The 143,524-nt window shown below is 41.2% G+C and overlaps 4 protein-coding genes and 1 long non-coding RNA gene across 11 annotated transcripts; 4 read left to right on the top strand and 1 right to left on the bottom strand.

Moving 5' to 3' along the window:
* The first annotated feature begins 42,342 nt into the window (after nt 1-42,342).
* MARK1 (microtubule affinity regulating kinase 1) lies at nt 42,343-106,349 on the top strand. Of its 6 annotated transcripts, none has more exons than XM_086744450.1 (18): nt 42,343-42,685; nt 67,045-67,248; nt 67,951-68,004; nt 75,646-75,694; nt 76,860-76,925; nt 77,914-77,984; nt 79,038-79,094; nt 82,528-82,764; nt 82,854-82,973; nt 86,994-87,093; nt 87,683-87,795; nt 89,054-89,207; nt 90,391-90,584; nt 95,693-95,793; nt 98,018-98,179; nt 98,991-99,242; nt 102,128-102,172; nt 104,262-106,349. In XM_086744450.1, exons 1-18 carry the CDS (start codon nt 42,635-42,637, stop codon nt 104,614-104,616), a joined length of 2,385 nt encoding a protein of 794 aa, XP_086600576.1. In that variant the 5' UTR covers nt 42,343-42,634; the 3' UTR covers nt 104,617-106,349. The 6 variants fall into 6 exon arrangements, with proteins under 6 accessions (XP_086600576.1, XP_086600575.1, XP_086600574.1 ...); XM_086744449.1 differs by having other exon boundaries at nt 98,988-99,242; XM_086744448.1 differs by having other exon boundaries at nt 89,054-89,228.
* A 3,239-nt stretch (nt 106,350-109,588) lies between these two features.
* Nucleotides 109,589-113,607, top strand: C3H1orf115 (chromosome 3 C1orf115 homolog). The gene is made up of 2 exons (XM_086744745.1): nt 109,589-109,928; nt 112,071-113,607. The coding sequence occupies exons 1-2, from the start codon at nt 109,662-109,664 to the stop codon at nt 112,188-112,190; spliced, it is 387 nt and encodes a 128-aa protein (XP_086600871.1). The 5' UTR covers nt 109,589-109,661; the 3' UTR covers nt 112,191-113,607.
* Nucleotides 113,608-121,732: 8,125 nt separating this feature from the next.
* On the bottom strand, nt 121,733-122,868 carry PFN3 (profilin 3). The gene has a single exon (XM_010119442.2). It carries the CDS (start codon nt 122,243-122,245, stop codon nt 121,817-121,819), a length of 429 nt encoding a protein of 142 aa, XP_010117744.2. The 5' UTR covers nt 122,246-122,868; the 3' UTR covers nt 121,733-121,816.
* Nucleotides 122,869-123,056: 188 nt separating this feature from the next.
* Nucleotides 123,057-132,976, top strand: LOC104473199 (mitochondrial amidoxime reducing component 2). Its single transcript, XM_086745107.1, has 7 exons — nt 123,057-123,356; nt 123,533-123,706; nt 126,917-127,079; nt 128,507-128,647; nt 129,587-129,648; nt 129,737-129,808; nt 130,348-132,976. Exons 1-7 carry the CDS (start codon nt 123,094-123,096, stop codon nt 130,472-130,474), a joined length of 1,002 nt encoding a protein of 333 aa, XP_086601233.1. The 5' UTR covers nt 123,057-123,093; the 3' UTR covers nt 130,475-132,976.
* Nucleotides 132,977-133,455: 479 nt separating this feature from the next.
* Nucleotides 133,456-137,885, top strand: LOC147601312 (uncharacterized). 2 transcript variants are annotated; one of them, XR_015258179.1, is made up of 3 exons: nt 133,456-135,697; nt 136,997-137,079; nt 137,770-137,885. It is a non-coding gene; the product is annotated as an uncharacterized LOC147601312 (long non-coding RNA). The 2 variants fall into 2 exon arrangements; XR_015258178.1 differs by having other exon boundaries at nt 133,456-137,079.
* The last annotated feature ends 5,639 nt before the right edge of the window (nt 137,886-143,524 follow it).

Below are 143,524 nucleotides of genomic sequence, written 5' to 3'. Positions count from 1 at the left end.
CCTCAACTATCTGCAAAGACTGCAAAAACTATCAATTTTCTAGAGCCCCCAGTGCCTCCCATGCCTTTTAACAGCCACTCGATTGCCAACAGGCACCTCCCTTAGCTTTGGGGGTCTGGTTTACTGTTTCTCTTTCTGCCACACAGAAGAAAATCCCTGTTCAAATAGCTCCCAAATACACTAGCATGGATTTTTTTTTTTTTTTATGGTTTATAGGAACATTTCTCATAATGATGGAGACTCCCCAGCACAGTGACGCTAAGTCTTTCACACTGTCCTGGTTCCAGATCAGGACACTGTGCAGATGGAGCTGGGGCAGCTGGCTGAGCATAGCCCTATGCTGAGAAACATGTCTCTACTTTATTCTAAAAATTAATTTCAGTCCACCTGCACTTGTTCTGAACCACAAAAACCACCTGTCCCAAAGAGGGAGCCCTTACACCCTCCTTCTTACCACTTCTACAACTGCACTGCCCTTCACTCCTAAATAGGAGGCAAACCTTGAGTGTTGCTGTTTTATTACCCAAACCACATCCCCGTCACTCCCAAAAACACAGCCCACCTCTTCCAAAGAAGACACCCTTCTTGACTGTAACATGCTCCACTCCCAGTTTCAAGCACCCACCTTTCTCTCAAGTGGGTGTAATTTAGGTTTACTACCAAAACCCACCAACCTTATTTGATTTTTTTTCAGTTTAAGTGAGATTTTCTTTGAACTTTGAGTCTTTATTATACAAAGTAAATTAGTAGGCAAGGCATTACAATAAAATACTCTCCTACACCATGAAAGGCAGGTTTTATTTCATTTTCACTACAAAGCTGACAGTTGTGTTGCCTTTCCTCTTCTTTAATTAAGTCCAGAGCCTTTCTGAACTTTATTTAATTATATTATAATAGCACTATAAGAAGTGATCTTACTTGATAATTTACAGTGGCCTCTCTTGAAATAAACTCCAATATCTTTTTGACATTCTCTCTTTAAATAAAATTAAACAGTGTCACTTCTATAAAAATCTACTCCATGCAGATGAAAGTTCATTGCCTGTTTAACAGATGTTATAGCTTAGAAACAGATTGTTCTGCAAACCTTATGCTTTCTCTCAGATTTCTGGATGTTCAGACTTACAGCGGTGCAGTAAGTTGCTGGGGAAGCACTTCAGCTCCACCTGGCCTTCCTCAGCCCAGGCAGAAGGGGCCAAAGCAGCCAGCTGTGTCTTGACTCTCTTTGCTTTTGGAAAAGCACTTGCATTAGCTCTCTACTCTGGTGCCATTGCACTGCACGGGCAACCTCAGCTTTACCCTCTATGCTGCTATACCAGTCCCTTACAAAAGTCCTGTTTCCATCAACTCGCACCAAACTGCTGTTGTCTCCTCCAACATTGCGCCTCAAAATAGGTCCAGCAGTCTTTCTACAGTAACACTCCACCATCAACAAATTCCTGCATGAAAACTCCCACAAAAACACTCCTCCATCAACAAACTCCTACAAGAAAAATGCCGCAACAGCATTACGCCATCAACAAATTTCCACTTGAAAATTTCCACAGGAATACTCCACCAGCCCTCCCTCAGCCCAGGGCAGGAGCTGTTGCCTACCTACTGAGCCCAGGTGGCCACTTGGCTCACCCATGAGCAGATCTGCCCAGGACACATGGAGGCTTGGAGCACTTAATGAGCCAAGGGGCTTCAGAGGTTGCTGGGGGGCCAATGCTGTAGCACCCCAAGTACAGGGCTGCCATGCTGCTTAGACTGCCAGGAGGTGGTGAAGTGTCCTCTCCTGCTCACAGCAGGGCAGGTGGTCCAGAGGCGTCAAATCCCTTCCCTGCACAAGCAGAAAGCAACTCTCATCCTCATTACAGTGCTTACCCTCCTGGGCAGCTCAAGGAGCCACCGGGCAGATCAGGGGCATGGAAATCGGAAGAACAGCATTTTAAAACAGATTTCTTTCCAGGCAAAGGAAATGAAACTGGCAGCAGCCTCCCGTGGCCAGCCCCCTCGGCCACGCTGATGCTGCACAGGGTGAAGGTGGGAGCTGCCCTGTCTCTCGGGGGGACATCCTGCAGGAATGTGGGCATGCCATGCACCACAGTTACTGGCATCGAAAATTATTTAAGGCACAGAGGGCAGTGAGAGTATAATATCTCGAGTGTGCTGCCGGTGCTCACGGATGTTATACTCACCCAGTGGATTAATAGAGGGGTTTGGATTCAGTCTTAGCTGTTAATCCTTTCAATGTCACAGGAATCAAACATATCAATTTTCTATTAAGGTTGGTTGTAAGGTTATGTGGGCCTGCTCCTTGTCAAATTATACATAATTCCCCCTTTCTAAAGCATCCTGGGACAAGCGTTGTTCCCACAAAGAGCCAAGGGACATTGTTGCCCTGCAAAACTGTATATTTCTAGTTTGAAAGAAAACATCCTTTTCCCTTAGCACACAATTGCAGGCTTGGGTAGATAATGGATATGAAGCTGCGTTACAGAAATTTGTTGTCAAAGCCAATGCCATGTCTTTATTTTAATTTAAAAAGGCAAACATAGCTGCTGAATAGCAACTTATACAAAAACTGTTTTCAGTAATATTCCATTAAAAACTAACAGTCTTCATTTGTCAAGGTTTCAGATAGGCAACAGTGAGAGAAAGTCCCTTTTAAAAAACATATTCAAAGCATTCAGAAGCATTTATTTCAATGATTGACTACTGAATAGTGTATCTTTTTCTAACATTTTTGCAAATAAATCAATTAGTTTTTCTTCACTTAGGTTATCTGTGATTATTATATATTAATTTATAGCTCTAGAACTGTTTTCAGAATATGAATTCATTTAGTTGTCCTGTATAAGTTAGTAAGACCACACTCTGCTCTCCTAGCCCAAAGCAAATAACTTGTTTTTCCTCTGCCAAATTTTGATAATTCTTCCATTCTTTTTTCACACACATCAAGGTCATCTGTTGCTGTAGTTCATGTTACTTTGTTTCTGACAGACTGGAATTACATTTGCCAAAAACCAAAACTAAACAACTCACCCAACAATTTACACATTAAGTCAATTTATTGATGTTCATCATTTGACATATTACCAATGATTCACTAAGCTGCAGTTAGAAAGACAAATCTGCTGTTTATTCTGTAATCCCTTCAGCTAGAGATCAGACATCTGTTTGTAAAGCAATTTTTTATAAAAGCATGGAGAAGTCTTGCTGGCACCCATCTGGTTAATATATATTCCCAAATATATTTCAAGTTTCTGGTAAAGTAATCTTATCCACTTGCTCTGCGACTTAAAATATCTTATGGTGGCCACTGACTACAAATCATGTGTCCACATGTGTCTAATTTCAGAGCTCTGTTTCACCTGATTTACTGTGAAATACAAAGGAGTTACAGTAGCTACAGACTGAAGGTTTACAACAAAGTGCAGCCCTGTCTCCCTTCAATGGCAAGTAAACTGATAGCTAAACTAAATATAAGGTACTTCTGAAATTCAATACCTATTAACTTTGTTTTGTCCAAAAAAAAATGTCTATGTACATTTGTCTTTGGTCAACAATTGGTTTTATCCCAAAATATTTGGGTTTTTTTAAAAAAAAAAAGTAACTGCACTAGACCACAGGCGCCGAGGCTGAGGTGCGCCTTGAGAGCCTGTGTTCGCTCCCTGCTTGAAAGAGCCATTACAAAACAAAACATTACCCTAGATCTAAATTATCAGCTCTTCATGGGTCTTTTTAGGCACCTATCCAGTTCCTACCAATGCTTGAACAGGAGCATGAGCAAGTCACAACCGACTCCATAAGCAGGTTCCCTGACTTCCATGTCTCCAGGCTCTGGTACAGCATCCTCCATGGCTCTGAATGCAGCCTCAGAGGGGAGAAAGATACCATCTGAAGTGCTGACCATAAGGCCCCATTTTAATTCCTTTTGAAATGTCATTTCTGGGAAAAGGCATGCCAAAGAGTACAAGGACTGGCTGCAAGGCTACAGCCAGCTACCAGGACACTCCCTGTTGTCAGGGGTTAACGTGAGCAAGTATTTGTTACAAGAGGGGCATCATCTTCATCATTTTAATTCAGGGCATAGTCATGACTTTCTGATGAGCTAATAATTACAGAGCTGAAGAATATTACATCCTTTTGCTTTTTATTTTTTTCTTTTTTTGCCACCTAAGGGCTCATAAAAGTGATTTGGATGAGTTTCAAAATTTATAGCAAAGGCTTTAAAAAATACATGAATGCTTACACACGTGTGCATTACACATCAGCAACATCTGCAGCATAGCTATGAACACTACAAAGAAATGTAGCCAGATCCTCAGGAGATATTATGTCTGTGGAGCGATACCAGTTTACATTAGCTGTGGGTGGAGGCCAAAGAATCCAATGACCTCTGAAACAAATCTGGTAATGATAATACAACTTCTGCTGCAATAAACCGTATTAAAATAAACAAACAACCCCCCTGCCAAGTGCTGTTTAAAGTTGAAAAGCTTTATCAATCTCAGCAGAGGCCAAAGACTGAGTGAACTAAAATCTTATTCATAAATACAGGCTTTTAAAGTCCAGGCTGAAAAGCACTGGCATAGAAGAGACAGAGAAACTTCAGCTTTCAGGCAATGATAAGGTGAGCTTCCAGAATTTCCTCTAAATTGCATAAAATCCTCACATCCATGATCCAAGCACCTCACAGTGGAATTTAAGTCACACATGGATGTGGAGAAAACAAGGCAATTCAGCTGAGTGGTTTTGCTGTTTGAACAAAGTAAGACGAAGAAGCATTAATCCAGAATATTGAAAACTTCCCATAAATGACTCTTTCCATTCTTTGGCCCAATTTAACTCTGGGCTGAAGCTGTGAAGCTGTATGGGAGTATTTTATAAACTTAGCTGAGAGCATGATGTGGTTTTATATACACATTTATGCAGAACATCTTGAACAGTGCTCTACAAACAATGACTTAGATACTGCAAATGCATCAGCTATGTAAGCAAATGTGGCAGCAGCTCTATTTCAGTAATAGCTGGCACAAAGTCGATCCCATCTTATGGAGAAAGGAATGTTGGCCAGGCCATCAGAAGAAGAATTATTCCCCAGCCTGTTTCTAAAGGCATGATGGATTCCCAGCCTCCTCCTGGATGCTGGCAGTGCAAGGGAAGGCAGGACCCAGATCACAGCTTTGTGAGGATGCCTGCAACCCAGGCGTTGCAAAATTTCACACTGAGTTTAGGCATTCTCGCCTTTTCCCCATCCTGCTTTGGATAGATGTGATGTCACCTCATCTAGTTCCTGCCTAGTAGCATTTCATAAGCACTCCTTAATTTTAGCTTGCAAGTACTTTTCAAGTAATAATGGCAAGTGTTGAAATGTTTATGTTCCCATCTAAACTCGAGGAGCACATCTTATCTTTAACGATACTGCTAGTCTTAAGCTCTTTGTTTTTGTCAGCAGATCTTGCTTTATAACACAAAATCTCTGATCAGCTCTCTTAGGGGAGAAAAACACAATAGTAACATAGTTGCCACAGTAGAAAGACCAAATGGTTGAATTAATGATAATGCCACAAGATGGTGCTGGACATTTAATTGACACAGGTCCTTGAAACTTTTCATTATATTGCTTAAAAATTGTTAGCTTTGTATTTTCTCTGACCAAACCTCTCCTCAGTTGACATATATACTCTGAGTCTGTGCTGGCTCACTGCGTGGGGATATCCAAACAGGCTGGCATTTCACCCAGAGTGGATAACAAGTTTTCTCTTTTATACTGTTCTTAAAACATCATTGGTGCTGCTTTACAGTTGCGCATCCCAAGATGAATTCAAGGCAGGTCAGCAAAGCTTTGATCCTACTGTGGAAAAGCCTCCCAGATTAATACTTCTTTCCAAGACCCTCTGTGGATCATAGCAATCTGGAATGGTAAGCTGACAGCATAATTCAATTTTCATGGCAATTGTGATGCCTTTTTGTTTTGAAAGAGAAAAATTTGTAGAAGTAGAAGATATATAATTTCATTCAATTCAATAAAATCTCTAGAAAAAAGACATCTCAGAAAAGATTACCTGCCTGTTATGGGTTATAATGCACTCTTGAACACAGAGATCTGATCATTATTTTTTTTTTTATTAATGTCTCTCTAAAATGAAATTTTCAGTATTCAGACTGATAATGCTGATAACATTTCCTAAACAAATGTTTAGGAAAAAAATACAGCATTAAAACTTTTAGGCCAGATTCTCAGTGAGATCAGTGGACCTACAGAGATTTATAGCCACTGCAGATTTTTAAGTATAAAAAGCATTTGATTCATGCTTTAATGAACTTGATGGAATTTGGATTTGGATCCTGAAAATAGTGGGAAGCATCGAAATCTGGAATCTGAATATACTGAAGTCTAGAAGTGTTTATGTTCCCATCTGAGCTTGAGGAGCACATCCTATCTTTAATTTGTGGTGCCTCCGTGCTCTACAGGATTTGTGGTCTCCTTTCCCACAGACAATACCTCCTACGGTCTCTTTTTTTCCAGCTGCTCTGCTGATTTTATAACCAGTCAATCCAGAACAACACAGAAGACGCAAACTTCTAATATACAGCATCAGCTGCATCTCTCCACTTGTTTATTTTCCTTGCTGATAGAGATGAGTGGTTTCAGTGGCAACAAGAATAATGTGTCCAGCTTCCCTGTTACCTCCAGCTTGGAATATGGTAGTCATCTCTCATCCTACTTTGTTTTTACACCATTTTACTGTACTAGTCTTTTCCCTAAAGTGCATGCCATCCACTTGGGCATATGATGAAAGCAGAAAGGGTGTGTGTCGTAGCTCAGGCCCGATCAGGACCAGACTACGCAGTCTCTCTCTCACTCCCCCCACCCTCCGAGAGAACAGGGAGAGAAAATATAAGGAAAAATGGCTCGAGGTTTGAGATAAGGACAGGAAGAAATCCTTAAAGTTACCGTCACGGGCAAAACAGACTCGACTTGGGGAAAACTATTCATTTATTACTACAAACAGCAGGATAATGAGACGAGACACAGAACAAGATAACCTCCATCCACCCCTCCCTCTTCCCAAGCTTAACATTATCTCTACCACCTTCCCCCCCGAGCAGCACAGGGGGGAAGAGGGAATGGGGGTTACGGTCAGTTCATCATACGTTGTTTCACGCTGCTGCTTCATGGTTGGGGGAAGAACTCCTCACATCCCTTCCCTGCTCCATTGTGGGGTCCCTCCCACGGGCCACAGTCCTTCGTGGAACTGCTCCGGCGTGGGTCATCTCTTCCATGGGTGCAGTCCCTCCAGAACAGCTGTCCCAGCGGGCCCTCCACGGGCCACAGCTGCCTTCAGGCATCCACCTCCCCTGGTACGGGGTCCTTCACGGGCTCCAAGTGTATCTCTGCTCCTCCGTGGACCTCCATGGGCTGCAGGGGGACAACCTGCTCCACCATGGTCGTCACCACAGGCTGCGGGGGAATCTTGGCCAGGAGCCGCATTACTCCTCCCCCTCCTTCTGAACTGACCTTGATGTCTGCAGCCGTTCCTCACAACAGGCTGGTAGATGTCTCTCAGGATCTTTTTTTACATCTTATTCACTTCTCATCTCCTCTCCACTTCTTGCAGCCAGGCCGGACCAAGTCGGGCCCAGTCGGCTGCGTGGAGAGAGGCCAGAGGGTCAGGCCTGCAAGGCCCATGAGGCCTGCGCCTCCCCCTCTGCGCCTCTGCCCCCACTCAGCTTCTTCACATCTTCTCTTCTCTCTTTTTTTCTGTTTTCCCCTTCTTAAGTACGTTATCACAGAGCCGTTATCACGGGACATTCTGCTACCAATGGGCTCGGCCTTGGCCAGCAGTGGGTCCGCCCTAGGCCTGGCCAAGTCCACTGAACAAAGGGGAGCGACTTCTAGCAGTTTCCTACAGAAGCTACCACCTTAGCCCCCCCCCCACCAAACAAAACCATGACAGTGTGACTTTTGTTTATAGTCAGCATCACTCCCAGGCCTGTATTAGAGATGTTGTTAAACAGAAAAGGTTAAAAACTTGTCAGTATTCACTGAAAATACTGACCATATTTTCTATATGTAAAATAAGAATAGTTTGTATCTATGAATAAAATTGTATATGGTGATCTCACAGTGTTTCATTGAGATAACAATACATTATTTTCTCAAATTGAAAGATGGAGAAATTAGAGCACAGAAAGTTCAAGAGAATTATAGAAAAATGAATTGGGTTCAATGTCAAATCTAAATCCCTGAATTTCTAATTGTCTGTCCATTCCTTTCACAATTTGCATACACTACATTATATTGAATGAAAATTACTGAGTGTTTAACATTCCATTTTAAATAACGCAATCAATGGAAAATTCAGCAGCTCACAAAGTACTAATTCTGGGTCTATTTTTAAATACAACTGTCCAAATATTTTGCCATAGTTTCTCATAATTGATTTAGTACTACTTGGTCATTTTGCAGTAATTAATGTGACGTTTTTGCTTTAAAAATTTTTTTTTTACGTAAACACAGTATCAATTAGACTTACTGCAACAGCAGATAGTGGTAAGAATACAATTGCTCTTAAAATGGCATTATGGAAAGGAGTATATTTTCCTAGGCATTCTTCTCTGTGTATGTTGCAAGGCGTGGGGGAGGTTGGCTTTCTTCCATTTAACCCTTCAGTCTGGCTGGCAGAATGCATTATTTGGTTTCCTATTGTTATTCTAAATAATAATGGAAACATGGTAGATTGCTACGTAAGTAAAACTAAAATTCTTAATCTAAAGAATTCTGGGTTTTCCTAAGCACATTCAAGTTTAGAATATTACATGGATTACCACAGATTCTTAATGGGAGGTGGAAGCTTGGTGTTTACATAATATCTTCTGTACCAACTGTGTGGTTTCTGAAAAATATGGTGGAATATTCATACTCCACACCCTATGTAAGTGATACAGTTATTATAGCCTTCTGACAAGTGTAAATTACAGAATAAAATCTGCATTCCAAGTCATTCATAGTCCTCTCACGCTGTCTGTCGCTGCTGGTGTACTTGCTTGGTTTAGGATTCCGTTGTGCTACAGGAGTCTAAGAAGGCCTTAATGAAAATGAAACTCATGGCCTAATGCTTTGATCATCTCACTAATCTCTCCATTGCGTCACCCTTTCAACTACCTACCCAAAGTCAAAGGGAGGGAAAAAATCTAATTTATCATGACACTTGTTACAACGTTATTATTACAATACCTCCTAAGTAGACCTGGCTATAACTAATGAAATAGTGAGGAGCTAACCCTTTGAAACTTTCTGCCTCATCCCTGGGATGTTTAGAAATATGGAGAAGCCACGATGTCTTGTGATTTCCAAGCGAACGATCGAGCCAGCCACCATTCTGCCTGCCCTGGCCCACGGCATCAGGCAAGGGAGGGCCAAGCGATGTAAAAGAGACTCTGTATTTAGGGCTTGATTTTCTTTTGCCTTCAAACATGCAGGCATGCTTACAGCTGAGCGAAAAAAGGTAAAAACCCTGCACATTTTGTGCTTCCCTGACACATATAGGCAGGATACAGAGTCACTTTCTGCCACCATACTTGGTGCCTACATTGATCCTTACTTGGCTGGTTGTCCTAGTGCGATTGTTTATGCACATCTCTTGGGCAAAGCAACCTATGAGTTTGCTCATTATATATCATTATGTACCATTATTTACCATTCTGAGGGAGCACGCTCTATGAGCAAGCATACTGAGTGCAAGGTTTGGGTCTATAAAGCAACTTTCACAGAACTTTAGGGCATTTTGGTTAAAAACTGTCCCTAATTATCTGGAAGCACCATTGAGGTGGTATAAATTCTGATGTGTGTGCGTTAAAGGAATAAGGGTGATACTTCACACTGCTGGGGGTATTATCATTATTCTAGATAAAGTGCACCATCACAATACTGACTTGAAACTTGGCTTAGCAGAGTGTAATATATGACTTGGAGCAGTCATTGAAAACTCTTTGTGAATACTGTGGCAAAGGCTAATGTAAATAAAGGAAGATCAAAGTAAACTTTGAAGTAGGAATGGAGCCTGACATAGCCTAGCAAGACATACTGTACTTAGGCATAACTCAACAAACTGGAAATTTTCCATTTCCTGTCCAAGATACCAGCCTTAAGATTTACTTTTTCATTATTATTACTATTATTATTATTATTGTTATTATTATTATTATTATTATACATTTTGGTTCTCTTTGGCATTAAGTACAAGCTGTGCCAGCAACTTATTTTACAAGCTTTCCATAAAGATAGAGACTATATTTTCTTTTTGTATACACTGTCGATAGCATTTTCTCATACTGCAGAACCGTGCAATTCACCAGCTTCACACAAATGCTGCCAGCGCCCCCGCAAAAGCACCATGCAGCCCAGAGCTCTTTAAAGGCGCAGGAGAAGGTGTTGGGGTGTAAGTGCATCTGTACACTTCACAGTCTCCCTTCATCCACCTCCATTTTCATCTTTTTGTAGAACCTTTCATACAAGCTACAGCGCTGGAAGCAGCTGTGCCAAGTGCCATTTTCCAGACCTGTCAGATATACTTAGAAAAGACTTATCTCATGGTTCCAGCCCTGTGTGTCTATGCAGGCTCTTGAGGGAAGAAACACCTTTCACGCATAACCACACAGGTCTTCACAGTTCTGAGTCTCCAATGCTGGAGGCTCCATGGGACAATCCTTCTGCCACCGTGGCTCTCCGGTGCCTACGGATGGTGCCTTTTTTCCTGCCTTTCGTTCCACAGAAGGTGAATGAGCATCAGCTGCAGAAGAGTCTGCACCTACTGCAAGTGCATACCCCGCCTTACAACCAGTCTCACACCCGAAGGCACACTGCAGGCAAAGTGTCATCTCTCACTAACGTGTGCAATGCAGCTAATCGACCACTGGGCTATAGCAATGAGCTAGAGAGAAGGCAGAATCCTTCTTGGTGAGCTATGTCTACTGGAGATAAGCCTGAGCAAGAAACTCCCAATCCTAAACCCAAGATTTCTCCAGACCCCTTGTGTAGTCACATCCAACAGGGTACTGGGCATCTTTTATTGCTGCATAAATAGACAAAATGTAAGTGACTTTGATTTATTACTTGGCAAGCTGTTAATAACGACTTCTGATCATTTTCTCCTCTGCACAAAGAGTACTGGCTCCGCTTTCCTCCTCCTCTGGTGGTGAGAAAGTGGCAGAGGTGTCCTGCTCTGTTCATTCCTGGAATCCTTGAAGAACATGGTGGTGGAGGAAGTGGCGTAGCTGCTCTGGACTAAGCAAGATGACAAACAGCAATCTGGCAGCCACTGGCCTCCAGCCCTCCTGGATGCCCTCCCAGCTGAGAGCAGAAGCCACAAGGTAGCAGAAAACTCCTCTATATTCCCATTGCATCGCTCAGCTGCAGCTAGCAAAACACCTGGAAATCAGACCCCATTTTAAATTGTTCTTGAGTGTAACTTGAGGACAATTGCCATGGGAAAAGCTCTGGGTCTGAGTGATCCCCAGTAAATCAGCTATAGCATAAACACTGACATTTTCAAACAGACCTAGACCCTTGTGGAGATTAAAGTAAATCCCAGAGTATTTTATTCTAGCTATAATCCTAAATAATAACAGATCTGGATCTGCTGTATAATATTAAATGACTCCTCCCTTACTTTTCGTCTTCCCTGTGTCAAAGAAAATAATCAGTTTTGACAGTCAAGTACTCAAAAAAAAAAGGAAATACTCGAACACCAGCTGTTTTGTTCATATGGAGGAGCGACCATCCCCTAACATGTTGTGTACCACTAATTGGATTAATTGCATTATATGCTGTCTTCTAGAGAAAGAGATGATACCAAACTGAGCAATCTAAGAGCTTGTGCTCAAAACACTGATTGGTAGGTCAGTGCTTTCGTTATTATGGGTTCTTGATGGAAACATAAACCACGAGAGCAGAGAGCTCTCGCAGTTTGTACAGCTCAGCAGAATGTACAGACTGTTCAGTTTGGATGTATTTTATTAACATTGAGCCTTCACTTCACGCACAGACAGCTTTTGACATTGTTGGCACTTAGGTAACAATTAGAGCCCCTGTTATCCAGTGCATTTGGGAAAAAAAAAAGTCTTTTTCAAAGCCATCTGCCTTTACAATGTGAGGTGCTTCTGTATCATCTCTCTGCCTTAAGGGATGTGATATGATTGGTATATCACTGCACGTAGGAAACCAGGCTCTGGGGATGCAGCTGTGTTGCCAGAAAGTCTGCACACTATAGACGTATGTTCTGTGCATTGCCAGTAAGTTGTGGCTGTAACTGTATCCCTAAGGGTTTCCAAAAGGTTTTGGACTGTAGGTGTATCCGTGTGCTGCCAGCAAGCCTGTGGTTGTGGATATCTTTGTCTATAGGGCTGAAAAGTTGTGGGCTGCTGATATATCAGTATGTGCCAGCGCACAGAAGGTGTATCCCTCTCTTCTGCTAGAAGCCTTTGGGCAATTCCAGAGCTATGTGTCTCCACAGCATTTGGGACACACACTGCTCTATTTGTGCTAGCATATCTACACGGTAATAAAGTTGTAGGTGTGATAACACATTTGTGCCAAATTACTCACTCTATTAGCACACGCGCCATCCCTCTGAGTATCTCAAGAAGACTTAAAATTGCTAATTAGGCTTCCTACACTGGAGACAAGTAAGGAATATTGTGCCCATTTTACAGATGCATGTTGCCATATTCCCTAGAAGGCCGGTGTGCTGCCTGCTGGTGGTGTGTGTAAAAACCCCTGCACCCTTTCTGGGTCCCTAGCTCACTCTTAACCAGACAGAACACTGGTTTGGATAGCAGCTGAAACTAGCACTCTGCAGCAAGTAATAAATCTTGAAGCTGAGGGCAAAGGGAGCTTAGCTGGCATGTATACAGCATACATAGAAAATACCACATGCATTCATTTTCCTGCTTTCAGGAGCTGCAACTTTTGATTCAAGGACAAGCCCCAACTGCATGCTGTTGCGGCAGAGCCCAGGCAGTCTCAGCAGACCTAAATACCAACTTCAGTATGACTTTGTAGTGCAATGTAGCAGCCTGTACTATGTGCGTTCCCAAAGGAATGAATTATCCTGCAGGACACAGTGTACAAATACATAACAAGGGTCCCATCCAAATCTTTGTATTTGTGCCTGCTGTGTATTTCCCCCTGAACAGTTAAGCGGCTCTAAGGATGCAGTCTAGACAATGCTTTCTCTTTCTTTCTCAAGCTAAAAATAAGGAAGTGTGAAAAGATGCGGAACCCAGACAGACGTACAACAGACTACAATTTTCAGAAGATTATGGGAATTCCATTTTTTATGGTCACTTACTACATTTGCACCTTATTTTGTCCTCCACATGGAAAGAAATACTGATTGTCTCATTCAGTAGTAGCATAAAGCTGACTATAAGTTTCTCTGAATAGTCAAAAAGTACAGATCCTGGTATGTGTTTAGCCAGGAAACACATCTGATTATATGCCTAGTTGAAAAATCAGGTTCCAAATACCCATCTGGATTCAGAAATAAACTCAGCACATTGGGCTCATCACTAATGGAAAGAATGACACACACAAGCATGACTTCATGGTCATAAGGCCTTGAAAATGTACATCCTGAATGTTTGTAACAATATACATTTTATCAGTTTTGGACGCTGCTAAAAATAAAGAGCCAAATGATGAAGCAGGGAAAAGGTGCTTTGTGCCAGTAAGTTGGGAATATTACCTTTGGCTCACAAGTCTGCATTATTTTTTGGCCATACACTCGAACTTGAATCATGCAGATCCTGCAAAACTGTAAGACAAGCAGAAGATGTCGCGTGCTTCCTTAGACTCAAACCCCACATTTAAAAAAAATACATTGAACATTACATATAACATATGTTTTTCTACCTGTTTTTCTTCCCTTGTAATAAATATAGAAAAGCAGCCCTAGAATTGTGTGAATATTGAGAGAAGTTTTTGCATAAATATTTCCTGGTTTGAATGTTTAAATAAACATGCTCCAGGCATAGCTGTTAAGTATGCACCTGCACTAAACCTGACAAGCTGGATAAGCCCAGGAGGTGGGTTGTGAAGAAAAAGTGAGCACTGGTTTTTGTACTAGTTGTAGTTGAGTGCGGGCTCTGCTTCATTTCCACCAACAAAAGTCCAGCTGAGGTCTGCTGTTGCACCAGTTTGCTTTGCTTTGAATGGGTTTCTACCCATTTTGTATTTCCACTTTTTAAATTAATTTACTGGCGGTGGTACGTGATAACAGTGGCATTGTAAGGACATATCGCAAAAGGATTTGTCAAAGGTTTGGTTTTTCAACCTGCCGCCATGAGGATTTACGTTGCAAAAGTATTTCCAAGAGCTACCTTCTTCCCGTCAGAGAGTCTTGTGACCTGTGTATCAAGGCAGCTCGAGATGGGAGGTCCAAATGTCCCAGTGAGCCGTGGATACTCCTTATCTTGCATGGACAGTTGTTCAGCCCAGTGTGGAGGACCCTCAGTTCCACCTTCAGTTACTTCAACAAACAAAGCTACTTCCACCTCCCTGACCCTACTGAGGCACCAGATCCAGACCAGTTCCTGCTCTCTCCGGAGGCTGCTGTGGGTGACCTGCCAGTTGGGCTGACGGCCAGGCTAAGTGGTAAGTGCCAGATTGCAATGCTCTCTCCTCAGGCAACCAGTCAACCCAGAGTAAAACAGGTGAGAAGCTTGGGGCTGGACTGGAGGTGGTTTGGGTTTTTTTGGACCCACAGAACAGGCAAGATTCTCTAAAAAGGTGTAAGGACTTACTATCAGGCAGGAGAGCCTGCAGCCTATCCAGTATACCAGGAGAACCCTATTCCAAGTCACCTGCGGAACGTGGTAGGGAATAATGTGGGGAGAGGATGGAGCAGAAAATAGCTTGGAAGATCCTGTGTGTCTTTCAGGCAGGGAACACCACCAGGTGATAGCTGGAGAAGCTTGGACTCACTCTTCCTTCCCAGATCTGCTGCTCCATCTGCTCTGGCAGTTTCCAAGCACTGCCAATGCCGTATCAGTTGTCACAGCTGCGTTGGTGGTGCGTGAATCCCTCTCTTCAGAATACTTATAATCAGCTATGATTTTTGATGTGCTGCCAATATTTTTTCTTTCAGCAGTTCCTCCAAGACTGAGGAAATAGTAAATTTTCAATCATTTCTATTGTGGTAATACCTGAAGAGAAATTCACAGAAGAAACAAAGTAGTTTTCTGTGCTGATCACTTTCTTCCTGCTCGACTTCGAAGTGTGAGACAAGTAATAAAGGTGTCAGAGCATCTCAGAAGAGGTGGCAGGAACCTTTCAGCATGTGAAGTGTTAGCCCAGTGACAGGGATCACAGCGCATTGTCTACCTCTACAGATGAATTTGGCCCATGTGGATTAAACAGACTAATAGAGGATAATAAAGGAAATTCAGCTCCAAGTAAATACAATAAAGATGCAAAACCCTCAAAGTCAAAATCCCTTTTGTGAGAAAAGTCATATCTCACCATGGTAATCTTAGTCTTCCCCTCCTCCTGTCCCAGGAAGGTGTCTGCCGCTGGACCTGGGAAGCTGCTCTATTTCTGTGACACCCTTCTGCCTGCAGATAAAGTTCATAGGAGCTGTCAGCGCATCAGAATTTTATTAGCAATTTTCCATTGCGTCATACCAGACAACCACCAACATGAAAACTAATGTTAGTTTTAGCTGGTGTGCCACGGGTTTTATTCTAACTTAAAAGTATGTCTAAACCTATTCCATCAACACTTTTTGTCATGTATGAGACGTGTAATGATTAATGGAGAGAGACTTCATCAAGAAGGGCCATTCCACATCCTCATCCATGTAATATAAATTCCCACCTATAGAAAACATGTCCGGGCAAGACTTGACTACATTTGCTCAGTGAGATGTTTTCTCAGGAAAATAATGAGATTATTCATCCAGAGATTAGGGAGCTTGATTTAACCTCTCCTTTGAAGGACAGACTCTTTAATGATGCAGCACTCTCCTGGCGATACCGCACAGCTGTATTTTCCACATTGGACTCAAATCTAAACCTCCTGACTCAAGCGTATAGGTTGTACTAACTGCTTTCTACTGAGAAAGCAGAGCTGAAGGACATGTAGTAACTTCTAAGGTTGCAGACCTATGCTTTTTTCAAATAAATTTAATTGATTATTATGACTTTTTTTTTCTTAAACTGAGTAATCAGGCATAATCACTGCTGCAGATGCATGAAAATACTTCTTACCAGGGAACAAGCTATATATTGTGGAAATGCTTCAGTATTACAGTTGGTTTTTATTAGTTTGTTTGTTCTACTCTTTCAATTAAACTGGTATAGTTAAAGCATTTTCATTTGGACAAAGGTTTTAGTTTTTTTTTCACTGAAGCTGCTATTTCATGTTTGTAAATTCTGGTTTAGACATTTATAAACATTTGTTTCCTGGATGCCATTGGTCAACTCAGCCCAGACTCTGTCATGGAGATATTTTTCCAGTGAGAAGGTAGCTATTTTCACTTTATATGATGTTTATTTTGACAATTCTCCTTGTGCCCTTCCCCAGCTCCTCACTCTTTCACGAACATTTGCTGCGCAGGTGGTTGAAGTCCAAACACAAAAAGCAAGGCAGTAAGCTTTCATTTCAAACTCTGTCTCAGGACAGCTGGAATTTTTTAGAAGCAAGCACATATTTGTTAACTTTTTTTCCTCCCTTAATTGTCTATAATTTGTCATTTTGTTTGTTTGTTTCTTGAGGATTGTTACTAGAGAACGGCAAACTAATAAAATGCAGTGTGGTTTGAAGCAGATTGACTGCCAACTAGATTATAAAAAAAGGCTGTAATAAATCAGTGAGTCATCTGACATTCACAGGAAAAAATGTGGGATGTACAGTAGGAAGGGAAAGTATAGAATGGAAAGGGTTGCTGCGGCATACCCTGTTCTCCTGCCGTGCCTGTGTTACTGACGGCTGGAGATTGGACCTTAACCAGCATGGCTGTTCCCGCGTAAGAAAGAAGCTGCTTCATGAGTATTTCACAGTAAGAAAGGGAAGGGGAGAGTTCATGGCTTGCATCAAGGGTGTCACCAGAAAAAAAGGTCGACAAAAGAAAAGTAATACAAATTAGCCCTCGGTACTTTTGTGCGTGGCATAGATTGACAGAGAGGTGAAAACCTTCCAGAAAGCCAAGCTGAAGTCATTAGTGACTGTGACAATTGGGAGATAGCAGGGCAAGAAGAAAAATGTATTCTCTCTTAATTACACTGTAGACTTTTTCCCTCGGGTTCTCTCTCAGTTGGAGTATTAATGCTTTGTAGTTAATTAGCTCTTCCCTCCTTCAAAGCAATTTTATGATATTAATTAATATAGCATTGTTAACCTATTAATCCTACCAATTGGCTTCAGGTATTGCACAAAGGGTTAAAAACAAACACCAACTGAAACAGAGCCACTATTTATCCAAGTTTTTTTTTTTCAAATTGAAATGTGCTGCTCAGCCCTATAAACGCAGACACTCCAGCATCCCTGCCTGTAGGAGATGTTACACGGGTATGCTAAAGGCTATATAGAAATGCAGGTCCCAATCTTGAGATATTGTCTCAGGTAAAGCCTTAAATCTGGATCCAAAAAGCCTTTTCAAGTCATACTTATCTCTCAAGATGTGAATCATCTAATGGAAATGGAAAGAATTAAAAAATTTCCAAAGACCTAAGTGGTGCACTGAAATCCCATTGATGCTGAGCCCCGTTGACAAGTTTCACTTCAGGGGGGTTTTCACGTGGGTCTGGAGCTACGGGATCAAGGCCACTTAGGCTGGAAGATGCCAAAATGCTTTCAAGTTTTTGAAGCCAACCTGCAGAGGTCATTATAAATGGCTTCGGGGAAGATGTGGGAGACTGTAAAGCAGGAGGAAGAGTTGGTTTTGAGACAAGCAGTAATTTAATGTTCTGCAGAGGGTCATTCATAAAATATAGAGAGTACTGTGGCTGAGTCTAGACAATGCTCATACTGAGCTATACTCGTGATACAACACATTGGCAGCTCTTGTAAGCTGCTATTTTATGCTCCAGAATCTCACATTTCTTTAAAAGAACTATAGGAAGGTTGCAAAAATGTATATATAAATAAAAAGGCATAGAGGCTGGGTGGAGAGCAGAGCAGAGCCTGCACAGAGCTTGGGACTCTGCCATGGAGAGGTCAGAGGAGTTAACTCAGCAATGGTGGATGAAATATCAACATTTTAACTGCTGTATTTGCTTGTGTAACGGCTGGATGCATGGACCAGGCACACCCTGCAATCACACCCACAGCTGATGGTGAACAAAAGATCTCCAGTAGCTTTTGACAGTGTGCACAGAGTGACAGAGCCCTCCTTTTAAAACAAAATCCAGAAAAGAGTGGTAGCTGTGGCCATTATATCAGCACATTTTCATCACACAAAAGAGGAGGCACAGGGTCATAGATCTACCCTGCTGACTGCAACTTGCTGTCTCATAGAAATGTAAGGGTTTTTTTTCCTCCTGTAAAGAAGTGACCAATCCTTCAACATCTACCAAAGTTCCTGGGTATATTTGATATATGAGGCAAAACCAGAGTTCTCCCTTCTTAAGCCTTCCTTCCTTCCTCCCAGGTGAGGATAAACCAGAGAAAATCATGGGAGCTACTTGGATGGGTCAGTTCCAGGTGGAATTTTATCTGGAAGAAAAGCACGATTCTGACAGAATACTGGCAGCATTATTTCTTGTATTATTAGATAATAAACTGCAATGCATTGCAGCCCAGCTTTAACAGAGAAGCTTCACAGTCATATTATAAACAGGAACATTAGCAGTTTTATCGTCTTGTTCCAGGTAATCATCTTGTTCCGTATAATTATTAGCTTTTGCTTCTTGGATGAAGTAATCTTTGAAAATCTGTTCCTATTTAATTAGCCACATTCCCTACTGACTGCCACAGGCATCTCCTGTGCAGGTGTAGTCTTGAAGCTGTAAATTCATTTTCAGAAGCGATTCCAAGAAGAAACTGCTCAGGCTGGAATCTGCAGCAGAAATTCTCTTCTGCATCAGTCTTACCATGCAAGACAAAAAGACGATCTGTTCTGAGGCTGTGTAACAAGCTCACCTCTGAGCCAGAAACCAACCAAGCAACAAGACCTGCTCAGGGGTAGGTTTTCTTGTTATCTTTTTGTGCTCAGTGCTTGGAAAGCTTGGTCTTAGCTTCCGTTGAAGTCACTTGGGAGTTTAGGTGTACTTAGCATCATCCAAAAGAAGGTCCTAATTAACTGATCAAAAGGCAGGACTCTGAATGAATAATGGCCTGGGGATGGGCTTTGTATTCCCACTGACTGAGGGATGAGTCCTGCAATTGCACACGCATGTTCATACCCTGCCCTCAGTCTGTGATGAGCACCTCCACGTGATCCCAAGCTTTAATGCCAGTGAAAAGGATGTGCATTGAAACTGTCAGCGGCGTATGACCACTCCCAGGATTTCAGTCTGTTTCCTGACTGGATGTTTGGGTTTTTTTAGGCAGAGTGATGGCTGTTGTGATTGTCATGGAAAGAAGAGACCGGAAAAGTGATTAAAGGATATGGGAAAAAAAAATAGAGCTTTAGTATCTTCCACAGTAAACCAGAAATCAGTCTGTGAGCACCTCTGCCACACTATAATGTAGGGCACAATCAAAATAAAGTGACTGTGCCATAGACTTTTGACTAACAACAGCAAAGAGTTTCCAGCCTTCTTTCATTTACAAACCACAACTATTTCAACCTGCCTAGGACACAAAGATTACACAAGCTTACATCATCTCTATTAGTAAGCAAAAAAAAAGGCATATACTGAGCTATACCATCCCAGTTATCCAGCAGACTCCAGAGTTCAATGAAACAAGGAGGGGCGGGGGGAGGGACAGAAATGCTTTAACAAGGCTGGACCCCTTGAGGAGGTCCTGCTGGTGATGGTAGTCTCTCAGCATCAAACACCTTCTCCAGGAGTTTCCCATTGGTTGCCTCAGTACAAATGTGCCTACATTGATTTTAGGAAGAGGAAAGTTCAGTATTTAACTGTTCCGCCTGAGCTTTAGATGATGTCTGACATAGAGAAAATAATAACCATCTGCTAAGAAATATAAGTACTTTTAAAAAATGAAGACTGTGACTTTTGAAAGAGCTGATGAGGTGTTTGCCTCAGACCACAGACTCCAGAGAATTTAAAAATCCCCATTTTAACTCTTCAGTTTATCTCTTAAGTTTTAAAAAATAGATCTCTGTAGTCTTGTCTTAGAGTTTCACATGGGGCTTTGGAAGTCAGTTTCTGGCTTCTCTCCCCTGGTGCTGCTTTTATAGGAGCACATATTTCCCCTGACGATGGCCCAGCCTTTTCCCTTTGCAGTGTTACACAATGTGCTTTGGGTAGTGGCAAGTTCAGCTCTAATCTTTCCATCTTCAGAAGCAGATAATTTTCTTTAGGAGCTGTAAGAAGACTTTGGGGATCCTCTGGAGGGGAGAGACTGGTAGGTTCAATTCTCCTCTGTGTTCACAGTTAGAACGAATAGCCTAAAGTAAAGGGAATCCTCCTCTGTTCCAGAAGGTTTGTTCCCCTGACCCCAGGCCATAGCAATAAAGAAGTCCTTTGAAATTATTTCCCAGTCCAAGATAACCTTTGTAAATCCCACATCAGGAAGGGATTTGGCAGTTACAGCTGCTGGCGGTGCCATTATTCTTTCTTTGACCCTATCCAAAGCATGCCTGTGTTGCAGAAGAGAGTGAGTTTTCCCTGAATGCCTGTGCACAGCGTGGACAGGGAAAAGCCGTGAAGGGTCTCTGTCTCTTCTCTCCTCTCTCTCCGCCTTGCTGCTGTGCTGGGCTCCACTAAGGGTAAAATCCAATCTTCATGCGATAGTATCATCATTATTATTAGTCTTGGATGACATCCCAAAATGACATCAAGCTCAGTAGAACATATAATAAGTCATTAAGAGGATTAAACTGAACTTAAGCTCTTTCCCGCTGTCAATATCTTTTGCCTACATACTGGCATCTGAAACTGAGGAGAGGAGTCTCTGTCAGTCAGAGCCTGGTTTTTATTTCCACTGAAGGAATTTCACAAAGGCAAATCCATCACTTTCAGGAGAGATGCTCTTGGTTTGAACAAGTATGAAAAAGAATGAGAATCAGGCCCCTAATATTAATACATGCATCTTCTGCTTGGCTGCCCACTGTTGGTCCTTATCCCTGCCATAAAGACATTGATGCTGGTGTGATTTCTGGATATAGTTAAATGGAGGCCTACTCAAGGGATTTTGTTAGGGGAAACTTGGTAGCATACTGCTCTACACATGCAGTTAGCATAACTGAAGAATCATCGGAGTCCTATTCTACTTTTTCTGTCTATTTTCCTCTATGTACACCTGATAGTGCTCATATTTTCCTCGATGTATACCTGTGTCTGCGCACTTCGAAAGCATGCAGAGGTTCAACCTCACAATGTCCTTGTGCAATGGGATGGCATCCCATTTTACAGGGGATTACATATTTGCACTGCCAATCTTTAAGCTTTTGGCTTGGCACATAGGAGCCTTAGGCTTCTTACACAGTCAGTTAAGTCCCCAGCCATCTAAATTAGGTGTTCTAAATTATCACAAAGAGATTAAAAACCTGACTTTCAATCACGGCTTCTGATTTGGGGATATGCCATTTCCGGGTGTTCTTGCAGCATCTTGACCTTGATTTGCACATGGTAAAAACTGCAGGGTCCCAGGGACCTCAGCTGGAGTTGGAGGCATTAACGACCAGCCCTCCAAACTGGGCAAACAAAACCAAACACAACAAAATCAGAAGCTAGTTTTGAAAACAAGCCCTAGAGCTCTCTGCCAAAGGAGGCCTGGGATAACTAGGGATTGTTCTCCTAAATTTTGAGCCCAAATGACATACCATAACCACAATACTGTCCTTTCCTTTTAATGAGAGGAGTTACAGAAAATTCTAGAAGCTACAGGCCAAGCCAAAGTGTTTCATATGGGTTTTTTTAACGAATAATGCAAACCTCAGGAAAATAATGTATGGTAGATATGGTCAAGTACTTATCTGGCTCTGAAGTTACTGACCATTTAAAGAGGAGCAAAATAATTTATTGGGAGGAGGCGAATATGTTTGGCTGCTTCCTACGTATATATCACTTGTTTGTAATGACAAAGTTATGAATAAGCATGTTATTTCTTGATCTGTAATTATTGAATTCTTTTTCTGTAAATGTTCTTGTGGTTGCCCTGCTTGTCTCTGAGAAGTGCAGGGTTTTATTGACCATTATGGAGTTATTAACTACACAGCATTGATTTGGTCTTTTACCTTTTTCTCTCCTCTTTTTTCTTTTTAATATTTTCTCCTGCTTTCCCAGCAATTCTGCCTGTCTGCTTAATATTGTGTTCTGCCTTTCCTACAGTGAAACTTATTTCTCAAATACTATAAGCTGGTGCACCAAGCATCAAGCACTGCTGGAAACTTGCACAATCTAAAAGGATCTTCTTGTAATGAAAGAAGATTTAAGGCCAGGTTGGATGGGGCTGTGAGCAGCCTGATCTAGTTGAAGATGTCCCTGGTCCTTGCAGGGAGGTTGGACTAGATGACCTTTAAAGGTCCCTTCCAACCCCAAAGTTTCTATGAAAGTTAAATTTTAAGGCCATGATCTGCCTTGTGTACTCAGAATGAAAGTAAAGTAGGGTTCAGAGAATAAAACACCAGATAACTGCAGTAGTCAATACTGTTGGATCCATGGATAGAACTGAGCCCTAACTGGCAATGCAGGTGAAATACCATAAAAAGTGAGAAAGTAAAAGCTATGCGATGTGCTGGGATAAAATAAAGTTGAGAAAATTTATCTTTTCTTGGTCCACTCTCTTCCAGTTACTTTACTCTCAGACATTGCTATAAAGAATGGAAGGATAAAAATAGAGAAAATAATGGCATTTTCTCTAAGACATTGAATTATTAATGCAAAGCAAAATAATAAGGTTCATATTAATCTGTATGAGGCACCTCTTGACATAAACAAAACAAAACCAAAACCAGTGGGGAATTCTGAAGTTGCCAGCCTGAACTACTTAATAGTGTAAAAACAAAAGCCCTTTGAAAAGACTTCTGCAAATCTTCAGTAATCCCTATATCTTAGGTAATCCTGAGTTGACTAACTGAATGATAAAAACGTAAACTTTCGTATTTGAGGTCAAAGATTAAAAAAGTCTCCAAATAAGTCTCATTTTTTTTCTTGTGAATCTGACCAAATTTCCTTAATCTCTGCTTCCCAACCAAGCACAAACCAACATGGGTTAAGAGTCTAGGGACAAGGCCCAAAGGTTTCAAGGTTATCTGCCTTGAAATAAATAATTTTAAACTGATTTGACCCTTCTCTTTCTCTCTCCCTTTCTCTCTTTATGACATTGAAAGGCAGCCTGAGAAGATTTAAGCTCTAAATCATATTGCCTTGCTTTCCTTTCACCTCATATCATCTGGATTGTCAGTTCTGGGTCTTCACTAGTTTTGCATTAACATCTGTTGGCATCCTGTAAGAATGTGTGCCAATACTTCTCATAAGTTAATTAAAATGGCCAGGAGGAGGTGATGAGAAGGGAAAGATACTCTCAGTGCTGGATAGCTTTGTAACAGAGACTTTCTTCCTCCGACACATTAATTCATTTAAAATCCAAACAGTAAAATGTTTTTTAGTATAATATACAGATGGAAACACAGAGCTGTCATTCCCTCACTCCTTGTAAGCTAGCACTATCGAATGAATGCTGATATGATATCATGCCATCAAATGATGCAAAAGTACAGTTGCCTTTTTCTGGGGCTACACCTAGGCCTCAATTAGGGCAGCAAGTTAGAGAGTTCATTTCAGGTATTTACAAATCACAAAGAACTGAGAAAAAGAAATCTGTCTTTTAACATCTGGCTTCTGTTTCTACATGGCAGGTCATTTTCAGCTGGTATTCTCTAAATGGCACTGTAACTTGTTCTGCATGATCACCTTCAAACGTATTTGGACATTTTGAAGAAGGCTGTGCTGCTCGCATCTGTCATCACTTGTTGGCGTAACTTTTTAATTAAAAACTGACAAGACCAAAAAGATTGACTGTGCAGTTGTCAGTGATTGATTTACAAGGAGTTTCTTGAAAGATCTCCTTATGAATGGAGGTTCTTTGTTATTCAACCAAAAGGAGAACATGCAAGCCACAGACATGTTCTCAGAATCTGAGAAGGCATTAGTCATGACCGAGTGAGAGTAATTCATTTGAAGCGTTCAGGAAATTTGGCACGATAGGTCCCATTTTAAAATCAATCCAGTTTCTCAGCCTTGGGGGCACGAAGTGAGACTCAGAGGAGAAATTTTACATCATCCAGTTGTCTGACAAATCCAATGACTAGTAGAGTTGTCGTTCCAACAAAACATTGGGATGGGCAAATTATTCATAACACTATCCAGGGAATGATCTGTGTGGAGTCTTTGGAATGTGAAGTGAGTCAGTGATATTATTAAGAGACTAATATGCTGCTCACCTTTAGCAGTAACTGCTTATATTTGTCTTAATTTCTTCTGTTAAAATTGTCTACACAATGCTGTTGGAAGAGATAACAGCACTTGAAAATTATGTTTCTATGATATATATTTCTGTGATGATTTGTTCAACTTCCTAATTAACCCTCTTCCACTGTATTAATTATCTGGCAAAAGATAATTGCTGCAATAGTTTTTGTTCCTGTAATTCTGTATGTTCATCAAATTACTTCATCAAAGGATAATCAGAGCTCATGTTCTGCAGAACAGATCAAAATACCCCCTTTAAGGACACTAAAATGAAATTAAGTGTTCCTATGTACAGGTATACTATCGCTTCCATCTTGAAAATGCAAATCAGGCCACTGTTTGCAAACAAGGTTGGCTGACATGGTGGTGACACCAATCTCCTTAAGCTGTGGAGCTGCATGAGTGATTTTAAGAGAAAGAGTAGTGTATACAAGTAACTTTTGATTGTAATAAAACAGTAAAGTTCTACCTTTCAGATTGGAATAGAAGATGCATGCATTGATCACATAGCTTTAAGTCTCCAGAAAACACTCAGCATATGAATAGCTGTATAGAAGATTACAGAACTTGTATTTTCTCACAGAGAGGCAGGGAACAGGCTGCTACAAACATGCAAATACCCCATCTGAAGAAATCAGAACTAGCTGCTCTTTTAACAGAAGTGCGGACTATAAAACTGCACTGTATGGCTAGTGACCACCCGAAGCAGCAATATGAAATTATGGATTGCAGTCCTGCATATCGTTGAATTGCTTTGTGATGTCTTAGAGTTTAAAATCAACTTTCAGAGGTAAAACGAAAACTAGCAGAGCAGCAAGCAGATGCGTCATGCAAGGTTTATGAGAAAGCTACCATCAGGAATGACTTAGAAAAAGAAAGGAAATCTTAATGGTCTTGCAGAATTTCTGTACTTAGAACCATATGCTCCATACTTCTACTCATGGGCTTGAATATAGGCCATGGTCACTGCCACCTCACACCACACTGTTCCATGGTAGGAAAGTACTGGCAAGCTGTGCTTAGGGCTGGGATTTGCCAAGTTTCTTAGGCTAGGCTTAGACTAGGAGCTAGACAATTTGGGGTCAGCACTTCATATGGGGCTAGTTTTGGAGTCTGTAAAGAGCCACCAGAATGCAGACACCTTTAGAGAACACTTTCAAGACAAATTGGGAATCACAAATAAACTGTGCTGGCCTTTCTACCAAGGCAAAGCTAGAGTGCCTCAGGCAAATTACCCAAGGACAAGCTGGACCACTTTTCTGCAAGCTTTGCAGGCAAAGGCTCTGGATGTTACGTGGTGGTTATCTGTTCGCAAAGCACCCAAGGCTGCAGTGCAGGCACTGAAGACAGCCAAACAAACAGCATAAAACCCACTGCAAGCTCCTTTGATCTTGTGTATGCATTGGGATTCAATCAGGAGATTTATGAGAGCAGCCAGAGCTGCACAAACCAGCAGGGCTGAAAATTGCACAAGAGCCCGGCACAGAGAGAAATACTGAAGCCACTGGGCCACCATCGTGACAAAGTCCTTTCTCTTGCACAAGACCCTTGCAAGATTCTTTCTGATTCCTGAGGCTCTAACATCCTCCTGTATAAAGAGAAACAGAGGTACAATGGAATTGCTAACCAGCTGTATGAGGTCCTCTATTTACATGAGCCACCACAGCCCTTCACCAGCTAATTGCCCCGTCTTCCCATATTCTAAAGCATCTTTGCTACGTGAATACCTACAGCACGCAAAAGCAATTTGGATTATATTCTGCTGCCTCGTCTGGACTCCAGGGTGTGAACTGAAGATGGGGTAGTGTTAAGGGAGCAGTTTTGTTGCATTTAGCATAAGGACTGATATTAAGAAAGTATAATTTTAAACCCCTTTCTCGTTTTTTTTAAATCCGCTTTAGGCTTTTTGATGCCACAGCTCCCTTGAAGCAGTAAGTAGTGCACACAGACAGATTGCCCAACATGTAGTTCAAAAAGAAAAAGGAGCAAGAGAGGGATCTGTTCCAGCAACTACTGGATCTAACCCAAAAGAAGGCCCTAAAGCATTTCCCGGAGAATCCTCAGAGGACTGAAATGGAGCTCATTGCCCTGGAAAGAGCCCTGACACAGGCATTGCAGGAGAGGAATGTCATGGATTAACTTCTTTTGTGATCGGTGGTAATGACCATCCCAGAGTACTGCACTCTGGAGAAGATACACCATGCAGGGGTAATAGGAGAGCCCTCCCACAGCATGCAACGTGCAATCCCACTCCCCGGGAGATGGATGAGAAAAAATGCTTTACCTGCGTTGGTCATTCTTAACCTGCAGTCTGTGGCTTGCAGACTTCCAGCACTTTTCCAGTGGAGGTCCTGATTTGTATTCAATTAACTTACACCACCTGCTTCCTTTATTACTTACTTACCTAATTACCAAAAGGTCAGTTCACCAGAGGCTTGTTATTCAAGAGACAACGTGCTACCTGTATTTTTAGATTTATTTTTTGCTGTTATTTATCACAAAATAAATTTACCCTGATACCACTCAGTTGCAAAATTTCATTGCAGTACAAATTATAAATAGCATACTATCCTTCCATGCTGTTAACTCCAAATATGAGGAAACACAAACACATATTCTTGGTTACACGACATTCCTTCCCTCCAACTATTTTCTGGTCTCTGAATGGGAGCACAATGCCTCCCTGCTCCTGTTTCCCTGACCACACAAGGCAGCTTGCCAACATACCCTCTTTGGCTTACATATGTCCAGAGGATCTCTTGACCTCCTGTTCCCCACAGTCCTTCAGCATCTTCCTCTTACACCACAAATGTGCAAACAGGCAGGCACTTAGCATGACAGACTCATGATGCTAAGAAACATCAGCTTTTACACAGGCGTTGCTACTGACCTCAGCTATTCCAGAGCATATTCATAGCACTCTGCAATCATGTAGCTCAGAATTAGACCACCGTTTTCTCCTGTCCAACCAACAGCTAAAAAGTTTTAGAAAGCAGAGATAAGGATATGGAGCACTGAACTGATATATGTCAAAATCCATTGAGAAATAACCATTCTTATTGATTATGTTGTTGCACAAAGGGTGTGAAAGGAACTTAGGTTTGCATAAATTACCTCTTCACCAAAGAAGGAACCTGTGACTTGGGGTATGTAATTCAATTTTGTGCAGTCATCTTATTTTTATGTTATTATTAGTATATAAAGTATTAATGTGTCATCTGCTAAAGGTATCTGATAAAGCCTGTTTGTCAGTAAGGACTTTTTCTAAACTGTTTGAAATGCAGTGCAACTAATAAACTCCTTTGCATTGCTATGTCTTATTAAGCGATACAACAGCAACCGTCTTACAAAATCACAAATGCCCATGCAACAACAACACCCTCAGCTGATCAGTCATTGCAAAACTGGCTTGCTACAGCCGTTAGCAGTCCGGAGCGGCAACTGGAGAGGAGCTTCTGTGTGTGTGCCTGTGCTGATGCAGGCATGAGTGGAGCTTTTAGCTCTCCTGTGCAACAGTTGCTCTCGCCGGGTACCCCAGGATGGCATCCATACCCTGCTGCACCCACCACTGCACCCAAAATGGTTTTTAAAATAGTGGTTTTAAAATAGAGGGAGGTAGATTTAGATTGGATATTAGGAAAAAAAAATTTTACAATGAGGGTTGTAGAACACTGGAACAGGTTGCCCAGAGAGGTGGTGGAAGCCCCATCCCTGGAAACGTTCAAGGCCAGGCTGGATGAGGCTCTGAGCAACCTGATCTAGTTGGGGATGTCCCTGCTTCTTGCAGGTGGGGTGGACTAGATGGCTTTTGAAGGTCCCTTCCAACTCTAACCATTCTATGATTCTATGATTCTATGAAATTGTGCTGCACTGAGCAGAGCTGTTGCAGATAAATACTCACTGAATTTCTTTATAATGAATATCAAGAGAAGAAGCAGGGACATTAATTCCCAAGCCCCCAGCCCCTATACTTCATGGTGGCCATCCCATGGCGCACTGCCAGAGAAATCGCTGGGTGCAGAATGAAGGGGCATACCATCACAGCGGGGGCTGTCTTCCCAGGACACCACACCATTCAGCCGAGGTCATAGCTACATCAACACCATGGTCAACAAGGAGGAGACTATAAACCATCATGGCTTGCGTATATTTAAACGACACATAGTTTAATCAAGTTTGAGCAAACAAAGTAATGCAACACAACATCTATGTGTAAACTCATAGTTGTCATAGAAAATAATGCAATGTTAGTTCTCTGCCTTACACGCTTCCAGAGCAGACTATAAGCCAGCCCAGCAGCTATCCTGCAAACTCTCCTCCCATTAGAAAGAACTGTACAAGTGCACAAGCAATATACATTGGGATGTGGCCTGTGGAAAACGTTTCAGGAGCTGTTTGACTGAGATCCAGCCTCAGGACAGCTGAGCGTCTCTGGGAGCGCTGGGCTGCTCACTGCAAGCATTGTCTTTGGGCTGACAGCATCACAGCTGTGAAAAAGCACATGGAGAAGCCTAGGCACAACACGCCACGTTACTCAGTTGGTGAAAAATATTGGTGTAACATATGATGTTTTGGAGTAACTATCCAAGTTATCACTAAAACTCTATAAATGTGATGATATTCCTTCACTGCCTGAGGCTCACAGAACCATCTGTTTATCAGATATGAATGTGAGGGACTGGATCACACTCACTCCAGAATTTTTTCATGTTGTCCTCATACAGGCTGACTTAAGAAAAAGAGAAATTGAAAAGGAAATTCCTGAATAAAGGCAAAAGTTCATACCATATATGGCCAGGAATATTTGAGGAAGATGTGCTGATTAAAAAAAAAAAAAGGAGATTACAGCTACAGCTACACAGAAAATTATTGCCAATTGGTTGTGATGAACACTTTTGGCACATCTCATCTGATGGTGTCCAGTACTCCTCAAGCACTAAAAAGAACTGATGGAGAGACAATTAAAATAAATGGAATCTGTCTTGTGACTCCATTGGGATCTGGAATCTAAGTGCTAGAATGCTATCAGCATTTTATCACAAGCTTATGTAGTTCCTAGCGGTCTTTTTGTCTCTTGAAGATTACACCCCTTGAATGGATCACAGGAACTCCAGAAAAAGGTAGGCAGGGAAACCTTCACAAATATATAGTAAGGGAAATTGATAGATCTGGTAGACTAAAACCATGACAAGCATGGGCATGAATAAAGATGATATAATTACTGTATTGTAAGAATCATAGTTCTTTTTTTTTTTTTTGTAGTTGACCTCTAAACTGCAAGGGGTGACATTCTTGCCTCACTGAAACCAGTGGGATTTGTGCCATTGACTTCAAGACAGCTAGGATTTTACCCCATGTAATTAGCTATGAAACCAAGCCAAAATCCAAAGTCGTCCTTGAACTCTGACTGACTGGAAATCTAGTTTCAAACGTCAGAGCCCATGTTCAGCTCTGTACATAACAGACGGAAAGCAGAGGCTGTCATCTTGAGAAAGTATCCGTAGCGGAGCTAGTCCCACAGACAATTTCAGGGGGAAAAAAAATACAAGCAAAAAATCTGTTTTTCACGTTGGTCTTGCTACTGCAACTAACTGTGTTCAGGTCAGTGTGCCTCTCCAGTTGTCTCCAATCCAAATGTCTTTTCCTCCTTTTTCTTGAAGCAAAGCACTTGAAGCACCAAAAGCTATTGCTAAAAATTAGCCTGTTAATGTCTCAAGCTAATCAGGGGGATTTTTACTAGCAAAAAGGAAAAGATTATTTATGATCATATTTAGAAGATAACCAGGTTCATTATAATTTTTTTTATATACGGGGGTTCCCTGTGGATAATTTTTCCATATCCAAGTCCCCATGTAACAGAATAAAGACATTCCTCTGTCAATGATTCTGTAACACAGAAGAACTTGGGGTTTAAAGATTGCATTTATAATATGATATGCATTGCTTTATTTGCAAGTGTAATAGCTAGCTGTACATAAGGAAAGGGCTGTATCGCCTCATCAGCAATATACAATAAATTATTGACACAAAGAGTATGTACCTAGTGGGTGCAAATTCCTTTCTAGAGGGAATCTGGAGGGACGTTAGCTCCTGGAGGAAATCCCCAGCTGCAATAATTAGTAGGCTATTTTCACTGTTCTCTCTCTGTTCCATCATTTATCTGTCCTCTCATGTCCACGTTCACTGTATATCGATCTCAGTGGACTTTAAACTCAAATGAAGAGCTGAGACTAGAGGAATGAGATTACTATGGGGAACTGAGAAAAATATGCTGCAATCCAAAATTAATAATGGATTTGGGGGCTTGTCCCAGACAGATGCCTTCCCCTATTTTCTTTTCCTACATCTCCTACAAGGAAAATCCTACATCTCCCTTGATCAGACATTAGCAGCACAGAGAATCTCTGCCTTGGAGTAAACTAATGTGTGGAAAAATAAGCCAGAGCTGGCCCAGAGGGCCACTGACATGATGCAAGAGGGCTGCCCACACCACAGACTTGTCCATCTTTCTAAGCAACTGGTTGCAGAACCGACAGTACAAGGAACCATCTGAAAACTGAGATGGATCCTGGATGCGTTCCTGACTGACAATACTGAGAAATACAAACAGCCAGGGAGGAGAAGACTTGCAGAAGGCTCTTCATCTGATTTGCTGACTGATGTTAGGAAACCTTGTTATACTCAGGCTCTGAAAGCAACATCATGAAGATATTTACCAATAATATGTTTCCGTTATGTTGACAACATGTTTTAAGACAGCTATTTACACACTGTTGCCCATCAGTAGTGTAAAATTATCAATACCCTCTCCCACACGCATAAGAGTAAAGCCAACAACTTTCACCTAAATGTTAGCTCTTTACCTTTTTAGCAGTTGTCTCTTTCTGTTTAGTCTTTCTCTCTATTTTATTCAAGAGAAATAAAATCTGTTTAGTCTTTATTTTGATTTTATTTTTCACTCTGCAGAATGTTTACTCTGTACTATACAGCTTGATATTTTGCAAGCAGAGAAATACAAATGGGATTTTAATGGAAGCACAAAGCTGTATCCTGGGTACAGTATGGTCCATTTACCTATATCAGGAAGAAATGTCACACTGCAATGTGTGTGTGTGTGTTACCACGAGATAACACATGCCTTCTGGGAGTTAGGAAACACTTTGCCTTGCTTCTGCCTTCAGCAGACCAGCAGGAATTATCTCATGGTAATAAGTAATCCAAAATGTCTAATTCCTGCAACAGAATGGCAAGGAGAAAATAAACAATTACTTCATTGTTATGAAAGATCACGTTCCTTCCCACTGACAAAAATATTAGTAATTGAAGATGCCTTGGGCATGTATCTGATCTATCAGTATGCCTGTACCTAGTGTCTCTATGGGTGTGCAAGTTTATTATGCATACAGGTATAAATATATAGTGATAGGTACCATTTTCAGATGTGTGTAGACATTTGAAAAAAAAAAGTTTATGCCTGTATCTAATAAATTATGCACATATATTTAAATTTATAACTAACATGATGTTAACCTTTAATTAGAATCTGGAATTGCTTTGAACATGTGGCACTATTGCACCTTCTAAAATGCTCTAAATGTTCTAAAATGCTCTTAATGCTGCAAGATAAAAGCAGAGCTGTTACTATAAGGATTTATGTACAGGTTCGTAACTCAGTTTTGGAAACGTTTAACCATATTTAATCTTGAAAGTTATTAAGCATATTTTAAGGATTATATCAATGGAATTGTTTCTATAAATGACAGTTGGGATTTCTTACAGACTTTTAGAAAGAAGCAGCTTTATTCCAGAGAAGAACACCTTTGGTCCCCAAAATTTCTTGTTTTACAGGAACCAGGTACTGAACCTTTTCTTGATTAGAGCATCCTGCAGGTTTCAACACATTGTGAAGCACTTCCCTCCATACTTAACTTTGGAGCTTATAGCAGACTTATATGCTTGAAATCTGGCACAGACAGGCAAGCATGTGGCTATCTCATTATTTTTGTCATCTCTGGACAATATTCTACCACTCTCAGCCTTGGGTTCTTTAGGAATTTGCCAGAAGCCCTAAAAAAAAAAAGAAAAAGAAAAAAAGAAAAAAAGTAAGGGAGGATGTTAATATTTTACTTCAGGATTAGAAGGGTTTTATGTTAATTATTGATATATGTCCTTTAATGTATGTGATGTGTCCCTTGAGCCTGATGAGATAGCTATAGAATACTAACGACCTTTCCCTAGACTAACATTAAGCAAAATATTAACAACAAAAATTGCATTCCTTTAGTCTTATTATTGGTAAGAGATCAAAGAACAAATTTGTAGCTCCACAAACATGGGCCTCAAGACACATTCCTCACACTAAGGTGCAGGAATAAGCCCCATTCATCCATTTACAGGATCTAGCCTTCAGTGCTCATTATTATTTGATAAATGACTAACACAAACATATTGCAGCCAATGGCTCACTCATGAACTATGCATTAGGACAATTGCTTAGAACACCAGCTGCCTATAGTTTGGCCTGGTTTGTCAGATGACGCTGTTTCTAATCCCTGCCTGCACACCTCTCCAAACCATAGGAAGGTTTCAAGATGATCAAATCATGTGTGTTATGAACGGGATGAACATTTGCAGAAACATTTGCAAAACTTCCTTGCTACCTTGATTTGTTTGCAAGTGAAATTTTGCTGATCAGCATTGACAGAGGAAGCAAAAACACATTCTTACTGAACTCAAAATATAAGAAAAAGAAAAGAGAAGCCTGGATTAACATGTAGAAAATATGGCTCCACAAAAAAAAAATCTCGGTAGCTAGGGTAAAAGCCTGCATGTGAAAAGATTCATTGTTTGGGTCTCTCTCTATTGTAGACTTTCTGGATAGCATCATAGCATCCCTTGGTATTCCATTCTCACCACGCTGTTTGCTGTGCCCATTTCTTGCATTTTTTGAATTTTAGACTGCTCTTCTGTTTGTCCTCCACATCTTGGCATGGTATGTACTTGTAATAATAACAACTGAGATCCATATTCTGACCCTATTAACAGAAGAAAAATCTGAAGCTTCTGGGTTGGCTTCAGCAGAGGTCTTGACACTAAAGTTGCATATATGCACAGCTTTTAGGGCAGATCATGTTGTCACATCAAGGCTTTTGTTTATATGAAGGCTTAAATACATTAGGCTTCCGATCTCTCTCAGAGTATTAAAATAAATCAGTGCTATAAAGAATAAGTAGCACTTGTAATTAGTAACACAATTACAATGAGAGTGGAACCTATCACCATGCACTGTTTTTATATTATCACTATGCATTAATGTTTGCTTTGGCCCATAAGATGAGTCACACGAAGGACTATCTGCATTAATGATGATGGGGACCTGATTGCCTGCTGGTATATACTGGGATAGCGCCAGTGGAGTCAACAGAGAGGAGCTGTCTTACAGCCCCGGGGATTATGGCCTTGGGAGCTGTACCATGAGCCTCACTGGGAGTCGGATCCAGTGTCTGGCATGTTTTCTCTAGGAGGTAAAGAAGATGAATAGCTAACTAGGAATGAAAATTAGGGAAAGAAAAAATACTGGCACAAATGTGTGGTTCACTTTGAGTAATTCAAGTTTACTGTACATGCTACATCAAAACAAATCCTCGCAATTACATTTTTTCTTGGGGGAAGGGAGGTTTTCTTTTCTGAACTCCTACACCATGGTTAAAAGCTTAAAACAGGCTGAGTTGTGCAAGGCTGTGTTGAGACTGATTAGGCAGGAAAGCGCACTGTGACACTCCCATGCATGTGAAAAGAGAATGGACCAGCTCCCGAAGTCCGTCCTCACCAGAGCTTGATCTTCCTCCCACTTGTTCATGTCAGCAGTCCTGACGCAGGAGCAGGAGACACATCCAGTCCTTACTCAGCAACAACTGCTATGGAAATCAGAGGGAAGGGTGCGTGCTCAGCTGCTTTTTATCCGTCAGGATTTAAACTACTGCAAGCTCTGATTCTAGTAAGAGAAAACATAATCAGAAGGCCTTAAGTTTTGATTCAGTGGATTTTCAGGGTACTTCTGGGAGGCAAATACTGGCAATGCAGGAACACTGCCAAAAGTTAGGCTTGAGACAAAAATCTAACCTGAAAAATTTGTATACCTGTTTTGCAACTGAAATAAACTTAATTGTTCACAAAGCTGGACTTGCAAACCTTACTGGAAAATTCTTTGGCACTCCAGTGAGATCTTCTGTCTGATACTTTATTGCAACCATATCAGATCTCCGTAAAAGAAAGGAACTATTATCTTAACTAAACCATTAGCTAGCTAAACTTATTCTCAGATACTTTACTGAGCTTTTTAGTGCTCCTAAAAGTTGTTGGACTTTACAGTATTTTAGGATATATAGTCCTTACTTCATTTTCCATCGCTATCACCAACACTGCTTAGCTGAGTTTTGAATAGGTCATCCCAGAATAAAGACTGGCATTTTCTTCCACCCCTGTAAGTTCTGGCATCATCACAGAGCATTTTCACCAGCTCTAAACTAAGTTGATGAGTTACAGAAGGGAACAACTTTTCCTCTAGCAGCAAAAACACACCAGGTGTCAGATAGGAAGGACTGGCCCTAGTCAACCTCTGACAGATTTGAACAGTGACCTAGATATCAGAAGCAGCATATCACCTAACAACATGAAATACAAACATAATCCATAACCTTTATTAAATATAGTGTTCCATTTCATCCCACTGCAGATACGTCATTATCATGCTGTGGGCAAAGATGAAAATAGCATGCTTTATATAATGCATAATAATGCTTAGCATACGTATAGCACTGTTCCTTCTTAAAACACTTAAAATCATTCGAACTTCAAAAAAGCTGTGAGGTAGATTAGTATGTTGCTTCTTTTTTTTTTTTAATAATTATTTTTACACTAAAACTTATGTGTAAGTGCATCATATCAAGGAACGATAGATCTATGGCCAAATTCTGATCAAGTTACTTTGGTGAAACTACAAATTATCTTTGAAGCAATGGAAAACTTCCAGCAATACAACCAAAATCAGAATCTGGATCCTATTCCTACATGCCGTAAAGCTGAGCTGTTATTGGATAGCTTGGTACATCTAAAAATAAACCCTTTGGTTTATTTTTAGCTGATTCTGGAAATTGGGTTGACATTGTTTCTTACTTCTCTGGCTAACTTAAAAAGTAAAATCCGACAACATGCTTCTTTTCTGGTTTTCTGTGTTCTCCTATCTGTTTCCAGGCACCCTTTCTTCACAGGCTGGGAAAGCAGGATGATGTGATTTTGCAAGACGATGGTACTGGTGGCAGATCATGGCCCCATACGGTCAGTTACCACATCTCAAGGTGACCAGGTAATGCAGAGTAAGGTCCTCTTTCCTCCTACGCCAGACTTTGGGGTGTTCGTTCTGTGCAGTCATTTAGTCAATGCAAAGTGAACGTTACTGCCTATCATTCTCACCTGGTTGTTTCACATCCTCTTAGGACTCTTTACAGGAGACCTCCAGAATCCATCCCCTTTTAAATCCATTGTTGAAGCTATTGCAGATGAGATTATTACCAGCTCTGGCTCAGTGGCTGTTACAGGAGGTCCAGATGGCTTTTCTTTGCTCCTGGTAACCTTGTAGAAAGCGAGACAGATCTCAGCTTAGTCTTCAATCCGCTGTAAGACATGGTCAGTACAACTCACATCAGTAAGTGCTTGTTTGCCATTTTGTTCTACATACAAATTCTGGGAGGGATAAAATTTACTTTCTCATGTGGGAGTAATGCTTTCACTTGAACAGGCCATTGTGGTTCAACTGTTAAAAAGTCCACAAATGCCTGTGTCAGTTCTTCCTTTCCAACATTTTATTCTATCCTGTCATTTTGTCAATTATCTTTAAGGTTATTTTGCCAGTTCAGTGCAGTCAGCAGAAAACAAAACAGGGAGACTGCTTCTTTGGGGGAAGATTAAAAAAAAAAAAAAAAAGTACCAAACATCCCAAGCCATTTTAAGCCTCTAAAGTGGTAGAATGACTCAGTAAAAAAATGAAACCCAGTCCACTCAACAAGGTATCTTAAGCAAATAAGACATTATAAAAATATGAAATAAGAGTTGTCCTAAATAAGTAGAAAGATATTCACACACATGCTTAAATCTTGCAGTCAAAAGTTTAGCTCAAATCTTATTTCCTTCCTTGGTAACCTTAAAATGAGGGAGAGGAAAGACTACTGGAACTGACCCTGCTCTCACTGATGATTACAACAATTAGAGACTTCACTGTTACAGAATCATTTATCAGATTAACTTGTATCAAAACCTGAAATTATTCCTGGATCAAAAGTTGCTTTAGTTTGGATGAAAATATGCAATGTTGCCGCAGGATGGCTTTCCACTCTTCTGCATCAACAAGCTCTTGATGCGCTACCATAGAATATATCTTTGGAAAAATTAGATCCTGCCAGGGATAGCAGCTCCATTTAGCACAGAGTTTCTGTTTCCACAGAAACCACACAACTGAAGTCTGCAGAGGGCAGATGTAGAGTGAAAACATCTGTGACCACTTAGGTTAATTGCCTTTCCCAACTCTTCCCCCACTTCTGGTCTCTGATGGCCCTCTGAAGATCAATGGCAGATCACCAGGCATCTTGTTGCAGGCTTTTTGCCATCATGCCCCATCTCCTGGGGTTATCTAAAGCTGGTTTTAAATCCGTACGCAGAGGCTCCCAAAGGACTACTTACAGAGAGGCTGCTGTCTCTTTTGTCCCTGGCTTTCTCTCTGTTCCTGGACAGACCATTTAGTCCCTCCACTCCTCAGATCTACAGCTGAGCAACAGCTAGAGAAGCTTCCCAGCTTCACAGGTCTAATGCAGTGGTGTGTTATGTCTTATGTGATAGCTCAGATACAGCTATGATAGGAATCACATAAGTACTTCCTCTAAACAGCTATTTTACTCTTTAGTGTGCTTTCGTAACAAATAAATATTTTCAGATAAAAGGGATACCAAGATATTGCATTACATTATAGATATTTTCAATATGCTGTATTATGTTTTCATTGTTATTACTCTCTGATAATAGTCTTTGTTAAGAAATATTTCCAAAAAATAAATATCAAAAAAGATATTGTCAGTGCTGGTGCATGAAGATTATTCAAGCCTTACTTCCTCTGCCAATATACTTATTCTAAACTCAAGCTACAAAAAGGAAAGAAAGAAAATGAGATTTTTAAAAAGCAAGTTTGAAACCACTGTTGAAAGCCACAACAGTCAAAAAAGACAGCAGCAAATGAAAATAAGGGCTGAAATTAATGCAGTTGCCATTGCCCCAAGTTTCGCTGTGGTTCTACCTTATGCTACAGTGGCTTGCTAGTTTCCTTTTTGAAATCTTTCAGATGTGGGAAGAAGTTGGCTGTGGCTGTAGAGACTGGGGGAGTCAAAAGAAAAATGAGGTATCAAAGTTGAAGGAAACAATCAAAACTAGTTATTTTTAGCAATGATTATTAAGAACCAGAACAGAGATCTTTAGCAATGTAGGACCAATTTGTAACACCCTTCTGTTTTCTCGGGCCATCAGAGGCATGCCCAGGGACAGAGCAAATGTCCTTACTTGCTTCTTTAGACCATTGGCAACCCACGTGTTTCAGAGATGGTCTTCCTTCTGTGAAATAGACTTGCTGATACCATTTTAGAGGTCTTGGGGATGTGCAAGAAAACTCTATAACGACAAAGTTGTACTATGATTTTATTATACTCCTCCCAGAGATCCATGCTGATCCATGACAAATGGCGCTTATATTTACTGTTTTCATATGAAGTTCTTACATGGACATTCTTATGGCTGTTCCTCATAATGGCATTGAAACTATAAAAATCCTAATTTGCCCAGAAAATGTGAAGACACAGACTTGACTACATTAAGGGACAAATTTCAGTACGATTGACCTTGAGACAAATTCTGGCCTGTTCAATCTGTTTAAACCTTTGATTGCGTATACATGATAAGAGTATTCACAAGAGGTATATGTTCCTATTAAACTGAAAAATTCCTCATTTGTTTGGAGGCTTAAAGTATTTGGGATAAATTATACTTTAACTTTTCATTAAGACTGTACTCCCCAATGGTTCTTATAGCAAAATCAGAATCTTGATGGTAATTAATAATGTATTTACGAAGTCTACATATATTCAGAGCACACAGAATTTTGTCCTGTGTCTCTCATGAAAGTAAATAATCCATGGAGCTCTGTACCTATAGTTTGTAATAACCTCAGAAGTCCTTAAGGCTATTGCAGTCTTATTACATACAGCTGGAGGTACAGTATTCCTTACAGATTTGCCAGGTCTTTTTTTTTTTTTTTAATGATATAGGAGATACCCTGGTGAAGGCAATAAAGACCAAGATTTTGCTCTATTTTGTTCACATCTCAGTGGTCACCTGTTCATGCGTTATTTCTGAACCTCTTACTTTTTCTCTGTTGAGAACTAAATTTGAAAATTGTGGGGAAATGTTTCAATGTTTCATTCAGGTTAGTGTTTGAAATTGCTACTACAGTTGTGGAAGCGATTCAGTTACTGTTAAAGTGGTGGAACATCCACCCTTCCAGCGCTAAAGTTCAAGTCAGTCACTAAATGAACCACAGACCATGTGAGGTGGGTCCAGAGTGGGGGGACTGGGGTTTCTGTGCTCGCCTGGCCATGCTGCTCCCATCCAGCACATCCCTGCAAAAAAAAAAAAAAAAGGAAAGCAGGCCTAAGCACCAGCCAGCTGGCTTCGTGGATGAGGAGGCACATGGGCTTGGCTTCTACAAGGCACAGAGCAGCGAGTCCATTCTGCCTGTGTGCCGGGAAGCTGCAGCTGACTCACTGCTGGAGCTCCTCTTGGGAGGGACAAGTGCCTACAAAGCTGACTGACACCTTAGTTTCCTCACTAAACAAAGTTGTCTAGTCATAAATAAACATGTCATTTCTGGCAAAAATGCAGAGAATGAGCCCATTTCAGAATAACAATGGTGTAAGAGCTTAAGTCTTGTTCTCGACATCCTCTCTCTTTGCCTGAACAACCAGCCAGGAACAAAACAGCTGGACACTCACCCTGGCTCAAGCAGGGGCCTGCGTGGGTTTCTCAAGAGTTCAAGATGAAAGATCACATCCACTACCTAGAGCTTTCTATTGACATGAATCTGTTCTTTCCACTTCTGATCTAAGGAGCTAAGGCTTCCTCCAGCCCCTCAAAACACAGATCCCAAGGAAAATGTTCCTGCTGGCTCATGTCTTCTCAAAATGGCAGCCTTCCCCTTGCTACTTGCTGCTTGCACCCCTCTGCAGCCACAGAGGCTGGGCTGCTGCCACCATCCGAGCCCTGCCTGTGCTCTGTAACTCATGCTGGGCACCAAGCCGGACTTATCGACGCTCAAAGCAGCGCTAGCTTTCTGCGTATTTTAGTGCAGGTCTCTGACAGTTTGGAACATCTTTATTCCAGGCTATTTTTATGCTCAGCCCATTGCCCATCTTATGTTTTGTCTCTTTGGAGAGCAGCTGAGGATGATAAGACCATCTCTGTGGTCCTTCATACAGGTCCTCAGTCATTGTATTTGCATTTTCTCACTTGAGGGAGTGGAGAGGCCTGTAATAATAACTAACAAAAATTAGACTGAGCTATGAAACAAATTAGTGACCTTACTAGCACAAAGGAAGATGCTAACAGCAAGAACCATGGCCAAAAAAACTGTAAAGCAGATCTTCAGATTACAAAAATTATTACATTATTATGCTTTTAATTCTGATGAACCAACATCTTCCTATGAATTACTGACAAAAATATATTCAAATTCTAAGGCAGGAAGTCCTTCTCAGATTTCCCTTAGTCGGTGGTGCCACTGAATCCATTTAGAAGATGCTTGAGTTTACACTCCTTTCTTCTCTGACCACGAACGCGTACACAAGTCTGTACCACGATGGGCTTGCATCAGTATGAGTTCTGACCAAGTAAGGGTTGTAGAGTCAGGCCCCACGCAGAGCCCTAGACACAGCCTTGTTCTTATTTGGGATAAAAGTAAATGCATTTTGATGAGCTAAGCAACCAAACTGGGTTAATATCCAGTTTGTCAACAAACTTGTTTTGGCATGCTGGCTAGACCACGGCTGTTTACCCCAAGTAAACTCAAACTTAGATTATTGTGTTCCTGGAAAAATGAAGGACCTTGAAATTTCCCTTGCAGTCGGCAGTGCCAGCTGTGTGAGGAGAGACCTAGGAGCTCACAGAAGCCCTCGCAAGGATTTGGGAGGGTTTGGGCTGAGAACTAGCTGGGAACCTCTATCATTCCAGACAGACAAATAATGTGTGCTCAGAGCAACACGATGCTGAATCTGCAAAGAGCAAGTCCAGTCACACTGCTCGTACAATGCGGGGATGCTCTCTGCCTGTGCCTGCATCAGCTACAGAGGAAAAGCTGTTTTCCCAAACATCTGGAAAACTCCAGTGTTGCCTGACCAGTGCTGAGGAGCTTTTCAGACTGAGGGCAACTCTTGACTTACGCCGGAACTAACTCAGTCAGAACTAAATATACTGTATGTAGTATATTTACATATAAATATAGACATATATGTATATCACCTATAAATATAGGTAATAAATAGCAATGCACCTCCTTTCACAAGTGCATAAGGGCTTCCCGGAGACAGATGTACAGCCTGTCAAGTGCTTTCCAAAGTATTTTTTGTTAAGGAAGGTATTTCAGAATAAAGATTGTGTTTACAGCACTTATGAACATGTTTACAGCCTCAGCTATAAAAATCTGTTGAAATACTGCAACGGAAATTCAGGCACATTGTTTTTGTTTTGGTTTTGGTGCAGAGGAGGTTTTTTTTTTTATTTTTACGGATTATTTTTAGAATTTGGTGAAGGGCTTCATCGGTTTTATAGCTAAAGCTGCTGTCATGTAAGCACTAGTAACTTCTCAGAGACAAAAATGTGTGTATGGTTCTAATTTTAAGTACATGAGGTCATCGGTTAAGTGTTCGAGGACTGCATGCCAGCCGAACACGAGCGGATAGATGCATCGCATCTAGGGTCTTGTTGATCCGATTTCAGCTTCAAGTGGGTAAGGGAGGCTGGCTGGCTCAGCCGCACAAATAAACGGCTTGATTTACGCCGATGCTGACACAGGGTTTCGCCAGCCTCCAAAACATCCGTGACTTGCGGACTCGGAGCTGTGCGGCAGGCGGGCCGACTCCTGGTAATGGGCGAGTCCCTGCGGCAACCCGCTCGCCAGGCTGCAGCGGGCGCCAGCAGCACCCCCGTGGGCCCGTCCCGCGTCTCTCACGCAGGGGGTTTGGGGCTTCTCAGGCGACCGACTCCCGTGCCCCGCTGGCCTCCTCCTGCCCCTCCCCAGGCTGAAGGATGCGCAGACCCAGGGGCAGTGGGACGCCCCTTCCCCTCCCGTCGGCGTCCCTCACGAAGCAGCACACCTGCCCCGGCCCACTTCACCTCGGGCCCGGGGCCAGCGCTCCCCTCACTACCGGCCCCCACCCCGGCGCCCGGCGCCACCCGCGTTTGCCGCGCCCGCCCGCACCGCCCCGGCGCGGCGCTTCCTGCGGCGCGGGGCGGTGGAGCCTGGCCGGCGGGGCCGGGCCCGGCGCGGCGGGGGCGGGGAGGAGGAGGGGACGGGACAGCCGGGGAAGGGAGCGTGGGGCAGCGGCGGCGGGAGGAGGAGTCGGTGCCGCCGCCGGATGCTGCGAGGAGGTGCCGCGGCCCCCCTGCGCTGCCGGCCGCTCACCTGAGCGGGCAGGAGGAGGAGCCGGCGGCCGAGCTGCGCGACGCCCGGCGGCGGCGAGGCGGGCAGGAGCGCGGAGGGTCGGTCGACCGGGCGGGCGAGGCCATGGCGCCGGGCGCTTAGCGGGGCCGGCAGCGCGGCAGGAGGCCCGCGTCCCGCCGTGTGCGCCCGGCTGCCGGCGGGGGCAGCCGGCGGCCTCCGCCGCGGCCTAGGAGAAGCGGGCGGCCTTCCCCACAGTGCGCCGGGCGCGGCGCCGCCGCCGCGGCCCACAAGATGTCCACTCGGACGCCGCTGCCCACCGTCAACGAGCGGGACGCGGAGAACGTGAGTGCCGCGCCCCTTCCCCCGCTCGCCCACCCCTCTGCGGCCGCCTCTCCCGGACACCCGGCGGCGGCCCGGCCTGTCCTGCCGCCCAGGCCGAGTGCCCGAGGGGTGGGCGGGCCGCCGCCGCCGTCCCCTCGCCCGGCGGATCGGGCCGGGCCGGCACCGCCGCCTGCCAGCGCCTCCGGCTCCTCCATGCGGCGCTGCCGGGGCGGGTCCGGCGCGCTGGGCTCCACGTCGCCCGGGCCTCCCGCAGGGTCGGCGGGCGGCTGCCGCCTCGCACGGCGGCCGGAGGACCCCTTCCACCCGTTGTTGGAGCGGGCAGGGCCGGGCCGGGCTGCCCTTATATGTACTTGGCTGGAGTCGGCGCGGGCAGTTGGCTTCGGTTCCCCCGCGGGGAGAGGCCTCGGGCCCCCACGGGTTGCGGGGCGGGCTGCTCTAACCTCACGCATCCCCCACGCCCAGCTCCCCTCTGCCTGGGTCGGGTCACCCACTCGTGGGCTTTCTGATTGCCTGGCACTCGGCCGCGTCTCGCCTTCTGGGATTCAGCCGTACTTGGTCTTTGTTTGGTTTGCGCCTCGAAGATGGTCCCCGGCGTTGCTGTTACTGTATTCCTTCCTCTGTTTTGCTTTGTGTTGCGTCGGAGGGAGGCTGTCGTCGTGTCCTTGGTACCTCCCGAGTTGATTGTTTGTATCTTCCTTTGTGCTCTCTTTAAACATCTTTGCGCTCTTCCTCTGCTCCGCCCGGACTTGGTGGAGTAGAAGCACAGTGTTATTCTCCCTTGTGGTGGTCTTCCTGCAGAAATAACCAGTCTCGGCTACAATAGACCGTGTACCTGAGAAATCGTAGAATTTTGGCCCGTGTCTGGTCCTGTCCGTCCCTGGTAATTATTTAAATAGGCAGTGGTATGGGACGTGTGAAGTTTTAATCTTAGGTGAAGGGACCAATATTAAAAGAGCTACGTTTGGAATGTGTGCTAGGTATCGTCAGTTGCCTTTGGGAAGGTGGCAGAAGGCACAGGAGAGGAGAAAAAGGAGTCAGACAAAATTGAACATGTGCAATCGCACCCAACTTCTGCTTGAGTGGAGAGTGATAAGTAAGAAATGAAGGAAGATGGCCTAGTGGGTTGGAATGGGTAGAAGAAGATGCTTCTTTGTATTGCTTCAATCCATAGAGGTTCTGGCCAAGAGTAGGAGCTCATGGTGTTTGTTACTGTACAAGCCACAGCAGCAGTGTCTGCTGAAGAGGTTACTGAATTGTATGAAATAGAAAGTGAATATGAGAGGAGGATTTGGAAGATAAAGGTAACAGAAATAAGATAATATAGTTAAAGAACTGAAACTCTCTAGCTTGGTGTAATGAGCTTTTAGTATCAGTCACTCAGCGGAAGTTTAATTGACATAGCAATATCAGCCTGGCAGTAGTTAAAGCAAGTAGATATGTTTGGTCTGACCTTACTCTTCGTGGACTGATGAGTCCTCTGTTAGTGTCAGAACAAAAGATTGAGATTAGAATGAAAGTTTAGATTTCGTTAAATGACAAAGTCCAGGTTTGAGTGATAGATGTTACTCGTGAGTCGCCATTTCAAATGTATATCGGAATGTAGATGAGAGATAGATGACAGGAAGGGATAAGAAATATTTATGCCTGTATCCAGTAATATAGCACATAAGACTTGCAAAGTACATTTACACAAGGCAAATGTAAGTATTCTCAAAAGTCATCAACTTCTATAGAATTAAAACTTCAATTAAAGTGTTAGGTCATTTAGAAATTATTATACTAGTTTTGAATGCTCTATTTTGACACCTAGATGTAAGTAAGGATTATTTTTTTAGTTGTTATTATTTCAGAGAGTGCATTTAGTATCTTAAAAAGAAAAAAAACAGGTTTGTACATGATAACAAAATCCTGAAAATCTTGGTTTAAATCTGTAACCTAATACTAATGGATATAATCCTCAAGTTAGATAAACAATAAAGAGATGTGTAGTAGTAAGTTTCCAAATCTGCACAAAGTAATTCTAGTGCTGTCATTAGTATGGCGTCATCTGGGTTTTGGAGCAGAGATCTCAAGGAGGTTGTCACTGCTGCGCGCTGGGGAGCCTCAGGAAGCCCTCTCTGGTACCTGTGGTCTCCCTTACGTAAGACCTTTTGCTGAAGTGGCAAATGTGGGATGGAGCAGGAGGTGGTCTGTTGCTGACTTCCTGAACCAGCAGCATTCCTTTATTTAAAATGGATTCTGTCAGGGTGAGATGAGACTCTTAATTTACTTTTAATGTGCTTCCTCCTGCTAATAAACACTAATGTAGTGTTTATGCTGATGAGTCTTGATGCACAAAGTTTAGCCAGTAAGCTCTGGGTAACTGAGGTGGTAAGAAGTTGCAAGTAAAGGGGGCAGTTATTGGAAAGAGTGAGGAGTTAAGGAGCAGCGTAAGTATGAGTGGGTTTGGCCTGGTAAATAAAATAATCTTTGTAGTGCATATTTCCGAGTATGTATATTAGCAAAGCTATCCCAGGTTCTGCAGCTAATGGTGATCTTCAGGAGAGTGCTCTTTTCTTCCATCTCGTACGCGTGGCCATCTTGGCAATGTTGCTCCATTGTGCGACTCTCAAAGAACAGACTGTAGCTCTGTATCTCAGAGAGAGTTGATTGATGGTTCTGCATACAAACCTATGTACGCATCCAGCTGTGCTTTGCACGTGGCGTGATGTCGTTACATGAAATCATGGAGAACTACCCTACCACTGCCACCCCCTGTCTCTTGGCAGCTGCTTTCAGTGCTCTTTTAAAATAGAAAATGAATAAAATTTCTTTTCTCAGTGACTATGCAAGCATGGGTTCTGTCATTTGAAAACAAACAAAAAATTGTAGTAATTGGATATAGCACCTGTCGTAAGAATATACATTCCTTGAGGAATTATGGGAGTTCCTGGTGGGATGGGTGAAAAATGTGCATATTTCCATAATTATTTGTGCCTTTTATCTCACAGCATCCTTTGAAAGTAGCCTAAAAGGGGTAAGATCATGCAGCAGATTACTTGATAAGGTCTTATCAGAAAGCTGGAATGAAAGGTACAAGGACTGCCGACAACAGACAAACAACAGGTGGAGGGAAACAGTGGTTGTGAAACAGTATAACTGATAGGTTTATAGAAATTCATGCCCTTTTTAAAAAAAAAAAATCCTTTTTGCTATTGTTTATGTCTCCCAATGCTATGTTTAACTTTTCTAGCCTATATCCATAAATATTTTTCATTGGAAATGTAATTTCTATTTAATGAAAGGTATGTTTAACAAAACAAAGTAGAATATGATTGTCAAATACTTATTCCCGTTGCATGTTTTATTGGGAAACCTGTGGAAAGTACCGTAAAGATTATTTTCATGCCTATTACTGGATTTGTTTTTTGTCGAGTGAGGGGTAAGAGTAGTATTCAAAATAAAAATTTTCCTGAGTTTTGATTTTGTACATGTAACTCTTTACAGCTTCCTCTCGATACATTTTACATAGGCTGTGGTAAGTAATGTTTCAGTGCATTCAAACACTTGCAGTTAGGGTTAGTTTGGGTAAACTGAGCTTCCTTCCCATCTCTGCTGAGGCTGGAAGAGGAGATGGACAGGGATCAAAAGCTTTGAGCTAGAATAACTCTCTTGTTTCCATTGAGCTGATATTAATTGAGGAAAGGAGGGCTTTTATGTTTTTCCCTTCATATGGTATTGTATCCCCATTCCATGGGGAATGGTTTTCCTGAATTAAGGCAAAAGAAAGGAATTATGTTGGTATTATCTTCTCTGAGATGTTCTGGGGAGCTCTCTACAAGAAGAGACTCATGGAGATTCACCAGTCAACTGTATAGTATTTGCTTTAGTAAAATTAGTACAAAAGAGAATGCTGTAGTTTTGCTTTTTCTGACATAAGGCCCTCTTAGTCTGGTGTAAGAATACTTCTTTTTTTTCCTATCGGAAGAGTAATGTAGTCCTTTGAAGGCATTACTATTATTTGTGAAGGTGTTACTATTTATTTGTGTTGTGGTGTCACCCATCTAGCTACATTTTAAGGAATTGTTTTGCTTTGTACTTTTCAGACACATAAAAGTTGGTTAATTCTACTGCAGAGATGTTTACGACAGAAGAAGAAACAAACAAAGCAGGAGTACTGGATGATAACACTGGCCAGGGTTGAGAAGGAATGTGGGAATTGTGTTTTGCCTTACCTAGCCAGTGCCTTTTGGGAATGATTAAGAGATGTCATGGCAGAGGGATTTTTAAGGAAAGATAATAGACTGACCTATGATCATGTGATTTGCTTCATTATCATACAAATAATTATAATTTTGACATGCATACCCATTTGAGGGCTAGCAAGGAAAGAATTATGTCTCAGATGCCAGCTAAAGTGGGTGTGGTTAAGGATGACTTTCTGATAGCGGAGGCAAGTAGACAGCTGTGTTTTAAAGAGAAAAAAAATAGGGCAAGAGATAAGAGGGTGGAATGAGTGGTGAGGTTGGGGTAATAACAATTATACTGTGTTTAATTTCTTTCTGCTTTTTTTTTTCTGGATCTGCTTCTGCACAATAAGAACACATGGTTTTGATTTGGACAGAGGGGGCGTGGGAGAAAGTATCTGACAAGAATTCTTTCGTTCAGTGCCTTAAGCAGAAGAATGGCCTAGTTTCCAAGCCTGATGGGTTCAAGAGTACAGCTGTGTCTTTCTTATCCACAGGAGATGGGCTTTAGCAAAGTGGAGAATGCCTGTGTTTTTTCCTTGTGAGATTATTTTTCTTGATCGTAAATACACCATTAGGTTGTATGTTTGTTTGAATGGTAAGAACAGGGTATGTTGTTCCAATCATATTTCGAAGGTTTGTGTTTTCTCTATGTAAACTGCTTTGCTATGGTTCAGGTCTTGAACGAGCTCCTACGTTGTGAGGTAAAACACATGTTTAGCTAGAGCATTATGCATGGAGAGAGGTTCATTTGTTATGAAGTATGTTATCCATTTTGAAGTTAACCTTCCATGTGAATCATAGAAAGTCATGGGACAGGTGATACAGATGTTTAGTTTCATTTTCCTTCTGTAAAGAGAAATGTTTTGGAACAAACGAGTGAAAACATAGTTTCACGCTTCAGTGTTCTTTCTAGGCATCATAAAGAGTAAAAGGTAAAGCCTGATCCAGTTGGAGATGTCTCTGCTCCTTGCGGGGAGGTTGGACTAGATGACCTTTAAAGGTCCCCTCCAACCCTAACTATTCTATGATTCTATGATATAGTGTTAAAGTTCAGAAAGGGTTAATGCAGTTTGATTGTACAACTTGTTTCATTTCATACTTCATAGGTAAACATAGTTAGATTGTTTGTGGTTGGCATTCTAAAAACTGTACTTACGTGGTCAGTGGAGTTAAACACTGAGCTAGAACAAGGAGATTATGTTCCATGGAGCCTTGTTGTCGGTGGGGTCTCTACCATGATATTTTTCTGATCATGTGGACCTGCTGTTTGTATTAAGATAGCTTTTTAAATTTTTCTAGCTCTGCACTTAAAATGTTTTAATTGTCAGTAAAGGCAGGATTCCCCTCCCTCCCCCCAGCACCCAGTTATATTTGGAAATTAATGTTTCTACGATAAATGTGGTAAGTTTCTACCATCATAATTGCTGCTGTTTAGCAGAAGGAGCTCCTGCTAACTTCTAATTGATATCAATAGTTTAAACACAGAAGAAGTACTAATTTCATATTTCTTTTAAGTGCAGATAACAGCGATTTCTCTAAAATTATGTTCCGATCAGTGATTTGTATTTGCACTTGCAGAGTTTTTTTTCTTGTTTTCAGAATGTAATATAGATATCTTGCTGATGTTTGAGAAGGAACTTTAAATACTATTTTCCAGTAGTGCAGATTCATTGAGAAACTGTCCTGTAAAAGGGAGAGATTATTTTATTATTAATGTGGAGCTAGAAATCTGTAGTGCAACTAAAGCCCTAAGACAGATTTCTTTCAAACTGACTTACTAACAACTTGGGTGTTTGAGCAAACTTTTCAAATGTTGTGATATCAGAGAGAGAAAGCACTTTATCGCTTCTGTTTAGATACTATCTTTTAGTAGCTTCAACCTTTTTTTTTTTTTCAGTATACATTTACAATCTGTGCTGTTCTTCAGGTTAAATATACTACTTTTAGTTGCTGTGGACAGTGACGCGTTTCAGACTTAGCTTATTTGTGTTGTGGTCATGACACAATCTATTAGGTTTTTTGTTGTTGGAAACACAATGCTTGCTTTTTCTAGTGGTTTGGTGGTGGGGTTTTTTTTGTGTGTGTGTGTGTTTTGTTTTTTTTTTTTCTTTTAATCTTCCTGGAATTTCAGAATCACCAAAAAATTTTTTTTGAGACTTCACAGTGTTTTCTGGGTCTTCATTCTCGAATGCTTACTCCCCTCTAGGTAGTGGTAAATTAAGATGAAATGTTCTCCGCAGTTGAATGTTTTTGAAAACAACTGTGAAAGCAGGAAAGTTCCAACAAAACATTCACATCGTTTTGTGTAATAAATATAATGCAACTGAATCTGAGTTTTAATAATAAGCTCTTTGTCCACATCAACTACCAAGCCTGTTTAATTGTTAACATTTTTCAACCTTTTTCACATTCTAAATTGACTTTTTTGTGTGTCTTCTCTCTGCTCAGTGCTAAACTGAGCTTTAAATTGGGCCAGTTGTATTTCAACAGAGAAATAAAATGTCTCCTTTTTTGTTTTTCTGTGAATAACTTAGTAAAATAATAAAATCAAAGGATTGCCGAGATCTCAAAGTCAGTGTAAGATGTCATAGCTGTATCTGATGATGCAGCTTGGACATTTTTGATGAGCATCCTAGTGAATCTAAGGTTAAAAATTCCAAAAGGATAAGATGGTCCTTGTTCTTAAGGCAGATTTCCCTGTGCTTGTTTCATCTTATTTTTTCTAAGTAGCAATGAAACACACTATAGCTATCAGTAAAGCTTTAAGGCAGAAGCATTGGAAAGTACTCTCTCTGCTTATCATAATCCTGCTTCTTTTTGAACTGAGGTGGTAGTTGGAAGAAAAAGTTTGGTAGTTTGGTTTTTGGTTGCTTGGTTTCTGGCTTGTTTTTTTGTTTTTGTTTGTTTGTTTGTTTTTCTCCAAGATGAGCATTTTGTCAGAGATTTCTTTATGTATGCTTTCAAAGAAAACACCAACTTATGCTGAAAGACATATGCTCACAGTTGTAGTAAGGCATGTGCACAGTTAAACTCGGCTGGACTATAGTTAACCTCTAAAGCAATGAACAGAACACACTCATGGAGCAGTACCATGGCTTAGGTTGTCATGACTGATCAATAGAGGGCATTTATGTAAAACCCAAAAGCACAGGTTTTCTGTGCGTCTCTGTAGAATGGAAGATCATTATATTATTCTAAAATTCTTCACCTTATCAGGACAGCTGGTCAACAGTCAGTTTACATCACTTAAATAATTGTGAAAGCAGGCTCTCTTCTGCTGGAATGAATGCATCGTCTGTGTGTTTTCAAATTCTCATATTCTGTTGTTTGTTGTGTATGGATCCAGGATAAAGTAATTGTCCTTCTTTTATCTTGCCATTTCTATGCTTATGAGACACCTTAAGTGTAAGCTGTGGATGTCACAATAAGAAGGGGTCTGCACTCCACTTACTTGGTCAGCATTAACATGATTTACGATCAAGATCACTTTTGTAAAGACTCCTGTTTAAGATTTAAGCGCTCAGTACCTATGATTCCTGGCCCTTTGTGTGCAAACTGTTTCAAGTTTGCAATATTTTATAAAAATGTAAGATGTTCTAGAAATCTACATTCATAATACAATAATACAACATGTTTTGGAAAAAGGATTATTTTTCGTCACACTTATGTTCTTCAAAAGACTGGTAATATATCAAAAAGAGGACTTTTGGTTACAATAAGCCTTAGCCAGTTTCTTTGTTTTAATTTCTAAGCTGTGTACAAAATCTAAAGAAGCACTTGTGAGAGAAAAAAAAAAAGCAGTAAAACATTCTGTAAATTATTCAGTGATTTTGAATGCCTGGTACGTATAATAACGTGGTATGTGTGTTCATAGTCCTAATGATTTCTTAGGTAAGGACTGATAAACATAGTTGAGTTACACTGAAGAGAGAATGAAACACGTTCATGACTTCAGATCAGTGTCTGCCTTGTTCACCATGACCCTAATGGTGTGTTGGCAGCAAGTAGAGTAGTAGCCCTGGATTGTATTTAAACACATGGCCCGTAGAATTCACAAAAGCGGCAAAATAAGATATGTTAATCAGAAGAGAGAATGACATCCAGACTTGGGAAATATATTAATTGATTGACATGAGGAGCTTTGTCCAGTTGTGTTGCAGAATTGTGTTTTAAACATACGTACTTGTGATACAGATAGCTTGAATAATAGGACAGAACTTCATTTCACCTCTGATAAAAGCACTTGTGTTGTACATGGATGTTCGTGTAGCTGAACATACAGAGATAGCCCATGGCAGTCTTTTACAGGAGTGGATAATGATAATATTACTGGTGACAAAGTCTAATTGCTTTTGTATTATGAAGTAATAGTAGTACATATTAACTTTTAAAATCTCAAGCAGAGACAAAATTAGGCAAGATTGTTAGGGAGAAGTGGTATCTTTCATTAGACAGATGTGCTTGGAGAAAATAGATTAGATTTGGCTAGATTAGGCTCTAGCAGGGCTTGCTATAAAGGCTCCTGCCCAAGGCTAACCTCGTGGTAAAACCTGTAGTGCCTCTGCTCCGTCGTGCTTCTGTAGGAGGACCCACGCCTTACTCATGATGCAGTAAAACACGCACCTTCTTGTAAGTGGAGGCACAGCCTTAGTCACTGTGATGGAGTGCTATTTTTGGCTCTCTCGGAAGCTTTCCTCTCGGCTTCCTCCTTTCCCCACTGTTGGTTCTTATCTTTTCCATCTTAACCCAATGCTTAGGAAGAAAGTAAAAGAGAAATAAAGCAAAACATCTTTTATATGTCTCCAAGCAACCCCCTTTTCCAGAGGGGAAATGCTATTTATTTGTAATCTTAATGTTAAAGGTTATCACAGAGGCCATTTTTCTTATTTAGTCCCTCAGATATTTGCCTAATTTCATTTTAAACCTGGTGATAGTCTATAACCTGCCATCACAGCAGCTTTATCCTTACATACTTCCCAATGTCTGTCTTACTGAGATTCCATTTACCCATGTTCATCAAGCTGCTGGCCATTTAATACCTGTAATTTCCTATCTTATCACATTCTTGCCCCCTCCACCTTGTTTTTCCCCCACATTTTGCTTACTAATGTGCTTTTGTGCTCGAGCTTGCATACTTGTTGCCAACTTCCTTATGCTTCTCACTCTTTCTGGGACCTTTTCCAGTTTTGCTCATTTAATGACATAAGCAAAACCAATACAAAGCTTTACTAAAGCTGTGTAGCTGTAGCTCCTGTTTATCCTTAAAGTAGGATCCTTCTGTATGAATCCCAAGGAGCATTTTAGTATGGGAATATTCTAAATGGTAAAGCTAAAGGACATGAAGAAATGCTTTGCTGTGGGTGGGTCAGGGGGCCTTCTTTGTTTTGGGGGCTCTTTAAATTATTAGCAAAAAGGATTGTTACAACTTTTAATATTTTTCAGTTACACTATGTTTTCCTCACTCTACATTTTCTTCCCTGCTCCCCCCCCAGTAAAGTTGCTATACTTTCTTCTCTCACATAACAGCAGAGACTAACCAAAGCTTTGTAATGATTACTTATAAAGGACATACAATTTTATAATGCTTTTTGTAAAGAGAGATTTTTCATCATAAATTCAGTAGATATGCGAGGAATTTAATGTTTGAGAGCTGCAGAGTTAGGGAAGCGAAGTGTAGGGTGTATCGCAGTACGCGTAGCAGCAGTGTAAATTACTTACTTGTGCTTAAACAGTAAATATCTGAAATTCCTTTTGAGAGTGCATGCTTGGCTTCAGTTGTATCTAAGTATCTTTCTGATTCTTAGAACTTTCTGTCATTACTTAAAATAAGCAGAGGCATAGCTCAAAAATTCAGAGAATCTCGTGCATTAAGAAGAGTCTGATTTTTGCCATGGAAATTACCTTAGCCTGTTAAATGCTACATTGAGCTCTTACAGAGGATATGGTTATTTTTCACAAATGGATTACATGTGTAATGTATTTACTCATATCTTTATTTGAGATAATATTATGGATTGAAGGTAATAGAATTCTTTAAAGCATTTGGGTTTTTATTTAGCAATTTTTTTTCCCAACAGTAATCAGATTTTCTTCCTTCTGCAATTATTACAAAAAGGACTGTCTACCAGTGGTTAAAAAAAAATCAGGAAAATGTCATTACTTGGTGAAAGATTAAAATAGTATTTTTCTCCTTAAGATCAGACTCCAGAAGGAATAACAATTGTAATCATTCAATACAATGAGATGTATACAGAAAATATTAATAATACTGCCTCTCAGTAGTCTTTACCAGACTACTCTATTTATAATAGCTTTTCAAATTAGCTTTTCTTAATTTGATATTAAATGAACAAGGCTGGCTGCTTTTTAGAGTTCTTTCTTCCAGTGATGGACATAAGATGCACAGGAACAAAGAAAATTTATGAAAGCACTTGACAATGAAACTCTTGCTCCATCTACTGCATAGTCCAGAGAAATCTTATCTACAGAAAGTTGGTATGAGCAATGAGGGTTAATCTAATATAGATGCTGGAATTAGTCAATGGAAGACATAATTGGTATTAGAGAATGCAGTGTTTGTAGACAGGGTAAGGGAAATCTAATCCCTCAACCTGTGCAAAGCAAAGTAGACCGATAAAATAAAAACTGCATGTAAAGGTCCTTTTGAAGGAAGCTATTCTTGCTTATCCAGTAATTGCAGAAGTATAGTGCTCATAGCAAAATCAAATTTTATGTTGTCTAAATACTATAAAATATTTAGTATTATTATTATTATTACTGCTTTTCTTGTTATTATTGTTGTGTGACCTTTTGTAAAACTTTATTTTGTATCATATACAAGGCTTTTCACTGTTACTCTTTAAGTCCATATCCTAGTGGTGTGTAATATTTTGTTTAAATAGAATTATTTTCAAAGTGAGTGGTGTCAAACCTTCTGGAGTAGCATAGAAGAGACAAACTAGGTTTCTTTATCCATCTGTTTTTCATTGTGCTTACATAATATTTACTAACCTGAAGAAGCTGAATTAAACATAGCATTTGACTATTAGGCTAAAGTTATAATAAAGTGAAATATTAATGATGCATGAGCCATTTTCCTAACATTGTCTTGATTTAATTGAAGATATTTCTTAGAGTAGTTTGATATGTGACAAACAGAAAAAAGAAGGTGGCAAACTGGGAGATTATCAAGTATATTGTCAGGTAGTACAGTTGCTATATCTTGGAGTTAGGTTTTCCTCCAGATAACTTTTGAGAAAGGGTAAAAAGCTGTGTGTGATTTCAGATCAGCCATTGGGTGGTAGGAAGGTGGTAGAAAATTAATAGATTCTTGGTTTGCTGCTTGGTGAAATGAGAAAGATATTTAACGCAATACCTCTCATCCCTTGCCATTAGAAGGGTTCTAGTTTGGTAAATTAAGGAAAAAAAAATTACAGACAGAGCTCCCAGTGAGCCTGTGATAATTTATGGATCACAACATTGCATAAGGGGATATGTGATCATCTCTCCTCCAGTGCTGTGGCTTTACTTGCCCCTTAAGAGGCAAGGAGGCTATGGGTGGGAGAGGGGCCCTTTGCAGGCTGGTGGTGGAAGAGAGAACATGACATTGCTAAGGCTTGGAGTAACTCAGTGATGTCCACTGGAAATCTGTATAAGGATGACTCTCCTTTAAGGTTTTGAGGATGGATTCCCAGTTGCTGGTAGGGATGTTGATGCTTCCTGTCATGTGCTGACTTTGTCCTTGTGTTCCCATGACTTCTCCGATTTTCTGACCTTCTCTTCCTTAAGACTGAATCAAATTAATTCCTGTTTTAATATGAGATAGCATCTGATTAGGTAAACCACCTCAACTGGGGATTTCCAGACTGTAAGAAAGGTTGCTCTAGTGTTATCCAAACTGTTTTGATGTCCAGCTCAGGACAGAAAGAAGAGTTGCCACTGCGAATGGTGGGCTGGAGGTCATAATTGCTGCAACTGGTTATTTGCTGTACCTCACCATCTGGATAAAAAAGTCTGGAACTGCCTGACTTCGGCAGGTTTCAGGCTGGGGTACTGTCTAAAGATGGCAGCTGGGCGTGTGGGATTCCTCACCCACTGATTGTCAAGGACTCAAGAGAAAGTTGTCATACTTTTTTCTATACGTTTTTTCCGACTTTTGGATTGGCTGCTTGTTTTAATGACTGTATTCATTTTGAATACATATTAGTTTTTGTTCAACCCTTTAATCATAGATTCTTTGGCTTATATTCTTAAGCTTTATCTATCTATATATGTACATTATTTCTTCCACATTTTCTTACCTTTTAATCCTAATGGTCTGGGTAAATCCAGTATCTGTTGTTTTTAGTATTTCTTTTGCATCCTGTGATGTTTTTTATTTTGCTTCCTTTGCTGATTTATGTAACATGGGCTATTTCATTTGTTATGTTCATGTGCTTGGCTTTTACACGTCAGCTATACTCACACATGATTTCTGTATATGGTTTGAATTCAGTACATTGACAGATATCTGCAGTATATGTGTTATTGTCAGTATTCATTGTCTACTGTATTACTGTATCTGCCAGTTTAATGCATATAAAGAAATATATTCTTTTTTCTAGCTATATTACATACTTTGCAAAGTCTTTGAAGAATATTACTGCTGTTTGCTTCCCCCCCGACCCCCCTTTTTTTTCAATTTAGCTTCCTAGTTGCATATATTTCTAAAGTGCTAAGTTATGGTAGTTTGTGATAATAAATAATGGAAGCCCAAAGGTTAATAAAATAGGTTAATTGCATGAGTTTAGAAACAAGGGGCTCTGAGGAGATTGTAGTCTGAGCTCTGTGTAGAGCGCACTCTTTGATCGTATGATATGAGCTGGTCCAAGGGGCACACAATGTTTGGACAGCTTAACTTTAAGCATAAATCTGTGCAAGGTTGGGAATGTATTTGCCAAGTTGAAATGTGGTGTAGCATTATCCACGTAAAGGTAAATAGTTCCTACAGCCCAATTGAGGACGTTTTATTTGATCTGTTAATTAACACTTAACATGAGAAACAGGGCAGAGAGCACTCAGCAGAACACTGTCTTCATTTTGCTTTAATTTTTTTTTCTTTAAGTTCACCGTGTCTCACTATACCAGCTGGCTTGGATACACTATCATAATCTTGCTCTGTAGGTAAAACACGTTTTAAGCTTTCAGAAGACCAACTAGGTTTAGTGGTGTCCTTATATCTTTACCTGCAGCTCCTACCATCAGGTCAGACTCTGCTAGACAGGTCTTAGTAGACAAACCATTGTAACTGAATGCTGCTTGAGTGCAGGCTCATTGGTAGAAGTGTCCTATGCCATCTAAAGTACTTCCTCCTCTTAGGAAAGTCTTCAAAGTCAACCCTTCTATCAATGCTTATGAAAAAAAATATGTCTGCAGAACGCTAAGTCTGATTATATCCTGGCTTAAATATTAAAACTGCATCCCCTTAGCAGATGGGGTCCAGTAGGCACTCTGCACTTCAGTTTTCTGAGACAAGACTTGTTAATGATATCTGAAGGCCTTGCTGCAGAGATGGACCAGAAAATACTATCAAGCTTTGAAGTTGAAGAAACTAAGCTAGTGCAAGAGGCCATGAAAGTGTTCTCCAGGTCAGGAAGGGATTCCTTGCCTCTCCTCTGAAGGTTGCAGCTTCTGTGGAAGGGCATGAGATAGGCCATATTAATATGCTGTAGGTCTGTGGATTTTTTTTTTTTCCTCTTCTAATTCTCAGAATTGACTGGTTGCCGAATTGTCAAGATAATATTGGAAAAATCTTTATGAATATTGGGTAACTTCATTTGAAACCTAGCTTGATGTGATCCTCAAACATCAGAGTCCTGCACTGCCCTACAGTTTCTCTTCTAGGACATGTGTGCATCAATTATTATGTATTGCTATCAGCTTGGATATTTTAATTGGCCATCTCATAACTTTTTAGAAGTAGACTTTACTTCAGAAAGTTAATAAGATCTTGAGGTAAAATAGTCTTCAAAATAAGATGGTGATCTGTGTTGATGGATTCATCATTGCACCCACTGGATGAATCCAGTAATGGAGATGTAAAGACTTTAGAAATGCTGTCCAGCTTGCTAAAGGAGTAACTGAATTTTCTCTTTTTTGTAGCTGAAGTGTTAAGGGTGCTTTGCCCATTCGTGTCACTCCTAAAGGGTAGCTTCTTAGGCTCAAATTGTGTGCTTTTCTGCCTCACGTACCAGTGCAGATAAACACAAATAAGCAAGTCTACTTATCTGTTTGTGGGATTTCTTTTGTTTTCTTTGGGGTTTCAGTTTTGTTTTGTTCTGGTTTTTTTTTTGTTTTTTTTTTTTCCCCCAGTCTTTCTGGTTTTTTTACCTTGTTGTGGAATGGGAATAAGTATCTCCTAGCTAAAGTTTCACTAGTGGTGTCAATTTGCCTCTGGATTATCAAGAAAAGTGGTGTGATCAATTTTCTTTTCCATGTTGTTCCTGTCCTGGTAGTGTGGTTCCACAAGAGCTTAAGATGGAGCTGATGTGGCCCTGTCTTCCTGGTGCTTCTTGTTCCCCTTCCTCCTTAGGCCTGTGCTGATGCTTGGGAAACTACATGTGCTCAGGGTGCTGGAGATTACCCTGGCAGAAGAGTTGCTAGATTTTGTCTGGCTTGGCTCCCTGTACTGGATATCTGTCGTGCTGCCCCAGTGTTGCAAGTGGGTGCAGGCGTGTCAGTGTTGGGTCAGCTTCAGCAGCAATGGTGCCACATGTGGACTCTTCCAGTTGTTTTAGGTATGGAAAAAAATCCCATTTCATAAACTTTGAGAGAAGAATGAGTTGGGATTCAGAGCCTGGTCTCAATTAGCTGTGTGTATGCTTTCCTTCTGTGGAAAAAAACCTCAGCTGGCCCAGAAGACTGGTTGTTTGATCGTGAGTGTCATTGACAGTGCTATAATCTGGTTGCTCTTTTGTGAGTAAACCTTGCCTCTCGCTGCTGTTCTCCTCGTCTGGAGGCAGGTCTCAGGTTTCTAGATTGTAGTCTCCGGACTGTAGAAACAGCCCTTTCCCCTCAGTTTTGAAGTTTGGTATTAAAGCATATTCCACTTCTTGTACTCCTGCAAACGTTTGAGAAGCTCCGTGATCCTGAACCGTAAGTTGTTTCATGTCTCTCTCCTGCCTTTTATCAAGCCGGCTGAAAAATGACCTGGCTGCATCATTTATAAGTGCAAGAAGAACTCCTGCCAGCTTCCTTTGCCAGAAGTTTCGCTTTCTGGGTGTGTTCCTGTTCTTGTTTGGTTGGTTCAATTAACGCTCAACATCAGCATTTTGTTTTCTTTTTGTTTGACTGTGAGTGCTGTGGCACTCAGCAGCAGTGCCCTGTAGCTGCCTGAGTGTCCGGGTGGTGGCAGGATGTCCTGGGTGAGCTGGAAACGCTTACTGGGAGGTTTGAAGAGCTGATGAAATAAGTCAAAAAAGACTGGTGAGGTTAAACTGATCGCCTTCTGAGGAAAGAGCAATGGCTGGCAAGGAATGTTGAAAGAACTCTTTCTGTGTGAAGGGCAGTGTTTAAATGTGTCCAGGAGGCTGCAGCAGGAATAGCCCTTCTCCTTCCTTCCCCCTCCCAGAAATGCTTTTCTTCAAAAACATGGCTTCATGTTAGGTTTCGTGGATGAGGAACATTAACCATTTTATTTTGACAAGACAGGAAATGTTTTACTCTTTTGCTTGATGTGGTTGACTGTAGCTTCTATACCAAATGAAAAAGAAAAATTAGTAAATCTAAGAGGATTTTAGGAAAAACTTTTTTTTCATCCCTTCGGTTCCACCTGTGGTTTACTGCAGCAGCTTTTAGCTGGCTTGTCTCAATTTTCACTGGGGCTACAGGGAGGGTTCAGCTTTGTCATGGCAATTAATGAAGATGAGATGGGCCGACTGTCTTGAATGAACTCTGGAAAATCTTGTTTGTGTGTTTGAGATGAGTCAGGAAGGGAAGTGCCAGGTTGAAATAACTGTGCCAATTCTGAGTGAAATGGAACAAAGGCAGGAAGGTCCTGTTCTGCTGCACCTGCACGCCTGGCTGGGCTGAGGGCTTCGGGCCCAGGGAAAGGAGGAAGCATGTTAGCAGAGTTCAGGTTACAAGACCTGATTTAACGCTGTGAAGGTATTTGTTTTTCTGAAAGGTTTTGACTGACTCCTCAGGGGAGGACTGGTGCATTATTTTTTTTTCTCCCTTAAATAAAAAGTATCTGTGAGTCCATGTGATAATGAACTCCACTCTTCCATGTGATGTTATTGCTGTGTTTAAAAATAATAATAATAAATGGGAGCAAGCTTACTATAACATGAACAGGATTTATGACAGGGTCATGTCACCATATGAAAATTACAAGTATTCTGAAGAACCTTGTGTATGAACTTCTGAAACTTACCTTAGCTGTGTGTGGCGCTGCACTCATAGATCATGGGCTACGTTTTCTGTCCTAAATAGCTTCAAGTAGGGAGTTGTAAACATTGCATCCTGTGTAGGCTGTGATTAGAAAAACAGTTCTGTCTCGAAGTTGGCAAACTTATTTCTGATATGTCTCACAAAGCTATGTTCAGCACTTAAAAAACAAACAAACACACCCCCACCCCCCGCCCCCAAACACAACAAAAAACCCTACCAAAACATCTAAGGGGCTTATATACTGTGCTAACAAGCACAAGATAAATTTACCTATCATGAGTATACATGTATGTTGTTTTTAAAAGGAATCTTTATTGTGTATTGACTTTAAGAGATTGTATTTCACCTTGCAATAGAATTGTTTTACTATTAGCTCTGAATTTGGGTTTTTTTTTAAATACAGAATATTACCATAGGGAAGAAAGGGAAGGAGATACAAAAAAAAAAAAAAAAGAGTAAGGGGAAGTTATTTTGTTTAGTGTCTCACTCAATACTATTTATTGACCTCCATGCTTATAGCTTAGATTTTTTTAAAAAAAAGTTTTATATACAATGCTTTTCAAAGTTAATGAAATGTTTCCATATGCTTGACTGAGGTCAGCTTTATTCAAAATCATTGTTTCCTATTGCTGATAGCTTCAAGGTCTTTCAAAAGTTCATGCCTGGAATTCCTACTTATTATGTAAATCTAATATGAACAGAAAGATGCACATGCATGTGTTTCATTATTTTCTTGGTGCACTTCTGAAAAGCCGATGTGAGGTGGCTCAGGGTATGGGTATAAGTTAAAGACAAACATCACAATTTTGTCTGATTCTCTTCTGTCTCTGCTATGCATTGACCTCAGTATCCCATTTTAAATGTGAATATACTTTTTCCCTCACTGCATGTGCATGTTTGTTTCTTGAGTTTTTCTGAGCTGAGTCTTGCATATTATCCTGTTTCAGTGGAGTAGGTTGATTGCTTTGATTTGGGTTTTTTTTTTTTAATAACAAGATTTCTGTTGTGCGTTCCAAATCTAGTATGCATTTAAGTGCTAATAAGAAATTATTGAGACGTGTGCATAGATTCAGTCTCTTTAATTGCCTCCTCCAAAGCACTTTTTCATGTTTCTAAGAGATATTAAAAATAAGAGTAGATAGTGCTGTACTAATGTTTTGATTGACACCAGACGCATATATGTGGCAAGAGTAAGCTGTGTTTTTTTGGAGATGCGAGTTTTACCTGGAAGAGGAGTGAATCCCCTTCTTCTAGCACTACCTGATGGATCAGACACTCATTTTGTGCGGTTCAGAGTTGCACCATGCTTCATACCTGCAAAGCCGGACCTCTGGGTGGTCTTGATATGTGATGCAGAACAAGCTGATCTGAAAGTTTCTGCATTGAGGTTTACCAAGATATTTCAAAAAGTTGGACTCTTCTAGTTTAGTTTGATTGTTACTTCAGCAAAAGAAGAAGGCTTATTTGAAGTGGTTTGCTAGAAGCTCCTAAGTCCTAAAGGAATAGTTATGGACAGCAAGCAGTTAAAACATGAAAATAGCTGGACATCCAGGACACCACTGCTCATCTCTCTTCCCTTTCCTTTCCCGGTATCGTGAACCAAAGTTGTTGCCGATCAGATCCCTTTATGAGATGGTCTTCTAAACCCTTCAGACTCCCTCTGTCTGTGCTATTTTGATTACCTTGCAAAATATTGCAGCTGTTACAAATGCTCATGTGTATGGCACATGCTTGAAAACGTTCGGAGTTATGAATATAAAAATTGGCTGCAAGAAACTTAAGTTCAGAACAGGAGATAGTGAGGAAGTGTGGTGTGCCTTTTCTACCAGCACATGTGTGCACTTTGCTTCCATGGGTGGACTGTACCAAGGAATTTGTCTTGCGGTAATTCAAGGAGGGGAAAATTCAGGACTAAGACATTTGTTTAATCAAGTGAGGTGTATGCATAGGCAGATCAATGTGTGGAAGTTACCTCGTGACTCAGAAGGAGTATAGAGGCCTTCAGTGTTGTTTGATTGAGGAAGACTGTGTTGTTTGGGGGACTTCTTAAGACTAAGCTGTAAAAGCAGTTAATATATGTGATGATGTAAGTTTAGTTACAGTGTATAATTAGTAAAAATACTACTCCAGTGGCTAGCTAAATGGCTAAAGGATGCTGAGTAAGTAAAGTAGTGGAGCACGCACTTTGTATCTGCTTGGTGGGGTTAGTTCTTCTGCACTTTCTCAAAGATAACGTGTCTGGGCATTGGATCATCTTGCTTTTGCAAAGCTGCCTTAGGTAAACAAGGAAAATGATAGCTTTGAGTCTTGGGGAAGCAATGGGTCAGGTTAACTTTCGTGTGATTTTAGTGCCATTGACTTTCTGTAATAACTCAAATGTGTCAGAAACAAACCTAGTTAGGAGTAATTAGTGTTATTTGAGCTCTCTTCAGTCACAATATAAATTGAATGCTAGAATTACTTTATTGAGATTTCTGAAAAAGGTGGTGGATTTTGTTTTGTATGGGGTTTTTTCCTTGATTTTTTTAAAAAATACTTGACTAATGTGTGAAATACCTAAATGGCTGCTCTAATACACTGTTTCAGCTCTAAACTCTTAATGCTGCACCTTTTTTTGTTTAAAATTGCTTGTTATTTTAAGAAACATCTAACTTTGAGTTGATTTCTAGACATTTTATTTAGTACTGACATAAAATGAACATACAGAGAGTCATGTTTATGATGTACTAGTAAGGTAGTGTTTCCCACTACATTATATATATATATATATATAAAGATATATTATCAAGGTGTCTAGAGAAATATCAGAATCCCTAATTAAAATCTTGTATAGGAAATGCAGGTTGTTAGCTGGAATTGTTTTTAGATAGCAGTGAACTTCAAGGAGAGTGTTGTTTTCTACAGCCTGATTGTTTTCAGCACCCTGGAAAATTTCTCATAGTTCAGAGATTGTTCTTCTGAAATGGCATTTTTAAATAGCCACGTAGTAGCTGATGCATAATGAATAAATGTATTGTAATGGACCAGAAAGATCTTAAAACTACGTAGTCTGATTTTCTAGGCAGTGTGGATACTGCATGCTTCTATGGAATTTAGCTTTAGCATTGTTTGCAAATATTCTGAGATACCACGGAGGCCTTTAAACTAGTGTTGCTGGGGGAGGGAGAGCACAGTCCAGCCCACTGCTGTCAGCATGGCGCCAGTGCCAGCACCGAGTATCCAGAAGCCAAGGAAGGATCGCAGATAAGTGCGAGTGAACTTAAACTGCGGTCCAAAAGAACTCCTCTTGCTCCAGACAGCAAGTCGGCTTTGTTGGGGGCCCAGCTGAAGTGTCTCTATACCAATGCACGCAGCATGGAGAATAAACAGGAAGAGCTGGAGATGCGTGCACACAAGCAGGGCTATGACCTTGTTGGCATCATGGAGATGTGGTGGGACGACTTGTACGACTGGAGCGTAGGCATGGAGGGGTATAGGCTTTTTAGGAAGGACAGGAAGGGGAGATGAGAACAGGGTGTTGCTCTCTACATCAGCAAACAGCTGGAGTGCGTGGAGCTCCACCTGGGGATGGAGGAGGAGCTGACAGAGAGCTTATGGGTCAAGATTAGAGGAAGGGGAGGGACGGGGTACAGTACGGTGGGGGTCTGTTACACGCCGCCTAGCCAGGAGGACAGAGCAGATGAGACACTCTGTAGCCAGATAGGAGCAGCCTCACGGTCAAAGGCTCTGGCACTCATGGGGGACTTCAACCACCCTGACGTCTGTTGGAGAGATAACACAGCGGGGCACACACAATCCAGGAGGTTCCTGGAATGCGTGAACGACAACTTCCTCCTGCAGGCGATAGAGGAGCCGACAAGGAGGGGTGCCATGCTTGACTTTGTGCTCACCAACAGGGATGTGGTAGGGGGTGTGAAACTGAAGGACAGCCTTGGATGCAGTGACCACGACACAGTGGAGTTCAAGATCCATGATGCAGCAAGGAAACTACACAGCAAGCTCTCTGCCCTACACTTCAGGAGGGCAGACTTCGGCCTCTTCAGGGACCTGATGGGCCAAGTGCCACGGGAGGCGGCCCTGGAGGGAAGAGGGGCCCAGGAAAATTGGTCCATATTCAAGGAGCACCTCCTCCAAGCTCAGCAGAGGTGCATCCCAATGAAGAACAAGTCAGGCAAAAAGGTCAGGAGGAGGCCTGCGTGGATGAGCAAGGAGCTCCTGGACCAACTGAAAGTGAAGAAGGAAGCCTATAGAGGGTGGAAATGGAGACAGGTAGCCTGGGAGGACTACAAAGAGGCTGTGCGAGTGGCGAGGGATCGGGTGAGGAAGGCTAAAGCCCTGATGGAATTGAATCTGGCCAAGGATGTCAAAAACAACAAGAAAGGCTTCTATAGGTATGTAGGGGACAAAAGAAAGTCCAAGGAAAATGTAGGCCCCCTCCGGAAGGAAACCAGTGTCCTGGTTACCCAGGACATGGAGAAGGCTGAGATACTCAATGACTTTTTTTGCCTCAGTCTTCACCGATAAGGGCTCTTGTCTCACCACCCAAGCTGTAGAAGGCGCAAGCCCTTCCCAGAAGGGACTGGGAAGATGAAGAACCGCCCACTGTACTCGAAGAGCAGGTTCAGGAACATCTGGGGAACTTGAAGGTGCACAAGTCCATGGGACCTGATGAGATCCATCCGCGGGTCCTGAGGGAACTGGCGGATGAAGTTGCCAAGCCACTGGCCGTCGTATTTGAGAAGTCGTGGCAGTCTGGTGAGGTCCCCGATGACAGGAAGAGAGGGAACATAACCCCCATTTTTAAAAAGGGGAATAAGGAGGACGCGGGCAACTACAGGCCGGTCAGCCTCACCTCTGTGCCTGGCAAGGTCACGGAGCAGATTCTCCTGGAAACCATGCTGAGGCACATGGAGAGCAAGGAGGTGGTTGGTGACAGCCAACATGGCTTCACCAAGGGCAGATCGTGCCTGACCAATTTAGTGGCCTTCTATGATGGGGTGACGGCATCGGTGGACAAGGGACGAGCAACCGACATCATCTACCTGGACTTGTGCAAAGCTTTTGACACTGTCCCGCATGACATCCTTCTCTCTACTAGAGAGGCATGCGTTTGATGGACGGACCACTTGGTGGATAAGGAGTTGGCTGGATGGCCAGTGGTCAACGGCTCGATGTCCAAGTGGAGACCAGTCATGAGTGGCGTCCCTCAGGGGTCCGTGTTGGGCCCGGCCCTGTTCAACATCTTTGTTGGCGACATGCACAGTGGGATAGACTGTACCCTCAGCAAGTTCGCCGATGACACCAAGCTGTGTGGTGCTGTCGACACGCTGGAAGGGAGGGATGCCATCCAGAGGGACCTTGACAGGCTGGAGAGGTAGGTCCGTGCCAACCTCATGAAGTTCAACCAGGCCAAGTGCAAGGTCCTGCACCTGGGTCATGGCAATCCCAGGCACAAATACAGGCGGGGCGGGGAATGGATTGAAAGCAGCCCTGAGGAGAAGGACTTGGGAGTGCTGGTGGATGAGAAGCTTAACATGAGCAGGCAATGCGCCCTTGCGGCCCAGAAGGCCAACCGCATCCTGGGCTGCATCAAGAGGAGCGTGGCCAGCAGGTTGAGGGAGGTGATTCTCCCCCTCTACTCTGCCCTGGTGAGACCCCACCTGGAGTACTGTGTCCAGTTCTGGAGCCCCCAACATAAGAAGGACATGGACCAGTTGGAGAAGGTCCAGAGGAGGGCCACAAAGATGATCAGAGGGCTGGAGCACCTCTCCTATGAGGACAGGCTGAGAGAGTTGCGGCTGTTCAGCCTGGAGAAGAGCAGGCTCCGGGGAGACCTGATAGCGGTCTTCCAGTACCTCAAGGGGGCCTACAAGAAAGATGGGGAAAGGCTGTTTAGTAGGGTCTGTTGCGATAGGATGAGGGGCAATGGTTTTAAAATAGTGGGGGGTAGATTTAGATTGGATATTAGAAAAAAAGTTTTACAATGAGGGTTGTAGAACACTGGAACAGGTTGCCCAGAGAGGTGGTGGAGGCCCCATCTCTGGAAACGTTCAAGGCCAGGCTGGATGAGGCTCTGAGCAACCTAATCTAGTTGGGGATGTCCCTGCTCCTTGCAGGGGGGTTGGATTAGATGACCTTTGAAGGTCACTTCCAACCCTAACCATTCCTTGATTCTATGACCGTTCTCCTGGCCATAGTGAATAATTTATAATGCTGGAGGTGATGTAAGCAGAGTTGTGCTACATTTGGGAAGAACATTCTGGTTGTGGTATACTCCTTGTTTTTTCCGGTTGTGTTGCAGCTGTTTGCTAGTTTTCCCAGTTCTACTAGTGCTTATGTCCTGAAATAACTCTGCTCGGCACAGTGGGACTATTTGTAAGCCTGAGTGTTTACAGGAGGGGACTGAGTTCGGTTTATAATAACTGCACACTGAAGTTGAACGTACTGCCTTAAATTGCATTTTGTATAAGAAAATAATTACTTGCGTAAGGAATTACGAGTGAGATCAGCATAGACCGTTCAGTTGTGTGTTTGGAAAAACAGTGAAACCTCCCACTGCCTTCTGACTCTGCTTTCAGCTTGAGGTCAAAGATCTAGGAACCACTGTTCTGTAAAGAAACAGGCTCAGTTCGTGCTCTGTACAAAGATAACGAGATACTCACTTTTTGATGGAAGCAGTCAATAATGGGAAAATACTAATGTATCTTTTGAGTTTGGTTGGTGCTTTATGTTTAGCAGGAACTGAGTGAGCTGGGAGTAAGCATGCCTTCCTGTTACAAATCTAAAAACTAGTCTGAGAAGACACTGTTTCTACCTATAGTATTTGGCTGCCTTAAAATCTGTAGCTTAAAAGATCAGAGGCTAAAGTTTACCTGTTAAACGTTTGCACATATCTGCCACTAATGTTAGAAAGCATTTTAATGACTGATACACGTAACATCCCTTTGACATCTTCTCTTATTTTGGTTTCTCTTTGGAACATTTCCAATCCCCATCTGTATCTTGCCTATTATATACTTGGAAGTTAAAGAGTACAGCAGCACTGCAGATTTCGGTGACTAACAATGTGGGATGATGTGTTGGCATGCATTAAAAATAACATCCTTTTAGTTCTTCAGACTTTTTGAGATTTAAAACATATTTATGAGATATCATGGAGTTTTCTTTTAAAGACTAGGTTGTTATTTTTAAATAAAGATGCAGATTGAATGAGAACTTCTGTGACTTACAAAAAGATGCAAACAGGTTTAGTTAAGAAAAAGTTAAGAAAGTAAAGAAAAAACCAGTGAAACCTTGTTTTCAAATATGCCAAAGTACAATTTTTTTTGTAGTGTGTACTTTTAAAAGACTAAATTTGGTCATGATTAGACAAGTTTATTTACAGCATAGTGGTGTAGTGTATAGTTTGGCATAGTTTCATATTTCAAAAAGCCTGTCATGCTTTGTTGATTACTGCCTAGGTGTGTCTAGTTTTGCTTTTGGAGCTGGTAAGAAAAGAGTCTGCAGAAAGATTTTGAGATGTGCATCGAACTCTGCCCAAATACAGCGTCTTCTGCTTAGGCTACCATTGAAAGTTATTTGTTATATTGTCAAAGTAAATAAATGACTTCCCTCTACACCTTTGTATGCTTTTAGTCTATTCTCTTACAACTATCCAAAATCCAAGTAGTGAAATTCCCAACTATTTTATCTGCCTTCCAGCATACTTCTGTGGATGGATACACTGAACCACACGTCCAGCCTATCAAGTCAAGTAGCAGACAAAACATCCCCCGATGTAGAAACTCCATTACATCTACCAATGAAGAGCATCCTCACATTGGAAATTATCGCTTACTGAAAACAATAGGAAAAGGAAATTTTGCCAAAGTGAAACTGGCAAGGCATGTGCTTACTGGAAGAGAGGTAAGCCTTTTTTTTTTTTTTTTTTTTTTTTTTAAAAAAAAAAGCTAACAGTGTGTTTTATGTTCTTTTTGGCTGTCTTTATAATAAGTATTTCTACTATTCTTTTACCTTTCTCTTCTGAATAGAAAAAACACTTTTTTTTGTCATCATAAAGGAAGATGCAAAGAGGCTGTTTCAGGATATAGGAAAAGTTTTGAGGTCCCCAAGTTTTCTCCCTCTAACCACTTGCCCTTTTTTAAAAATATAACTTCTTGGTGAAGAGATCAAAAAGTCTGTTGCACATAGAGGGTTATTTTGGGGCTGGGAGGGGGTCTGTTCGTCCTCAAGCATTTCCAAAACTGAAGAGAAATCTATTGATAGATACATTTCATTGACATTGATAATCTGTTGACAGATAGATAGATCCTTGATATTGAAATCTTGTGATAGATAGATCTTGTGTTTGGAGGGCCTGATTTTGCAGTGGGCAGGATAACATTGTTCTGTCAAAACAATGACAGAAGTATAAAACTGATTCCTTAGTGGAACCATTTCGTGGCAAAGTTTTGAGCTCCTGCTGGTAGATCCTAATTGGTAAGGAAATTTTGCTTGATGAAATACATAAAAGCAGACATGTATGCTTTTGCTTACAGAGGTGTGATATATTTTTGTTCAAATATTTTTCTGAGTTTAATAATCCATGGTTGTTTATTTTTTCCCAAGGTTGCTGTGAAAATAATAGATAAAACCCAGCTAAATCCTACTAGTCTGCAAAAGGTAAGAAGGTACCATAACATCTGAAAGTATATAAACGGTTGAACTGTGATCTTTTATTTACTTGACAAAAATATTTGGTCCCTTTATCTTGCTAAACAAACATTTTTGTGTATGTATGACCTTGGGAGACAGTGGTATCCTACTGTCTTTGCTGGAATATGCATGTGCAATTTGTCTGAGGGCAATTGCTCTACGTGGTTCCTATCTAAGCATTGCTTCTCTGCTCTGCCTTTCTTCTCCAGCTTTCCTCTTTGCTGACAATAAAATTTCTATCTAATTAGATACACAGGTAGTTTGTGGGTACTAAATCAAGATGTAATGCTGTAAAGGATAGCATTTTTCTTGGATTTTTCTGTAATGTAGTAATCGTTTTTGTGGACTTATGAGAGTGCCAATTTTTACGGGTATAATAGTTGTTTGGGGTTTTTTTTACCTTTCTTAAATATTCTTTCAGCTTTAATTTGTTAAACTTTTTATTTGTTAAACTCAAGGGACCTTTGGCAATTACATTCTGTGTATAGAATTGACAAAATAACTGAACGTAATCAGGACATTCTTGTTTGTGCCTGTAGATAGAAATTCAGAAGTCCTTCATAAACATTGTGATAAGTGTTTTAACAAAACCCTGGAGTTTTGTGTTTGGTTTGGGGTTTTTTTGCTACTTGACTATCCATATGTTTGGTTTTGGCTAAAGCACGGAATTGTTATATTGTTCTACTGGAGGCTGCTCATTAGAAAAATTTGGGATATTTTTTGTTTACAAATACTAGACTGCTGCTGTCTGTAGCTGTAGAATGAGAGAAGGAGGCTAGAGCTTATTGCTGTTCTTTCTTCTTCGGCTGCCATTACGTTTGTTTTATTGGGTAACTTTGGTTATGGGGAGTTATAAACAACTTTGCTTTAATTTCTTTTTTTTTTTTGATTTCTTTTAATTCTTTTATTTATTTGCTTTAATTTCTCTTCTGTACTATTTTTGTTTGGGTTCTTCAGGACTGTTTTTTTGTTTGTTTGTTTGTTTTGGTGTTTTTTGTTTTGTTTTTTTTTTTTTTAATTTCAACCTTCTGTGCAGAGTCCATGCAAAAGCTTTGCTATCCCTAAGTCCTATATCTTATATTAAGCAAATCTCTGCTAGTGTTAGTGCTAGTGAAGAGGGACCCACAGAGCATACTGGGGAAATCTTGTGCTGCTCACGTAGCTTGTTTCCTACCTAACTTGGTATTTGCACTTGGAGAGCTAGGTGAGTTTGTCTCATTATTGAGCAATGAGAGGGTAAAAAATGTTAAATCTTTCTGGAAAACTGAGCATGAAAAACTTAGTTGTGGGATAATTGCTTTAGTGGTAAATAAGTTGTATTTCACACAAAAGTATTCAATAATAATTCAATAAATCATTCCAAGTATCAATGAAACTTTCATAGCTTACTAAAAATGCTGTCACACTACACAAATAGCACACAAAATACTCGTGTAATAGGATGTTGCTGCTGTTACTTGTTTTTTGAGTGGGAAGCTGATAACAAGAGAAACACTTTAAGGTACAGTTAGAAGCAGCTTATAGCAGAACTAAAGACAGAAGTTAAAATTAGTGATTTAACACAATTCCACTCTTCTTCAATAACTTCTAGAAATACTTATCCCATGCATCCTCTGCTTAGACTGGAAAATGTGATAATTTGTTGGTATACATTTTTCCTTTGTAACATCTTGATTGTAATTTTGAGGAAAAAATAATCTTTGTTTTGAAGCTCTAGATGTCTCCAGCTTCCTACAATTTTAGGAAAATTTAGAGTGAAACTGAATATTGATTCTCTAAAAGCTTTTAAGTAAGCTTAAGCACAGTTTTTGCACAGTCACTCAAGGAACTGTAGGTTTTTGAAGCAAATAAGGGTAGGAAGATGGTTCATCAGCATGCTTGGAATTACTGCTCTGTTAGTATTTTGATAGGTCATTTGTGTATTCTAAATAAAACAATCAACATTTCTTTTCCTGTTCTATGAAATCAGTCATCTTTATTTTTATTTCTGCACTGAACTATGACATAAAATTTGTGATACTTTAAATACTACCTAGGATCACTGTAATGTGCATTTTTTGTCTTTTAGGCCTTCAATCACTTGATTATTGTTAATCAAACAAGACAAATATGTAGTGATCACAGGGTTATTCACAAACCATCCCCTTTCTGTTCACTGTCATATAAAGGATACCAAGTGCAAGTAGGTTTTGCCATAGTACTTGCTACTGACCTAATTAAGTAAAATGAGTTGGGGTATCATAGCTTCTCATACAGCATTCTGTTTTGTAAACAGAAATATTTGGGCATATACTTCTGTTGCGGACAGTGTCATACAAGCTGGATCTGTAGTTAGCCATGAGTATGAAAACAGAGAAAGTGTTTAGTTTGTTCTTAGCCACTCTCCAATGTTATTTATGCCGTGTAGTATGGATGGGGTACTTTGCAGACGTTGTTTTAACTTAGACCATCAAATGTTAGAAGATGACACAAGTAAGCTGATCTTGTGAATTTTTAATTTTGCATCCTTATGCATGCAATGTGATAGTCTTAAGTTATATTACACTTCCTACTTCAGAACCTCTGCCTCTTTAAATAGATAAACAATGTTGAATTAAGGGCTCAGCCTTTTATTTTGTTAACAATTTGTTCAGTATGTAGTTCTCATCTTACTTAGTGAGCACCTGTTTAGAAGACAGAGCTGTCTTCTTTGTGAACTTGCTGTCTTGATAGTAACATACTGTACTGACTTAGCTTTTTCCACTGTCAGGATAGTAATTTGCTTCCAAATGTAAGTATTTGGATTTCGTCATAACTAGAGTTTATATCAAAATAGCAGTTCTATTTTCTGCATATCTGCTACATTGAAAGTGTCGTCTTGTAGTGGCTTCACTAAGGATGTTTCTGAAATAGCATTCTGTTGCTCTTCTGGAAACTGCTAGTGGGGCAAAAGGTGGGTTTTTTTCTTAATAGATTTGATCAGCAAGTGGCATTTTGGATATTCCCATTTTTAGGGGTCAGCGGGCTTTTTAGGGGTCAGCTGTCTTCTTTTTAATCTTTAAATATGTGTAAAGCTTCAGACCTAAGTTCTTTATGTTGTTGAGAAGAGCAGAACAGAAGTAAAGTAGTAGTGGAAGATTTGGAACAATTTCAGTTGATTGAAAACTATGCTTTTTTGCAGCATCCCATCTCAGTAATGATGTAGAAACTAGAGAAGCATTCAAGCACATCTTTCAAAGCAAGGGCGAGCCTTGGTTAACTGAAGATTTTTAGTTTGGTTGTAGTGACTTAAAATAGTAAATCTTAAATGTAGATGTCAGCCTGACAGCAAGTAGAAGTGTTAGCGATGGTGTGGCAGAGGATCTTTGTACTTTCTGCAGTCTGTGCCCTGAAAAATGAAAATGGAAAAGCAGAAGTCAAATTTTCAAGCCTTGTGCTTCTTCCATAGGTACAAGTTTTTCAAATTGAGTATGGTGCTGGCTGTCTTCTACTATAAGTGAAGCTATTCAGGCTACAGCCTGTATGAAACAAGGAGATTCTTGTTCGTAAGCTTTTTTGAATGTTAGCACTTTGTTAAGAATGAAGACCGGTCTTATAAATATGTGGTGGGGTAGGGGGAGAGAAGTCGAGGGGCACTTACACCTTATGAGAGAGCAGCAAACTGCTGGTCAAGAAAATAGATGTGTCTGTGAATTCTGAAGGCACTATTTTTTATCAGTAAAGGTAGATCATTACATAATCCTACAGCTCACCTTGTCTTGAAAGGAGAACTAATTTCACTGTCTGTCTAGACTTTTATAAAATTAACAAATTTGGCTTTATGGGAAATAACTATGGTCTGTTGCTTTAATACATTTCTTCCTTTGCATATAGTGGTATCCTGGGTGTTACTGAGTGGTGTACTGGCTATTGTTTGAAGATATCTCTATTTCTAAATACATAGTTATTGACATAACTAGTGTTAATGACCAGCATGCTTCTGCAAGGGGAAAGTCAGGGTGGGGGGAAGATTCTTCCCAAAGTAGTGCTCCGTGGAATGCAGAGTTGCAATGTAATGCACTCTAATACTTGGCTACTGTTAACGCTTCGATTCAACTGTTATCAAGTGTTAAATGTGCATTTATACTGGACCAAATAAAATCCTGAATATACACCAGGATTCCAGAGAACAGTTTGTTTGCCTAATTTCCATCCTGCTCCCGCTCTGCCATTTTGAACATCTGTATTGAAAAAAGGTGCCCTGCTCTTTCTCTCCACTTCACATTTGAGACACCCTTACACATTCCTTTGGGCTGTGTGGGCCAGGAATCACAAGGTGTAATGTGGCTGCGTTTGTGGTCTCTACACAGTGCTGTTCTATTATTTCCATTCTTTTGGTCTTTTAAACATTTTTTCTCTTCTTGGGTTGGAAGCTATCTGTCACTCCAAGCAGCTTTAGTAAAGCTGCTTGACTTGGTTACGTAGCAGTATTATGGAATACATAAGTTACATCTGCCTGTTTTGCAAGATGCCTATACCTGAGTTACTTTAGGAAAAGATCTGAAAATGTTGGTTTCCAGGTAAACAACTGCTGGAAACTTGTCAGAAGCCGATTACAACTGCAAAACACTAACTTTGAGGAATGTGGATCTCCCCATGAAGAAGACAACCTTGTGTGCTGTAGTTTCAGTAGTGGGCAGGCAGTTGGGAGGGAGTTTTGTAGGGACTACAATCACTTAGGGATTTTTAATGTTTTTCTGAGCAAGCCATTTAGTCAGCAAGTATCTGCAGGTAGATTCCAAGATTTCAATGATTCTTTCAATTCTTACTCTGCAGATTTCTCTCTTTCTCTGTTTTCATATGTTAGTAAGAAGGCTGACACCATCCCTTCTGTAAAATAAAATAGCCAACTTCCAGTCAGCTTTACATGATTTGTGTGGATGAGCATCACTGAAGCTGCTTCAGTCATGTCCAGTTCTTGCTCTAAGCATGCGCATTTCAACCAATATTAAAAGTGCCTTTGATTAAAAATCCCCAAACAAACAAGAAGGGCATCTCAGAGCCACTAACCAGTAAGAAAATACCGAGATTCATCTTGTGACTTTAAGTTCGTTTAGAATTTGCCTTAGAATAGCTGCTTGCTTTCAAAAGATTGAAACTAACTACTTCCTCTTGACACACTCGTGGTGACTACCAGGACTGTGTACCTGCTTGTAGATGAGAACATATGCTTCAGTTTTCTGAAAAATATCTATTCAACAGGATATATAATACAAGATGTTGTAAAAAACTTTATTGGCATTTGTATGGAATAGACCTAAGCCCATACTTTGTGTCTTCGTGGTATCTTCAGAACCGGATCAAGTAAATGTTTATTTCATGTAACAAGGTATCTGCATCAGGTTAGAGGTCAGTAATGTTCTGTCTCTAGGAAAATAGACTTTTATGTTTCCTAATAGGCTCTTTCCTTTATAGAAGAAAAAATGACATGTGGAACAAAATTTTATGTTACTGTGAAATCAATTTGAATCTTAAACCAATTAGTAAACTTCTAAATCCTGTGAGAATATTGAATAGAATAATGCAAATTTTTTTAACAATTACTCTGTGCTTCACATTACATGTAAAATTGTGTTTCTTAATGATATTTTTTTCTATAAAGAAAATAATTTAAAATCTAGAAGTCTAGTGTTTTGATCCTGCTTATGAAGACATAGGTTCATTGCTGTAACTTTTATATCAGCATTAATACTGTTAAGTTATGAAATATCTTTCCAATCTTCTGGCAGGAATTGCAATTTTCCACATAGCTGCTTAGAAGTTCTTCTGGAGCTGTACCATCTATTGGTTTAGCTTTGTTAGCTTCTGACTAACTGATACTGATTTAGCTCAGAAACTTTCTTGTGCAACAAATTCAAATACTTAGAAAAACAAACAAAAACAAAAGAAAAAGCAAAAATAACAGCCTGGTTTGATTTTTTTTTCATGGGAATAACTGACTTTAGCAAATATTCTTGTTTCCTTATGAAATTAATTCTAGTGAATAGTATTTCATACCCATGTGTTACATTTTGAACACAAGCAAACTGCATCACACTGTATATGATTTCTCAGAGAAATGCTTTTATAGTCTTTGCTTCCTTCTGAAATTGTTTGAATGGCAATTTTAAGGCAAGTGGATAGTAACTAGCTTGAAATACTTAAGTAACGTAAATATAGAACTGCAATAATATTACTTGATCAAAAGCTGAATTTCAATAAGACGTTGCTTTGTAATCTTAAATTGCAGAATAAATACAGAATTTTAGAAATGTTATGACTAAATTGCACAAATGGAGTAAAAAAAAAATCAGTGTTGTTTAAGCAAAATAATTTTAATTTCTCTTATCTTGTAGCCTCAGCCATCATAAAATAAAAAGTAAAGTGCTACTCTTTCAGGAGGTGTTTGGTCTCTGGCTTGCATAATTGTACCCTTTTGCAAAGGTAGTATCTGAACAAATGGGACAAATTTTGAAAATGGAGGGAGAAATGTCCTCTGAGACATCAGACAAGTGTAACAGCAACAATGCACTTCTGCATTGAGCCAAGATCCTTTATAAGGAGGACGGTAGCGCTAAGATGCTTCCAAAATGTCTAAGCATTACGTTGAAGCCAGTGAGCTTTTCTTCCTTCACTTTAGCATCCTGATTCAGCCCAATACGGGACTCAAGTAAATAGATTTGACAAGGGGGGGGATGCTGTTCACTTGAAGTAAAACAGTGCAAGCTTATTAGTCTTGACAGCCTGAAGCAGACTGACAGAACTATGTAGTCATTTTGGATTCCTTTCGTTTGCCTTCTTCCCTTTGAGCCCCTAGGTTAGTCTTGCTTTGCCTCTTACTTAATCAATAAACCCATGAACGCTAGACATTTTAGAGTAGAGATCTCTTGTTTCTGGTTTAAAAAAAAAAAAAAGTAAATGCACCATTGTCTTAAGTATATACACTTAGGTCTATAAGTTTGTCCAGTTGTTTTTAATCATGTGACCCAGGATTGTAAAGCAGACTTTCATCAATCATAAACCTTCAGACCTTGCTGCAGGGAGAGCAGACATCACTTTTCTCACAGCTACCAAATTTTACACTGGGTCGCAAACAGCAAACTCACTCGCTTCCCCTCTGTGGAGCCGCAGGACTGGGGGATGTCAGGATTCCTCATGTCTAATTCCACTTTAACATCTGTGTGTTCCACTTTCTGTGGTACTACCCCTTGTATTTGCACCCACAGTTATGTTTGTATTCAGGGTAGTTAGATGAGCTTGCCAGCACCAAAGAAACCGGAGCAAAGTGATGATAAAAACTTGTGTGAATAATCTGCTGGTTTTGGTCAATGTGAAACTCCAGAAAGGGCTGTAAAACTTATCTGTGTCTGTTTGTAAAAAGCTTAAAAATTAGTCTGGTTTTGATATGTAGTCGGTAGTGGTTATTTTTATACAATATATAAGGCGTATAGTATGTTTTCTGGAATTTACTGTACTCTATTTATCTATATTTTATGCTAATGCTATTTTCTGTGGCTTATGCTGCTGCTTTTTGCCATCTAAAATTGGATATCTTGCCTAACTTTTCCATAATAAACACACTCTAAGAAAATTGTCTTGCTTCCTTGACAGTTGTTTCGAGAAGTAAGAATAATGAAGATACTGAATCATCCCAATATCGGTAGGAGCCCTGCATTTCTGCAAACTTCTTTTTTTTTTTTTTTTTTTTTTTTTTTTTAATTATACTGTTTACATTTTACTGTCTTTAGCTTTATTTGAATGTACTTTACTGCTATGCTTTTGTTCATTAAACTTTTTTGAGATAATAGGAGAGAGAACATTCAGTAAATGCTTCATTGTCTCACCTCCTTTATTGACTCTACTTGAAATGAGAATTTTCCTCTGAGGAGACAAACTACTCGGTCCAAGAAAGCCTTAAGACAAAGTAGGAGATGCTGAGCGCTCCAGTCTGTTGAGGGTCCCAACTTGCCTCTTCCATTGAAATTGCTCTTGAGGCCAAAAAGCATGAGTTTCTTAGGTTAAAGTCTAGGAAGTCCATTAGTTCAGTCTAGGAAAGACTCCTGCTGACTGCTATTTCCAGAAAATTAGAATTACAAAGTATGTCATTTTCCCTTTCTGCTTTAGTTCTTTCACCTCCCCCACAGCTTCAGGGCCCTACTTTGTGATGACAATTCTTCTGGCTGAGGAGGGCTGGACAGTCTTGTTCCAGAGACAGTTTATGGTCCTGAATCGGCCAGAGGGCTTGTTGCACACAAGGTATGGATGAGGTGTACAAGTTATTACATGCTAGGCACTCCCTTCTCATCCCTTGAACTGTTTGTTGCCTTTCCAGCATTCTTAGCTTCTGCTGTTTTTTGTTTTCTCGGGGGTGGTGGTGGGGGTGTGTTTGTTTTAAATGAGTGGTTACTATTACAATCTGAGGAAAGTCTTTCAGAGACAATGTTTCTGATATCCACTCGGTTTTAGTGGGTTGGAGTCTCAAATTTCTGACCGGGAGCAGTTTAGTAGTGAAGCAGGGAAGGTTTGTATGATCTTAGAGATGTCTGTGTCAAATTAAACACTAATTTCAGCATGAACTTGTTTGTACAGTGTGCATAAACTTCGGAGAAAATTGTGAATTAATATGCTTTATTATCAACTGTGATTTAGAAATTAATTTTGCTTTTTTCCCCTCAAAAGAATGCTAACCTAAAGGATATAAGGTTTTCATATGGTTTAGTGTTATCACTGGCTGTAAATTACACTCACTTCATTAGTATAACTTTTTGTCTGTGCTGTGCTTTTGCTCCCTGCTGCAATCTCTCTCTCATTCATTTTTCTTTCAGTAAAATTATTTGAAGTTATTGAAACTGAAAAGACATTGTACTTGGTAATGGAATATGCCAGTGGGGGTAAGTGGATTCTCAATTCTGCTTTAAGAATAAACTGGAACATGGAAAGCCATGCAGGTTGCATGCCTAGGAACAATTCAAGGATTTTATGGTTAATGGATTATTCCAATCTGGCCTTTGCAACAGTCCTAGCGGACCTCCCAGGGCAGACTTTCTTGCTTGCATCACGTTCTGTAGAGTAACCTATTAGGTTTGGGCTTAAGGGTAGTTACTGTTTTGAGGTTTCTGCTGGAATATCAGGAGATAATCTGGTGCTGATTCTGGTAAAAACTTGACTCGGTATTTATCTGCTATACATAGGCAAGTACTGGTGCCTCATTTATCTTGAGGATGTGTGCCAAAGCACTTAGGGAGGCAGGTGCAGGGGGTGGGAATAAGGAACACGGGAAAAGGGACCAGCAGGATCATAAAGAGCAAGAAGGATAGTGGGTGCCTGCTTGAGAAGCTGCTTAGCATCTGAATAGAAAATGTTTGTGGGAAGAGATTCCAGCACAGGGCTAGTGACAGCTAGGAAAGGCTGCTTGTCAGACAGTGCAAAGGTAAGGATCTGAAAGGCAGCTTTATTAGAAAGAGAACAAGAAGGGAAAAACAGAAGTAATACAGATACTATTAAGTGAAGCCACTAGAGATGTGCAAAACAAATCTGGTACATAAGGAGTTGCCTGTTTCCCACTCTGTCTTATATGCAATATGAATGTTTTTCATTATTGGAGTAATTGTTTTTGTTTATTTCACAATGTTTTAAGTAAATTCATTTTTAAAATTGAAGAAGCCTTTGTATGAAGGGTCCAGTTTTTATATTTCTTTACTATTACATGTCTAAAAATGAAATTCAGTGCAAACAGTAAAAGGGAATTTTTCCTGACTACTTATATTTCCTTTCCCTTTAAGATGGGGGGTGTTGTTCTCAAACATTATTTAATTGTGCATGACAGTCAAAAATAAAACCTGGGCAATAAGACTAATGTTTTGTCCTTGTCGTGGCCAGGAGAAGTATTTGACTACCTAGTTGCACATGGAAGAATGAAAGAGAAAGAGGCTCGTGCAAAATTCAGGCAGGTATGAAATTAACATTCACTCTTTCTTTTGTTTCTATTTATGGTGTTTTCAGATAGACATGACTGTGAGCATACTTCTTTTACTTGAAAAAAAAAAATCCGTTGTTGTGATAATGTTTATTAAAGATAGAGTGGAAAAAATCCCTGAAGAGAAAACTATCTGCTTCCTACATACTATCTAAAAATAGTAAGACTGTTTTACATTCTTTTTTAGTGGATGTTCCTAAGAGCTACATTTTTTATTGTGACTCACTTGAGATTTTAATCCTTTTCTGAATATTTTAGAATTTAACAGATGTTCTGTCTAGAGATGTTGATATGATGGCATGTATCGCTGTGTCATGTCACACTATTTTGTATGAAGGGTATTCTGTAACAGGTTTTTATATTCTTATTGCAAACTTTCTCATCTTAATCTTTTTCTTAATCTATTTTTAGTTATTATTTTGTGAAAAGCTTTAATTAGATAAATAAACCAAGAAAAGATTTAATTAGATAAATAAACCAAATTTGGTATTTTTCAGAATTAATGTATATAATTAACATTTAAAGAAACTGCTTTTAACTTGCTGTTTCAGACTTGCGTTTTGTTCTACATTTGTGAAAGATGTATATGAAAATGTTGAATGAACTATTATGTGAGGGATGAATTGCAGAGGTATGCTGCAAATATTTCAGAAGATAAAATCTGAGATGGTATATCCAGCTGTTGGCTTGGGGGGTGGAATAATTTCCTTTTACAGTTATTGCTCTAACTGTAGCAATAGTTATATTACATAGTGATCTGCATTTAAAATAGATGTTTTACCTGTTACCTTGAGGAATATTTTTTTAAACTGTTTTAATAAGAAAATGAGCTGCTTTTAGAGACTTTTTAGTTTTAGTATTTGAGCTTTAATGAAACATAAATTAATATTTTCTAGAATGAAAGCTTTATTTATTAACTTATTATGTTCTACTGAATCATATCAGGAGTCAAAATTACTAAATTATATACAAAAACTTATACTGAGATTTGAAATAAAATATTGATCTGGTCACCTTGGTGTTTCAGATTGTATCTGCTGTGCAGTACTGTCATCAGAAATGCATAGTTCATCGTGATCTTAAGGTAGGCTGTTACTTATTTTTAATCTTGCTGTTGACAGTATAGACTTAATTTAATTCTATATACTTGTCCTTGTCACTGTCTCTGAATGCCTCAAACATGTGAATGAGGGAACTATCACTTGTATTTTATTTTCAGTTTTCTGAAGCACAATAATAATTTAGCTTGCCTGTTGGAACAAGGAAGAGACAAGAATGGAACATGTGTTAGTTTCATTCTAGTTTTGGCTTGAAGAAAAAGACATGCACTCCAAAGAATTATACCTGCTGGCGTGCAGATATCTACATACTGGAGCTGCAGAAGTTCAATGATACCAGTCAGCACTACTTAATAAAATATTTTCAGTTAAAATATATTGCAAGATATATAAAATGATCTTTTCTTAGTGATTCATAAGAAATATGTTAGGTTTTTAATCCATCTGAACTTCTGGTTTATACTGTGATTAATTCAGGCAGAAAAATAAATCGAAGGTAAACAGAAATTAGTCTAAATTCATTTTTTGATGCTTGCTAGTAATCTGTCTATATAAACATACCAAACCATGTTAAAGAGTTCAGCAATTACAGGTACAACCTAAGCCTTCAGTCTGAAGTTGTCTTCATGCCAAGTTTAGGTATCATAGGACTTAGGCACAAGATCTTCACCCGCTTACAAGTTGGCTTGTGCTCTGGCTGTTGATGGCTTTGTACGTTTACAAGGAAAACATTGATGTAGGTTACTAATCTATCTAAATACTCATGAAAAGCTGAAGGCTAAATAATTTCTAAGGGTTTTTTTTTTTTAACCAGTATCTTGTCTTAACTTTCTTATAATACACTGCAGCATGCTCTCAGCCTCTTTCTTTCAAATCTATTCCCTAATACCAGTCATCTGCCAGGTTCTGCATGTGCACATGGTGCTGGATAATACATCCTTTTCTGCTGAGTCCTCCCTGCCCTGGGACCATTCTCATCTGATGATGGAGGTGCATGGCCAGCACTCTGAAGTCAGAATGCAAGGAAGCAAAGGGCTGGATCTCGTTGAAATCTTGATTAAAAAAAAATTCCTCCCCATCTTTTGTGGTGGTTTGGAGCCCATGAATGTTTTGTCAAGCTCCCTGGAGCTTACTGCAGCCACTATTGTTGAGCTTTCCAGAAGGCTGCACCTAGGGACTTATTGGCTTTGCTGGACAAGCTGTGTTCACGAGTTGTCTTTGCCCTGTACTTGGCTGGGAGTAGGGAGCCACCCACCTTCTTGTGCTTATCTGGCACTGGCTTGCTCAGCCCAGCAATATTACTGAGTCTCACTGCACGAACCCCTGCAGTTATTTAGCATCCTTGCTCTTTGTCCCAGAGCCCATTACAGTCTCCATCACTCATTCATTTCCTAGTTCCTTAGCACACATACAGCTCACTGCATTGCTCATATGACCATCCAAAATTGCTTCGCAGTGTTTGCACAGGATCCCTTTTACCACCTGTCACAAGTACTCTGCTGCTGATTTCCTTCCTCTTTGCAAGACAGGCAGGCAAGCTCCAAAATAACTTGTTTGCTTTTCTCTTTCCATCTCCTCTTGGAAGGAGTTGTGCTAGACTAATTTGAAAAGTTTGGCGTTAGGTGTGATTGAGAGCCGGTCAGCCTAGTCAGTGAAAAATACATTCCCCAAAGAAAAAAAGGCTAAACGTTATGGCTCTGAGGCGATGTTCTCCCTTCTTCTTTTTCCAAACGTTATATGTCATCTCTGTCTCACTTAAAACTCTTCTCATGGAGCTGCAGAGAAGAAAGAAGCAACTTACTTAAACTGTCTCCTTTTAATTTTCTGTTGTTATGAACAGCTTGTGTAGAAAGGGCTATAACCAATTCAAACTTTGCTCATCCTGTGATGCACAAAACTTATCTTACCTTTTCAGTGACTTAATATTTTTTGCTCCAAACGTGTAACCAACAAGAGCATAGTCTTTCTATTTGGCATATTAAAAAGAGGGGTTTGGTGTTTTTGTTTGAAGTTAAGGAACCTAAAAGCATGCGGTGCTTGGGTAGCAGAGTACGGTTGAACTAGGAAGACTATTGTAATCACAGAGCAGCTGCACTGACAGTAATGTTTTCACAAAGAAAATGAAGTCTTTGTGCAGTAATGTAGAAGGCTGTCAAATCTGGAAAATATCTCTGTGTGTCTGTCTGCAGGCACATCAGCTGGAACCAACTGAGATTACAGGTCATGAATTTGGAAAATAAAGTATTTTCCAGGATAGTTAGTTTCTAAAAATGGCCTGTATTTTACTCCTGATAAAGGCTAAATTCTGTTGCACAGCTATTGGCTTGATATACTGCTAGTTAATTGTCTCCTGTTCTGTTTACTGAGTGCAAGTGAAATTATTAAAAACAAAACCAACAAACACAGACAAACAAAATCATGTTTATCCTTTTAATCAAAGCAGCTAAGAAATTGATTGTAGATTCTCTGCTCCTGAACTAAGACTTTTTTATTTTTTGGGCTCAATTCTGAGCACAGCATCCAAGGAGAGATGTCCGTGTTTGCTGTAAAACTGATGTTTGGCAATTATGTGAATCGTTGCTCTGGCCAATGCCTGTCCTCCTGTGGAAACAGAATGATTCTTGCACTGCTCAGTGCTGCTCCTGTGTTGCTGATACACAGACCAGGAGCCAGGACCCAGTTAGATAAGTAAACATTGCCCAGTTCTGCTGCGCTCTTTGCACAACATCCTTCCATTTTGAGAAATGCACTTTATTTTTTTTTAGTAATTTATTCATATTTCTCTAACCTCGCTCTTTTAATCTTCTGACCTCCCTGTAATACAAGATAAGATATTCTTTACTGACTCTCCACGTTACTGAATACTTGCATCTGTGCATATGTGATGCATTATATTCACAGGATGATTGCTGCACAGGCATTAATATTCTTAGATGTATAATACATGCATTTTTTCCATACATAATGCAATACTGGAATGTTCAACACCTTGGTGGTGTTTTTTGCTAAAACAAACGCTAGGGAGATAGTCTTTTGTTACAGAATGCTAACATATAGCACATAGCTTGCAGTTTTTCATCTTGTAAGCAGAACAGTCTTTTAAAGTCTTAAGTCCCTTCTAACATTAGCCCACCAAAATGGTAGATGATGTCTGGGATTAGATAATGTTCCTTGACATCAGAAGTTGGCATGAAATCTTCATAGTTGATTAACTAGCTGACTTTCAAGTCTGTTTAGGTGCTTTTAGCAGTTATGTTTTCCTGAGTAAACATAGTTGATTTTCAATCTTTGTAATGTATTCAGGGGGATTACTTTCTTATGTTCTGCAAGAAGGATACAAATAGTGAACCATTTTAGAAAAAGAAACACTTTTGCATTTATTGATAAATTATACACAATAATATATTTATCTTATTCTGATACATACATTGTCTTTTTCCTCTTTTATTTTTCTCTTAGGCAGAAAACCTTCTACTTGATGCAGACATGAACATTAAAATTGCAGACTTTGGTTTTAGTAACGAATTTACAGTTGGCAATAAACTGGACACGTTTTGCGGAAGCCCACCTTATGCTGCTCCTGAACTTTTCCAAGGAAAGAAATACGATGGTCCTGAAGTGGATGTGTGGAGCCTTGGGGTGATTTTGTACACACTAGTAAGCGGATCATTGCCATTTGATGGTCAGAATCTAAAGGTACAGTTAAAATATGAAAGCTTGGCTTTTAATTTCTTTAAATCTTGTACATCATTAATGCATTTACCTTTTAAAACTTTATTTTAAAGGAACTGAGGGAGCGAGTACTGAGGGGCAAGTACCGCATTCCATTCTATATGTCCACAGACTGTGAAAATCTACTTAAGAAGCTACTAGTACTAAATCCAATAAAACGAGGCAGCTTGGAAGTAAGTAATTTTATCTTGGAATAAAAGAATTTTCAGATTAAGACAGGGCAAAATACAATAATTGCTTCAAATGTCTTTATTTTTCATGATAGGTACCTTCTTTCTGTTTTTTGTTAAAATAAAATAATGAGGAAATGTCCAAGAAACAGTGCAGCTTGCAAATAGAAAGTGTTAATAAAGGAAAGTCTAACCTTAATTGAAGCTGACTAAAGACTGTCATTTAGGAGCATTTCAAAGTGCAAACTGCTCCCACTTGTTTCGGTCAGATAATGGAGCTAGTTCAAAATGCGCGGAAAGCAGGACAAGATTGTAAATAGCTTCTGCTTGGAGTTTTTTCGGAAAAACAAAAACAGCAGCAGGCAGTACCACAAGCATTTTTTGACTTGACTTCCCATTTCCAACATGACTTCTTAAAAAGGATAGTTTTCTATCACAGTTGTTATTCTTTTATCTATGTGGGTTTTTTGTTTATTTTAATGCCATAATGCAGATAAACACCAAGAACTCTTTGAATAATAAACTAATAATTACTAGTTATTGCTGTTCAGTCTTTTCTTCCCCCCTTTCTGTTTCTGAATAGCTGGAAAATTAACCTACATAATAATACCTCAGCTGAAATCTGTTTTGAGGATTTCTACTGAGTTATGATTTTGTTGTTGTTGTTAGTAAATTAGGTTTTCTTTTCATTGGATGCAAAGAATATCTGTGCATAACTTGTAAGTTGTCTAAAAGGTTCGGTGTTTTTAAGGGGCTGTTTTGTTCAAGATTGCTGTATTGGCACGTACTTGCTGGGTAACTCTGGAGCTGATACTCAGCACACTTTGTGTAGAGTTCACTCTAAATGCTGTTCTGTTCTATTTTGTGAATTCTGTAACAAAGAGAGACTTTTAAAAACAACATCTACTTACCATAGAGATGAAAGTAGAGCAGGAGATAAATAGAAAGGGTTTAAAATAGTATTTGCATGAGTTAATCACCAGTGACTTTTGTTTCATCTTCCTATGCATACTTGTGCAGCAGTGGATAGTGTTCCAGAGAATAAATCCCATTTAAGCAGCTTTTTATTTGTAGGGGCATGACTTGTGCTTCCTGGCATGGATGCTAGCTGTGTGAGGAAGCATGCATTTACTGAGCTCTGTCTGGATGCAACTTATTTCAGGCTGATGCTGGTTTGTGACTTGTTCTAACTTGATAGTTCTAACTTGACTAAAATCTGTGCTGAAGAGAGTAGTGAATGGTGGCTTCTACTGTATATTAATTACTTGATATTAATTATCTTGTATTTATTACTGTCTAGAAGACATAATAAGAGCATAGTCACTTGAAGATGGTGAAAGATTGCTTTTTTCCTTTATTGTGTTTAGGAAAATCAATTTTCCTTTTAATGAACTTTCCTCTGGATTTGCAGCAGTTTCTCTTCAGATTCAATTTCACTTTTATTCTGGATATTGTAGTGTTACCTAGTTCTTCTAAAAGTCCTTCCTGTCCCTGGAGAGAAGTGTTAGATAGCAGCCTCACTGGAATGGCATAGTTGTCAGATTCTATGGAAGAGAGCGAGTAAATGTTATATGCGACGGCAGGTCTTGAGCCAATACCAAAATACTGATGAAATCAGGCACTGATCACTATGCTAATCTGAGGGAGAGAGACATCACAAACTTTTAAAAATGAATGTTCCTGAAATCACATTTGTTGAATTAGAGAGCTATGGTACATGGTTTGGAAATAAATTAATGTTTCCTCAGTCTGAGCACTTTTAAAAATACATATTTAGAATGAAAGTATATATTTATTAGAAGTTTCTAAAAGTGGAAAGACAATGTCATCTTAGGTGGGGAGGATTTTTTTTTTTTTTGTGCTTTGTCTCTTAATTATTTGCTCAGTACCAGCCATACACCCGCTCAGTTTCCATGCATGTTTTTCCTAGATCATCCAATAGCATGTATGTCAGCACCGTATGGGTTAGGCTTAGCACTTTTCCTCTGGTAAGGACCAGGCAAATTTTTATTAAAATGGTGTGTCTAGACTTTTTCATGGTTGCAGCAGAGAGAAAACATTTTAGGAGCAAAAGAATGTTTTTGTAAAACAGTGAATCTTTGCAGAAAGATATGGGAAAAATGCATTGTGAGAAATTATGTGGATTTCTCTTAACTGTCGCAATTTCAACAAATTCCTCTTCCACCCCCCAGTTTTCAATTCTTTGCAAAGCAACACTGTGTGAAATTGCCACAGAGCAGATTTATGCTTACAAAGAGTAATAAAGCAAATAATTTTGAGACAGGTCTTAAGCCAGGACAGATTTTTATTAGTTAGTTTTCATGAAAATTGAGGGAAACCTCATCAATATCTAGTGGCCTGACTCTTAAGAAACACTGTTTGGGTCAGATCTTTAAATATCCTGACCAAGGCTGCTGCTGTTTAATCAGCTGACTGGAAGCGCAGCTGAACTTACACAGATGTAATATTGATCCTGGAATTGGATCATTTGTGTCACTTCAAAATGCTTGATTGTAAGAGCCTGTTTTAAGAGTTGTGCAATAACTCAGTACGCCTATGAGATCATGTATTTAAAAACAGAAGCAGCAAAAGTTCAGATATTTAACAGATGGAAACCTAGAGCAGATTACATGGAACTATAGATCCACCTACTGAAGAGACATGAAAAACCGTAAGTGGGAATTGTTGGGTTTGCATAGTAATTCAAGAAGGATCAAGAAAGGGAGATAAGACTTCAGCAGTGTGATTCCTGTCATCCAAACACCTCATCATGCTTAAACTTCAGATTTAATTAACAGTATTTTTTTTTTAATTGGAATTGCAGATATTGCATATAGGAATACATGTTCACAACCTCTTCTCCGTTATCCCTCTCAAAAGCCAAAAAATCGATTCTGTGACAGCACTTTGAACAAATCTTTAAGTCTTACTGTCAGCAAAATGTTAACTGGCCCAAGTACAAAGTTCTGTATTGTTCTTTTAAGGATACAGCTATTTGGATCTGTAATTTGGCAGCAGCACTACATACAAAGAGTTTGGTTATATCAATGGAAAATTGAGTCTTTTGCTCTTTGTGAGAAATAACTGAATTCGGGGTTTGCGAGGCATATTTGTAGCCTGTGGGAAACTTGTCTTGCTGGCACTTGTTTCGCTCTTCTGTCAATCTAGTGAGCAATATTAGCATATGTCCCTAAAGAGGCATGTGTGCCTGTTACTGTAGGAGGGAAAATTATTTTAGCTGTTTAAAAAAAAAAAAAATTAATATGCCCTTAAGGAGAAATTGTGGTGGTGGTTAGGGATTCCAGCTGATCAATCTTCCAGGGATATAAAAGATCCAGGCTACAGCAGGAGGAAATTTAAAAAAAAAAAAGGCAGGAGAAATTGTTAAAATAAATATCTGCATGGCATAGAGAGAATTAAGACGCATTTCTCCCTCTAGCCAGACTGTGAACATATTTAGGTCAAGTGCAGTGAGAAACTCCATAGGAAAAAATGACCAGTTGGCATCATGATCTTGTAACAAATGACTGTAAGAAGCATCGGCACACTCCTGAAATATTACTTAGTTTCTAAACACTTCCTTTGTTATTATTTGAAGGAGTTATTTATTGTGATGGAGCTGGTATTGTAGAAATATCTAGAGATCTTAACCAAGATAAGGGCATGAGTGTCAGGCACTCAGCAAGATGAGATTGAGAGGGAATGGAAGTGAAGGGTACAAAATGAAAGATTCTTGTGTATTGGAACTGCAGGTTTTTTCTCTCAGTAGTTTTTTCTGATATTTTGGGCAAGGGAGTTGTATTCTAAAGGGTAAATACTAGGGGAGGATGAACTAATGTAAACAAAAGGATGTGAAAGATAAAAGAAGAAACTATAAGATGTGAGGGGGTGAAAAGGTGTGAGGGAAAGAGCAGCATTCAGATTATTATGAATTTTGAAGTAGTTTTTCCTCCGACCTGCTAGCACAGATTTAATTGGGTATGGTAAATGGCATATTGACCTAAAACTCATTTCTTTTCTTAGCAAATTATGAAGGATCGGTGGATGAATGTTGGCCATGAAGAAGAAGAACTAAAGCCATACACTGAGCCTGAACCAGATTTTAATGACACTAAGAGAATAGGTAAGACTTTTACAAGAATGTTGCAGCTGATATATGTAGGCAATTTTATCCTGTAAGTCAAACAAAACTCTTACTGAATTTGAGATACAGTCTCATCGTACAAGTAAAATGTTTTATTTTTATTTAAATGAGAAATTTAATTACAACGCTCTCCTTATAACTACTGTTGTTACTTCACTGAGCTGACGTGAGTCTACAAGCACAGCAAGAGACAAATAAGATTACAGAATTCAACAGGCAGAAGGAAACAGACTTTGTTTTGAGGGCAACAATTTTTATCCACCATGGTCTGAGAAAGATACTCTGGCCCTGTAACTATTCATAGTTTCTATTTGCCAGTGTTTTATTTGTTTGTTGAATCATGTTGAACTAAGTTGAATAACGTAGTTGAGAGTTTTCAAGAAGAAAATAACAATGAAAAGAGGGGAGTTGTAGGCTTTCTGATTTGCACAGCAAAGATGATGCTGGTTGAGTTGAATCCTAGTTACCTGTTACATTATAAGGATTTTTTTCTATGTTTGCTGTTCTTCAGTTGTCAATAAACCCAAGCACTTATTTTGCTAATGTATCTAGCTCTCTTTACTTCTAGACATTATGGTCACAATGGGCTTTTCAAGAGAAGAAATCCACGAATCTTTAGTAAACCAAAAGTACGATGAAGTCATGGCTACTTATCTGCTTCTAGGTAGAAAACCACCTGAAGTAAGTACTATCTAATTTACATCTTCGATTTTGGCCTTTATATCTGGCTGGGTTGAACATTCTGGTTGTTGATGTTTTATGAACTATTTTGTAATATCTTTTTTTTAAAAATTGTGATCGATAACTTATTAATGTCTTTCCCTTTTCATGTCTTTTTTGATATCTTTTTAGTTCCCGAATGAAAAAATAGACTGAATATAGTGTCTTCACATTTGCTTGTTAATATGTTGAATTGCTTTTTTAAAAAGCTAGCTGTTAATCTGAAGTGGCATGACGCTGAGTCTTCTTCCTGTCATGTGTGTTTGCAGTTAAAATCTGAAATAGTTAATTTGACTAGAGCACTTATTCTTCTAACTACTAAGATGTGACATCCTTTATTTCTCAGAGATATACTCATCCTTTCTCACTTATACACTATATTATAGTATATCTTATTATTTAATAAATAATTGCACTGTAGTAATTAATAAATGTGTGATAGAATATCAGTTGACTGTTTTGGAACTAGAGGATCTGTAGATCTTTTGGGACCACAAGGATTTTCAAGAAATCAAGCTGAGACCACAGCTTTCTTTTTGAAGGAATTTTTTCCTGCTGCTTCATTGGCCTTCCTTCATTTCCAAGATTGTGTGGATCTGATATGTGCATCCTTGAGTGCATTTTCCCACAACATCTCTGAACCAGAATTCCCTTGTGATGGCAGAGCACAGAGGCAATCTGTCTGAAATGATTTTGTCTCAAACTGCTTGGAAGAGGATATTTGTCTTTTCCATTGCACTTACTTAAAACTTGCACTTCTTAGATACCAATGAACCAGTTGCTGAGTTACATACCTTATAAAGACGTGTTGAAAGCCATAAAGAAACAGTAGTACTTGCTTTTTTAGCCCTTCTGACTCAATCCAATGCATTTTTAAATTGTTCTGAAGCTATAAATGCTCTTTAAGCTTTTTTTTTTAAAAAAAAAAAGGCAGGGGGAGCCGTTCTTTGGCTTAGGTTTTAAAATAGCACAGTTCTTGTCAAGATTCTTCTAATTTTATTTTGAGCATTCATTAACTTTTTAGCTTTAACGATGTGTTTTTAAAACACACTAAACACAGATGAAGTGTTAAAATTCATCTTGAAGAAAATTAAACTCTGGATATAACTTTAAATTTTAAAAAACATGCCTTTGATTGGAACTATTTGCTTTATTATGCCATAAAAGTACCAGTAATGTTGAATTTTGTTTATGCTTTGGGAAACTGTTTTTCTTGTAGTTTGAAGGAGGTGAGTCGTTGTCCAGCAGCAACTTGGGTCAAAGGTCCCGTCCTAGCAGTGACCTCAACAATAGTTCTATGCAGTCTCCTGCTCACCTGAAGGTCCAACGGAGTATATCAACTAATCAGAAACAACGGCGGTTCAGTGATCATGGTGGGGATGACATTCCAACAAGTAAAGTAACATACCCAATTTTAATGAATGTGCAGTGTTTTGTGAACCTGGCAGGTCCACCACTCTGTGCATTTGTCGTGTATCTCATCGTGCTCTGCTGTGATGCTTTTATTTTTATTTTTATGAACGCTGCTGTGGTAAATCTGGGTCAATGTAATTTACAGATTTAATTTTTTGGACTTGTTACTTGCTTGACTCACTAAATAAGAGCTTGAGGATGTTTCCTGTTGAGGAAGTAATAGCAAAATATTGACCTGGATAAACTCAAAGGCAGCAAGCCATTATGTTTATCAGCACATTTGGAGTTGGGGCCAAATTGTTTGTTTCCAAGAGACAACAATTTTACCAAGTATTCAGGAAACATTTTCAGGTGAAAGTGTTTACATGAAAAAGGAGTGCATATTTAGAACATTAAATGAAAGGTGATTTTTTTTTTTCTTCCCTCAGAGAACTATCAAATGACTAGAAATATTTCTGACATGTTTGTTTTTTTTCTCTGCCTAATTTACGTTGTTATTTCTAATCCCCCCCCAGCCTTTTTTTTTTTTTATTTTTTTTTTTTTTTATTATTCTCCCTCTGTGTTAGTGTGGTGGTGATTTTCAAAAGAATTCATCAATATCGTGAAGATCAACTGATTTGATTTTATTTCAAGGGAATGTAGAATTCTACTGATGGAGGATTTGCCCCAAGGCGTTTTAAAGAATGATGAGGGGGAAAGAATTGTAACTTTTTCCAACTGTAAACATGCTTTTAAACAAAGTAGTTCTAGGGTTTTCAGGGGAAAAGAATCTTTCAGTGTTTAGAGGAAAACATGTCAAAAAGTACTAAAAAAAATAATTTGAAAAGTATCCTCTAGTTCCTTTTTTCATAACATCATACAAATTATCTGTGTTTAAAATAAGGATTAAAATACTCTTCTAGATTTTACATATTGATGCGAAATGGTGATCTAATTCTGAACTTCATATTGGTAGTGAGAGTGGCTAAAAAGAACGTAGGCTGTCAGCACTCAATTTAATAGGTTGGTATATGTGCTGAGTTTGCAGTCATACTTGTTCAAATGCTTTTTTTGGACTTGGAGAATTATATTTAGACTATTTTGGCCAAGAAAAACGCAGTGATTATTTTTAGGTATTTATTAATACTGTTTTTATTTGGCAGTTGGTCCCTCAATTCCTCCTGCTGTGTCATACACAAAAAGGGCTCAGGCAAATAGTGTGGAAAGTGAACAGAAAGAAGACTGGGACAAGGATGTCTCACGCAAACTTAGCAGCACTACAGTGGGATCCAAAGGAGAGATGGCTGCGAGTCCACTTGTGGGTCCAGAAAGAAAGAAATCAACTACAGTTCCCAGTGTGAGTGTGTGTGCTTTTGGCTTGTTATATTTATTTTTCCCTATTTAAACAAAATCTGCAACATAAGGTTACTATAGACATAATGGTTACTGAATAAGCCACTAAGTCTATTTCTGGTAACTTTTACTGGCAGACAGAAATAGGCTACATTGGATGTCTTAAAATAAACCTTTTCCTTCCCCCCACAACTTTTTTCTAACACTAACATAACAGTAAGCACCAGAATGTCTGCACTTGGGCAAACTGAAGACCTGTCAAGACAAATAGTGGATATTTAGGGAAAGAACGTAAGAACAGAGACAATATGGAGTGCTCTTTTTCTGGTTACCTCAAAGCTGCTTACAGTCATGTATGGTACAAGCTGATATGTCAAAAGCATTTCTCTGCTTTGTGAGAACTAATTAAATGGAGTATCTTTGCTATGAAGAATGAGAAATTTATTTACTTGCTAATGGCAACTTCAGTATTTGTACATATTTAGCTCTGTTACTGTTTTGGGGGCTTTGTGATGGGCACAATTAAGGAATAGTGGTGTCTGATATTGCAACAGTAGTTAAGGTTGAGCAGCTTACATAGAAAAAAAGTGAATTTATTTTTTAAAACTCTAACATTTCAAATGAACAAAGCTAATTTAATGTGGACAATTTAAAAATACTTTGTGTTACTTTGAGGGTAACATGATGTTAGAGAAGGCAGGATTTCTTAAAAACATATTTATCACCTTCCGTCATATCAGTCTGGCTTAAGAGAGTTTGATTTCAAAAACAATTACTGCAGTTGTTAATCTTCCTGGCAAAATGGCTTTGAAACAGTTTATTCAGTAGTCTCTGTGGGGTGATGATAATGCCAAAAGGCTGTAGATGAGGGAGACCTAAACACACAGTAAATCTTGCAGAGTTCATTGTGCCCTACAGTACCCAAGTTTAGTGTATTTGAAATCTTTTGCCAGCATGCATTGCTATGTAACATTAGCACTTTGAAAACCTCTCCCACCTCAACTGAGCATTGTATGTCATATACTGAAAGCAAGTCTTCAGCAGCTAATCTGTGCATGGTAAGGGGAGGAGGTATTTTATGAAGTGTGTGCAAACTGAAATTAGTAACACAAAGTCAGTCATAGAATCATAGAATTATAAATAGTTTGGGTTGGAAGGGATCTTTAAAGGTCATCTAGTCCAACCCCCCTGCAAGGAGCGGGGACATCTCCAACCACATCATGTTGCTCAGAGCCACGTCCAGCCTGGCCTTGAATGTTTCCAGGGATGGGGCATCCACCACCTCTCTGGGCAACCTGTTCCAGTGTTCCACCACCCTCAGTGTAAAAAAATTCTTCCTTCTGTCCAGTCTGAATCTGCCTCCTTCTATTTTAAAACCATTACCCCCTGTCCTGTAGCAACCAGCCCTGCTGAAGTTTCTCCCCATCTTTCTTATAAGCCCCCTTTAGGTACTGGAAGGCTGCTCTAAGGTCTCCCTGGTGCATTCACTTCTCCAGGCTGAACAGCCCCTACTCTCTCAGCCTGTCCTCATAGGAGAGGTGTTCCAGCCCTCTAATCATCTTCGTGGCCTCCTCTGGACTTGTTCCAACAGGTCCATGTCCTTCTTAGGTTGAGTGCTCCAGAGGTGGATGCAGTACTGCAGGTGGAGTCTGACAAGAGCAGAGTAGAGGAGCAGAATTGCCTCCCTCTACCTGCTGGCCATGCTTCTTTTGATGCAGCCCAGGATGCAGTTAGCTTTCTGGGCTGCAAGCACGCATTGCCGGCTCGTGTTGAGCTTCTTGTCCACTTGCACTCCCAAGTCCTTCTCCTTAGGGCTGCTCTCGATCCATTCACTGTCCAGCCTGTATTGTGCTTGGGATTGCCATGACCCATGTGCAGGACCTTGCACTTGGCCTGGTTGAACTTCATGAGGTTGGCATGGGCCCACCTCTCCAGCCTGTCAAGGTCCCTCTGGATGGCCTCTGTTCCCTCCAGCATGTCGACCACACTACACAGCTTGGTGTTGCCAGTGAACTTGCTGAGGATGCACTCTATGCCACTCTCCGTGTCACCGACGAAGATGTTAAACAGAGTCAATCCCAATACCAATCCCTGAGGAACACCACTTGTCACTGGTCTCTATTTGGACACTGAGCCGTTGACCACAACTCTTTGAGTGCAGCCAGGCAGCCAATTCCACATCTATCGAGTGGTCCGTCCATCAAACCCATGTCTCTCCAGTTTAGAGACAAGGACATTGTGTGGGACAGTGTCAAATGCTTTGCACAAGTCCAGGTAGATGATGTCCATTGCTCGTCCCTTATCCACCAATGCTGTAACCTTGTTACAAAAAAGTCATTGAGTACCTCGGCCTTCTCCATGTCCCAGGTAACCAGGTCTCCTATTTCCTTCCAGAGAGGGCCCACATTCTCCCTGGTCTTCCTTTTGTCCCCGACATAACTCAAGAAGCTTTCTTGTTGTCCTTGATGTCCCTGGCCAGATTTAGGTCTGTCAGGCCTTCCTAACCTGATCCCTGGCCACTTGGACAATCTCTCTGTATTCCTCCCAGGCTACCTGTCCTTGCTTACAGCCTCTGTAGGCCTCCTTTTTGTTTTTCATTTGGTCCAGGAGCTCCTTGTTCATGCATCCAGGCCATCTGGTGTGTTTGCCCGACTTCCTCTTTGTTGGGATGCATCGCTCCTGAGCTTGGAGGAGCTGATCCTTGAATATTAACCAGCTTTCTTGGGCCCCTCTTCCCTCCAGGGCTTTATCACATGGTACTTTGCCCAGCAGATCCCTGAAGAGGCCAAAATCTGCTCTCCTGAAGTCCAGGGTAGAAAGCTTGCTGTGTGCCCTCCTTGTTGCCCTAGGAATCTGGAACTCCACCATTTCATGGTGACTGCAGCCAAGGCTGCCCTTGAGCTCCTCATTGGCTCCTCTGTCACTTGCAGGAGGAAGTTGTCATCCACACATTCCAGGAATCTTCTGGATTGCCTGTGCCCTGCTGTGTTGTCCTTCCAACAGATGTCAGGATGGTTGAAGTCCCCCGTGAGAAATAGGGCTTGTGACTGTGAGCCTGCTCCTATCTGTCTATAGAGGGCCTCATCCTCTCGGTCCTCCTGGGTACGTGGCCTGTAGCAGAACTCCACTGTAATGTTGCCTGTCCTTGCTCTTCTTCAAATCCTGACCCATAAGCTCTCTGTCAGCTCCTCATCCATCCCCAGGCAGACCTCCATACGCTCCAGTTGGTCGTTGACATAGAGGGTGACACCCCCTCATCTCCCCTGCCTGTCCTTCCTAAAGAGTCTATATCCCTCCGTCGCAGCGCTCCAGTCATAGGAGTCATCCCACCACAACTTTGTGATGGCAACAAGGTCATAGCCCCGCAGGCGTGCACACATTTCTAACTTCCTGTTTGTTCCCCATGTTATGTGCATTAGCCTAGAGGCACTTGAGCTTGGCCCCCGATGAAGCCAACTTACTGGCTGGAGCAGCTGGAATTCCCTTCAGCTGCGTTTTAGGTGCTCTCCTGCTGACCTGCGATCCTTCTGCAAGTTCTGGGCACAGGTTGCACTGGTGCCATAGTGACAGTGGTGGGATGGATGGTGGTTCCTCTCCCCAAGCAATGTTAGTTCAAAGCCCTCTTAATGAGTCTGGCAAGTCTTTGGCTGAAGATGCTCTGTCAGGTGGACCCCATCAGCCCCCAGTAGACCAAGTTTCTCAAAATGAGTCCCATGGTCTAAGTAGCTGAAGCCCTGGCTGTGGCACCATTCCTGTAGCCATTTGTTGATTTGCTGGATTTGACTGGCTCTTTCAGGCCCCTTCCCTTTGACCAGGAGGATCAAGGTGGGTCTAGCCTGCACCCTAGAGTCCTTAACCATTGCTCCCAGCTCCCGTGAAACAGTGGCAGTGGATAATAGTCAGTGGGCTGTATGAGGTTTGGTAGTCTCTTGGTAACATCCTTATACGAGCCCCCAGTAAGCAGCACACCTCTCTAGAGAGCGCGTTGGACTGGCAAATAGGTGCCTCCGTACCTCTCAGAAAAAAAAAAAAATCACCCACTACTATCACCCATCACCTTTTCTTAGTTACACTGGTTGTTATGTGGGGAGCAGGTCGGGCTTGCCTTGCTCAGCTCCAGCATCTCTCCTGATGCGCTAGGTCTTTCCTCTTCAATCTTCAGAGCTGTGAAGTGATTCTACAGGGGTACCACCACAGGTTTCAGGGAAAGTCTCTTCCTCCTGCTAGCCCTTGCCTTTGCAAGCTCCCATTCTTCTGTATCGTTGGCTCCCCTCCCTTCTGCATGTGTTGGTGGGGGAGTTTTTGGCTGTTTGGCCAGGGGCTGTGGTTCTGGTGCAGACTGCGCTTGGAACCAGGTATCTAACTCCTTCTCAGCCTCCCTGATGCTACATAGCCTTCTCACCGCCTCCTGCAGCTCCTCCACCTGGGCAAAGTTTCTGCGGGCAGGATTGCCGCCTGTCCCTGCCCCAGGAGAAATGTCCAGGCACTTCCTACAGCCTGAGGTCTGCACTGCAGCCTCTCCCTTCAGCAGCTCCATCTGTGTGGAGACAGTCCCATCAGTATTTCTTGCTGCAAAACCTGTTTGCCATTTTATCTGCATCATAGTTTCGGGGTTGAGTGACACAGATCGATAATCTTTTCATTTTTCTCTTGAAAACTCTTTTGACAGGGGGCAACAAACTGTAAGGCTGGAGCTCTAGTTGGCAAATTAATCTGCACAGGGAAGCCTTTCAACCAGCCAGATAGATGTATTCCCTGGGATTCCAGTTTGTTCTTTGATCCCAGAGACAAATAATTCAGTAACACAGTATGTGGGAATTGGATAATAATACTTAGTAAAGCAAGTGTCAGAAAAATTAAGCTTCCCTACGTTTTCTTTTAGCATACTCTCAACAGTACAGTAATGAGATGGTGAATGAGCTATTGGAAAAAAAAAATGGCTGATGATATAAATGATTTGTGTCAACAAGATTAACCTAGTACATTTGAAGACATTAAGGATATACATAAATGGCTGAAACTCTATTTGCTTCCAATGCTTACATTTTTGTACAACATAATACGCAGTAGGATAAAGTATTTCATTTAATTTTAGTCTTCATTTTCTTCTAGAATAACGTATTTTCTGGTAGTGGAATGACAAGGAGGAACACTTACGTTTGTGAACGTTCTTCAGATCGCTATTCTGCAATACAGAATGGGAAGGACAACAGGTATTTTTCAGTTTTTCTTGCTTATTTATTTTGGTACAAAAACTGAAGCATAGAAGAAACAGGTTATGCAATTAATCAATACCATTATGAAGCATGGTGTGGAATACATAAAGTCTGACTGTAGGTTTTCGTCTTGTCTTCTACCACAATTTCTATGTTCGTGATGAAATTAATAACTAAATGTGCAGATCTGCCTTTTACTCTTTTTATGGAATCACATAAAAATGGAATGTGGTTGGGTTGTCATCCAACACAGAGTAAAGTAACTGTACTCACAACTAATTAGGCAGTTCTACTGTGGAGACCTTCAGATGGAGCGCCTTAGCAGTGTAGCCTGATTCTTTTTCATTTCTCCTAGTAATCACTCAAAAGGCTGAAATTGTTAACACTCATTGATCATTTTCAATATCAGTTTTTGGCCTAAATAATATTTTAGTAGTGATGGAAACCACTTTGTATCTGTAAATGGGATGAGAATTACACTCAGTTTAGTATGTTTTGTTAAATACTTTTGATTTAACACTGCCACAATTATGTTTTTAAAAAATACGTTCTTTGTTCATCTTTGGTGTTAGTTAACCTCTTTACCAGACTGAAAAATAAAACATTGACTTTAATAGGCAGTACTAAAAACTGAAATTTTTAAAATTATTATTATTTTTTAATTTAAAGCAGTAAATCTTATTCTGATTTTTTAAGCTACTTAAATAAAACAGTTAAGGTAAAATGAACCAAAAAATCCCTAGCATGAAGTAACATAATCTAGTAAACTAGTTTGGTTTTGTTTTCTGTTTCAAGTGTTTGAATTCTTTAGTGATGCATTTAATTTTGGAAATAGGAAAAGTATGCAGCTGTTGATCTATAGTAAAATGATGAGCTATGGAGCGGGTAAAGTACAGCTATTTAAAGTGCTTTAAGGAGGTACATTTAAAAGCAGAAAACTGATTTTCAGTATTTAATTAATTTTAAATTATTAGATGAGTGCTTTCAAAAATGTCTTTCCAAATTTTTGTGTATAGTTTAAAATATTTGAACAAAGTTTGTAACAGTTCTTTTTTTAAAAAGAAAGAAGATAACATGTTTTTTAGATTTAGGGTTAAAATATATACTAAAATAATTTTTCTGATCTCACAAACATTGATAAAGTTTTTCTTTCAATAGATTTAATACCAAAAAGACTATAATGAGAAGAGATTTTATTTCAAAGTTTTTCATTCTACAGTTAATATTTAATTTTTTTTCTATAGTATTGAAAAGACAGATGACTCTTAATCACTATTCCTTTCATGAATGCAACGAATATACGCAGCTCTTTGAATATATTCTAAAAAATTAAGAAGGAGGATCTTCTTTTGAGTTCTGTTTGCTTTTCCTACAAGACATTGTGTGGCAGTTGAATTTGGATTTGGCGTAGCTGAACATCTTGTGTCATTGGATTATTCATCCAAAATCTTTACCTCTTTGCTATTATTTAGCTTTGGGACTGTTTTTGCTAATACATTATTAATACAATTTTGTTTATGCTTGTAGAGGCAAAGCTGTAGTTTGGCTTAAGTCATTTGACTTCTGTTTTAAAAATTGATAGCACAATAGTTTTGCTGCTACTTTCATCTCTTCCTTGTCACTTAGGTGAAGCAGAACTGAAAGTACCAGTAGAAGGAACTGTATTTTGAAAGGGTTGGCTCAGCCCGGCAGTGACTGGGATAGTCCAGAGGAGAAACACAGTCATTTCCAAGTGACAATGTGACAGCAGTTCTAAATGTTTCAAGTTTTAGGTGTTTGAGCTTTAACTGAAAATAAGAGTATTCATTTGACAAAAGGAGAGTCTATTTAATCAGTCTATTTCAGTCTTGTGAATTTCTGTTTCGGTATTTTTTACTATTTCCATGTACTCTTTGTAATCTTCTTTACTTTGAATAATATGTCTTTATGCTTCATTACTTTGAATAAAAGTCTTTAATCTTGGGAGGAATGAAAAGGCCTAATGTAACATATATGGTGATTTGATTTATGGATGAACATAATTTTCTCAGAATTCTATATTCTTTACATTAGCTGACTAAGGCAGCCTGGTCACTCAGTCTTCTGGTTATTTAAACAGCACTTCCTGTGTTCTAAAAGAAAAAAAAATAGTCATTTTCCCCGTTTACTATGGGGTTTTACACTAACCTTTCTTTTCCCTTTTCATTTGTCCATCCCTCCTGCCTTGCTGCCCCTGTAAAAGCCTAACAGAAATGTCTGCGAGTAGCACATCTTCTGCAGGCTCTGCAGTAGCTTCTGCTGTATCAACACGGCCTCGGCATCAAAAGTCTATGTCTGCTTCTGGTCATCCTATAAAAGTTACACTGCCCACCATCAAAGATGGCACTGAAGGTTACCGACCAAGGTAATAACTTTATTATTATTTCTTTAATGCTGTGCACTTTTAAAATCTTGTTGTTCAGGTCATTATATATTTCAATATGTTGGCAGTCTATTCAAAGCTGTCATGTTGCATTCTGTTTCAGAACAGTAGCTTACTCAAGTTCTGTGAGTATTACAGATTATTTAGGCCTGATTTTGTTCATCACACGTGCCTGCATACAGTTAAAGAAGTTCCTTGACTGCCTCCCTCTGGAAGCTTCTGGAAAACTTAAGTAGTTTAAAATGTTGACAAATTTAGACAGGCCCATACAACATAGACCACCATAAATTCAAATGAAATACTGAAATGTTAACCTCTTGGTTTTGTAGATTGCTAGGCTCATTTCTGTCTAAAAGCACTATAGTATAGTTGCTCTATGAACTGCCCAAATTGCTTTTTACATTTATTTCTGCCAAATGATTACTATTTAAGAAATATCTGTTAAGTTTTTGGAGTGCTTGTGTGTTAAAAGTTTTATTTTTCCAGAGGAGGGCTGGAAACACTTTCAGATCATACTATAGACTTTTCCACCTTTTTTCCTTTGTCCTATTGTCTGTGTATACTTTGCAAACTGCTCTTAATACTTGAGATAATTTGATTTTACAGTAAAAATATCTTTTGATTATTTCCAAGTATGAATCATAAAAGCAAATCAGTAGCAGATTCAGATTTAAAAAAAAAAAATCAAGAGCAGGGTTTTTTTTTTTTTTTACTATCTTTGAGAAATGGTTGTCATGTAGGAGGGTTTCTAGCATAGTCTTTCTCTTTATTTATGCTTCTGTTTCCCCAGCAGTGCAACTCAAAGAGTGCCTGCTGCTTCCCCGTCTGCTCATAGTATTAGCACTACCACTCCAGACCGAACCCGCTTTCCTCGGGGGAGTTCAAGTCGAAGCACTTTCCATGGTGAGCAGCTAAGGGAGCGGCGTAATGCCACTTACAATGGACCGCCCGCCTCACCATCACATGAAACCGGTGCTTTTGCACATGCTAGAAGAGGGACATCAACTGGTATAATAAGCAAGATAACTTCCAAGTTTGTTCGCAGGTTAGTACCTCGATTTTTAAGAGAAAAAAAACAACCAAACAAAGCTCAGCCTGTGACTAGGGCCATAATTGCGAAGTCATTGAGAATTTCCAGTTAAATGTAAATTTAGTTAGAATGGTGCTTGTTTCGTGTGTTCCTTCCAGAACCTGCCTTGTTTTACTTGTCTGTGTATATTGTAACCATTGTGTTGGACCAGCTATTCTGCTTCTTTATCTTAAAGAAGCAGGAGAACGCTACTGAAAAGATTTTTTTTTTTTTTTTTTTTTTTGGCTCATGCTTTACAGCTAAAATACAAAGGTGCTACAATTAACTTCAAATCAAATTAACTTAAATACTGAAAGCGATGACTCTAAAAGTGAGTCATTATTTAATGTTAGCAATATTTTACTTTTTTTAACTGGGTGCAGTTTGTTGCAAGGGCTATATTTACAATTATTTGATTGCTGTGCTTAGAGGGAGTAGGTACTAACAAATTATTTCAGGGAATTCTAAAATCTGTGAATAAATCAGAAGCTTAGAAGTAGGCAGAAGTCTGGATGTCTGGAAATACTAGTATTTCAATATCATGCAGCCTCTCATGTCATGTTACCAGCTGCTTCAAATACAAGTTCAGGATTCTGAAAGAAGAAAACCCACACATCCTGGACCAGCATTCATTCCTGTGATTATGCTAACAGTAATAATAGAGAGCTGCTGGGAAAGATTTTCAAACACGTTGTTTAATATCAAGTGACTGTTGACTTAGCAGTCACAATAACTTTCCCAAAAGAGGATTTAATTTTCAGTTTGCCTCTTTCTAACAGTGATTTACCTGTAATTCTTAAGCCTACTTGTAAATGTGTTCATACTGCATTATTGTTAGTTTTACAGCAGAATTGTATCTTGGAAATCTCTATTTTATTTGCAGAATCATGCTGTTATGTACTGAATTCTATCAATTGTGTGGGTTTTTTTTTAAAAAAAAAAAAAAAAAAAAAACAACCCACAGCCCAAACAACAAAAACTAGGATAAAGTCACAGCTAGATTAAGCTAGTAGTTGCAAATTTGTAAGTAAAGTATCATTAATTGCATAAGATGGTATTACAAGGGGAAAGAAGAGAGAAAGCTAGAAATGTAGTGTTGTTCCTCATAAAACTGATGGAACCTTATGAACTCGTAGTGTGTCAGTGTGTGTCTAAGTCATACCTCCTATGATGACCTGAAAGAAAAAAAAAAAGTATGTGAATTATTTTCTTTTTTCAGAAACCTAAAAATGCAGGACTATGATCCTCTATTATTGGTATTTCCAGCAGTTACGTAGTTGTAGGGAGATAATTTGTTCTCTGGTTTTAAAAAGAAATAAACTTACAACAAAGTTAGTCAACAGTGTTGTCAGTATAGATTTCCAAATGGGAAGAAACATATTTTCTCTTAAGTAACTAACCAATTTCAAGAGCACAGGATGCTTTTTTGCATTACAGCTCAGTGTTATTTGCAAGGAATGGTATCTTTAATTTTTTTAAGAGTTGGATCAAAGAATATTTTCATTATGTTAAACTACAATATTAAAATAATATTGTAAACTACGTATTTAGAATTAACATATTGTAAATTGATGTATTTTAAAATTATCTTTACTAGAGAACATTTTTATATAATTTCCCATTATGTTTTATTCTGCTAAAAATACATTTTCCTATAGTGAAGGGCTTGTAGGGTAGGGTTTCTTTTTGTTTTGTGCTGATAGTGGTGGGTTTTCTTGTTAATGTCTTGTGCTTTTACTTTTTTAAACTTTGGGTTGTTTGAGATTTTTAGTGGCTGGGATTACATGGGTGGAGGTTTGGGGGGGTTGGTTTGCTGTTCTTTTAGTTGGATCACATAACTGCATGCCTTTTAACTTCTGTACTATTCAGGAGATAGTAGTTTAAAGTATACTTTGGTTAGAAGGTGTCATGAAAGACGTTTTTTTACTATTTTTGGGCAAATGCTTTTTCTGGTAAGTATATCAAATAAATGTGTAATGATAATGCTTAATGAAGTATTTTGCATCAATGGTTTATGTAAAATGATACTTCTCTGATGTTAGTTACTAAAGTATTTTGAGTTTTGAAGGTATTTAATTAGCTAATTGAAACTGGGTGCTTAGATGTTTGTACAGCAGCACTAGGAACATACCTAGGTGGCTTATACAATCTATGGATATGGTATTTTTCAAGTTGCTTCAGTCTAAAAAGGAGTAATGCAAAACAGTTCCTTGGCAAAGTACAGCTTTAATTCAACAAGATAAAAAAAAAAAAAAATATCTTTAACCTCAAGCTCACCAGTAATCTTGCCAAAGTCAATATAACAGCTGACTTGCTTTAAAGTTAAGTAGATGTTGAAGTAACCTTCCTGAACTGGGCTCCAAACATTTGGTCTCACAAACCCTTAGGCACATCTTATCTTTAATTACTTGAGCGTGCTTAAGCATGGGCATGTACCTAAGTACCCATTTCAGGACTGAGGTCTAAAGGTCTGGCCCAGAATGGTGCGGACTGGAGCCCTCCTGGACCACCTTGATCAACTGCTCCTCTGTGTTTGCTGGAATTACACGTGGCCATTGCTCTGTCTGCAGTAGGTTGAAAACAATGTGTTAATTTTACCACCAGTTTTTTTAAAAAAAAAAAAAAAAATAAAATTAAACAACTACATGTCAGAGCTGAAAGAAGTTAAGGTATCATAAAGGGAAATTAAAATTAACAGCTGTGAAAAAATACTATTAAACAGTATTAGGCTTGACATTATGATACTGATTTATTTTAATTTTTTTTGTTCAGTAGCTATTTAACATTGTTCTAGATGTAGGTTTTCTTAACTTTTATTTTTCACCTTTATCATTGAATCTCAACCTTAACTTTGTTTTGAGGGATCCAAGTGAAGGCGAAGCCAGTGGCCGAACTGACACCTCAAGGTGAGGAGCCACTATTAATACTTCGCTCCTAGATCTTTCGCATCAAGGTTTAAGTGACTTCTTAAAGATTTTTAATCAGGATGTAAAATAGAATAGTGCTTAAGTAATCTTCATTTGAAAAATGTTTTTTATTGGGGGGAGGGGGTTTCGGTGAGGTCCTTCATCCCTCATTTTTGCTTTCTTGCGAAGCATTTAATATAAAACTTTATTTAAGCACATTCCTTTGAGTCATAAAGCCCCCTCTAGGAGTTAACTAATCATTTAGGCACTTAAAATCATGTTTTGGCTTATAAATATTTAATGGTGTTTACTTTTGGTTTCAGTGGAAAATGTAGTATACTTTGTGTGTGTCTGTGTGGTATATAAGTATATATTAAATTTTTACTATAGTTACATACTGTGTTCATTGCTAAAGCTGCTGTTTGCCAGAAGTAAACACCTTACAGTCCCTGAGCAATGAATGTCACTTTGCACTGAGAAATAAAATAAGTGACATTCAGACAAAAAGGGTGATGCCTGCTAAACATTGAATTTGTATGGCAACCGCTGTACACAAATCTGTAGATGCTTTGTTAGTAATAAAGCATTCCTTCACATGCTCATTTTCCAGTATATCTGCTCTTTTGCCATGTTTCAGCATTTGGTTCTGCATTTTTGGTGTGCTTAGCACAGTGCATAACTTTTTATTTTTATGCTCTCTAATGAACAGGCATTGTAGTTTGCATTCTAAACTGGTCACTTACAGAAAGTATTGACTTAGTTTTCAAAAGAGAAAGCCATTATTGAAAAAAAAAAAAAAAAAAAGGCAGCACATTCTTAACATGATACATTGTATAATACACAATGCATTTTATTTACATTAGCCCTTTGCAATTCAAAGTCTGTTAGCTGTCGAATTCCTGACGTGGAAAGGGAAAAGAGATTAATCAAATGTTCAAATAAATGAAGTGCGAAGTTGCTTTCAGCTCTTGCTTTCATTCTCTAGCTTCCTTTACTTCTTGTCATCCTACAGTGTCTGTTTTGGGCTAAGAGTCGTTTGAGATCTTATCCCTGCCATGCTCTGTCTCTTAATATCAATGTGGTTCTCTGGGGATCACACTGAAAGTTAAATTAAAAATGTTTGTTTTGACTCCTCTCTGAATAGCAACAGTTTTAAAGACTATTAAAATGAGAACAGCACCTTTCCCCAGTGACAGATGGGGAGTCATCAGACATCTTAAGTACCTGGGACAAGAACAGAAATAGTTGGCTGTGGAATTACTGTAAAATAATTAGTGCTGTTTCTCAGAATGCTTTCTCCAATGGAATAAATAATCTGTTCAGTAAGGAAGCATCAGAGTAAGAACATTCATTGGAAATTACTCCCTTGAAATTTTGTGCAAGTCACTGTATCAAAATACTTTGTATCTACATGTCACTCTTACTTCTGCAAAAAAGCTGCTGTCTGTGTACTCCACTGTTTGACAAACAGGCTATTTACGACCAAATTACAGCACAACATTTTGCTTCATCAGTTAAACAATGTTGTTGTAAGGTCTTTTTACACAGAGAGGGGTCAAAAATGCATCATAAATGCAAAAGGGGGGAAGGTGGAAAAGAGGGGAGGGAATTAACTGAAGACTTGTGAATCGCAGGGTGGGGTTTCTTCCTCTGCTGCTTTTACAGTAGGATTTATGCTTCAGGACTGTGTCCCTCAACTTCAGTTTTGTATGGCATGCTCCAGATCATGAACTCAGCAGAACTTCCGTCATGCTTTTACATAGATTCCACTTTCTTTGGAGCAGTATGGAGTAACGTGTGTCTGCTGCAGTTACCATTGCACATGTCATCAGAACCTTTTAGAGCAGGGGTTTCCAAACTTGCCTTGCTTTGTGTGCCACCACTGAGCGCTGCACCGAAGCGCACATCAGTGTAGGAGATGGTGCACAACTGTTCCAACAGTATCCGTCTAACACTTCGAATTAGCTTGCACGTAACCAGTGGTGTGTCAGTCACAGTTTAGAAACCCCTGTTCTAGAACTGTATTTCTCTTCTGTCTCTTGGCTGTACGGCTTCTATGTTTGACTGTTCTGTATGTCACTTCTTCCAGGAGCGTTTCTGGGGACACAAAAGACAGAGAGAAGGAGGATAGCAAAGATTCGAAGCCACGCTCCTTGCGGTTCACGTGGAGTATGAAGACCACTAGTTCTATGGACCCGAATGATATGATGAGAGAGATTAGGAAAGTGTTAGATGCCAATAACTGTGATTATGAACAAAAAGAGAGGTTTTTGCTCTTCTGTGTTCATGGTGATGCACGACAAGACAGCCTTGTTCAGTGGGAGATGGAAGTCTGCAAACTGCCACGATTGTCGCTCAATGGAGTTCGTTTCAAGAGAATATCTGGGACTTCTATCGCATTTAAGAACATTGCATCCAAGATAGCAAACGAGCTTAAGCTGTAAAGAGAACCTAAATTTTTTGGGATCAGGGAAGATTCATACATGATCTACACTTTGAATGTACTGGTTACGCCTAATGTGATTGGCCTGTGAAACTCCCCGTGTAGAAATTGCCCTTATTGCAATAAGGTTATACATAGTTATTCAGAATTGTAAAGTTAAATCCAGTATGACCTATATTAAATAACTGTAGCTAAAGAAGTTATGTTCACATGTACAGGTAAGTATATAGAGCATTCTGTTCATTTTATGTTCATAGAGTTGTATAATAAAAAGATGACTGCTTAAATTCAGATCTTGTATAGTTGTCTAGATTTCTGCACAGAAATGTATGTTTGATGCTTTGAGTTGGAAAAGTCCTTCCCTATCATTTACATTTTTGGTGGTTTTTATAAGTCTTACCTCTATCATGCATTTTTTAAAAAAAACTTGTGTCCTGAGTCAAATGCACAAAAATAGTTTTCACAACTGTAGCATGACCATTTTTAATTATTTAAAGATTGTTCCTGAACCGAAAGTCGATGACTTATCGGCTTTTGTTCTACACGAGACTGTTCCTGCTTATCTTTGGCTCTTATCCTTGTTATTGGACAGTGTTTAGTTGGGAAAAAAAAAAATACAAACATGTTTACAGTGTTGGCACTTACAGTTTAAAAACTTTGTTCTGCCTTGGGCCAGCTTAGAGCTGTTGAGGGAACAGAAACCAGGCGTTAAGTGATGTTCTGTCTGCAAATTACAGTGCTTACTCCCATGGCCCATTAGCAAATGTAGCACCAAAATGGAGAACTGTAATTGTTTCATTTGAATATCATGGTATAAAATATCACTTGTCTGCTGCCTTCAGAATACTATAAATTCCATTTTATGGAAATATATTAATATTGGGACTGTTTAATAGCACAAGATAACCTGAAGTGTTGACCAATTGTGTAACTTAATAATACCACCTCAGGAATTAGCTTGGCTTTTGGAACATGTGCCCCCAAAGAGTACATGCAATTCCACAATATATTTTACAGCTAAACATACATTGTTTATAATGATAAATTGTTGATTTATGCTTTCGTGGTTGTACAGTTTGCTCCCATGTAACCTGTTTGTGTTTAATATTTTACCAGATTTCTTGTATTTATTCCACATCATATGCCTGTAATGTGCAGCTTTGTAATTAGGCACTTGCCTACAGAAAAGAAAAGAAAAAAAAAAAGACCCACTTTTTTTTCCTTCATAATTAATGATTATAAACTATGTAAAACCACTAGTACTGGTACATTTTAATACTTGTTATTTTGTACTGAATTAACCATAGAGGTTGGTTGTGCAATGTTATTTAATGTCGTAATTACTGTAATATCAACATATGGGCCCCATCTGCACACTCTTGTGAAGAATAGAAAGTTCATTAAGAAATTGTCACTTTAAAAAATAAAAATTAAAAAAAAAGCTGTGGTAAACTCTGTAACCCTAAGTTAGAAGGCTGTAAGTGTAGTAAATGTGCCATTCTCTAATGGCTTCTTGACTGAGATGGACTTTACATACTGTACTGTGATGTAGCTTTCCTATGTAACAGTTATGTTCGGAAATGGACGTGTATTGTTGCCTTAGAAAAAGGGTGGTGTTTGGAAAGGAAGAACTGTAGCCCCTTTTCTTTTTTTATCTGATGTTCATTGAAACAAAATCTGATGCAAGTCATCTTGATTCACTGGTGCACTCTATTAAAACTTACTTGAACAGTTCTCATACTAAAATACTTGTTGTTTGCCCTTTATAAAAGCACAATAATTACTGCAGGCAGCAAAGTAGTCTGAAGGTGTACAGAGTTAATCTTCTACATTGTGTGAATTCAGGATTAGCATCGTATCAATTCTGTGGTCCTGCGCTGTCTGGAAATTATCAGTGGTTTAGCACTTGGAAATGGATATCCAGGAGCTTTTCTAGAAATTCACTAAAAATCAGCCTTGGGGAGGGGTTTGTGTGTCTGCTCAGTTTACCTGTAAATGTCCATGAATGTTCAGTTATGGTTGAAAATACATCTCTGCAATGGAACAGTGATGTTAATCCAAGATCGTGTATGAACTTAGCCATGAAACAAAACCCTTTGCCTTTTCGAAAGGTTCAGTGGAAAAAATATAGGTCATGCTGTAAGACGGTAGATTAAGTACCTAGGATAGCTTCCCACTTTACAGGCTGTGTTTTTCCACAGCTAATTTGGCCTAGATTGTACTGGTTTTCAGCGCTTCACGTAACCAGAGATGTATCAATGTTCCACAAAACACAAAGAGCATTTCAAGAGGACAGAGGTTACAGATTTTAGTTCAACTCTTCCATGAAACACAGCACCCTGAAGTGCCAATTTAGTGTTTCTATATATAGACAGTTTGCAAATGGTATTATTTCCAGTAACTGCTAGCAGTGTGAAATTGCCCTGATTCCCAAACCCTGGTGACCTCCACCCTTCTTTTGCCTTGTTGGAAGATGAGCTGGAAACCACCTCACGCACTCCGTAGGAAACACCAACTGCTTCAGCGAGGGCATGATTTGAGTGCACAAGGTATAGCTGCACCCAAACACCTCATTTGGCTTTCCAGATCTGTTCCTGGCAGGAATGAGATGGGAAGACCTGAGACAGAGACTTTTTCAGAACTGCTGGTTTTATTGGCAGGGCCTACTTAGTGTGGAAATCAGTGAGACGTCGCATATTGAATCCTCAGTGCCTGTGTTTTGGGTCCCGCAACAGCTGCCTTGTTATGTACCTGTTACATATAAGTTACTCCTTGGGTAAGAGTGGGATAAGAACATTTGGATCTGAAATGCAGCTTGACTTTCACGTGGCAGTGATCAGCATGGCATTTTATCAGCACAGTTTTAACTTGAGAAATGCAAAAGACAGTTAAATCCCATGTTGCGCAGCTCCGGGAGGGGATAGGGATATCTCGGATCTTCAGAGGGCTTACATGTTCGATTGTAATTTCTTGGCAGCATTTCTAGGGGATGTTTGGGATGAGTGGGGTGTGAGCAGTTAAGACTACCACATGTTCTGCCCATTTGGGGTGGGATGTTTTTTTGCTTGCTTTCTTTCTTCAAGGTATACAGACACTTCCAAATGAAGTAGATCCCTTTTCATGCAGTCCAATTTAAAACACTAACATTTATATAGGTCAATGAAAGGACTATAAACATTCACTCCTGCTTCTGTGGATGAAAAATAATGCTTGAGAACCAAGGGGTGTCATTAATGCCATACAGTTATGATGATGCTAAAATTCCATGGGCTGTTAGACATGAGACTTCTGATACCCTAAGAGGTACCTTGGACCTCTTAATCTCAGAACATGTTGTGGTTCCCCTGCTGCCACACAAATGGAGAGAGTAAATCTCAATTGAGAGATGTACTCTCAGAGGGTTTGATAGCTGATCTCGAAAATGAAACAATCGTGTGAGGTACAAACCCAGCCTGTGGGGAAAGGCCCCGCCTGAGAAGACAGATTATCTTTCACTATCTTTGCACGTCTCATTTAGAGGCAAAGTATACATTCAGCAATGGATCTATAAATAGAAAACCTAGATGTACATGCTTCTCAAAGCCCCAGAAAAATATTTTATGCATTTTTTTTTCTTTAAAATTTTTCAAGGTAGCTTGAGGTTAACAAGATTAAAGATCCCATTTAACAGCTGCTTACATATTATTGGTGCTTTTATTTCTTGATGTTGCTACTTAATCAGTATCAAGCAATTCCTTCGTCCCTCAAACTATCTAAGCAAGTAGTACATTAAAATCTACACCAATGTATCAAAGCGTGCAAAATTTAACTCCTATACCTTGCTGCTTTAGGCTCCCACCTCAACCTTCTGGAGATTTAAGTTAAATTAAATTAAAAGCCTGACAATGGTAGCAGGCGCAGTGACACCTTTCATATAAAACAGGGGAAGAGATAGAGCACTTTTCTGGTAGCAACAGACCTGCGACTTGGCTCATGTCTTCCATCCTTCTGAGGACTGGCCAAGCTCTCCGTTGCACAGCTTTCTGGCCAGAACTGTGACAATGGTGAAACAAGGTCCCTGGGGCAGATAACTAACTACACTTAGGTGCAGGATTTACTTGCCAAAAGTTAAGGGCACATCTTGGGGGAGACACAGGTTCAAGGCTCTGTTGCTCAGTAAGAAAAATCTGCAGTGAAGGATTAATTTGTCCCCTTATTATATCTGCTTATGTGAAATATTTGTATATGCCATGAAGATGATCAGATGGTCCTCTCCTACAAGGACAGGCTGAGAGAGTTGGGGCTGTTCAGCCTGGAGAAGAGAAGGCTCTGGGGAGACCTTATAGTGGCCTTCCAGTACCTCAAGGGGGCTACAGGAAAGATGGAGAAAAACTCTTCAGCAGGGCCTGTTGTGATAAGACATGGGGTACTGATTTTAAAATAAAGGGAGGTAGATTTAGACTACATATAAGGAAAAAAATTCTACAATGGTGATGATGGAACACTGGAATGGGTTGCCCAGAGAGGTGGTGGATGCCCCATGCCGGGAAACATGGACAGGTTGGACGGGGCTCTGAGCAACCTGATCTGGTTGCAGGGGAGCTGGACTAGGTGACTTTAAAGGTCTCTTCCAACCCAAACCATTCTAAATGTTGATAAATACACCAACTAGTTTAATATATGATACCAATCCTTCCTATACAATTTTGCTTTTCTTGATCTGCCCGAGCTACAAGGACACTGCTTAGGAGGTGTGACCCCTGAACCGCAGCCCACCCAGCTGCAGAGCCACACGGCTGTCAGCCGCCCCCTGCCTCTGGGCGAAAAACTTGGCCTTTACGTGAAGGCTGTGCAGTACTTTCCCCTTGGAAAGTTTTCGGAGCCGAGACCGGGACGCGACGCTCCTGCCCCCCCAGCCCTCGTCAGCCTGTCCCGGGCCGCTTTCCCTCAGGGCGGCGAGGGCCGGGTCGCCTCTTCCCGCCGCCGTCCCGCCCCGGGGAGGGGGCAGCGGCCGCCTCCGGCCCCACCTGTGGCGCAGCGGCGGCGGAGGAATTGCCCGGCGGCACCATGACGGTGGGAGCGCGGCTGGGCGCCAAGGCGAGGAGCAGGTACTCCCGCCGCGGGCCCGGCGACGACCAGGTCTCCATCCTGCCCGGTGAGGAGGAGGAAGAGGCGGCGGCGACCCCGCAGCCGGCGGGGCTGGAGGAGGCGGCGGAGGGGGCTGCCGGCAGGAAGGTGCGCTTCGCCCTCCTGCCCGACTCCTACGAGCCCCTGCGCCCGCCGCGGGCCGGCGGCAAGCGGGTTTTCGGGAAGCGGCTGAAGAAGTACGGAAAGGTGAGGGCAGGGCCTCCCCCGCACCCCAGGACCGGCCGCCGCCCCCCGGCGCAGCGGGGAGGGCGGGCGGCGGGGTCTCGGCAGCGGCTTCTTCGAGGGGCTCCTGGGGCGTTTGAGGCGCCGGTGCTTGGGTCCGAGGAGCGGGGCGAGCCGGCTGGCGTGCTGGAGCCCTTGCTCGGGAGGAGGCGGTCCGGCTGGGGAAGGCACGGCAGCGACCCTCGCCCGGATCTGAGAGCAGGAGGTCGGCCGGTCCGGAGCCAAAGCGGCGCTAAGCCGATCCGTGTGACGGGTACTCGGCCTTTCTTCGGTCTGCCTTTCCCTCGGCGTCCTCGTTTTGACACCATTTCTTAAAAATTCCAGTTAATTGTCCAGCCTTTTTTTTTTTTTTCTTCTTCTTCTACCTGAGTGACCCCAAAGAACGGGTACTGACACCCCTTCCGTACACTCCTCTGCCAGTTTACTTTCTAGGCGTCCCCTGAAAATCACTGGTATGAGTTAACGAAAAAATACAACGTTCTTCATTGTGTAACTGCTGTTTTGGCTCAAAATTGTTCTTTTGGTCTTCCTGTGTGGAAATTCCCGACTCCTGCAGACCGGCGATTATTTTTTCCCCCCTGGAGGGCGGATGCCTTTAATTACGAAAGTGCTATTTGGAAGAATTTGATTGTTTCTCTGTTGTTCATGTCGCTTAAATACAGCTTAGATATGTCTTGTATATTTGTAGCAAAACATAGTTTTCTGTTAGCAGGAAAAACCTGTCTGGAATCTTTTTCCTACCAAAGAGGTAAAAGATGTCAGTATGAGACCTGACTTTCTACTGCATTCTTTGAAGTTTTTGTTAAAGATATGCTTGCTATGTCTGACATCCAGAAAATGCCAGTTAGCTTGGGAAAGTTACTTAATTTTGAAATTCACAGAATTTACCGATGAGAGGATAGTCATGAGCTGCCTCACAAATACTACTGTTTCATAAAGAGATTAATAAAATATTTCATTCTTTCGTGATGGATTTGATGATTTCAAGTTTCTAACAGAGCGATTTCCAAATCACAGTAAACATGCGTAACGTGAAGCAGTCTCAAGTCCAAAGAGCTTCCAACGTAGGCTTGATTTATACAGAGCAGCTTTGCGAGCGTGGTTACGCCGCAGCAGTTCACTGGTATAAGGGCGCTTACAATAGCATTTAGGGCACCGGGTGCTTCTTGAACACTGCATATTCCATTTTCTGTTGGTCAGACAGAAGGTTTGCCAGTTTAGCTTTGGCAGTAAAGACCAACTCGTGAAGGCGCTGGTGAGGTCCGGGTAGGTAAGTTGTATACAGTGCAGGAAGGAGGAAAGAAGTCGCCAGTGCGAGATAGTAGGACAGGGGCAGATGTGGGAAGGGAGGGCTCTGCATCTCCTCCATCCCCAGGCTCTACCCCTGCCTTTTTATTTTACCATCTGAACTCCCTCCGAGTAAGTTTTCATAGGAGCAAATACAGCAAAATTCAGCTGTGCAGTGGCATCATGACAGCTGAAGGTCTTCATCTGCTAGTACCACTGTAATCCAGCTCTAAGAAATCCTAGGAATAAAATAGAGATTGACTGGATTTCATCAATTTCATTAGATTTAAAAATGTATGCTCTGTTTCAGTGTTTTCCGTATTACAAGACACGATTTTGATCTAGTACCACACAACCATAAAGTGTTACTAAAAGGTAATTCTGATATTCCTCCCAGACTGACTGCAGTGTATGCGTTCCCCAGTCGTGACCAGCCATATAAGCAAAAACTATCAAGAGTGAAATTAAAATTAGATTAAGTTTTTAGTTTAAATAACCTGTAGCAGGTTATCTCTAATGCAGTACACAGATGAGTTATTAAATTTGTACAGACATGAAAGTGGGTCAAAACATTCTTATTTTGACCAAAAAAAAAAAATTGTTTTGACAAAAAGCAATGAAATTTCCATAAAAGTGTTCTCGGTGATTTACTGCCTTCTTGTTCAGCACCAGTTTTACAGCTTACGTGCTTTTAAGACTTACTTAGAACACTTAGTTACTTAGAATACTTAGAACATGTGTGTGTGGGAAACACGTGCCTCCGCAAACTAGCTGTGAATTTAAACTAATTTTATCCCCTTCTCCCGTCTCTCTCCGCAGAATGTCGGCAAAGCTCTGCAGAAGGGATGCCGCTACTTGGTGGTCGGCCTGCAAGGATTAGCGACGGCCTATTCTGCTCCCTTTGGGGTGGCAGCTCAGGTGGCATCCTTCGTCCGCTAAGCGCAGCTCCACGCACCCCACTGGGGAGGATGTGAGGCCATTGCTGCTTTCTTAAGATTAAATCTGAGACTCGCATCTGAGAAACCCTCTGGGACAAACAGTCCCAGCCCCGAGCACCTCTGCCAGCCCCTTCCCCTGGACTGAGTGCTCTTCTCTGCAAAAACTTCCAGCGCTTTATAAAATCAGATGGAGTTGAAGAAATGCAAAGACGAGGAAATAATCTTGGATTAATTGAGCTGAAGTTTGTTCTCTGACATGAGTTGGTTTTCTGAAGCTTTGGGCTATGTGTGGAACGGAGCCAAGGACGGATGGAAAAGCAAGTAGGTGAGGGAGAGAGAAATGAAGAATGAAGGGAAGTAGAGGATGAGGAGGCCGCTGGGGAGGTGGAGATCTGAGTCTGGCTACTGAGAGGAATTCTCAAAGCAGTGGAGGAAACAGATAACGAGGGATCAGGAAAAGGTAGTCTTTGGCTTTCTGGTGTCCTTTCTCCCCCTGGGGCCCCCAACAGGATGAAGATTGTGAGTATACTTAAAATATACTCAGATATAAATGGACTGTGGTCTGAGACATGGTGAGCTTTGCTGCATCACTATTGTTCATCTCAAACACTGGAAATCATGGGTCTTTAAATCTTGAGACTGATGTAAAAATCCAGAAAGAAAATGAAGTGTGTTTGTCTTCTGATTTTGGGGCATTAAATGTTCACTGTGATTAATATTTTAAGCTTTTCCTCTGCTCCTGTGAAACCTGCATATACTTCTCTTACTGAGAACAGAGTTTATATCTCACGTACTTGATTCTGGAAGCTGGGGCTGTAAGAACACCCAGTTCTGTGTTGTCCACCAGAAAAGAAAATGGATTACCAGCTGCATCTGAAAAAAACTACATACAGCATTTGGTATACGACTGTACAACCATTTTGTATCAGAACAGGCCAGATAACCTGCCAGCTCTGTCTTGATTTCCGTATGTGGAAGTTGTAGCTAGAGAATGCGAACATCAGATGGCTCAGCTCAGTGGTGTGGATGGAACGGCTTCCACGTCACACCTCCAGGGATGTAAGTCTTGGACTGATGACACAGGAACATGGCCCTTCAAAATTCTGTGGGTTTTGGCTTTGTTTATTTTTTTTCTATCAGTCTTTTGTGGTAGCAGTAAAGGATTTCCCTGCTAGCACTCTTTCTGTATTATAAATCTTTCTAGTTTTGATAGTGTTTTTGTAATTGAGGAGTTGACTTACGTTCTGGAAAAAAATGCTGTTCGTTTGCCTTCTTTGCCTTTTTTTTTGAATGAAGGGGTTTGCATGTCTTAGCAAACCAGACTGTATTTCTTCTAAATGTAGCGAATGAAACAAAGGCGGATTTTTTTTAATACTCTTTTCTAATTGAACTGTAAATAAAAGTAACGTGACCCATGCTATATGTTTACCTACACACATAAGTAAGCGCACAAAGGAGGAGTTTCTCAGCGGTGGCCCAAGCAGGGAGGGGAGGCTGCAGTGTAAACTTCCCCGTGTTGTTCTGCCCGTGGCCTCGGAGCTCTTCTAGAAGGACATGGTTGTAGCCCAGACTGCATGGAAATGTTCAGGAAAGGCAGGGTGTGGAGGTGAGGCTGTAGGGATCTAAGGCTGCACGAGTTGGGGTAGGAATAGCTCCAAAGGGATTTCACTCGTTGGTTTCATGCCTTCAGTTGTTTCTCTTGAGCTTTCTTGTGGGGACAGACCTGTCCCTCCGATCTGCCCCATCAGCATGCCAGAGGGTATTGGTAACTGCTGTGTCTTCTGCAGTGAGAACAGGGCTGTCCTAATACCCACATGCCATACCAGCTTGCATGTTTTGGGATTAACTTCAAATTTTGTTACAGCACTCTACGTTTTGCAGCATGAATCACTAGAGTTTGTTTGTTTTGTTTGTTTTTTTTTTTCATGACTAGAGCAATACAGGGCAGATTTTTGTCTCCATTTTTCTGTGTGAAGTGAGCGTCCAACTATGTGTCTGTCTATCCTCTGAATAGCAAGGCTGCTCCCCCATTGCAACACTCAAGGTCCAACCCATTCAGTGCAGGGACTTTCCACACAGGTAAACATGAACTTTAGCTTGTGGAACCGCTCAGCACAGTGGCTGCCACTGACTTTTGCCTGCTGACCTAAGGTCTCTGCTTGCCTGGTGCAACTTTAAGGGAATAACCTGATTGCCATCCATACGGAACAAGAATGATATGTAAATGCTGTTTCTGTATGAGCCCGAGAAAAGAAAAGCTTGATGCATGTTGGTGAGTCACCTTCTGCTGAGCAGTGTTTCTAAAATAGACCAAAAACAAAAAAAGAAAGAGAAAGAAAAAGCAAGCAAGTAACCTATGCTGTTGCTATAAAACACCTGGTGATTCATGCCAGGCAATTTTCCTTCCTCGGAATAAACTGATAGTTCTCACTGAGGTTACTGATTAGTGCTGCTTCTCAGTTCTCCTTGAGCAGTGATTCACTCCTCAGCTGGTGAAGCCAGTTTTGAGGCCAAGCCTTGGCATGAGGGTTTGCTACTCTCTTCACCAGCCCAGCAGACACAGCAGTGTCTAGAAAATCTGAAGGTGGGGGGTGAGGTTCATTTTCAGCGGGGGGGTAGCAGAGGGCTGTAGTTCTTGTCAATCATGGCAGCATCACCGCTGTGCCAGGTCTATGATGCAACAGGTGGGACAGGGCAGATCCTGCACCACGGTTGCTAAATGTTGTCTTGTGGCAGGAGAGACAAGAAACAGTCCCTGACTCACTCAGCATTGAGTGGCAGTTTGTCTGCTCAGCAGACAAGAAATGCCAACCTCCATCTGAAGCCAAGCTGTTGCGTTGCAAGTCTGCGAGTGACTCAGAGGAGAGCAAGACATCAGCGGCGGTGAGGCGGCTGAGCCCTCAGGGACAGCCCTGACAGTGTGCCAAGACAGGAGGGCAGTCCGGGATTAACTCGGCTTCTGCACGGGATTTGTGTGCTCTTGGCAAGGCTGGCCGTGGAGGAGCCACGCCAGCCAGGAGAACTTTCAACCCATGGGCACAGGCAGGCTCCTTTATTAAAATGGCCTTGTCTGCAGCTTATCTCCTGGTTCCTTTGAGGAACAAACCAGACATTTGTCCCTCTTATAGACAAAGGTGGGATGTGGTGGATACTATGGTACAGCAAGTACACAAGAAAGATTTGATTTGATGTTCGAGCTGGATGAAATGTTTTCCTCCCCTCAGGCACTTGCTTGGCACCTCTGCCCATCATTTCACCTCACAGGTTTTTATTTTCAGTGGTGTGCTGCTGCGCTACCTGTTCCCTTCAGATGTCGACCTGCCGTTCACCACGTTTTATAACAAACAGCAGGATAAATAAGTTCAGGAAGCTGAAAACTCTCAAGAGCGGCAAGAAATAGTCAATTCATCCAAGCTTCTCTCAGGAATGAACTCCACTAACCGGACAGCCTGGCAAGTAATTTCCAAATTAAATCCTTGGCTGTTCCTAGTGCCTGCTCAATGAGTCACCAAGCAAAATAAAGCTTATTTCTGCTGGTTTTGCCAGAGCATTTAATTACCACTCTGGCTTACCGTAGGCTCTGAGGAAATGGCAAGGGACAGCTATTGTCCTTTGTCCTGCAACATAGCAGCAAGGAAGCAGTCTCACACAGCTTGCTTTTGAAGTGCTGTAACTGAGGAGAGCCGTACCACACCACACCACGTCATTGCAGGCGCTTCCAGGGCTTTGCCAGACCCAGGCCATGGTTCACTTCAGGGATGAACGACCTTTCTGTCCTCTGCCTGCCTGCAAGACTGGCAAGGGGACAGGTTTTGTGTTGGGTTGCCATAAAACCAGTTGTCTCTTTTTCTGTGTCCTGAGTCTCTTATTAGCTAGACACTGGCTTCTTCTGAGAAAAAAACTGGTCCCAAAATGTGAACCCGGTTGCTGCAGTTACCTGTACAGAGTGTACTTTGGAAATCCTTTTTCTTCAAGGAGCAGTAGAGAGCCTAAAGAGCTTGTAGATGAATGGAGATAATTGAATTAAAAGAAAGCAAAGGAATAAAATTCTCCCCTTCCTTCTCCTTGTAGGAGGTAGTATCAGTCTGCCGGGCCATTTCTGGGGCAAAGGCTAGGCTGAGCTCGGAGGGGGTGGTGCTCCTTCCTGAATCCTGCGTTACCAAACGAGGAGAGGCTCACAGTTCTGGGCTTGTTCAGCTGGAGGAGGGAAGAGTTCGGAGGGACTCAATAGCAGCTTTTCAATACCTAAGGAGTTGGCAACAAGATGGAGTCAGGCTGCTGAGATCCACAGCCAGACAGCAGGGGGCAAAGGTTATAAATTGAAACTGGGGAGTTTCCAGCCAGGGAAAAAAAAGTCACTGGTATGATAATTAAGCATGAGAAGAGGTTGCCTCAGGAGGCTGGGGAGTCTCTGTCCCTGGAGGCTTTCAGGGCATGACGGCGCAAAGCGCAGAGCAACCTGCTGGGAATTCGGCCTTGACCCTGCTGTGCGCAGGAGGCTGGAGCAAGGACTTCATGGGTGACTCTCTGAGGCTGTGAGTGGGATCCTGCCATCAGAAGCAGAAAGCTTGTATTTACCCACTGTACGGAGAGGTAAAAGACAGATACCCTCACCCTTGCTGAGAGGAACGCTTTGCTTTTGGTAACCGGGAGCGACGTGCGCAGATGGCAGCGCAGGCTGCCTGAGGAGCAGCCCGGCCCCGGCGAAGCGTCCGCTGCACGGCACGGTGCCGGCGGAAAGGCGACTGTCCTTTAGTGCCATCTCCTGGGAAAAAATCAGATTTCCAGCCTTGGCAGCCGGACTCGTTGTTCTGTCACTTCCTGCCCTCCCCTGGGCTGGCCTGCGGCTTTGTCCGGACCCTTCTTCGGGCGGCTGGATCTCCACATACCCGTGTTTGCTGCCCAGGTGAATCCTCAGCCTCCTGGTTGCAAGCGCCTCAAATTTGAAGTCATAGGAGCGTTGTTCATGTTTTTGGGGTTTTTTTTTTTGTTTGTTTGTTTTTCTCTCCCTTCAACACCTAAAAATGCATTACACTTTGCCCCGAGGTTCTTGCCATGCCTTAAAAACATTCATTATGAAGGCTTCGCTGGAGGAAAGGGGACAAACCACGACCACTTCTTGTTTTTGAGTCTCATCCTCTGCTGGAGAGATCACAACTGCTTAAGACAGGACATGTAATTTCAAACGCAGGAGGAACAGAGCTCAGCAGACTGGAAGGACTCCCCACCCCTGGAGCTGCCTTGGACCCCAGCTCCAGCACACAATCTGTACTTGCTTCCTGATGCTTTCTGTATTCCCCTTTTCCTGCTGCCCAAAAAGCAAGTTTTGCTCCTTCCTTTCCTGGCGCTCTAAGCTAACCTCAGACTGCTGTTTCAGCTGTGCCTGAATTAGAGTGTGAGACTTTCCTGACTCTGGTGAGTCCCACCCATGACGGCTGCTAAGCCATAGCTGCAGAAGCGCGTTAGTCCCTGTGCTGCAGAATGAACGCGCTGTCTCCCAGTAAAGCCTCTCCTTGGGTGCTTGCCTGCTCTCCCAGGTGACACACAGGTCCTGCCCTGACTATTCAGATTCCTAAAGCTGCCTGACTGATCCTACACGCACCTGGACAATTGCAATTATGGAATATGGGGAGAACTTGTAATGTCATTAGCCTGCATACTTGGCCATGTCATCCCCTCATCCCTGCCTTTTGCTGAATTATCCCTGCAAAAATAACTGGCATATCCCTGGTGTGGGCATTTGACCCTATTCCCTCACTGAGACAAGCCCAGCCTATGTTTAACTCGATCCTCACACCCTGTCACCTAATCTAGGACAGCATTTTGCTGTCTTTGTCACTGGATATTTTTTTTTTAATGTCCATCCAAATCACCCCCTCCGTGCAGTATTTTATGCCTTTCCAAAGTACAGCACTGTGCACATATTGAAGATCTACAAGATCCCCAGTCACGTGGCCTTTTTTAGTGGAAAGAAGTAAAATTATTCAACTCTTTCCTCGTCATTCATCTTAGATCTCTGATTGAGCCACTGCTACAAGAGGGTCTATGCCTCTGGCAGAAATTATCTCCAATTACCCACTGTATCTGAAGGCAAGTACATTATGACTTTTTCCATAAAATTTGTTCCACCTGAAAATTTGTCATGTAGATGCTTCTGAGCTGACATCATGCTTTTTCAAGATAACACCAGCATCACCCGCTTTCATGACCAAGCGAGCCTGGCCCCGGTTTGCTGTGGGATTGACACTGCAAATCCTTCATCTGATCAGACACATTTTAAGGACTCAGAGGCAAGAACCTGGTGCAGAGAATTTCAGCACAACTGCACTGAAGTTTGATGAAGTTATAAGCAATTGAAAACAGGGTCATTTCCTTTTAAGTGCAAGTTTACCGTGCCCACTCTGGTTACAGCAAATTCAATCCTGTTGCACAAGAGGCTGTGGATTGTAACAAAAGCAGTACCTTCATTTTGTCTGAATGGCTCTATTCACATCGCTTTATAGCAGGAGGAGACGGTGGCTCCTAAGTAAGCACAGGTGTGCCTGGGATGGAGGATTACACAAACCTCCTGGTCAAGCTATTTACTGGAAGGCTTTTTGAGAGGCGTCTGGTATGTGGGTGAAGTTGGCTTTTCTCAGAGGCTGCAGTCCTCGACCTGAAACGTGAAGCCACAACCATGCTCTCTGCAGCTCTTTCTAATTTTATGTTCCTTGTATCACAGCAGGAGAGGAGAGATTATGCAGATGCTGCCGCCTTCTGTTATTCCTCTTCAAGCTCCTTCACACCGTAGTCTTCAAGAGTCAGGGCTGAAAGTAGCAGCTGCTTTTCAGGGCTGGTCTGAACAAAATCTCCTTAGGCTCCAGGCTGGTAGATTTAGGGAATGGAAGTTTAAGGTCCTTCTTGGATTTAGAAATAATTTTGTCCTTACGTTAGTATGCAAGCACTAGCAAAGGCTGGTATTTCTGAATTTAGGTAACAAAGCCATCAAACAGAGATATACTGTTTTTGTACACCATTGTGCTGCCCGTAATGGGTAACTAAGGAGGATCTGTAGCTATTCACAACACCATTACGCTATATAGGTCCAGGCTTCTCCAAATTCTCATGCTCCTACAGTGTATATATATATATATACACTCCAGACCTGATTTTTTTTTCTGACACCCTGAAAAAGGGAGCAAGCAGTAAATCATCGAAAATTATTTTCTCTTATTCCAAACACTGTCATTTTGATGCCTCTTAGACTAAAGTCTGGGGGCAAAAGCTTTCTGCATTTTGTGATCTGCACAGTGGAGAGTGCTACCAGTGGTCAGGAAATCACAGAAAACAGTTACTTATTTTTGCTTTAAGCTTGTAAAAATAAGCAACAATGTTCATTAGGAATGCCTTTGCTTTTTGAAAAACCTGTGGCCAGCATAAATATTAACTTTTTTTTTTCATTCATTTATTTCATTTGATGCATTGCTTTTATTGTTAAATTTGAAAACCAGTTTGCGTTTTTGTGTCTTTTTCCCTTTAGTACTTACGTTAATTTGTTTTGATTCATGCTTGTAAGCACTGCTTATCAAACAGTGCTTACTAATTAGACGGTCATTGCAGCTTTGTGGAACAGTTGCTAATAGACTAGATGTCTGGTTCCCCTTCTAGCGTTTTTCTGCTCCTGTGGGTGTGGTTGCAGATTAAAGATCTCAGTGTGAATTCAATTAAGTTATGAACTATTAGCTCCATGTTAAATGAGAAGATTAACTGAGAGTACACAAGTGCTCTCAATCTGCTCAGCAGGGCTGGCTCTCCTCCTGTGTCTGTGGCAGCATCACCAAGTCATCACGAGTAATTATTTTTGACTCAGTGCATCAACAATTTGAAGGTGGTGGAGGAGGTCTGGTCAAATCAGACCAAGCAGTTTAGCAGCCATGATTTACTCGGCGCAATGAGGGGGTCCCAGAGGTATGGAGGATGAGTTGTCTCACCGTGAGTGAGTGGTCACAGCCTGCCTGTGCTGCAGCGGGATGGCACGTGGTGGATTCAGGTTTTCTGCCAGGCAGTTGCCACAGCTGCCAGGAGCAATGGAGCAAGGAAAGCCTGTGTGTGAGGAGATTGGCTCTGCTGGAGATACCCCTCGAGTCTTCCCTGCATCGGTCCCATCTCAAGTGCACCATTTCTGTCCCCTTTCAGACTGGTTGTTTAGGGTTACAAGTGGGAGCAGGAGGGGAAGGTTGTACTGGTGAATGGATCTGCAGCGCTCGGCACAACTGTGCATCCTCCCAGGTGTCCTGGGAGGCTTACAGGGACTTCTGTGATCTTGAGGCCAGTGTGACTGAGTAGGCTGGAAAGAAAGCAACCTTCAGCAGAGCCCCATGCCACAGATGCAAGACAGGTAACTTACCTCATAAAACCCCCTATTTTCTCAGTAAAGTAGCGTAAGAAGGTGTTTCAAATTATGTGGAAGGTGAGCAGGTGGCACACTATCTCTGCATGTGCCTCCCGTGCAGTCCAACAGCAGCACAAGGTTCTGCTGATCTATAGTTAATCTCCAGAACGAACTGGGCTTGTTCCAGGGGCGAATTCAAAATAAACAGTAAGTCTTGTTCATCCTTAGTGTTGTGGCCTACTTGTAGAAAGGTCTCAAAATCCATGACTGGCATTAGGGCATGATTGAAACAGTGAAGTGGTGAACAAGAGGGCAAAGAGATTGCCCTCCCTGTGTGAGGGATTTCAGTGATGGTCCATGTAGGGCCACTGTGGGGAATTACAAGCTGCACACAGCTGTGAGAACGCGACCTTGGAGAGGGAACCTAGGAGGGTTGCTATCTCGGAGAGGGGAGCTAGGAGGGTTGTTATTGAGCAGGGTGTTGCTGCTGTCCGGGAAACGCTGTTAGCCAGCAGGGCACGTACTTGGCAGCTTTGCTGCGTGCGCTGGCCACGCATGCACCAACACCTGGTCAGTACTCTGCCACTGAATCTGCTGAGGGTATAAACAGAGGTGGCTCGGAGCAGAGGGAGAGAGAAAGGACCCAAAACTCACTCTACGAACAACAGGGGACGCCCTGAAGGTGCTGCGCCTACCTCCCTTCTCTGCTCTGACCCCGCTGATCATCATCCTCCTGCTCGGTGGTGTCTGCAGCTTAGTCGGGTTGATGAGACTCTCACAAAGGGAAAACAATACGCTGGTAACTGCTTATGCTAGGGACTGTAACTGCTTATGCAAGGCTATAATAGAGCAATAAATACTGTTGTGCTTTTAAATATCACATGCTGGGTGAACTTTGTGCATAGGAATCCTACGAACCAGTTACATTCCCTCCTGCCCTTTCCCAAAGATAATGTTATCAGAGACCTTCACCCCAAAATCAGTCAGTAAAATGAGAATAACAGGGAGCAACTACCCAAGATGGCTGGCAGACCACTCAAGTACTACTGAGCATTCTGACGAGGAATGTTACTCCCTTCCTCATCGTGGCTGGTCAGGTAGACTGTCAGTAATGTCCCAGTGCTGCTGCCTGCCCAGCGCTCACCCACCTGAAAGAAGCAGGCAAAGACATGTGCAACAACAAAATCAGGTTTATTTCCCTTCACTGCTACAGGCATGACTGTGCCCCTGTGCCGAGGCAGAAGGTGTCTGTCTCACTATTTGCTTCGTGCTGTCATTCCCACAACCATATCATAGACCTTTTGGTTGAGGACTCCTCTCTGGACTCCCTCCTTGCCCATGAGGAAGATCAGATCTCTGGGGGTCTTGCCAATACAGATGGATCTCCTGTCACCGTGTTTGCTTCTGACATCCATCAGGTTGTCTTCATCCACCAGCAGGTTGTCACGAATCACACAGCACCTTTTGCCAGCCACAGTGATTCCTGTTAGCAGGAGCGTATTCCGATCCTGGCCTGCGATCGAGGCCACTTCCTGAGGTGAGATGGCTGTGAGGAGCCCTCCTGGGTTGGCCACCCACACGCACTTGTCACAGAGGCTCACAATAGCCACATCTTCAATGTTACTGTCCATCAGGATGTAGCTGATGTAGCACTTCCAGGAATCCATCATGGCTGGGTCATCCATATCTCTCAGAAATGCCCAACACCAAGCTTCCCTGTCTTCCACCTGCTGGAACTTTAATCTCAGCACAGTGATCCTAAAAGTTTCAATTTGTAAGTCCAACTTTCAGATCCATGCAAGCCTGAACGCGAGAGCTGGAGGAAATCAATGACCCAGGCTGTTACTTTGCAGAGGAGAGATGAGTGACTCACAGCTTTTTATGTAGCGTTAACAGTCTCCAGCCTGTTCTATGATGTTGTATTTGCCTCGCAGCCGAGTGTCCCACAGAGTGACTTCCCTGTGACCTGGGGGATAAGAGGGAAGCTCTTGGAGGGGGTCTCATGAGTTTGGTACCAGGCAGCTGGCGCAGGCAGACGTCCCAAGGCAGACAAACAGCACGGGACCTCCAGACCCCAACCTCTGGTGCCACCACTTGCTGCTCCCTACATCAGCTGTTCGCCTCCAGCCGCCCGGTTCCGCCTTCCCTTCTGTAAAGAGAAGTTCAGCCAAATGGCTGAATTTCACATGCTCTTGTGTTTCTACACAGTTCATACTTTTCCTGCGACATGGCTTTTAATAAAAGCCCAGATATGGAAAGAAACACATGTGCTGCCTGCATTTTGTCCAGCTGGACACTGACCACACGCTCACCCACGCTGAGGCCGCACTCTTTCTTCCACCAAAGGCCTTGGGCCCCGCGGGGATCTCGGCCTGGGGCATCGGGCAGGTGCCGGAAAAACCCACGTAGGGCGGCCCCTTAGGCGCTAGGCGCGGCGGGGCCGGAGGGGGGCGGCCGCCGGCCCGCGTCCCGCCCCCGGCCTCGGCCCCGGCCTCTTCAGGCAGCGCGCAGCTGCCGCCCGGGCCCAGTCGCCATGAGCGGGGCGCGGGGCGCGCTGGCCCCGTCGCTGCGGGCGGCGCGGCCGGGCTGGCTGTGGGGGGCCGCGGCGCTGCTGGCGCTGAGCGCCGTGCTGGCGGCATGGCGGTGGGTAGGCCGCCGCCGCCCTCGCCGCCGCCTGCAGCGGGTGGGGACGGTGTTGAGGCTCTTCATCTACCCTGTGAAGTCGTGCCGGGGGGTGGCGGTGCCGCGGGCGCAGGTGACGCCGATGGGGCTGCGGAGCGGGGAGCTGCGGGACAGGTACGGCCGGGGCGGGGTGGGGAGCGGGGCGAGGCCAGGCGCGGTGCTCCCGCCCGGGCCGAGCCGGGAGCAGGCCCTGCTGCCAGGCCTTCGTTCTGGCCCCGTGTTTGTCTGACGTTTTCTCCAACGCCTTTGAAGGGAAAACTTTTGTCCTGTGCGTTTCCGTGACACTACAGGTTTTGGCTTGTGACCAAGGAAGACGGGCATATGGTCACAGCTCGCCAGGAGCCGCGGCTGGTCCTCATTTCTGTCGGCTGTGAAAATGGGCACTTGACTTTGGAGGCCCCAGAAATGATGAAGCTGTGCGTGCCGATAAAGCTCCCCAGGAAGAATGCCGTGAAGAACTGCAGGTACTGAAGGACGGAGATGTGGAGGAGTTATGGGCAGACTTGTAGGTTTTTAGAGTTCTTTTTCCCCGCTCTGTTTTCTCTAAATACCGTCTCTCACTTATAGGCTTTGTTTTCTCAAGACTGCGTGATGGTTTGCATTTTCTTATGCAGGAGCTGGAAGGTGAAACTCTTTGCGGTGTGCTATTAAGAGGCCAGGATTAATTGTCATAACCAAAGGTTTGGCTTTAATCTGCTTAAGCTTTAGTGGAAAACACACGTCAGGAAAAGATGACACAATATTCGAAGACCGTATGCTGTGCATCTGCCAAATGAGCTGTGATCTTCAGTCTTCAGAGACTGTCATGTTTATTCATTTGTGTTTACTGTCAGTGTTTTAATTTTTGCTTGGGTGAGCAAGCAGAAATGAAACGGCGCCTCAGTCACGCGTGTTGGTATTTCTTGGTCACCACTAGTATAATGTGTCAACGTTTTTGGATACACAAACAGCCAGCGTTTTTGGCTGTTTGAAGTTGGTGAGATGCCAGACTTTAGATTCCCTCACCTGTCTGTAAGCATTTAACAACTGTGCCTACATTAGTAACTTGGTCGCTGGAGGCTCCATCTGGTCACCACAAGTGGGTGCCATCTCGTAGAGGTTTCAGGTGAACAGGTTACAAACATAGTCATTTAGCTGTGCACAGGCCTAGTTATTTTATCCGTGTATTGAAATCCCTACTGGAAAAGTGACAAGGGGAAGCAGAAAACCTTTTCCCTGTTAAAATGTCAATTTTTGCAAGACTGTTTAGTAGCTGTAAATGGTGTTAACCCCTACGAAGATACTGATAAGTGTTTTTCCTTTGGGTAGCAGAGAAGGTTAATGTACCATCTGCTGTAATTAAAACTAAAAGAGTGCTGGAAAGGAGCTACATTTGCTGGCTTTTAGCGTAAGTCTGTTGCTGTGGAAACCCTTAATCAGCATAGCTCAGTATCTCTGTTTATACAGGGCAGGTGCAGGTTACAAATGATAGCATTTTCCATGGAGAAATAGGACAGTCTTTTAAAAATCTGTCTATAATGTCTGTATGTTAGTCAATGACACACAAACTACAAAAACATGCAGTTTTCAATATGTTCTTTTTCTTAAAATTGTTGTGCCTTTAGAAGAATATTTAAATAGACTAAATGTATTTCAGTAATGAAAAATTATCTTGTATTTTCTGATTTTTAGATCTCAGTGATTTGGTTTTCTCTTGATTTTTTTTTTTTTCTTACTTTGCCTGAATAAACAGTTGCACTCTGGCTTTAAAGTTGCTAGAATTTGTGAATGCAAATAAGCAAAAGTTAGATGCATGTAAGTGGACTTTAAAACTTACTAAGTTGTCTAGTATTGTAGGTGGTGTCATAGGATGTGAAATTAGCAATACCCATAGTTAAACATTGCCTTGTACTTCTCAGTAAGAATCCTGAGGTTTAGTGTGAGACTGCTGTGCTTAAACAGTTTGCCGTTTGTCAGCTCAAGGCTGATTCCTTCTGATCCATTCAGCCATTTGTAAGAATGAGGTTTGGGAATAGTATGATATTCAGGCAAGTGAAAATTTGTCTTTTGCTCCTAGATTCTTCCCTTCCAGCATGTGAGTGGGAGTAGCTGTGTTACTGCACAGTACGCTCTGCTGGCAAGGCCCTCTGCACAGGCTTGTATTTATTCTGCCATGGGGCAAGCACGATGCCTCCAGATTGGAGCTGGCTCGTGCCCAGTAGTTTGGAGCTCAGGCAGTGCGATAGTGCATCTGGCTGCGAAAAGCTATGCAGACATTAATCTTTAAAACTGGTAAGTCCAGTTACAGATTTTATGTGGCTTTGTAAAAATCTTGTGTTCGGGGGAGTCAAATGTAGGACTGAAGCCATTGTGTAGGCACAGTTTCTATTTGTGCAAATTTTGGAGGGTTTTTGGAACCCTCTGGTTAAGAAGCTTCATGTTCTTCATTTGTGCCCTTTGTCTGTATGCGTTGTGATATTAAATTACATGGTGTGTTCCCGTGGATCCCTGTACCACCGAGTGTTTAGGATAGATCTGCTTCGTAGGTGGAGAACAGCAGTGCTGGAAGCTCTAGAGACCCTCCAGTCTGTTGTGCCAGCCAGAAGGTGTGTAGGGACTGAAAGAATGAAGGGAGAAAAAGGCAGTTTAATGCTGTATGGGGCAACAGCATTTAGTCCCAACCTGCGCCACAGAGTTGATGCAGGGATCCCGGCAAACAGAGCAGGAATATTGCTGACAGCACCCTGATGGTTCATGTCTCCTCCAGATGAGTAAAGGAGTGCTCCTAGGACCTAGGCTCAGGCTAGATGAACTGCCTGGGCATCTCTGTGCTTTAAGCTGTCCCAGGTATGATTGCAGAGGTAGAGGAAAGTGCAGTGCATTTGGATCAAATTCACTACTTTGAAGAGAGTAGTAAAATGATTCATAACTGGTGTTGAAGTTTATTTGATGATTAAGTTGAGGTTTACTTTTTCTTGCCAGGAAAGTGTTCCTTGCGTAAACTTGTTTGTAGTCTGCTGCCAGTGGCTTTTTAGGTCCCATGGACTTTGCTTCCGTTATAAATCTTTAACCTCTCTTAGCATGTAGAATAGCTCAGTATCTGAAATTTGAGCTTAAGAGTTTCACTCAGCTCTGGCTAGACTTTTACAACACTAAAATCTGAAGGAAAGCTTCTTTAACAATCAGGGACATTTACAATTAATAACATTGGTCAATTACAATTACAGTAACTAACCACATCCTTGCAAATTATCATTAATTTTCTGACATTGATTACCTTGTAGTTGATTTCTGGGTAGAAATCTTTTGGTGTTGCAGTCACATGGGAATGCAAGAGTAGACCCTTTTTTTTGCTTGAAGGTGTAGCAAACAGGTAGGTTTGTTACTGGTCATTGATGTGACAGTTAGCTCTGGGCACCTAGAGGTTACTTCATGGCTCATTCTTTCACCAGCTGGTGGTGTTCAGCCATGTTCTTGTTACTTAGCTTCCAAAACAAGGTGGCCACAGGAGATTGCACTCTGGGAATGATTCTTGTGCCAAATTCAGAAGCCAACTTCCATCTCGTTATAATTCAGATGTTTTGTTTACTGTATCTTGCTACTATTTTAAAACAAGTTGTTTGCCTTTGAATAATAAGCATACTTGAGCCTTCTGCTTTCCAACTAACTTGATGATGGGTCTTGGGAACCTCTAGGGTGTTTGGAGTGGATATCCAAGGCAGAGACTGTGGAGACGAAGTGGCTCAGTGGATCACCACTTTCCTGAATTCAGAGCCATATCGACTGGTGCACTTTGAGCCCTCCATGGTGCCAAGAAAATCAAAGGACGTAATAAACCTTTTCCGATCCACAGACGAGGTAAATAAATGTTCTTTTTCTCAGAAGTACTTTCTTGTAACCATCTCCACCCACCCACTGAAACCTGCCCATTCTGTCATTGATGATTGAGCCCAGTTTAGCAAGGTGCGTAGTCATGTACTTAAACCATGTGAATATTCTCCTTTTCTGTGATGATATGGCTTGCTTAAATTTTGCTTTAAGTCTGTTCTAAGGTATTGACTCTTCACAGCTGAATACTGATATTTGAAGAGGAACCCTTACATTGCAGAGTAGCATTCCTTTTGTGCCTAAAGAAAGAAGAAAGATAGAAGTAAATAGAAGAAAGTTCTGTTTTTAAAGATGTTTTGATGGTGTGATCTGTGTTGCATAGAAAACCTCTGTCCCCTATCCCTTGTTAGGTCTAGGAGTGTACTGACAGAAGTTGTGTTTCCTCATTTTGTTTTAAGGAATGATGCTTAACCCAGGGTTCTATAGCTGTGGGCCTAGGAATTAAAATCCAATAAGATTACAGAGGTTTCATCTTTCTCTCTTTCTGTGGGAAGAGGCTTGAAGATGCATAGAGGAAGTTAATGCAAAAAGGGAAAGGATACGCTGTGCTCAGATGTCTTCATACCGTTAAAGCCACAGATGTCCTTCTTGTCTGAACAACTCTCTTGCGTGACAGTGGTTTGAACAGTACCTGATGAGTGTAAGCTTTTTAAGCAAATGCAAATTTTGAGTACCTTGCCTTACTGATGTGATGCTATTATCTATAGGACATCAGTGTTTTGCTCGTTGCACAAAGAGAAGAACGTATATTCAATTGTGGACTTCTGTGCATATGCATTTATTATGTAAGGGCACTGAGACCAATACAGAAGACTCATGGTTTCAGTAAAAGGAATGTCCAGTTAGGAGAGGTGACACTCAGGAATCCTGCCATGAACAGAGGGCAGAATTGCTTGTGTAGTTATTTCAGTGCTCATTTTCTTGTGGTTGTAAAGGCATGGACGAGGAGGAGGAGGGAAAGGATATTGTAAGAGAAAGACAGGATGAGAACTATACACTAAAATTCTTGCCAAAATGTCTCAATTTCTTTTTTTTTCCTGTGGATCTAGTGTATATAGGGGTTTTCTTTTAATGCTGTTCAATGGCCTTGTTTGCCAGAATGGCAGCCTTCTTACTTAAGCAAACTTAGACGGACAAATGGACAGTTGCAATTTAGTATTGCTATATGTGAAACTCCCTCTGGTGTTATGATAAGATAGACTTATTTTATAGAAAAATCCAGTTAGTTGATTATAGTCAACCAGGTACGTTCAGCAGATCCATAAAAGTCTGAAGTACCTTTCGTAACTTAACATGTTTTACTAATGTACTTAGTTCCATCTGTAACGTACCTGCCCTTTTGCCATTCAGTAATTTTGCTCCCGTGCCTTAGGATTTGTTTGTGTTTGTTTATGTAGGTTGCCTATCCTGACTGTAGCCCTGTCTTGATCATCTCAGAAGCTTCACTGGAAGATCTAAATAGTAGGCTGGAGAAGAAAGTTAAGATACAGCATTTCAGGCCAAATATTCTTGTGACAGATTGCACTGCTTTTGAGGAGGTAAAATACCGATCTTAAATGTCTTTTTGAAGGCTTAGTGTGTTTCTTTGTAACTCAGTTTCCTTGTGTGATGGTCCTGCAAGGATGAGGAAAGCTGCTGTTCTGTGATTTTTACAACTGGCTTACAGAGAGAGCGAGCTTCTACTCACATCAGTGCATTTGAAACACTGAGAGAGGAGACAAGTCTGTGAATGCTTATTTAGCTTAGCCAAAGATAAGTGTAAAGTGACAGGCTTGCTGCTGAAAGCTTATCTGTAACAGTCGGGAAAGCTATGCTTACTATAATCAATTAATGATACAAATGAACAATTTGTAAACTGACTGTGTGATACTTTATAGCCTCTGGCACAAGAGTAGAACTGACCATGGCAATACTGCAGTCTATCACTGCATCTCTGACAATACTCTAGTAGCTCAAAAAACACTATCTAGGAAGGTGTCTGGTGATGAAGTAAACTGATGACGGTGGTGTTTAAGTGTTTTTATGTCATGTTGCCATTTTTCCAAAGAATTTGCTCTGGATAGAGCTGATAATTTCCCCAATCTAAGAAATTCCTAAAATGAGAATGGGTTTGTGCAAACCTTTTTGGAAGACAGTAGGAAGCTTGTGTAGATGAGAAGCGAAAATTTACTTCCACTAAGAATCTCCTTTCTGTAAAAGTGTTGACTTACAGTAAGAATAAGTTTGCCTTAAGTTCAGACAGGTGCATGCTGCAGAGTGGGTTTTATTACTTGTGTATCTTTCTTTCCACGTATAGTTACCAGTGGCTCCAGAACTGGATGAATGCAGTGACCGTAGGGTGTTCATTAAAATAGTACCATAATATAACTTTATGTACTTGAATGGTACTGCTTCTTCTAGGAATGACTGTGCCACTCCTGAAAATATGGTTGCCTGTGGATGTGTCTCATCTGTGTGTAATGTTTACCTTCCCTCAGGACACCTGGGAGGACATTCTTATTGGTGATGTGGAGATGAAAGGGACAGTGTGTTGTGGCAGGTAAACATTTAAGACCATTATTTTATATAGATTTATAGAGACTTATGATAAGAAGCCATTATTGATTTGTCGCTGTCTGTCATTGCAGGTGTATTTTAACAACTGTTAACCCAGACACTGGAGTCCTGGACAGGAAGGAACCTCTGGAAACATTGAAAAGGTTGTGAAAATACCAGTGCTGCTTAGCCTGTGGGAGTGAATTTAGGCTAGATCCCAACAGATTTTAGACAAGTGTTTTTAAAGTGGTTTGAAGTATGTGTGGGACAAATAATGCAGTGTAAAGGTCTGTGTGTATTGGCTTCCATTCTACTCTCTGCATTTCTATATGGTAAGAAAATTCAGGGAGGGTCTCTCTTCTTTCTTGCAAACTTTACATTTGCTGTTTGTTTCATCTCTGTTAGGGTGAATGCCTAGGGCAACAGGTATTTAAGGTATTTAAAGGTCTAACTTTGCAACTTCAACATTTTTTTAATGAAGTCTTTTGTATGTGTATTTTACAGAGGTGTGTGAATACAATCAGGCTTTTTTTCTCCATTTGAACTGCTTGTTTCTCTTATAATATACTATTTATTTAGTTTTTAGCCTAGTATGGTGACCAAAACAGAGCATCACTATTCATATGTTTTCTCTCTCATCACTGATATTTTGATGTTTAGAATTTGCTACTACTAATTCTAAAGAAGTGCTCTCTCTCTGCAGTTACCGCTTATGTGATCCGTCTGAGCGACACATATACAAATCCAGCCCTCTTTTTGGAAGATATTTTGCCATTGACAAAACCGGAATGATTCGAGTTGGAGACCCTGTGTACAAGATGGTCCAGTAATGAGAGATACTTTGATCAGAAGATGCCTTTTCATTTTGATATGCAAATTGTTTTACCACGGTCACTAGCTTAACTTTTTCTTATTCCTTGCAATATTTTTTGTGTTGTATTCCTTTGTAAGGTGCAGGGGGGTCTTTGAGGCTATGAAGTGCCAGTCATTTCAGATCATGTCATCTACTAGGATGTCTGTAGCAACCATGTCTTTAGTTTTTCTAGAGGCTGTGATAGAACAAACTAATTCAAGACAGACTTCAGTGCACTACTGTGAGTATCGTGCCTCCAAAAATTTTGTGTCAAGCTCGAGATTAGAATCCAAAATTATGTATGAGGGCTTTGCATTGTGTATTACATACATTTAGTGCCTGTAAAGAACCACAAAAACAGTCACGCAAAGTGTAAAGTAAGTACATTGGTCATGGAGCTGCCTTTACAGGTGAAGAGGGAGTGCAGATGGCAAGAATCTGTCTTAGATTCCACACTTCTTTGGTCCTAAGGATCTTACCCTAACTATGTGTGGAGGTGCTTTCTTGCAGTGTTTCTTGTCCTGCAGTTGTTTCCTGAAGATTGCTACTGTCTTTTGGGATTGGAGCAATATCAGAAGGAGAAGGGTTATGAGTTGACTAAATGCTACTGTAGTCTAGAGATGGCAACAGCGGCTAACGATGTGTAAGACTGGGATGTTAGCTCAGTTTATGATCTCTGCTTGAGAGAGTTTGAACCATCAATTTTCTTTCCTGTGAAGCATACCATAATGGCTAGGCTGTAGAGTAGCAATGCGTTTGCTAATGTATCGGTAGAACTTCCAGTTTGACTAAAAGAATTAGGTGTTCACTGTATCGGAGACTTTATGCATGTTGGAGGGGAAGAAAAGCTGTTCGGAGTGATCTGATTCTGAGCCTACCCCGTTCAAGCTGATGTCCAGGCCAATATTGCAGGGCTCTGTGTTCATGTGGAGTTCCTCTCTGGCTCAGTGGATCTCTTACTAGAGAAAGTTAGGCTGCTAAGCAGATGTTTGGGAAGCTGTACTTTTAGACTGAGCATGTTAACATCCTTACTGGTTACACATTTAGATCTCTGATTGCCCCTCACCATTGCCCCGTTCCAATCAAAATGTCAGGCATTTGTAGGAAGTTGATAATTATATCTTCTGCTGTGTTTTATACTGCATAAAACAGACAGAGGAGGAAACTAGTTGGATAATGGCAGTAGTATCTTTTCTTTAAATGTTATATGATTTTTTCTAAAAAAAAAAAAAGTGGCCTCCTACACAAAAGCCAGACATCTTTCAAGTGCTTCTCTGCCTGTTGCTTTCTTATGGATTACTAGATCTAGAAAGAATGTTGAACTAGCCAAAAAGAGGAATCTAATTAAGTGTAACGAAGAACAAATATGACCTAATGTGGTGTTTAGATTCTTTGTTTTCTGTTGTGAATATGAAACTGGAATTTTGCTGCATGTTCACAACTCAGACCTGTAGGAGGAAGAGCCATTGTGCCTTTTAGCAAATTCAAACGGATGTACCTGGCAAGCCTGAAGCAGGCATACGGAGAAGGTACTTTTCTATTATTTGAAAACTCGGAGTTGCTCTGAATATTCTTCCATTAGCAGGGTGCTGTGTAAGTATTAAGTTTTCCTGTGACAGACAATTGCCCAGTTCGGACTGCACGTTGCATATTTGTGTATTGTTATGCCTGATGCAGCAGCCTAGTGGGAGGAAGTGAGAGAAAAAGCATCTTTTGAAAAGGAAAATAATCCTGGGGTTCACTTTCAAAAAGCATATGTTGAAGATCCTTTAATATTAGAAGCTGAAACCTTTTGGAATTCCTAATGCTATTATTAAGCAAAGACAGCCTACTGGCCTGCCAAAGCAATTAGTTAAGTGTTTCTCTCTTCATTAAGTCAAGGAAGCGGAAGGAAGGAGAGCTGAATTTTTGCCTCTAGCCAAACATATTTTTTCCTTGGTGTTTCAGCGCCACATTAGGATTTACGTAACACAAATTGTGTGGTATAGGTCATGTTGCCTCTCATTAGGCTATTGTCAGTTGGGCTAATTTGGAAATGAAGCTGTCTTTCCAATGAGAAACTGCATCTATGTTCCTGTTAAGAAAATGCCACAGATCTAAACCCCTGATGAAAGCCCCTTAGAAGAATTTGGCTAGAATCCTAAAACAGGTATGCTTCTTGAGTACAACATACTTCACAAATTACACTTAGCGATTATATGATGAAAGAGGGCCATTCTGGGAAGTGGGAAGCATAACTTAGGAATGTTACAATATAAATATCTTCATATAAATGTTGAACTGCTGTAACTGTAGGAACTGTATTTGATTTTGCTAAAGCCATTTAAGAAATTGACTGAAAATATGTCAATCATAAAACACTATTTTTAAAATTATGTAGTTAAAAATGTTAATTGCTTTTTTAACTCTAGAGGAAGAAAACAAATATAAACTTCTGTTGAATCCAAACTCTTGTAAGGTGTAAAATTTGTGAGTCTTCTTTTTTGTTTGTTTTCTATTTCTGCATTTAACTTCTGTTGCTGTTTCCAAGACCTCATATGTAATTAACAGTAATGACTTTTTTTTTTTAATCTTACCTCTAAGTTCAGGAAAATATGCCGTTAACTAGAGGAAGGCATACGTGTAACAGAGCAGAACTATCAGATGTAAGTGCTCTTCAGACTCAATTTTACAGCCCTTATGATCTGTATGATGAAAAGGATGTAAACATCTTTTTTTAATCTTATTTTTTCCATAGATATGAAAGTAGGGGAAAATGGGTTTGAAAGTAGAAAAGTTTAGTACGCTCAGGTCAACACAAGGTCATGTTTACTATTTCAGGTCTCAAAGTATAAAGCCAAAACTTGGTTTACAACACTTACTGTGCCAACTTTTTTTTTTTTTTTTTTCTTCTTAATAATGAGGGTGTTGAAACACTGGAACAGGTTGCCCAGAGAGGAGGTGGATGCCCCATCCCTGGAAACATTCAAGGCCAAGTTAGATGGGGCTCTGAGCAACCTGATCTGGTTGGAGGTGTCCCTGCTCCTTGCAGGGGAGCCGAACTAGATGACCTTTAAAGGTCCATTTCAACCCAGACTATTCCAGGATTCTATAAGGACAGTCCTTGCAGCAGTCTTTGCAGTCTTTTAAGGAGGGGAAAAAAAAAAAAACCTTTCAAAGGCACTGCTGCACTTCTCCATAAGGAAAGAGGTTCCTGGCCCTTGCCACTTCAAATGGCAAAGGTTTCACAAAGGGCTGCCACAGGGTGTTCATTTCTGGTCTACTCTGGCACCTTAAATTGCCGTAGTTGTGGGGTAGGTTCAACTTCTAATATTCGTCACAGCCACTCATAGCTTGGCCTGAGGATCAGCACTCTCCCCAATAGGCAACAGCTCATCACATTGACTTACGGAAACCAAAACAGAAGTAACTGTAGCTTGAGCTGAACAGCAGATAGAGACTATCTTCCACCTATGCAGACCATAGACACAGAGAAGGCTGTGGTATGTCATTGTGAAGAGTTTGGGTGGGAACCTCTCTTATTTTTTTGATCCTATGTAAAGCTAAAGCAGATTCCCGTTGTTCTTGGGCTATTATGCATGGGGCACCTAACTGACTGAAATCTCACTTTCCTCCAGGGCCAGTATTGCAGAGCAGAATTGTACCTCCTCTAGTGCACAAAATTACTCTGACAGCTTATCGCTGCCTATTTACCAGCTGACTGTTCTCACTCTCTTTAGGGACTAGGTAATAAGCACAGTGGAATAATTATCATGCTTTGCTGATGCACTAACTTTCATAGCTTCTTCACTGTTGAACTCCAAAAACCAGCTGTATTCATTGTTAACTGAAGTTTGTCTTCCAGAGGTTATGAAGGAGGATGATTCTTAAGTCGTAGCAGGCACGATTCTATCCACTGACTCATGGACTGTTACTTTCAACAGGCTTACCTTTATCGCCTTGGCAGAAGTAAAAGGTGATAGCTAAATAGAAGTGTAGGGCTGAAGGAAACCAGCTGGGTCACAGAGCTGTAGTCTTCTCTGACTGCAGAAAACAAAGTAATGGACATTGAATTCAGACTTGGAGAATACCTGCCTTATCTCTCCCCACATACAGTGGCCCAAAGGATGCTTCCCGTTATGCTATGAAAACTTTAGATTTTTAGTAAAAGATCAAAAGCCACAGTGATATCCAAGTGCAGGAAGATCACAGGAAAGATCAAGAGTACCAACAGTGTCCTAGATCCTTTCAAAGGTAAAGACTGAGCTTCCTCAAAACAGAAATCTGCCACTGTGTCTACAGTTGTGCAATTTGGTGGTCAATATTAACTCTCCATTCCTTGGCTTCCTGTAAGGTATATGAAGGAATATCGGTTTCCTTCCAGTTAGCTCAAGTAGCAGGTGACATGGCCTTTCATTTCCCTCAGCTCTCCTTTATTTTTCTCTAATAGAGCTAAAGTAGTCTGATTACAGTTTACTGTCTCCCAGGCTATGTGGCCTTTAGCAGAGCTAACACTCTTCCAGCTCGTGTTCATGTGTTCAGAAGTGTGATTCACAAACATCCTAATGGGGCATCTGATGGTTGCTGTGTAATTAATCCTGGAAGGGCACCAGGCAGCCAAATAAGTCCGTCAATCTAAACTGAGTTGTAAAACCTCTGGAAAAATACCTGATCCTTTTAGAATTCTGTAAAAAGTATCTACTCAGCCCTAGAAGTGGTTGTAGGCTGAGTGTGCTTGAAATGCAAGGGCATATAACTTGAATCCTTCCACAACGAGTTCACAAAAGTGAAGGCTTTTGGGCACTGTGTCTCATGGAGCAGAAGATCTGTGCTGAACCTCACTTCTCTGCAATCCTGTATTTAATTGCTCTCTAACTGGGCAAACTGTACCATTTTGGGTGACCGAAACACCTATGTAAGCAGTCAGCTGGGATCTTATTGCGTGACTCTTCATCTGCTCAATAGACTGGCAGAGTTGGCTGTGCCCTCTTGGGATGACCTGTTCTGGGAGCAGCTGTGCTCCAGGAAGCCACTGTAACTTACCAGCCCCTTGGAGGATGCTGAAAGCAGACACAACTTGAGCAGCTTGCTAGGACTTCTGTGACACTGCTGAGAACCTGGCTCAGTTTCTTTTCTGGACTCAGCTTGGCCTTGTGGAATCTGTCTTTGAAAGTGGTGATGGCAGTGCTGGCTGGAGTCAGTGCTGTGCACCCGCGAAGGGGTAAGCAGCGCATGTACTTATTTTAAGATTGCCAATGAGAGCAAAGTCCATCTGATTTCTTTAATTTGAACATGTAGCTGGACCCGAGGGAAGGCAGGCAGTGCACTATATAAGGGAAAGCTGCTAGAGTAAATAGAAGATTATTATGCTTTTCCCCTCTGTATTCTGTTGTTCTTACCAACTGTAGAGAAACCACAAGCATGGATGGCATGGCTAAATATTCCCCTTGCACAAGGACCAGAAGAGGTTAGCTCCTGCACCCAGAGAGGGTAGAGGTAGCCATGTGTCTGAAGCACTGTGCTTCCAAAGCCTGCTTGCAGCTCTGGTGCTGCTGGAAATACTCTGGAGCCTCAGTGTCTGTGGCCTTGGTCGAGAATTTCTGAGCCCCAAAAGTTGTGGTAGTTTGCAGGCAGGGTGCACGAGAGCCAGGTCCCAGCTGGGGCTCCTTCGGATGCTTTGAGTATAGCAGGTTTCTTCCAGAGTGGCAGGAGGCTGAACTCCAACTATACTTCAAACTAAAAAGGGGCAGTGTATGGTACACCCTTCTTCCCATGGTATCATTTCCATGCAAAACCTTAGTTACTTACCTTGACTGTGTAATTCACTGCCATTAAAGCTTTTTTTTTTTTTTTTCTTTTTAAGAGGGCAACAGAAAATTATCGCTTCTTTATTTGCACAGGTGTGTTAAAATACTATTTCATTCAACTTAAAAAAACCCTCAACATAACAACAAAAAAACCCCAAACCAAAACACCAAACCCTAAAACCCAATAACCCTTTGGTTTTTTGTTTGTTATGAAAAAGATTCCCAACACCTCAGCTCCAAGCATTAGAAAAGCCATGTTGCTGATCAAGAAGTGCAGACCTTTACTTAATACATGTAACCATTATGGAGCCATCTACCAGCATCTCTTTACTAAAAATGTCTTTTCCTAAAAAGCCCTGTCAAGTTTAGCATCCTTACAAGAGCCTTGGAACGCTAATGCTTGTCTTGCATTCCTCTGACCTTTCTGCAATCCAAAAATATCTGTTCCTACCCCGCTGAACTTCCTACGTACATAAATACATTTGATGCCAACTACATTTTAAGAAAATAAACTATATTTAAAGCTAATAGTTAGCATCACAGATAGTTCCTGCCCTTCCCAGTCCCCCTGAGATTGTTTGCCCTCTTAAAATTGAGTAGGTTTGGATAATGTATGTGTCTCTGGCATGACCGTTCTGAAGGGGCCTCCAGCAGATGCTGTTTAATGAATCCTGCATTGATTCGAGTAGGAGAGGTCAGTATGTTTTATCTAGAGGGAGCTGTCAAAGTGGATTTGGAGCTGGATTAGAAGGCATGAAGATACGTAAACTTAAAAGGAGGGCAAGCATGCCCACACGTGAGTCTGAATACAACCAGACTTATACTAAGCTTATTTGTTAAAAAAAAACCAAACAGAATTTGATTGTGCAGTATTCGTAACAGAGCTCAGACAATGCTTTTGGTTTTGTTTTGAGTTTATCTGTGAGGTCTCGGTGTTTAATCTGCGTGTTCTCCCAAAAATAACAAAATCATGCAATTGTCCACAAAAATCACACAATACAAATTTTTGAAAAATCAATTAAATTCCTCCTCTCCTTTTTTCACTTTCATGACAGGGATATGGATAGTGCATTTCACTCACTCTTAAACCTGTCTGTAGTCAGCTGTTTATAGAGTGTGCGTGTCTATTTGTGTACATATGTATGCATATTTATCCTTGGATGTATGAGAAATCAACCTTTGTTTAAAAACAACGAGGTTTGCATTTATACTCAAATACTTTGTTTTGTCAGGCTCCCTTGCCCCAAACAACTGAAAGCATGTCAAGTTGGCAGGATAATCAGCTCTGACCACTTTATTTCCATTCCTGATTGCTTACTTTTTCCCATGAGAAAATCTTTTTGAATGACATGTTTAACTTGTGTAATGTAAGAAAGCTCCATTCCTGCAAAATGTGAAGGTTCGCTGACTTGCTTTTCTTGTTTCATGCTCACCACAGCCTATTATAGATGCATGTGTGGATTTTTTTGGTTTTTTTCTCTGGCAGGTTTCCACTAAAAAATGAAGGCATCACTTTTGGTACATCCTCTGGACTAAAAGTCTCCTGGCATCAGTGAAATAAAGCAAGGTGGTACATAGTGTCCCAACCCTGGATAAAGTTGTGATATTTGAGCCTTTAAAACTTGTCTTTTTATTTTCTTTTTTCTTTCCTTTATTTTTTTTGGCTTACTTTTCTTTCTACTTTCTCCGTCTTTAGTGACTGGAAAATGACCTGGTGTAAGGGACCTCAAAGGAAGCTTTTTCTAAGTGTCCAGCCTTGGTGCTCCCTGCTGCACTTTGATGCCCTCTCTATCATACAGATGGTACATCCCTTAGTGTATTTGAGTACTCAGTCACCTTTTCTGCAGGTTGAACATCTTTCCTAGAACTGCAGTGGCTCTTAGTCCGATTGCTCACTTAGCCTTTCGGGATGCAGTGCAGCTGGATGGGAAGCAGGCGATGGGATGGCATTGAGACTCTCTGCTCACCTTAGTGTGTAGTGAGGTCAGGGAAGGGAAAGGGAGAAGAGCTGTCATAATTCATTAGAATGGTAAATAGTTTGGGATTTCTGTTTGCCGGGGGCTGGGGGATAATAGGTTTCTGCTGCATAAGGGCAAGTTCTGTTGAGAATGTAGGACCCTCACCATTGCTCCCAGGCTTCCACATTTTACCCCAGCATGCTCAGCAGGTTCCTAGAGAGACCAGTGCATGGTCAGAAATGCAGCCCTGTCCTGAAAACACCAGCCTGCAGCGCATGGTGGGGTGCACCTGGCTGTTTCTCAGGTATGTGCACTTTATAGGGTGTGTGATGCTTTATAGGGTGTCTCATTTGTTCCGCCAAGTGTACCAGCAGCATCTGGAGGGAGCTGTGCGGGGAGGTAAGGAACTGACCTTGCAGCCTCCTTCTGTGCCACAGAGCTAGGTGGCAGCTCCGACATGTGTGCATCTGTGCAGCCTTATAAAATAAGCCTCTGTGTGCTGGATGGCATCAGGTGGCGTGCCCTGAGGTCTCCAGTGGAACGGGAAGCCTGCCTAGTGACCAGCTGCAGCGTATAGTCTGCTTTAGCTGCCGCTATGACTCGGGGGTAGTCTCTGCTGAAAACTGTCTTCTGGCCTTCTCTGCGTATCTTGGTTTTGCAACTTCAGTAAATCCTTCGCTAACTATCTTCCCCAAGTGATCTCTTAGGTGTACTGTACTGGGACGTGGGGTTTTCCGGTGTGATATGCTTTCCTACGTGTTGATTGTGCCTGTACTGTCACTGAAGCTTTTGATTAATGGATCACCTGGCCTTTCTGTAGATGCATGCCAAATACCCACCTCTTGAAGATTATATACTGGGAAAGAAAGATGCAAAATCAATTTGGGATATAGGACGTCCCAGGCTTATTGAGTTAGAATATATTTATGTCTAATCCCACTGGTGTTAGGAGTTCTGCTTCTCTGCTTTGAATCTTCACCCCATATTGAAATGAACTCTTGGCAATCAGCAGTGCCAAGAAATAAATATCTGACCAAGATTCTCTCTTCAAACCTGTCCCAAGTGAAGTTTTGTGAATTATTATTTTTGTTTCCTTTGCATCTGTGACTGGAAGCAATCCCTGCCAGTGGCATGGCTGTACAGCAGCCCATGCTTTAGGGAGCCTTCCATCGATTGTGTGGGACAAGCCCAAGCCAGGCAGGAACACAAGGGTGACAATAAACACATGAAGCTTTTACACAGATCAGCTTCTTGAAAATGCTGTGCACGCTTAGTCGCAGAAGGAATAACTACACTAGGCAAAATCATGCAGGCTGCTTCTCCGCTTCAAGATGCCCTCGCAAATTCTGCGACAGGGACTAAACAAGTAGGAAGGAAGCCTTTGGGAGCCGCTTTCAAGGCAGGCATAAGTGACATCGCAGAGATGGTGCTTCATTCAACAAAGCGGTTCTTTCAGGGGGTCTTTTCTAAAGTCAGAGCAGGATTTATCTGTAATAACCTACGATTGCTGAATTGACATGTGAATAGCTGAAATAACCAAGACGCTATCTGTGAACACAGGGGTGTGTAATGACTGGGCAATGCACCCTGAGTAAGGGTGATGTGTTAACCGTGTTCCTGGGGTGTGAAGTACTGGCAAGAAGGAAGCGGGGGGGGCCTCCTGTTTTCCAGAACACGGCTTCTTGAAAACTTTTCCTTCTCATATGCTTCCTTTTGGCTAGAAGTTCACTATTTTTAACATCATTCTTTTAACATCCTTGTGATGGATCAGAACAAATGGAAAAAAAGCACTCTTCACGTGTTACAAAAAAAAGCTCTTCTCAGGTGCCCTTTCACTACATTTTGGAAGGGGACTGGGGAAATCCCTCCTCCGAGCACTGAGATGCTGCAGCTCAGCCCTGGGCCCCAGCCCGCTTCACAGGCGGCGTTGCTGCCCTGTGGTGCTGTGCCAGCTACGTGCAATACAGGTGGCACCGGTGGGTCGTGGAGGGTGCTGAGAGCCTCCAGTCTCTCTTGGTCTTTGTCTCAGCAGTAACAAGCTCATGAAAATGTTGTTGAGAGGTGTTTCTGCAGCCAACTGGCGGAGCAGGAAACCATTTTTGAGTTAGAGCCAGGAGTCACCTGTGAAATACTCTGGTGGCCACCCCACGAAGGGCTTGCAGCACCTTGGGCATGTTAATTCGGCACCTGGCAGGCTTCGAGCTTCTTAGAAACCCCAATGGATAACAGTCCTCTCTTTCTTGGAGCAGAACAGAGTGAAACATGAGAGGTGCAATGCTCTGACAATGACAGTCGCTCCTGCCAGCATTTCACAGTCAGACAGCGGTGGCTCCTGGAGGGCTGCCAGGTGTTCCTCGGAGATGGACGGGAGCCCTTGTGTGCCACACAAGGCGCACACAGCAAGCCTGCAGTGTCCAGGAGCCTCCGGCATGACAGTAGGCAGGCTGCATGTAACCTAGGTCTGGAAGCCCCGTGGTGGTGCTGGCCGAGGGACCCCAAGGCAGTGGCACCCAGGGCTTTGCTAGGTTGGGTCTAGAATGGAGGGAACACATGAGTCCTGCTGAGGACTATCTCTGCTTCGTGCTCGGCTGTGCTGTGAGGAGCTTGGGTTGGTGCTCCAGTGGGTGTTTTTGTCTTGTGCTTGACTTTGTGGGGCAGAGACACCTTTAGGTCCTCTTTCCTTGAAGTATGGGTTGTGGTTGTCCCCTTTTCTGAAGCGAAGGCTGGTGATAATGGTGTGTCGTCATCGCAGGTAGCCAGGGCTGATCCACAGCTGCTCTGCAATGGGGGCAAAATTGCATTTTGTTCCTTCGAGGAGGGCAGAAAGCTCATCCAGGATTTAATGCTGCCTGTTGGAACAGGAACAGCTCCTCTGCAAGGCATCTGATCTTCCTAGCTTTACTGCAGCCCAAGCAGTCTGTCCTCATAAACAGATGGGATTTAAGCAGACCTGTGTGTACAGCAGCCCTCAGTTTCTGGGCAGCTGAGCAGCAGAGCTCATCTAGGGTAGGCGTCAGGAATACGCTACTGGGTGGTGAAGATGCGGAGAAGCTGGACTGGATTGTGCAGGCATTGGGAGAGGCTTTGCTATTGGAGATCTTTAAGGCCAAATTGGGCAAACTTTGCCCAGAAATAACCTACGTGTAACTGATCATGCCTTGGGGCAGGGATTAAATCAGATGATTTATCACAGTTCTTTCCAGCCCCCTTGTTCTGTTTTTTTTTTGCTTTGCTACTTTAGTCTGTACATTCTTTCTGTATGTGCTAGTGCACCACCTACTGTAGCGATGTCCTTTCCCAAGGGTGCTGGCAGCATAGATATGTTATAACCTCTCTCTTCCCTGCTTATAAAAGCATGTTAGCCTGTGCTGATGCGCTGTCTCAAGTAGAAGTGGTCTTTGAGGGATGTAAGTAAAGTGAATGCATAGGTATAGCACAGTGGGCAGGACCTGGAAAGGTGTTTAAAACATTGTAGCCTGTGGGTTCAGCCAGTTACATTATAGATCTGACACTTTAAGTCATTAAAAACAAATGCTAATTCCTGCCTATGCTGGAATAAATAATTTTGGATAGAAAAGTCAGTGCGAAGGATAGACAGATTAAAAGTGATTGAACTCTCCTTGCACCTCCTGGGAAAAACAAAACAAATAAACAAGCAAACTTAGGACATATGTAACCTGTGGACACAATGGAAAGCTGAATTAGCCTCACATATCCAGAGAGCACAACAAACCTGAGTGATTTCACTTCGGTTTTCATTTATACTTGTCAAAACTCACAGCGCAATATGGTCCGTTTTCACCCTCGGCCACTAGAAATTGCTTTTAGAGTGACTCATTCCTTATTTGTGTTCTTTCTGTGGTTCCTGACATGTTCCACATTTCAGTAGCTCATCGTTTGAATACACACAGCCTTCATCACTGGCATTCTTAGTTACCTTCTTTGAACTGTTATGGGTTTGCAAGCCCTAAGAAGCCATACATCCAGCATCTCCAAGAGTGAGACCTGAAACTGAAAAATCATTTCACCTGAATGTGATGAGTAGGATTTGACTCGAGATCTCAGTGTACTACATATGATCTTTGCCTTTCTCCTTTCTTCAAGATGTTTTTGTTGAACAATACTGCAAAGATTTGTGCTTCATCTTCAGAGCTCCAGGTTTTGTTTTTTGGGTTTGTTTTTTTTTGTGTGTGTGAGCTGTTTAGCCTGCTTTCCACACAGGAGCATCCCTGTTTTTGTTAACGTGTTGTTTACAAAACTTCAGCACTGGAAATGTAGCACGTTTTCTGCGAGACCTGTTCCAGCTGAAGTCCACATCCAAGAAGTCCTGATGTGGTCTGCTGCTGTGTACCCGCTCACTAGGACGGTTGTGTGGATAAATGAGAACTGTGTCTGTAAGGGACTTCAATGCAAATAAACTGAACTCTGCCCTTTTTTTACCATCTTACAAAACTCAGACTTCTCACAGATAAAAGAATTCAGCATGATCTCTCTAGACAGTCTTAGGACTGTGCATGAACTTTAAGCTCCCATAAATGTAACAAAGTGTAGGTTTCCAGGAAAGGGAATAATTAATTTGAGGGACTGATGTCCTTTGCTGCATCCCACAGGACAGATCCAGCTGAGGATCCTTCACCCTTGCCTGGAGGGGCTTTGCATTTGGCAACACTGGGTTCTAAATCTGTGCTAGCTCTACAGTTGTCAGCAAACTATTCTCCTACCCCTCTCCTTTTCCAGATGTTCAAGAAATAAAGCTGCATTTTACTCTTATTGTCAGCTGTTTGACAGTGCTGCTTCTTCTTAAATAAATACAAAAGTTAAGATCTTAAATCACTAATAAAGTATAAATACACTTTTAAACCACATTTGAACAGAGTCATTGTTGCTCACCTGTCAGGGCTCTGTTGCTTTTGCTGGAGCTCAGATCACCCTTGGCTGAAGGTTTCAGGGAGCTTTGCTCCCCTTAACATTTGAGTCTTTTGGTGTTACTGGAAATGCAACTCTTTTGGCTGGGATCTTGGGAGAGATCTCCCTCTCCCATGTGCTGTTTGTGGTGTGTCCGTAAGCACACCACTGGTTGTTTTACCAGGGAATTGCCTGCCCTGAGTATCGGTGGAGTTTTTGCCATTGCTTCCAACAGAAACAGGATCAGGCCTTTAACAGTTTAAGATTTTATGAGTTTTCCTTATTTTACAGCATTTAAATTTACTCATTGGACCCTAAGAAAAATGTGTAATAAAACTGGTGAAAGAAGCCATCCATACTAGGCAACCTGTAGCCTTA

This window comes from Chlamydotis macqueenii, chromosome 3, assembly GCF_036417535.1.
Source record: "Chlamydotis macqueenii isolate bChlMac1 chromosome 3, bChlMac1.mat, whole genome shotgun sequence".
NCBI classification, from domain to species: domain Eukaryota; kingdom Metazoa; phylum Chordata; class Aves; order Otidiformes; family Otididae; genus Chlamydotis; species Chlamydotis macqueenii.
This window is presented reverse-complemented; position numbering and strand designations above follow the sequence as displayed.

Excerpts from the sequence above, each read along its gene's own strand:
- PFN3 (XM_010119442.2), bottom strand. The coding sequence starts at position 122,245 with ATGGATGACCCAGCCATGATGGATTCCTGGAAGTGCTACATCAGCTAC.
- C3H1orf115 (XM_086744745.1), top strand. The coding sequence starts at position 109,662 with ATGACGGTGGGAGCGCGGCTGGGCGCCAAGGCGAGGAGCAGGTACTCC. Across the intron at positions 109,929-112,070 it reads GGCTGAAGAAGTACGGAAAG|AATGTCGGCAAAGCTCTGCA; the intron begins GTGAGGGCAGGG and ends CTCTCTCCGCAG.
- LOC104473199 (XM_086745107.1), top strand. The coding sequence starts at position 123,094 with ATGAGCGGGGCGCGGGGCGCGCTGGCCCCGTCGCTGCGGGCGGCGCGG. Across the intron at positions 123,707-126,916 it reads AATGCCGTGAAGAACTGCAG|GGTGTTTGGAGTGGATATCC; the intron begins GTACTGAAGGAC and ends GGGAACCTCTAG. Across the intron at positions 127,080-128,506 it reads TTTTCCGATCCACAGACGAG|GTTGCCTATCCTGACTGTAG; the intron begins GTAAATAAATGT and ends TTGTTTATGTAG.
- MARK1 (XM_086744447.1), top strand. The coding sequence starts at position 42,635 with ATGTCCACTCGGACGCCGCTGCCCACCGTCAACGAGCGGGACGCGGAG. Across the intron at positions 68,005-75,645 it reads ATCCTACTAGTCTGCAAAAG|TTGTTTCGAGAAGTAAGAAT; the intron begins GTAAGAAGGTAC and ends CTTCCTTGACAG. Across the intron at positions 87,094-87,682 it reads TAATGACACTAAGAGAATAG|ACATTATGGTCACAATGGGC; the intron begins GTAAGACTTTTA and ends CTTTACTTCTAG.